Consider the following 121073-nt stretch of genomic DNA (forward strand, 5'->3'; position numbering starts at 1 on the left):
AACATGATTAAGAAACCATCCACTCATAATTAGTACCTACTGCATTGTAATTATTTAAAATAGTATAATTCTCTCAATTTAAAAATAAAAGGTGAGCTCCCACATCAAAACATACTTAAGTAGGTATGTAGTATGTTATAGTTTGGCTTTGGCAGATCACAGAAGGTTAGGTGATCTCCAATAATATATAGTTAGAAAATTATCAAAATATGCTAATTTTGTTTTATTATTAGTTACAACTTACAAGTACTAACAAACAACTCATCACTATAATACTATATAGAAATCAGGTAGAATAGCATAATATGCTAGTTAATAAAATACAAATTGTGTCAAATTTGTAATACATATTATATTAAAGTAGACAATTTATGTATTCCAATACATACATATTATTATTATATAGGATAAATGATAATAAAGTACATTGTATATATTGTATATAGTAACACATATAGATTAAAATATAAAAAGAATATATTATAAAAATCTACTTCCAAGGGCACTCGCAGAAATATAAACCGGGGGTTGGAGAGGGCAAAGTCAAGAGAATACAGCACATAATTTTTTTTTTTTACAAGCGATACAACAATTAACATTAACTAAAATAGGGTGCCCTTGTCGACTTCAAAAAGATTTGTAAATTTCAAAATATAAACTTAAAATATGAATCTTCATTTTGTGGTTGTATATTCAGTAAAACAGAGGAAATGAAACACACTAGTTACTTTTCAATAAATAATAATTACAAACAAAATTAATACAAAATGGTTTTATAGTACAACATTATGTGTTATTAGTAGTTATTACATATAAATTATAAGGTATAATAAGTAAAACTAAATAAAAACAAAACAAACGACTAAATGCTGTTATCAAACACATTTCAAATGTGGAACTGTGTAAGAAAAGTTAAAGTAATTCATGTGACATAAGACATAGCTAACATTTTAGAGAATCTATTATTCTCAATAAACAAACAGGGTAATTTTACAATTATAAAAATATTTTAGTGGATTTAATACCACACAATGATGACATTTTAGATATAATTGTTTATAGTAGGTATATTGACAAATAATGATTGCAAGAAAATTAAAATGTAGCCAGAAATAAAAAAAAATAAAATCCAGGAATTTGCATATTCTTCGCCTAGGGCAAATGAAAAATATTTTTATATTCTTTAAGTCACATACAACACAATTATAATTTATTAGGAACCGGATATATTACAATGGCTAACCTGAATAAAAGGGAGATCTACACAAAATATACAATTACAATTTACAAGCATATTATAACACCACATTAATATAGTCCAATAGTAAAATATGTACAACTTGTATTATAAATAGGGTTGAAAAACTAATAACATTTTAACTTTCATGTTTTGGAGCCAAATATTAGTCCTTCAAATGCAGTTTTAACAGGTAACAAATAACTAATAAGATTAAAAATAAAATCAAAATAATAAAAAGTTACATATAAAATCAATAATTAAAATATATGTATGTATAAATATATGGGTATACAGTAGTGACATGATAAATAAACAATATTAATTAGTATAAATAATAAATAATAATTTATAAAATAGTTGTTGGCGAGTAAATCAAGTATCACTCGGTTTCAACACTACACCATCACTGAAGTTAATCATTTTCATGACCGGCTCATAGTCTCCGGCTAAATAGAACAGATCGTTATTAACATATATATTCTTCAGCCGTTTAGCATCCTTTTCGACGATTGAACTGAACTCTTCTATTGAAACCACTTGACACCCATTCATAATGCTTTGTACATCATTAATGTCATTATGAGGTGATTTAAACAATGCTCCCTATAGTGTCATACAACATAATGAAAATACACTGTGATCATAATAACAACTTGAGTATATTTGTACTAACCGGGTATGGTAGATTCCCAGTAAAGTCACTAGCCGTCTCTTCGGGATGATAGAACCAAAATACTTTTACTTGCATTTTTTCCTGGTTAGTCTCCCACATACAGTTAACTTTACCGATAAAAGGTCGATCTAGTTGACCAGAAGATAGAAATACAGCGCAGTCTCCAATCTGGTTACGAACAAAAAAATATATAATTATAAAATTGAAAAGCCATCAAACAAAACAAAAATATATTAGCATTGTAACATACACTTATGGTTTCGTCTCCCCTACTAATGGACCTATAAAAGGTCTTCTTATTGCCACCACGACCTGGACGCTTATAACTGTCACCTGACCATTTCCATATTTGCTGGTCAGACAGAAATGTTGGTACGTCGCTACTTTCCACTTCACTGGAGTCATTCTAAAGTATTTCAATCATTTTAATTTTTAGTTTTCCACTAAACATTTTAACTATAAAACTACAAATAATATCAGTGATAAACCATTCAATATGTCAAAATAATAATGTGGCTCAGATGATTCAATAATTCAGCATTATTAAATTATTAAAAATTCAAATTGGAATATAAATAATTTCCATTTTACTCACTTCTTTGGATTTGTCATCATCATTGTCATCATCATCATCATCTTCTTCGATGGTGTCTTCAATAAGTCTTTGGGGAGATAGAGTGGGTGGTTCGGTTACAGAAAGCTCTAGCTCAGAATCTCGATGCCGCTTATGCTTCTTGTGATGTTTTTTGTGGTGTTTGTGTTTATGTTTGGTTCTTGATTCATCATGACTGTGTTTGTGTTTTCTATGTTTGCGTTTCTTTTTCAGTCTTCTTCTTTCATGATCATCCTACAAATACGGAATAATAATTTAAAATAAAATTCACACAACTTTATAACAATAACGAGACACTCACATCGACGGTAGTTATTTCTACATCCGGTCGACTCGGACTGACGGGTATGCATTGTCGTTCAGCGAGTTCGACCGTAGTAGAACTATCCCGTTCTGAAACCACCAATGAACACAACATAGAATCCAAAATCCAAAATTACCCATCACCAGTCAAAATTATATGTACTAAATACTAACCTTCATTAGTTTGTTCAAGAGAAATGTCAGAAGACTCTGAAGTCTGACTTCTCACTGGAACAGAACTAGATGATGTGTCTCTTTGCGGAAATGAAACTGCATCGTCTAAACTTTCTACACTATCTAACGATACATTTGAAAATTTTCTCTTCTTAGGAATCACTGCTGGCTTATTGACAGTACATGGAGACTAAAAGAAATATTTTTATGATCATAAAACACTTAACATTATATGTAATATATATTATGTTATATGTATGTGTACATTATAAACAAAAAACAGAAATGCAAATGGGACAAATACGATACAATATACGTAATAATCATTTTACATTGGTACTCTATTACATAATCCACTTTATTTTTGTAATGTGCAAAATTTTTCTTTTTTAGAATAATTGTATTGTTCTAAATTTACAAAATAGTATAGTTAAGTATTATTATTTATTATTGAATAATACTTTTGTTAACTGAACAATTATTTTAAAAATATTTGATTTACAATTATACTAAACCAATTTAAAATTCAGTTAATTTAGTTGAAATATGAATAAAATGTGCAATATACTAGATCAATTGAAAAAGTTTATTTAAAAAAAAAAATAGTCCAATTCAAAATTTAAATTTATAAGATGTAATTCAATATTTTAATAATTACCATTCTGTGTAATGCATCAGCTATTCGGCGTTTTTTACATACAAATTCTGGTAAAGCTAATATGTCGTCTTGGTCTTGGATCTCGTCATCTTCGTCTTCCAAATCCCAATGTTTAATCTTTTAATTCATAAATGAATTAAATTAGTTAATATTATATGTAAGCAAATTATTTATAGTATAAATATTTAATTGTTTAACATTTTTTATTTTACAATACAAATATTTTTTTATATGAATATGTAGATATTTTTTTAACTTATGATTCCAGAATTTATTTTTATGAAAAATATATTTAATAATTTATGCATACAAATAATTCTGACAAAAACCCATACAAAATTTTAAATTATTCCAAGATGTTCAGTAATAATATTACAAACTTATATATTTATTATAGGCTAATTAGAATAACTTACTTTAACTTCAGCTTTTAACTTGGGTTTTATTTTATATTGACCAGAAGACGCTGTTTCTAAATTGTTAATTTTTATTGTTGAAACCCCATTTAATAAGCCGGATGATATAGAAACTGGTTTTTCCTTCTTTGGAGTTAAAGACAGATGTTTTTTAATGACTTCATCAAAAGGATTTTGGATTTTTCTAGGTCGTCCAACTTTTCGCTTCTTCAAAGGTGGTCTAAATTCATCTTCGCTAATCTAAAAAATAACACAATGAATTAAAAATTGCATGATGGGAATACAGATAACTAAATTGAAATATGTTGCATACTATAATTGATGATGTACTGCGTTTTTTGACAATTTTTTTCTGATAGACCTTATCATCATCAGATAATTTTTTAACATTAGCCATTGATGAGACTGGCGATAATGTAGGTGGGGTATGTGTAGAAACCTTTCTAGGTGAATAAGGACTCCATGGTTCCAACACAGGAGGAGAGAGATCTGAAGACGAGGAACTAGAAGTCTTATGTTTGGTTTTTGAATTACAGTCCAACTTCAACCGTTTTTCTCTAATATCTGGTTCATTATTACCATTGTTATTATTTCCATCATCACATTTCAATACCTTTTTCGGACGACCTGGTCCACGTTTAACTTGTCCAGATGATGACAAGCTTGATTCAGATACTTTTCGATTCAGAACTTTATCTTTAGAGTATTTAGGTGTCTTTTTTATTGTATCTAATTTTAAGTTAACTTTTAATTTGTCAACAGGTTGGAAAATATCGCTACTTCGAGAAAATGATTTTTTGGTGTATACTTTTTTTGTACCATTTTTATTGATTGTCACCTCAAGTGGCTTAGTAGTATTTTCTTCAAACTCATAACTGCATACGTTCTCCTCTATAATTGAACAAAAACATATTTAAGTAAGTTTATGTATTCACAAAAAATATCAATAAATATCATATAATGGGGCTGGCTTGAACTTTGTTGCATTTAGCTTGATTTCATTAGCATACATATATTTTCTTATTTTATATTTTTAATATACCTAAATTATTTTTTTTGCTTTTACATTTATTGGTGGGTACTAATTTCATGACTTTACTAATGAAATCTCCAAATTTTTTAGAGCATAATTTTGCAATTAAAACTTTTTTAAATTTTAATTGCATATCTTGATTTTACAAATTTTAGTGCATAATTGATGATTATTACAATTTTAAAGATTATGAATTTTAGATTAAAACCTTCTCAAATTTAAAATTTATATCTTGTGGCCATGACATGAATTCATGACCAACAATACTTATACTTTGAAAAGCATATTTATTTTATAATAGTTTGTATATATTATATCTATTATAAATTTATGATAGATGTGCATATTTTTTTGTTTTAAAAGCAAATATATTAACTTTATTAATTGAATAACTGCATGCATATATTGTATATTTTTAGACCATAGAAGCGCAAGCCCCATTCCTATACATACTGAAATACAAAACTTGATTACTACACTTACCAGTTAAATTATTATTGTTTGAGTAACTCTTAGTATCATTGTCTTGTTCAGAAGTCTCACTAGATTTTTCAGTTTCCAAAAACTGTTCAGCCAATAAAAGCAAATCAATCTTGTTCACGCCTTTTTCTTCAGTTTCTTCTACAGTATTTACATTAGTATCTAATGTTTGTACATTTTCCTGTTCTAAAGTATTCACTACAACTTCCTGATTATGATAACTATCCAAGTTTTCACTAGAATTACGTTTTTCAAACTGTTCAATACTATTCAACAATAGCTCTAATCCAGTAATATCTGGTGTATTAGAATTCTCAACTATAGATAATACAGTAGTCTGAGTAGCACCATCAGTCAAAGGCTCGTCATTATCCGTACAGTCTTGTGCACTCTCAGTGAAATTGGATTCTTTATTCTCTTCAGTCAATGGGTGATAAGTTTCATCTTCTGTTTGAAGATCTGTTTGATTGCTAGCGTCGTGTGATACAATCGCTTCAGATTCCAAAAGTTGTTCAGGTGCTGAACAATCTTGCTTTAAATCTTTTTCAGGTTCACTGATGGTAGTGTTACAATAGTCCAATGAAATTGATACATTTTCTTCTGTGTGTCTTGAAATTGTACTCTTTTCGGTAATAGACTGCTGTACTAATTTGGTTTGGACAGTTACCGATTCAGATACTGTCTGTATGTCATTGATTTGGTTTTGACATCCAGATTGCATTTGAGTTGCAATAGTCAGTCCTGAGTGTGGTGGTTGAAGATGACCTATTAGTGGTTGAGCTACAATAGCCGACTGTTGTTGGTTGAAAATTATCATCTGATTTTCTGGAGATGTCAACTGTATTAATGGTTGTTGATGTGCATTGCTGTCAGTTAGTTGATGATGAGTGTTTATGAGGGCCGGTGGAGTAGAAGAGCTGACTTGTTGAATCAGGAATGAACCTGAATAAAAATCATAAAACGTGAATCAAAAATCTGAAAAGCAGTTAGCAAATAATAATAAAATATTTACCCGAACTTGCAATAGATGTATACTGTGGATGGTGATTTATGATAGGCGATATAGTAGTCATATGTTGTTGTGGTTGTTGGATCAGAGTATAACCTTGATTGGGTTGATGGTGATTCTGTGTTTCCGACTTGCAATAATCAAATGGCATAGTCATTAAGCCTACATAAGAATATTTAAATGAATTAAATACAATAATTCTGGATAACAATTAATAAATAACATGAGGTAAAAAAATCTAAATTTTTGATTATTTGTTTTTACTAACCGGCAATAGAGTTTTGAGGCAAAAGAAAATATTGGCCCGATTGGTCTTGGACTAGTTGATATCCGACCGGCTGCACGGTCTGCTGTTCCAAAGCAGGAGCTTCAACAAAAAAAAAATACTTATGAGGCACTTTTAAATCATCTATAGTACTAATTTAATAATATAATAATAATATTGGAAGAGAGAAAAATTGTTTAGACAGCAATTTAATATGAAAGAAAACACTTTTCTATACAACGTGATAGAGGATAAGCAAAATGAAACAATATTTTTTAGTGTGTCTAATGTCTACCTCTTAACGTAGTGTTTTGAAAACTCCATTGACTTCCAATAGTATTTTGAGGAATGCTGCAGCTCCCAGACGATGGCCATCGGTTTATACCTGCTGTCGACCCAGTCGTCATGGAACAATCGTTATAGGACAACACTAATGGACATACACCAAGTTAAAATACATTAACGACAAATCATGTATATCTTTCAGTTCCAGTGGTATTTATTTATTATTAATTAGTTTTATATGAGCAACTTAATTGAAAGTTGAAACGGTCGAATAATACTATATATAAGCATTAAACAATACGTATACCTAATATTACGTTTTGTTTTTTTTTTTTGTAATCGATTCTTAATTTATCCAAGGGCCCAATGACCACATATCGTCTAGACACAAAAATTCCTGACTAAACACGCCACTGATAAGTGATGACACAGTTTTTTTTATATATTAATGTGAAATGTGTCTATTTACCCATTGTCTGCATCGGTGACTGATGAACGACTTCAGGCATCGATACCGTCGTTGTAGTGGTCTCTCGTTGCCTTTGAACCTCTGTGTTGGAAGAGCTTTGAGTATACCTTTGTCTGGCAACAGCTATGCCCACGGGTATGTTTCCACTGACGCCAGCTAAATCGAATTACGTTCATAAGAAATCGTATACGGAGTGGGAAGGGTACTTAAAAGATGGGTTTACAGTAAAAAAATAACTTAGTTGCGTACTTTTGATAGTTGTCGTTTGACTGCATTGGACAGTGGAATCTTTTTTCTTCAAAACCAGTGCCGGATTGGTTTGCGACGCATATGTAGTATATTTGGTCGAATTAACAGAGTCTTCATTTCGGGTTGTTGCAATCGGAGTGGGAGCAACTACATTGGAAGAACAAATCAAATACTCGATTAAAAATATCGCCAAAACTAAAACAAATATTCTTTTAGGCGTACCTATATAATATAAGTATAAAATAATAGACACGTATAACAAAACGAAAATGTTTGAATAACACCATTATTTTCATATCATTACATTACGGTTATCTTTCAGTGTTTACCAAAATAATTATTTAACGCTAATAAATTATTGGGAAATAAATCTATCCGGCTTCCATTGTACTATGAACTTCCGCAGTTAAATTGATGATGCTAAAAACAAGATGAAATCCGTTATCCACAGTAATTCTCACCACACACCCCACCCGTAATAATACAGTTCATAACACACAAACGCACTGCTGTCTATTGATTACTGCCTACGAAATATTTAGAAAAAAAACAACATGGGCCTTATGATGTCCAACAAAAATTCACTACAAAAAAAGATTGTACTTATATAGTTATATGTTATTTTTATGACAAAGTACATATTTCTAAATTCGTAATTAGAAAATTATTATTTTTCGGAGACTCAAATAATTCAAAGGGTCACGGAGAAAAGCTTTGAAACATTATTTAATTTTGATTCATGAGTTATTTACATAAAGGTATAAAGCCATAATACCTATAATTTAATGAATCGCAGTATACGCCAACACGCAATATATATTAAAGAAAGTGAATATTGTACAACGTATCTACGTACAATGAAAGAAATCAAAAAAAGGATTTTAAGATAAGTACAAACGCACTTTTAGCTTGTATGTATTAGATATTTGTATACACTGTATATACATTATATTTAGCATAGTAAGCTAATATAATGGACAACGGTGTATCATAAAAACAGTTAAATGTATTTAAAATTACTTTTCGTTAAGTTTAAATGTTGTAAAGTTCAAGTATAGTCGGTGTGGTTAACTTTTTTTTATACGCTGGTATGCCAAATCAATTGGAACGTAATCTTCTTTTGCGAATGTATTTTTCTTAAAATTATTTCTGCATTTAAACTGTGTTATTATACATATTAATATTATATATATTATACATATTTGAATGAAAATGTAAGTTTTTTGTAGACTGTCAAGAATATTAATGCACGCAATGATTAAGTTATGAGTTTACATATTAAAATTCAATATATTATTATCTATATTTTTGAACCACAATAAAACAAACAATGTATCGTTTTATTGCTATAATAATTTGTATACAATGGAAAAGTAAGATAATAAATAATAATGTTAAGACTCATTGCATCGCTGTCGATTATTCAATGTACAGTGTTGTCCGGAAATGTCATCTTTCGACGAGGGCGACTGCATTATAATAAGCGTAAAAGATATAATATACGCCTTGAATGACGTTATAATACTCAAATCACGAAATCATAAAAAATTCAAAGTGACTACATTTACATAATTTAAATAACAAAAAGCAAAACGAAAATAATATACGTTTATATATGACTAGAAAGATTTTGTACAGCCTAAATGCCTGGTCCAATAAGCATATACTATAAATAAATATTCTTAAAAAAATCATTGAAACCAGAGACACATAAGGCATCAGTAGACTAGTATTGTTGTACTGCATATGTACTTTAAATAAGCAAAACAGTAAAATTGTTTCTACCATGACGTTCAAAAAATGTTTTTTTTCTTTAAAATATTAAATAGTATAGCAGATGTCATCGAAAACATATTTGTATAACCATGTTTCATATTTTCATAATAAGACCCTATTTCAATATTGAACAATTTATTGTGGTCTTATTATTTTTTGCGAATTAATAATAATATCTACAGCCGTAAAGGTATAATATTATATTATGGTTATAACTTCAAGAGTTATCTTACCTATCGTCAGTGGTTTACTGTTGATCAAAGCGTGGCTTTTCCCAATTGGCCTTTTCCGCTTTTTGGATTCTTGTAGAGGCAACCGGTCCGCCGATCCATTGGGAGCAAGTTTTACCAATTTCGGCATTTCTTTCACTGTAACCAAAATATCAATTTACTATTTACTCTAGTATCAAATTAAATTTTACACAGTGGATTTATTATCCGTTAAAACTTAATAAAAAAAATCTAGAGAAAACTGAGGATCTGTGAATGTAATGAAGATGAACTATGAATAAATAACGATGAATACCATGAATATTGCTTTTAAATTTAAATAACGGCTGCTGTGCAATGTACACTGTGACTGTGTATTCATCAAAGTTATTTACATAATTTGTTGAGAATGTTATGTTTTTATACACTGTTTTGAGTTTTCTATTATAGTTAGGTAATTAATTAACAAAGTGTTATTTTGTTATATAAAGTATTGATATTAATTTTCAAATCTTAATATTTAAATTAAATTTTTAAGATATTCAATTTTTATTTTAAAGCCATCAATTGTTAAAAACATAATTTGATTTGATGAACCGTAAACATTAACAAAATAACCAAAAAGCTATATATATGTATATAAGTATAAGTACTTATACATATATTTTTAATATAAAACATTGAAAATCTAGTAAAAATGTAACATTACAAATTACTTATAAGTAATTACCCAACTATATTAATCATCAATCAGTTTAATTATACAATTAACTAGAAACCTGTTATTACAAGAAAATATATTTATATGTATTTTAACTCCTTCAATGAGATAAACAAATGTTATAAAAGTGGAGTAAATCAGAATAATGTTTATAAATCTTTTATTTTTAAAATGTTAGTATCATCGAATGTTTGAAATTACATTATCAAAAAATATTTCAAAGAATAAATACAAATATCATTCATCTTTAACTAAGTATATTTGAAGGTATTTTTAGATGGTTATATTTAAAATACAATTTACAACGGGTTTCGCAACTGTTGTAAGTACCTATATGACATTTTCTCATTTATTTATTTTAAAATTTTAATGGATTTCTTATTTTCTATTGAAACTTAAAATTATATTTTTCTCGCATAAATACACATTATACTATTTAAATAATTTTTAGTATCTATGCGATAGAAATCTTCAATATAGGTAGTAGGTACAATATTTTAAATTAAAAGATTTTCTGCATTCAAAGTAACCAAACCAAGTGAAATCTTTAGTCAAGTGAATACCCAGGCCTAACTATAAGAAATTTCAATACATTTACCCCCCGCTTAAACAAAACAAATTTAAACTACGTACTAGTGTAAATAATTAATAAACGGTTAAACTTATATTATAGTTAATAAATGAAGTGCAGAAAAAATTTGCGATGAAGAGAGATTTCTGTTAACTTTTATTTGAACTCATTTTGTATTTTTATACAATCTTTTATTTTATTTAATTTCATTATGTTTGAACAATTAATTACTATTCGAAATTCAAACATAAACGCCGAAATTTAAAGATTCACAATCAAAGTTAAAGTAATTATTATATCAATTCTAATTATAAACTAAAAACCCAAAGCATACGACTTTTGAATTCATTAAAACTATAAGATTGTGTGTGAAATGGATCATCAAAAGTAATTTTGGATCTGGTGTATAAAATTGGGGACCTTCTTCTTTTAATATTTCAGGGCAATTAATATTATATCAATTTAAATTTAAAAAATAAAAAACATATAATTTAACTTAAATTGTGATGAAAATGAGTGTAAAACTAACTTTAAATCAAGTTCCTTTGAAGGGGAATTCATCACAAACGTATAAGATTAGTATTTAAAAAGTAAAATTATACATTATTTAGACGACTTATATGACCAAGTCGTGATGGATTCTATATTATGGACCCATACTATAGATTCAAACTTACCAAAAAATAACATAAGAATTTTAAACATTGAATATTTTTAAAATCCCAGGAACCATGCTCATCACTTTTCTATAAATGAATTAAATGTGTACTGAAAAAGAAAGAACTGCAGACAAAATGACATCCATTTCTTTTATGGAAGAGACTAACTTAAGCTCCTGGTTATCAATAGAATAATTATAGGTGCGTAAATAGTTTTTTACGTCTTTAAAAGATATCTGATCATATTAATCAGCAACATTTATTTTTAAGCGGTCATCTCTACATTATTTTAGAAAATGAGTAAAATTATTTTGCAACTTCATAATATAATCCTTTGTGCTTACTGTCATATACATTTTTAAGTCATCGACAAAGAGAGAATGTTTTACAGAAACAAAACATATCAAAATTCAAAATTCGATAATAGCTGTGATAACGATTATCGTTAGTATTTATCAACATAGCATGGTTGAAACACAGAATTCTGTGGTTTCAGTACTTCGACATTTACATTATTATCTTCAACTGGGAAACATACAATCGTCCCATCGCCCACCTTACAATGGCAAGTGACGAGACATACACAAAATAGTAATGTGTAAGATATTATATCGATTTATTTTATTAAAAAATATCATAATACACCCCATTCCGATTTTTATAGTTAAGTCGTAAATACCACAGTAATATGCGTACATGGTACATTATTCAGTCGCGATTATTGTCACGAGCGGATAGCGGTACGCGAGACATAATCACTGACATGCAGCTACACGTACAGCCTCACGTGCTGAACAATCGACGAGTGAGACGTAAGTAATACGAAGTAACGAACGACGGCGGCGGAGTTTGACGAAAAAGCGGTGGTGGCGGGGTGGTCGGTTGGATCTCCGCGGGAATAAAATCGCGAAAAGGGGGCGAATAAAAACAGTGTTAAATTACATTTTGGCACAGGCTTATCAACATCGGTTCGCCGGAATGACCTCGACGCGACGCACGCAGGCACACGAACACACAGTTTTTATCGTCTACTATAATATCATACATATCATATACCTATACGTTATGCTTAAACATAATATAAACAATGTGTATACTGTATTGAGTATGATATGTACTTTTGTATACACGACAAACAAATGACACACAGCGTATAAACGGCGAAACCCGCCAATAGCGGACTTGTTGCAGCTCACTGTCGTCAAACGGACATATTGTGTTAAAAAATAAAGTTTTCCCGACTGTTTTGCTACTTTATAATATTTTCATCATACTTAATTCAAAATAATATTATAATAATTTAGGTAGGTGCCAGTAGTAATCACTAATTATACAAAATAATATTACTTTTTTTTCACATTTTACTAGGTTTCATATTTTATATTTTGTCTATTCGCAACTTTATAATATACAGAACATATCTAGTACACGTTAATAATAACTGTTGATAACAAAAAATGAGATTATTTTATGCGTCTGTTATAAGGAATTTAAATAATAATATATTATTATATATAGACTATATAAAGACAGGTTTGGGAGTATACCACGATATGGGACTAGAAAAAGTGTACCCGTGTCGAGTGGATTGGGAATAATTGTAGGTATTACTTTCAATTTAAATCAACAATGTTTTTTTCAAGCGCACAGCCAGACAATCAAAAATTGAAATAGTATTGGAAGGTTTCGGTAGTTTTGCCACGGTATACGAATAATACGACTATACGACTATACGACAAATGCACATTTACTTTTTTACCGACTGTTGCAATCTCGTTTTTACAATTATTATTACTATAAATTGTATTGAATTTTTAACTCCAGTGGCAGGGACAATTGCTTATTGCTTCAAGGTCAATTTACAGTTCTGCTTAAAGAGATACAGATGAATGAGTTTGGTGATGAAATTAATACAACATTTTATATGTTATTATTCGGAATAATTAAAATAATACATAATACAATAATCATTAACAAAGCAAATATCAGTTCTAAGCGGTAACGGCTTTATACAATACATTTTACTAGTAAATTAATATGTAACAATATTCAACAAAAATAGTTAGTTATGATACATAATATATAGGTACCTTAATTTTTAACAACTATAAATTGTTGTCACACGTAGCTGGAACAAGCAACTGAAATTATAGCCATATTATAGGTATCTCTACTATTAGATTACGCGCACAACTCAGACAGCCGCCGTTCTAGGACCCGATTTCCCAGCTGCCACAGTGCCACGGCGATTTCCATGACCTTAAGCGACCGTGAATATTGTTATGTATATTGTTATAAATAGAACACACCGCACTACCACAGTGTACACAATGTTAGCTTATTTTTATTTTTCCGCCACAAACATCAACTAACATACTTCTCAAAAAGAAAAAGGCCGTTTTAAGAACCTATACAATATTATATTTTGTAGTTAACTGTGGATAGGTATTATTGAAATGATTACAACCGCAGTGATGGTCATGATATAATGCGTGGCACAGCAATTATTCGTATAGTTGTATTATCATTTGCAGTAAGATTCCGATACGGGTAATTTATTTTTGAAATTGAAAATTCTCACTACCTCTGGAATTTGAACGTTATTCGTGTTTAATGTTACTTGGTCCGTGTTAATGTACCTCTTTAACACGTAGAGATATCCAATCCGTTTTGGCGGTTCGAAATGGATTCGATATCAACAATGTTTACACGCACTTAAACATTACATAAATTATATTAGAATTAAGTATCGACCGCTGTAAGTTGCACCACTATAAATACTAGTACACAATATTATTGCATATGTATGCGTTTCATTAGATAAAAAGTAATTTAACCCATTAACTGTAGGTAACGATATACAATTATACTCTCATATTTCTCGATAATTATTCAGTATACATAAATAAGTAAAACTATTAACTGCCAAATAGTAATTTTCATTTTTCTGATTATGCATTTATGCACATTAATAGCATACATGGTTAATAAACTATAATATACACGCATTAATAATATAAGGTAAATATGTGGGTACTAATGTCGATATATAACATATTATTGAAGTTTTTAGTAACCCTTCAGTAATAACTGGGGCTTAAACAATTTTAGGAGTCAATGAGTACAGGTAACATTGTATCAAATATTTAGTTTAAAAACGAGTTGTCTATGAAAACAAATGACGAATATCAAATGAAAAAAAAACCATAGTATTTTGCATTAACAAAATATTTTTAATTAATTTGAAGTGTCTAACGTGGCGTTACTGGACCGTAATCTAAGTAAAGGTATTATTTCTACAATTTGTGAATTAAAAAAATGTATCATAATTATTAATTTATATTTTTGCAGTGAATTATAATCTCAGAAATTAGAACGATTCCGAATATTTTTAAATTTATGGTTTTAAATTAATTTAACATTATGGTAGCCGGTAGATATGGTTTTTTTTTAATATTGCGCCCTCGATTATGCCACATTAACGATTGCGTCGAATAAACCAATATATGGGTATCAAAGTTAAAAGTTTGAGGCTTAACCCGTGGCCACTCAACCTTATACGTACGGCGTGTGTGCATTATCTGAGTAATACGTGTGTATATAATAATAGTAATAATAGTAATATAATATAATAGGTAGCACACTTACAAAGCGTAGTTTACACACGGAGATCCGATTTCGTTATTATTGTTTAAGCTCAAGCCATTGGGCACAAAGTTAAAAACACGAAAATCATCATTGTTCAGCAAAATATTGGATATTTGTTATCGTCAAAATTGTACAACTATGATAAAAAAATTTAAAATATCAACAACAGTATAATGTTCCAAGAAACTAAATATACGCTGTGTGCAGTCGTAACTCGTTATGATATTAACGCGAGCGACAATAATATTATTATTATTATAACACACATTGTACTATCTGCCGCGAACAGCTTAGTCACCGCGACCGTACGGGCAAAAAAGATTTTGCGCGTCCTTAGGTAAACATTAAATCGCTTGAGCGTGTTGTATAATAGTATAGGTATTAACTATTAGGTATATTATTATGCGATCGAATGGTTCGGCTGATAATCGCGTAAACTATGCGGTTGCGCGGTAGGTACCTATGATATTTTAATATTATTATGTATACCAAGGTATGCGGGGACTTGGTTAACAATATAGTCGAAAAACATTGTACACGCGCTCGCGGACGTGTATTTAATATTTATTATCACCGTCGTTGAGAATTATTAATATTATTAAAAACTATTATTGATACCAGACCCTCGGCAACACGGGCCATTGGGTTTACAAAATATAATTTAATCGATTGCATAATAAATTGTACTTATTTTAAATGATTTTAAATTTTGGTTTGAAGATTGGTGACTCTGATACGTAGCCTCAATCCAGAGTCAACATCATCCAAAACATTATTATTATTATTATTTTATAGATTATTCCATTGACGAATGATTAAACAATAATACACTGCGATTTGTTCAACGTTCCCGGCCAACACAATGAATTTAGTTATTATTGTTAGCGCGCTAGAATCTCAAACACTCAGAAATATAAAAAACCTCTGACCAAGCTGATATTACAAATACATATTAAAACCAGGTTCACTGCAGCTGAGTCGTCTGTCGTGTGGGGCTCAAAAGTTGAGCCCAGTTCAGCTCTGGATAATTTCCAACAAATCATGGTTAGTGAATATGATACCATGATTACAGCGGACAATCAAAATACGCCAAAAGGCACGCACGAGAATACACTGCACGACCGACAACGGCGAACAGTGAACTCGGCGTAATGTTGTTTTCAGTATAGTTATACACTTACACATAATATTATATTCTAGAGCTCAACTTTCGTGAGGGCATGAATATATTTAATAGCAAGCTGTAGGCACAACCTAAAATTCCAATTACCCATATTTTTTCCTTACAATACAAAATATTTTAATATTATAAAACTATACATTTTATTAAATTGTTAAACAAAATAGTATATACTTTATATTGAATACCTATGAATTATGATATATCTTATAATGTTATTATATTTTTAAACTATACTTTTATAATTTAAGTAATACAAAAAAAATGTCAGTGTGATCTGTGTATTAGTAATAACTGCAGGTAAGTCTGAGAAACGAAATTATCTTCACCCAAAAATGTATACAATTAAAAATAAAACTAATAAAATATTTTCATTATTTCAATCGACTAATAATCCTTTACTCTACTTATCTAAATAACATGACAATACGACGTCGAACTTTTTAACAGATGAGCACACAAACAATTGGTTGTGGGAGCTACCCATCCTGCTTGTTAGCTAGAATCACCACTAACGTTTCTGTAGTTGCATGCATATTGTTAACCACACGGTCCCGTGGAAATTGAAAATTGACGAATCAAAGGTCAAAAACCATCATAAAACCTTAAGCGTGAAATCCTATACAAACAAATAGTCTACGTACCTATGACAGTCTTTCTATTTTGAAACAGTGAAACGCGTATGGATTACATAAATCATAAAGGGCATTCAGCGTTGCGTTATATATGTACTATGATACACTTGAATCGTCATTAATGTATTTTAACGAAATGTTCTAATGGCAAAATGATCCCAGAGACATTATTATAATACTAATCAGAAAAAACATACAAGTATATACAACTAGAAAAGTAATCATTTTTATTTTCAACTAAACGTTTATAATATAACGTTTATAATAATTGCACCAAAATGTTGATAATACAAAGTGATAATATTGTGATGACCGTTAAAATATTTGTGTGCAAACTATAAAGCAACCGCCGACGGTCATAAAAATTCAATGGAAAACATGATAATGAATTTTCACAACGCATTTTGTACTTAATCTGATAGTCGTACTTCCCATTTTATTATTTTAAAATAAATAAATAATTTTTTTAAATACTCTACATACTTATGATTTATAATCAAAATAATATACTGTTGATGTTCCTCGCGCGTCGTTATTTTAAATATAAATGATAATCTGCTATCCAATATTTTTCAATACCACCACAAAATTATGATAATACACAGAAATTTCAGGGTATTGGAAACACAAAAGTATATAAACTGAAAGTTTTGTAGGAACTATACATAATAGTATCATATTCAAACGAAACTAATGAAAAAGTCATATACATACATATATTCATATTTCATATATTTATCTCGACATGCGAGTACAGTAAAGCGGCGGGTTTCATACTACCAGGCGTACACCAATTATTACCCTTTAAAACAGCGGGCGAATGAAAAGTAATAGAAAATTCAACCCTCGACCGTATACTCCACTAATAATAATAATTATTAATATACATTTTCGACGCACGTTTCCTGCAAATCTATTACTTGAATTGTACATGTAATATACGTCTTATATATAATAAATTATGGTCGAAACGAGTATTTATATAGGCATATTAAACAAAAAATATATCATACGGATCAAATGGCATATAACCTTGATTTTCGTCGAGAACCTATATACGTGCACTTTTCAAATTCAAGGACGGCTATTGATTTTTCCCACCGAGCATTGCCGTCGTACATTGCGACGTTAGGGACCGACCCTAAAATAGAACAGAATCTGGCGGTGGCGTTATATTAAACCACCGCGGCGGCCCGCCGCAGGGCACAGGAACGATAGCATACACCTATCCATCGAGTGGACTACACTGAAACACTCCCACGACGATGGATTTTAGTACAACCCGACAACTTAACATAATATTATATATATATATACGTATATTTTAAGTACCTAGATATTGTGACTAGGTACACGAATCTAAGAAAAAGCAAGTTTTATAATTTGGCTTCTCTATTAAAATAAAAGCCGCATTTGAGAGGTTTGGCTTGCAACGTGAAAACTACCCTACCAATTTACTTAAATAAAACATTTTTCATATAGGTCATCTCCATCAGTACTAGTATTTTTTTTTACCAGAACACTACATTGTTTCTATTTATATCTACTATAAAAACTAAATATTTTACATTATTAAAGCCCTCATTACAAGTTTAACTTAAAAAATAGGCGTGTATACATCTGATGCAACCACTTCCAAACTATTAATACACTCAAAATAACAACAATATTCAAAATGTGTGGTTATTGAAAAACATAAATATTTAAATGTAAACAGTAATAGGTTACTTCTGGTACTATCTACTACTTAATTATAGGTATAATTATAATACTTGGTACGATGCAACCAATCATTGGTGTGCTAAGTCATAAGGTTCGTACAATGGTTATAAATGTATGTATACACTTATAACGTACAACAGTTCATTCATAATATGAAAGAAAAACATTATTTGTGTTACTATAATACGTACTATAGCAAAATGTAAGAGTACAAATAGATTTTTTGACAAGTAAATTTTAAAATTTTAAATGTTATTCGCTAATTTTTGTTGTGGGGGAACATACCCCACATGTGGCTACGGCCTTGATTAGAACCATAAAATTTGAGCAAATAATTATATTGTGAAAAATAATACTAATAAATATCAAGATACTATTTTCCAAAAAAAAATAATATTGCATGTACCTATTTTGTAATTTGTATACTGCTAAGGACATTAGGAGAATGAAACAAAAAAAAAATACCATGCATAATACACATACATATAAGACGATTAAAGTGTCGTAAAGTCATCGTAAACTCGTACTCGCGTGGTCTCAAGCACGCCCTGCCAGGTGAGTTTTGGATAATATAATATATTATAAACTCTTCACACCACACGACGGAAAATGTAGATAAACCACGCATTTAGAATCTTTTTCTATTGTCGTATCACAACCTTCAATATACTTTATATTAGTTCTAATTTCGTAGTCAGCTCTCAAGAAGACGACCGTTTTAAATACTGCGTAGAAAAATAATAATTAAATAAACCCACAGAAAGGTACGTTAAGTTATAACGTATAATACCCATAATGGTTGTATAACGAGACGACGACGACGACGACGACGAATTATTATTATGTTAACGGTCCGTTTAAGAGGAGCGAGCCCGAAGAAGGGCGCACACCACGAGGGGCAAACGTGACACACGCCGGTAGGGCGGCGACGGCACAAAAGTCTGTGTCAGCCATTTTGTCCGTCCGTATTATTCATATACGCATTGCGCACACGTAACAGCTTATATTTTATTTCGTTAAAACCGCATGCACCCGAGCGCAACGATATATTATTATGTGAAAATTATTTTTTAAAAAAATAAAACCAAAAACCCAATTTCGGCTTACTTGCTTCGTTGGTATTTTTTTGAATTTTTTTTTTCTAAACCACTTCATTCGTTATTCGAAAAAAATTGAGCAAAAATGTGAGGCGTAAAGGAGTGTGCAAAAAAAAAAACTAAACAAAATCGAAATTAAATTACTTTTGCCAGCGGCGGACGTCCCGGCGACAACGGTCGATGATTGTTGTGCGGACGAAACGGCTACGATCGACGGCTGCGTCGACGAAGCGGCGGCGATAGCGCGCACGACGGAACAATTGATGGCCGCGGAGACCGACTGCTGCTGCTGCTGCTGCTGTTGTTGTTGTTGCTGCTGCTGCTGTTGCTGTTGCTGATTGAGATGGTGTAGTGGGAGGAGGTGGTGGAGGGGGTGTTGTTGTTGTTGGTGCTGCTGCTGGTGCGTGACGGCGGCGGCCGACTGGATGCCGGTAAAGTGCGCCTGCGCGCTGACAGAATGCGGCGGCAACGGGGCGCCGCCGCACGAGGGCGCCACCGAAATGGTTCCGGTGCCCGAGGCGGCGGTCGCCGTGCTGGCGAAAAACGAATACATCTCGAACCCGGTGGCCGTGGCGGTGGCCGCTGCTGTTATGCCGTTGCCGTTTGAACCGCCGACGATAGTGCTCCGGTCTGCGAAACAACATTTAGTTTTTTTTCATATACTATAATATATAATATAGGTACACACAAAAATAATGCGATAATTATTATATTGTGCGACCAGCACGTGCGTCTTAATAATAATAATAATAATAATAATAATAATATAATCTATAAAATTCGTAAGTCATCTCCGACAGACTGAAGTGGTCACCCCACCCAAAATCGTTTAAATCGTTTGAGGTTTTTTTCTCTTTTTTCTCTCTCTCGTCATCTCCACTGAACGACACACCCCGACCGAGTCGAATTAGGTTCGCGCGTTCGATTCTGGATCGACGACGAAAAAACATGGAGCGTCGGCCCCGCATGTTTCTTCGGGCGACGAACATATTCATAAAATAATATTGTGTTACGACAAAAAAAAAATAATATTATATTGTCTGCGAACTAAGCGCTAATTTCGGTTTTGTGTTTTTTGCTATACGTTTAGCGTACCTCTTTATTGATAGACTTATACACATATCGATATACGGTTATATAGAGTTTTACGCAACGAATTGATCCATGCAACTACGCACGTCAGAAGTATCTAAACGGCATATAATATTATATTACCAATATACAGTTTTGATTCTATAAGTACATAAATTGTTGACGACCCGAGCAGCAATATCCCATACATTATAGGCGGCTACGGCATAATTTTTCATACATAATTAAATTCTACAAATATCAGATATTGTGTATGGCGATATTTTAATATAACATACAAACGGCAGTAAGAACAATTACAGGTTGTACACAAACATTCAATAAAGGTCTATCAGGACGATATAGTTAATATTATACGCAATAAAGTTGTACTGTTGCGCACGAGCGTTATTCAATAATTTGTACCTAGTTTATTCGCATACATATAAGTTACCGTGTAAATAAGTTATTGATTCCATTTTCGAGTTTATAAGCATAATGTATCAGCCACATTAACCAAATTAATTTACCTTTAAAGTTATAATTTCATAATACGTATGATGTAATATTTATTTTCATTTATGACTTCATTGGCCATTTATGATATTAGTGCCTAATACGACTATTATTTATAAGGAATACATAATTAATTAATTTATGTTGTTATACAATCAAACCTTAAAATCTTCTTTAAAAAAAGAAAAATATATTTACATAAGACTGTATACATTTCAATACACATAATTTTTTTATTTGATAAATACCATGAAAAAAATATTTTTTATAAAGAAAAAAAAATCATAAAATGTTAGGTACTCATTACTTACTTTCCTAGTATGTTATATAATTCGTACTAATTAGTAATAGTTAATAATAATTTTAAATATTCTGAAATTAATTAATGTAATTATTAATGCATTTATGAAATTAAAATAATAAGTTTGAACCTTCTACTGCACAAGAATTGTTATAAAATGTTTGACTGATGAACCTAACTCTCGATCGATTATTTGGTCAAAAACTTGGAACATCTAAAAATTGTATAAGTAGAGCTAAGATTACGTTGAAGTATATTAATTCCAAAATTGTTATTATAATTTAATCTATATATTACATGCATTCGCAAGATGACTTTAAGATCAACTTGTTGATGAAATCGTGACTGGTTAAAAAGTTAAAATCTAGCTTTTAATGAATTCAAGATCGCTGAACTAAGAAGATTTATAAAATTCATCAATTAAAGCTGATGTCTTAAGGGCTTTCGTGACCAGATTAATTTTATAGTAAAAAAGTGTCAAACAAAAAAGTAAAGGTTTAATATAAATCCAAACTTCAAACCAGTTCTAAAAAAATACTACTAAACTCTACAGCATAAATTATACACCTCATATACATAACAGCTCCTGGGTATTAGCTATTGGCTACACAAGTACACAACGATAACTTTCTAAATTAAATAAAATTGAATGAAAATTTCAAAACTATAAATGCGTAATTATTACAATAACAAATGTATGATTTTCTTTAATTACTATTTTAAGATACAGAACTGAACAGTTACCTAAGTAAAATTTCCCGAGTGTGGGCACTTTTGTCACCACTTGACACGTTTAACTCCAAATACAAAAGGAAATAAAGAATAGGAAAGAAAAAACACCTAAAAGCTTTTGAAACGACATCCTTTGAATAGAATATTATGAAAATCCTCAGACATTATAATATAATATTATCAGCATAATAATATAAGTCATTATATATTTTTTTAAAGATATTAAATATTGAAAAAATAATAAAATCAATAAGCTCGCGAATTAATTTTGTAAAAGAGTGGGTACAAATACGATCTACAGTGAACTGAATTCATTCATAATAATTGTGTAGTGTATATACATTAAGTATAATTCTAGCTTCTGCAGGAAACAATATTTCTAAACTCAGGCGAAGAAGACATCACATGGGTTGTTCATGTTTTAGGTACCACAGTACCCTATACGGCTTACTCAGTACTCACTCAACACGTGCAATTATTACCAACCTTTTAATATTTTAAAACACTCTCTAGTCCCTAATAAAAATGCAGGCACCCTTACATTCGTTGATTTATATTATTTTATTTTTAGGTATAAAAATACTTACGAGTTTATACAATTATAATACCTACCTTTATTATAATATATTTATTAATATAAGTATTAATAAAAATCTGAGTGGAGTAGGTAACATACCCGCAATTACCCAAAGATTGTATTATACTTTTTATGCGTTTGTTTTTGGTCGATACCTGCACTAAGTGGCTATGTGGCTATATATATATGCGTATCAGTAAGTTTCATGCACCATCAATATATTATATACCTACTAGAAAATAACACGCCATTGCTATCATTAAAGAGATGTATACAAATTTTAATATCTAGTTTCTTAATATGTATATTGTGAAATGTAAATAAGAATATTATTTTGTTAAAAAATTTTCATCACTTTTAGTTAAACTACTGAGGTCAACGTGTTTCTATGCATAGAACTACTTGGCGGCGGTGTTTGTCGTTGAGCATCAATATTGGTATTCGTTAAAAATCACCTGTTCTATGTACTATTTCCGTTTTATTAAAAATATTTGGTAGGTAATAACTAATAATACAATATTGTATTAAACTATACTATTGTTTTTAAAAAAAAATCAAATTTTCAAAAAAATTTATAAATTTTGGCATACACACAACTAACACCCGATCCCTAGCTTCATCGGAATAAAAATATATTACATACATAATTTCAGATACGAGTGGTAGCCGATAAAAAAAAGTGTTATTACAAAACAAAAAGTGAACATATACATGAAAATGTTTTATTAGAAATATAACACCTGTAAGTAGGTTTCACTCAAAAATTGTGATACGACATCACTCTGATTTTGGGAATCACTGATGTATAATGTAGGTACCTACATAAATAAATTCTCAGCGAGTAGGTATATTAAATGTGCAATACAGAAAAAGTAGTAGTTGGTTGTTCACAAACGGTGGAGGGACGTGGGTCGATGTGTATACATACAATTTATATTTCACAATACTGTAATGTAATTCAAGTGTTTCTATTATTTTCCCATAGGTAATAAAGAAATTAATTTTATTCACCACACTAAAATGCCCCGTTAGAAGTTATATTAAAGTTTTTTTTAACATTTTAACGAACCGCCATCCTTCTTTCTTCATGCATGCGACCAATGAATATTTAATCAATGGTAAATACTATAGTGCGATTGCGTTTAAAAATCACAAGCGAATCATTTATGTACAAAGTACAATTAAGTTGCAAATATTGGTTTGGTTTAGTTTTATTACGTAGTTAAAGTTTTCAACTCAAATTGTGTATTATGCTTTAATTTATACTACATATATAATACACATAAATATACTTACATATACTTTTCAAATGTTAAAATGGTAAACGATTTTATACAATGCATTGCATATCATAAGTGGTATTTGTGTTTGACTTTTCTTTAACAATTATCATATATACAGGGTTAAAATTGTTTTCATTTGTGTAATAAGTAATTATACGACTAAAGGTATAATCTTCCGAATATTCACATATTTAATCAATTTTTACAGATGTATAAAGAACCTATGTGTTAATTTATTCATAAACACTTACAGTATTGTTTTCTGTAATTTAAATATCGATCTATAATAGTGAGTAATAAATTCCAATTTATAGTTGAAAGTACATAACTACTTGCAATCCAAATATATAATTTTGATAATTGTTTTTAACTTTATAGACAATTCATTGAATATTTATCACACATTCATACGAACATAATATGCACACTGAACTCACAACTACATATCTTTCATTTTTGAACATTGTACACACAAATTATCAGATAATAAGTAATAACTGTACCTATATTACAAAAGATATACACGAGAGTTACATAAACGAGGCGGCTGCCCATCAAATGTCGTAAATCAAATTGTCGATAATACGCCGAGGACAGAATCTGTCGCCGTCATTTAGAATATACAAAATACAGATACGCCACCCACTGTAATTCATATACAGGATGATTCACCAAACATACTCATCCCCATTTTTCTTTAATAATGAATTTATTCAAATTCTAATTCTTGGAATTCTTTAGAATACTTCTTAAAGACCATATTTTGAAATATACTTCTTCATTTTTTATACCACTTAAGAAGTGTCATGAGGTTATACCAATTATTGGTAGGTTAATTTCTTTTTTACCATCAAGAACCACAATTTTTATGTTCAGAATAGTCAAATGATTGATGATTTTTTTTGAAAATGTAGATGTGTTTAATTCGAAGTCCAAACGGGTAGTTTCTGAGTTATTAAAATGTACCTATTTATTAAGAAAATAGTCCTAAAAATGGTATTACAAAAATATGAAATAGATAGGTATGATATTTAATTATAAGCTATAAAATGCTAATTAATATATAATTAATACCTGTAATTACTATAATTTTAAAACCATCATAACACCATAACATCTTAACTTATTATCACGGACCTATATTAGATCCTAATTGTAGTAGTTTAGTACACAATATTTAATAACCCAAAAACCACTCGTTAGAATTTAAATTTAGATACATTACAATTTTCGAAAAAAAACCATCTGCCTAACAATTTATGGAAAAAACGGTTGATTTTTAATTTAAAAAGAGAAATCATTGTATCGCCACAGGACACTCTTTATATGGTACACAAAATAGGAACAGGTATTTAATAATATGGTCCTCACTCCTCAAGTTTACTTGAAAATTATAGAAATCATAATTGGAATTAATTCATTATTAAAGGAAAAATAGAAGTGAGAATTCTTGGTGAATCACTCTGTATATTATAATATACACATTTATTTTCTTATAATTATCATTCATCCACCGGTTAGCTTGTGCCTGGACGCCTGATACCTGTATAATAGGCGGTATAGCGGGTGGGTACCTCCACCTTCGAAATTACGGACGACGTAGGTACATAAAACCATAGGTATGTATATAATGTAACGAATCCGAATTCCGAGAAATCGGGGTACAATATAACGCGTATACATTTATTATTTTTATATATTATAAACGTTCACAACCCAAACAATATAGCTCCCTCCACACATCCACCCACATCCCCATATAAAGAAGCCGCACCGCCAAATCTATGGTATTTACGCATTTGGCGACTACACGTTTATACAGTTATTGGACGTTTTATCGATATGCACGCATGCTTAATGCATGGTTTAAAAATCAACTGACGCCACACGATGCGGCAATAATATTGTGAGCGAACGTATGATAACTAGAAAAATCTACAAACACCACTCATCGTCGAATAATATTAAAAACATTTATAGGTACCAATTTCGTCGTCGTGTTTATATCCATATTCCATATAATAATATTATAAATTATAATACAATAAATATTATGTTATTTTGTGTGCACATATTCTCCATTCACCAACAATAGAATGTTCATCTACGTGCAATTCGGTATAATGGCACACTACGAGTATTTTAATATAACATTATAAGGAGACGCCAAAACCGCAATTTGTTGTCTCTGTCGCCAACAAGTGCGTAACGAGGAAAACTTAAGCGTTCACCACTTAACGTTTAGTTTTTTCAGTAACATACCAATTGATCTAGAAAAGCGAAAACAAATATGAAAACAAATTTTAATTTGATGTCACTTGTACTTGATATCGCCTTTCCGACACTTGATTTTATACCCTAAAAGAGTTGTAATAAAAATGTGGGCAAATGGTACCGCTTTGCTGTACATTAATAACTGTTATCGTGTGGGTCACTAATGGATGTGTTAAATTTTAATTCAATAATATAAAATCATTGTATGTACGAAAAATGGTTCTAAGCGAAGACAGACTGTCAGCCTATATATTGCTAAGTATATTTTATGATATTTATTTTTATTTTTACTTTAATCCTTGACATTATTGTTAATAAAACTTTTTTCCGAAAACATAGAAAAATAATATTATTAAATTACAACGAAATAACTAAAATTATTATTCTTCATTTTAATATCTAATTGCGTTCAAATTTGAACTTCCAATACATATTTTAAGATATATATATAAAAACCATTTTAAATTGTCAACAATTAGCTATAAAAATTTAACATTTTATACATTTTTAACTACAAAATAATTTGCTAATTTTCATGATTTCGATGGATTTAGTCAAAATTTGAACCTAAAATGCTTATAAAAAAAATCAAATAGATTACGTCTAAAACTGGTTTTGGGTAATGGAACTAATAATCACATCATACTTAAATTAATACTTATATCACACCGCTCAGAATCTATAAAAAGTACAAATAAAAAACTAATAAATTCGACTTTCGGAAAATTGAGAATATGAAAAAGTTGATCTAAAATATAGAAAAGACGACAAATTCAATTCAATCTGTTTTCAGAATTCTTATCTTTACACTGGATTAATCGATATAATATATGTTGGAAATAAAACACCTCCAAATGGTTGCACGTGTGTTGGATAAAGACGAAAAATACCCGCTTTCAATCACGTCAGTAAATCAAACCCATATATTTTATATTGTCTCCGTCTCACACTAGAACAACATAGCTGCAACGTTCAGAGGTTTCGATTCTGTGTTTTAGTTATACTGACATAGTGTTATACTAAAGTATATAAAGTGAATTTACCTATCCTCAAACTTAAAAGTAACAATACACCCACTGTCTGTGTTTTGTTGGTATTTTTTTCTAGATATTTTATTTTAATTCTAAAGTGAGTGTAATAATATATTAAACAATTTGAAAATCCTCAGAGACAATAAATGGGGATATATGTTGTGTTCCAATATTATAATAAAATATTGTAAGACATCAAACGTAGGCTTGGTGTGGCTGATGGCAATATAATATATGGTATAGATGTCATTATTAAATACTACTATACCACATATGATAGTATATCTAGGGATTATTCATCATTATAAACAATATTACTGCACAATATTTCAACTACAATTTTTATACAATCGATGTTTGATAATATTGTCATTAAATTTATTGATACAATTTTATTATAAAAGTCATAACATTACTCATTATATTATTTATACTGTGATATGTCTAAATATATATTATGAACTCTGATAGAAAAATGTTTAAGAAATTGTCAATGGTCGAAGTTATAACTTTTGGTCATATTGTGTTGAAATAATATTCCGAAATGCACTTGCGATTAGTTAATTTATATATATACATATTATTATTATTATTATTACATAGAGAGTATAGATACATATAAATGCGACGCAAATAATAAAAAAGATTATCAAGATATATTAAATTCGTGTAGACAATTACATCAAATTTTAGTATAACCATTGATCATATAATATGTATTTTTATATATCTAATATGATAAAATGAATGGTATAACGTACGCATTCATTACATATTTAGTAAATATACCATTCAATATATACAACTAATATAAAAATAGCACATTATGTATAGTGTACGTTCGATTCAGGAGAAAAAATTGAAACACACCAACATTTCACACTATTAATACCTAGTAAATTCTGATTTCGAATATGCAACGTATAGCATATAGTATATGATTTAATTACCTACTAAGGTCTAAGATTAAGTACATTTCACTTATTTTTTCACTACACAGGTTCAATTCTAATACGGGCGTCTGACAATATTGTTTGTAAACGAAAATATAACGCTGGTCACTGCAGTCGTAAGTCGTAACTAATGCTAGTGCAGAGATTCTTTAGCGATTGAAGACTATAAAGAGTTGAGAACTAATGCCCAAACTTTTAGATGTACTGTGTTCTGGTACCGTGAAAAGTTTTAACTATATATTATATTCTGCAAAGTATGGTACAGCCGAAAAATATACAATAATATAAGTATCATATAATATATAGATATAGATATGGGTTGGATATTATTGTTCTGTTTTGAATCATCTTCTTTTCTATTAAAATAAATCGATAAATATTTAACATACTTTATTATAAATCTGTTTCAGAATTTAATGTATTAGTAGTTGAAAACAATTGTGTTATTTTCAGGGCAAGTATTTTATATACAGGATGTGCAAAGTATTATGATGTTACAGTTGTTATTTTATATTATAAATTATAACAAAATTATTACAAAATATTATACCAAAAACTTGAAATAACAAACAATAACACATGTGATGAAGCATACTACTTATAAATTGAAACTTATACAAACTAATAAACTTACAACTATCTAAAATATACAAAATAGACTCACGTATTCAAATAGTCATACATTTCTCTGGTTTTATTGATATATTTGTATTAATCTTAATTCTTATAGTGCTTATACAGAAGATCTTACATTAGTAGATGTAGTATTTAAGAAAAAGATGTCGAGTAAAAATATTTTACAATATATGTATAATGTTACTATATTATATTAATTGTTGTGTACAATAATATCAAATACTTGTACCTACCTACTTAACGTATATAAGTAATGTATTAAAAATTAAAATTGTATGATTTTTGGCACGTATTGATAAATTATCAATAACTGTTATTTAATTGCATTCCTGTTGAGTCAAGACCAAATCTAACGCTATACTCGAGTAGTAATTATTATATCTACGACATATTTTACCAAAATCAAAGTATCAAATCAATCCCATGCTGTCATACCTATAGTTCATCTATACACTCTATAGAGTATAGAGTATATATAAACACTCTCAGGATAATAACACCAGAATAGTTTCGATGCAATTTTGCTGGTGTTATATATTGGAATGCATCGCAATAGTGAATTTATTTTATAGTGCTGTTTAAAACTATAATATAGTGGAAACACCTTCACACACGGAATGCATCATCGTGATGAGTCATACTCCATCGCCACTGAGTTGATAATAGTGGTAGTTGGTATTGGTTTTACACCATTTACGACTCAACTGTTATACTCTGAGTGGCGCTGATGACAGAATATTATCAAAGTTGGTTACGAATCAGCTAATAACTATTTCGGAATTTGACAATATATTTTAAACGGATGTAACCAGTGATTCCCAAAAGATGTGCCGTATAAATTTGAACTATTTTTCAGGCCCACAAAAATAATGTTAAATATAATACTTGAGACAATTATATAACTATGTTTAGAAATAAAATATTATTTCAAAAATTCAAATATTAATTTTAATATTTTTGTGAATATCCTGCGGATTAAAGTTCTATTGATATCAATAAGTACAAAATGTATATGAAAAGTGTGCCGCAACTTTTAATAGGTACCAATATATTTATAAATATATATATATATCTAATAATAATGTGCAATAAGTAAAAAAGTTGGGGAACCACTGATTTAGTCATTTAGACTATGCAGTAGGTATGTTTGTATGCAGTATGTGTAGTAACATTTTTAGTTAAACGTACTTATTAAATATTTTATATACGAATAACAAAAAATATTTTTGAGTTAAAAATGTAAGTTATAAATGTCCCTCCTACCGGTTATTATATTATATTACACGATGCAGTATTTGGACTAGTGTACATTGCATATCTTAACACATTCAATTACAATTTATTGTAGGCATTTTACTCAAAAATGTTTACATAAGGAAAAAGTTAATAAATTATTATTTTAAGCCATTTAAAACAGAAATCATAGAATATTATGTCTAGTGAGTATTATTTTACCATTTTTTTTTGTCTTGGAAACATATTCTATGGATATACTTATTCTTCCGAAAAATTGTACTTAGGTATATAAATCATTCGTTGTTAGAATTTAGTAATTACTTGGTCAAAAATGTTATTTGAAATTTAAAACATTAAAATACATTTTGAAAGTACCTAGGTATCTATATCGTTGAATTATTTACACCACATGATTTATACACTACCTACCTATAATTAATACCCGTTACAAATAATAATTGTAACAATAATCTAATTGATGAATTATTTAACATATTTGTATAATATTCTTTAAATTAATTTAAATTTCGTTTTTAAAATTACATAGATATACAAGGTTAAACACATTATATATTTTTAGTTGCCAGTTTGAAAAAAAAAATAGTAAAATATTCATATTGAAAGAAATAGTTTGCATAAAATACTCGTTATTTTATAATATTATGTACGTTTAGAATACGTATATTGTACAATACTAGTAGAAAATATTTATTAAGTACATACATCAATTGTTATAACAATAACTTATTGTCATATGTTATACCTCCTATTATAATCATAAGTGATCATGAAACAATTTCTATGTGCGCATACTTGATACATTCAATTGTCCATTACATAAACCAGTACATACTTACAGTTTATCATCGATCTGTCGATATAATATATGAATAAATATTATAGTAAATTAGATACCAACATTACAATTTTTTTCATATTAAATTACTACAAGCTTTTTAACAATCGCTATATAGGCACGTATTTTAAAAGTCTAATTCAACCAGCATTCCCCCTTAAAACTACTTTTAAAAAAATCAAAAAAAATCTATGTAGCTTATTTTTTATAAAATAAATTATTCAATAGGGATTTTATTGATTTTTCATCCTTAACCTATATTAGGTATTTTATACTTTATTTAAGATTTATGTAGTACATTTTTCTTTTCAAAGCCCCTCAATAAATATTTGAAAAAATAATGAGCTATTCGATAAAGCTTTATATTTATCATGGTTAAAAAAAATGTAATAAAAAAATAAAAAAACAAATTACATTTTAAAGTTAAAAGGGAAAACAAATATGTTATATACTAAAATAAAAATATAATTAGTTAATTAAATGTTATATTTTTACAAGAGTTTGATCGATGAATGTTTGTGAGTGATGTAAATGGATTAAAAAATATAGGTATAACAAAAAACGATTATGACATTTTTACATATTCAATACATATCAAAATGTACGAATTAAGTTTCCGGAATCGTTAAACGGATGCAAATAAAACACTCAAACTAATCATTGTTTGTCGTGAAGCAAGCATATTATTAATCTTTTTTTATTAATTTAAAAATAAGCATTTTCAAAAAACACATTACAAAAATTATACTAAATGTTAATACCAACAAACATACATAATTAATTTAATACAAAATTAAAATGTTTAAAGTCTATTTGTATGTAGGTACCCATAGACATATATAAACAACTAGATATCCGACTTAGATTTATCTTAGAAGGCAAAATCACCATTTGCCTAAACGGCAATGTTTATATTTTAATGTGATAACAGTAATTGATGACAAAAAAAAAACGTAAGCCACAATGGTTTTGTCATATATATATATATATATATATATGTCTATGGGTTTTGTCAGTAATCTATATCGTGTTATCACATAACAATGTAAACATTGCCGTTTAGGCAAATGGCGAACAAACTTCAAAATTCTGTACAGTGCTTGGGGATAGTCAGCTATCTAGTTGTTTATATATGTCCTGTATATTATATAACGTGTTTATTGTGGTTAGAGTTTTTCGGTTGATTTTGAGGAGGCCACTGTTATGAACGAGTTAAATACTTAAACTTGAATTCAATGAAGAATCATTGCATACAAAAACAGTTCTGAAAGCAGACGATAAGTCATAAGGAATAAGTCTTCATTCTTAAGAATATTTTATAATATTTATATTATATATTATAAAAACCTACAACTGGTAATTTATTTTTCTATTAATAATTGTATAAGTATAAGCATAATGTATGAGTCAATGAGGAATTTTAGAACGGTATAAAAAGGATCAAGTTAAAGTTTTTAAAGAACTTACAATTAGCAAAAATATTTAGAACATTACATTGTGTACCTATGCATTTATGACAAAAATATAAATTATAAAGAAAAGTTTCAAGTCTCTACGGTTAATATATGTTTATTACAAAATAATAACTAAAATCGCTATTGGGCAAAAAGTACGTTTTTATTTTAATATTCATTATTTTTGTCAAAATTAGAACTCCATAAAAAAAATTGTACCTATACATATTTTAAATATTTTTTAGTTGCTTTGAGTAAGTACAAAGAAGAATTTGACATTATATTTTCAGAGCTGGCCTTGAAAAATCGGTTCAACATTTAAAGAAAAAAAACTAAAAATTGAAAAATGGAAAATATCTATACCTATAAACAGCTTCAAATTAGTCTTAACATTTCAATGTAGGGCATTTAAAGTAATAATGGAATGTTTCAAGTTTCTAAGACTATCGTATTAATAAATAATAACAGAAATTGTTAGTGGAGGTTATTGAAATCGTTATAATAGGAATCGTTATGTAAGCATATACTCATTTCATCAAAATTTGAACTCTAAACGCACATAAAAAAAACCTATTTGGCTTTATATGCTTTAATTTTCTCTTTAAATTCCAGGAAGAAAATCGTATGAGGAATTTTAAAATAAATTTTGACTGCAAAATAATTTGCAAATTTTCACAATGTTTAAAATTTGTGCACAAATTTAAACTCGAATTTTTGCTATGTATTATTTCTTTAGCTTCCAACTGTTATACGCCTTGTATTTTGCAATAAAATAAACAAACAATACCTTAACCTACTAAAACGTATTTAACATTTACAATGTATATCCAAAAAATATTCCCGAACAGAAAAATCATAGTTAAACTGACTAGTATAAGTTTATAACAATTATTTTATTTAGATATTTTACTTATTTTATTCACATGCTTATTTTAGATATTTAACTTATATTTTATGAACTCTAGTTTTTGAACTAATTCAGTATATGTAGGTACCTATAGGTACTATAATATAGAACCCATATTGAATAATATATTGAGTTCCAAGATATTTGACCCTTATATTATATGAAAATGAAAACACCTATGGACTTATTCACCCAAGATTGTAGGTACATATCTACAAATTATAATGCCATTAAAACACTACTTCGGGGAAAATATTATGGACAACTACCGAACTATAACACGGTAGTCGTAATTAAACGCTGCACGACGCTGATATAAATTTGATAGCTATCCCCTCAGCCGAAATGTACAAAAATATTCGTCTTCGCGTCGACGAACGAATCTAAAGCTCAGGTATAGTGTAAAAAGTTGTAAAATTATAAAGTCGGAATCGTATTTTTTTTTAACATCTCGTTAGAAGCACATACTGTTAAAATTTTATTTTTAATGCATTCGGAAACTTAATTTTATGGAAATTATTCTATAGTAAAATTATGCATAAATAATATGTTGATGAATCAAGTTACGAATTCCGGATTTGTGGTTACGATTTTATGAATGATTTCGAATTTGTTACTAACTAATGATATAATTTGTTGTGGAAAATTCTAATTAAGAGGGTGTCAGGGTAACTTAACTTATTGATGGAACTATAATATACTGATTAATATTTTGCCGAAATCGTAATTGCTCAGAAAATTATTTTCATGGAAAATATTTCATTGGAAATGTATATTATTGGGTTAGTGTTTGCCTGTGTAGTACAGTATACACGGTTCTGAACTAATATGTTTCTGAGATAATACAATTCCGACAAAATACGTAACAATTAAATACAATTACAAAATAATATTTGCCAATGGTTTACTTTCCAAACACATACATTTTCGAGTAAATATTTAATGGACCAAATATTTTTCTAAATCAATACAGTTCCACGTTAATACAATTCAAGAAAAATGTTTTCCGAATTTTTATTTTCCTACCAATTATTTTCAAACGAACTAAAGCCCTATAAGGTTCCAACGCACACGAGTCACGGGCCCGACCAAACGCCCTCCTGTTATGAAAGGAAAAATAACAATTCATAAATAATATTTTCAAAACGAAGCTAAAATCGTTTCAGACAAATTACAACGTGGAGCGATGTGTGATTTATAATACCAAACAAAAACAATACTTACAAACAAATGTAAGCAGTAGCTCATAGGTTATAGGTAGCGTGATTCACCAAGCTTTTTTGGTAACATACTATTTTTCTTCAATAATGCAGTTATTGAAATCTAATTTTTGGAATTTTTAAATAACCTTAACAGTTACATACCATATGATTATATTCAAATTTTACATTTATATTTTGTACTACTATATTATTAAGGAGTATCCTGCAAAGGTATACACTTTTGTTTTTAAAATGAGAACTCCTCTTTTATACACCAACTTATTTAGTGGATTATTATTTTCTGGGTATGTTGGCGTATTAAAATCAAAACTACCTATTAATGATTAGTTTTTAAGTTATTTAACATTACAAACTACGGACAATGGGTTTGGAAGTTAAGGTGTTAGGTACCAACTTATATTAGAAAATTCCTTAAGTAGTATAAAAAGTCTTAAGAATTTAAAAATATAGTCTTGGAGGTACATTTAAAAATTCCAAATATCGGAATTTAAATAAATTCATTATTAAATGAGCAAATGGGAGTGAGCTGCTTGGTGAATCGCCCAGTGCCCTGTTACTGTACACGATATGCCTATTATAACGAAACAAATTAGAATATTATTAGAAAAAGGTGAAGAAATAAAAAAGAAGAACGTTCAGGCCCCAGCTATTGGCACCACTGACTGCCGCCGCCGGTGTATAATCCGCTTAACGGCAGGCGTATGTATATTGTACATATATATATTATACAGTATACACACCAGATAGCGACGAACGACGACGAAAACGACGGCGGCGGTGTCTGTTCTAGCGGCGCCGCCTGCTCGTCGTGATGTGTATACGTACATAAAATCGTATTTAGTAGTTTAGTACTGCGTCGAGCGTGTAGCGTGAGAGGAGTAAATCGAATATTAATTCGGCCAGTCAATCTCTATCCCGGGCTGCTCGGGTTTCATCGGTGGAATATTGAAACGACGCCCATAATATCGTTTTGCTTTTACAGCTGTTGAAACATTATTATTATAATTATTATTAAAATCGTTGACGGGACATCGTAAAGCGGCCTTAAGTTCTGCACAAAAACGAACAAAACCGCATTCCGCAATGCGACCCCGACGGACCGGACGAGATGACAAGTAACGCACCGCCTGACGAGATAACATTACGATATTATTAATAATTATTGTATTCTCGAAACACATAAATTTGAAGAAGAAAAAAACGAGTCACGTTACTAAATAAAAACAATAGTTGAAAATTCCTCTTCCCGGCTAGTCCTTTATTACATTACATAATGCATTATGTTTGGGTTTTAAATTATTACTTCTCTACTCAGTTCATATTGCTGCAGAACAAATACTGCACTGTCCAAAACAGCTTTTTATTGTAAAAAAATAATAAAATCGAAAACACGATTTAGAGAACATAATTTTCTTTAATGTGTTTTGACTCCAATGATGTCAACCTAGTCCTAAAATTAAATAATTAATAGATATTTCAATAAACAAAGACTCCAAACATCGACTCCACTTGAAATTATTATAGTCAAAAATCGTGATCTTGAAAATGATCACCGATGATCGCAAAACCGATTTTTTTTCAAGACGAGAGGAACAGAAAAAAACCTATGCGCATCATAATGCATGAAGGGCTCGATGAATAGTGTAGACGTGTAGTAGAATCTTATACCAACATTTCTACCCTTTTTTTCAATAAGAATTTCGAATGCTGTAACAAATAAATAAATCACCACCCGTACACACAGCTGCAGATATGAAGTCTAACTAGTAACTATACTGCCGCCTGCCACTTATCAGTTCCGTCTTTTGAAAACCGTATATTAAAATACAATACAATATTATAATTTAGTCGTATACCTAAACAGAAAAATAAGTTTTCATATTACAACAAAGTATATATAACTTCAACAATAAGAATATTACCTATGTTAGATAACTGATAATCCATTAGAAAAAGGTATATATCTACTTCAATAATATTATGAATGAAAATAATAATGATAATCTCCAGCTATAAAATTATTTACTATTTTACAACCAATAAAAATATCACGAGCACGAATTACAAGATTAACATTGACCGAAACTAAACGGCGAATTTTTAAAAATAATGCTGTTTCACAATTGAACAACCTCACAGTAACGTATACGCTATGATGCGACGATGAGCCTTATTTTAACTTTTCTTGAGCGCGGTGGTGTTTTCATAAATAATATATTATCCTTGGGCGTATTGATAATTTATTATCCGCGTTTCCCAAATGTAGTGAAAAGAATATCAGACCATTTTTTATAAAAACTAACTGGTTTGGCTTTAATAAATATAATATAAAGAAATATTGAATCATAAGTTCAAGTAATTTCATAGATAGATGAGTACATAACATTTTAAATCAAAAAATAAAAATGATATGTTTAAAAAATGTTTATTTCTTGTATTTTTTTTTTACTATTTCGCCTATTTAAAAAAAAAATAAAAATAAACAGTTGACTTATTGTGCGTGTGGTAACGGAGGAAATAGAGCCCATCATCACAGTATTTTGAAATGAATTACAATACTTTTTAAAGGTCCTCCCCATTTCAAAATTTACTTCAATGTAATATTTTCATTGTAAGTATAGAAAAAAAATTAATTTACATGTAAATATGACTTTCGAGTCGTGATATATTTAATTCAATTCGGAAAATGTAATCTTTAATGTGAACGGAAGTTTATTTATTATAATATATAAAATATGTAAGTACCTATATAAATGCTTATCTGTTTAAGCAAAATCATATTACTGCAGCTTTCTTAAAAGTTAATTTTAATTAATTTTTATCAACGTATATATTCAACAAGAATAGCTATAGGTGTAATGTGTGTCGGAATACGTTAGCGTGTTTGTACTACTTTTTAAAATGGATAACTGTAATTATTTTAATACTAGTCGTTTTTGTTATCATCAGTTTTTTCTTATTAAAATATTAACGAAGTTAAGCATTTAATATATAAAACAATTTAATGATACCGCAGTTGTAAAAGCTTTTTTTTAAATTAAAAACCATACAATTTCAATTTTAATAATTAAATGGATTTTGTAAATTTAAATACATATTATATTTAGACGGATTATGAAAATATAAACAATTAAGATAATATTTAAAAGTAAATGCTATGATACCAAATAGTGAGCAAACAGCTATATATAGTATTTTCACGTATTTATCAATCGATGAGCATATTTTTATTATTATTAGTAACAAAGTGTGTAATATTATTTGTCGAACATGTCAAATTTAATAATAATAGAAAGTACTTTGATCTCTTAAACGTTAAATTATTTGTTAGTGGAAAATAAGTAATTCAATTTCTTTGTAATTATATACCAATACTCAATAGCTTAATTATTATTTCAACAATGTCGATAAAATTGTCGAATTTATTTAGCAAAAATATACCTACTGTCTATTGTTTGTATAATGAACTTATAAGGCTAATAACCTAACACATATGAAGATATTATAAAAATGTCATTCATATATTATATTTGTGAGCATAAAATCAAAATGTAAAAATTAATACATTATTTGATTGACCTGAACTATTTAATACAGTTAGGTGATAATATAGCCATATAGGTAGGTACTAGATATAGTATCTGCTATTTTTAATTTGATTTTAGAATTGATAATTATAACTATGATGCCCGAGTGCATGTAAGTAATTACTGTGTGAAGAACATTCAGAAATAAAAGAATATTATTATACGAGATCAACATTTTTTTTAAAATTATGTTCTACAGTATAATGTATATTATAATATATATTATGTTTACTCGTGGCATGTGTATTATGTACGAGTATATAACAAAAGAAGTAGCAACCCAAAGTATTTTCTGAATCCGTTAAAATGGTTTATTGTTATTATTTAACGATTTACTGGAACAATTTATTATTTGACTTTTTATTATCGAAAAACATATGTCATGTCATTAAAATTAGTTTTAATAGTTACCATCAATAATTTGTTCATTAATGTTGCACTAAAGTCAAAATCTTCTTGATTTTGTAATTTTGTATTTATTAATTTAATAGTTAGAATAACATAGTTCAAATTTAAGCGTTATAGTTTCTTCGAATAAAAGAAACAAACAAAGACTATATAACAAAAACGAATCCTTGTCTAATGCAGTGATTACCCATTAAGTCATACAACGAATAGAATTTATACAAAAATTATCGATGGGGTACTGAAAATTAAAAGTTTCTACATGCCTAGAACACAATAAAGATATTTTAAAAAATGAAAAAATACACCACAAGTTGATATATTTTAATATACTAATAGATAATACTAATATTTTCTAAAAATGTATCATCCCAAAACAGTATACAATATAACTACGGTAATGTATGTGAAGCTATCAGTATATACCTACTGTGGTATAAGTATAAACTAAATAAGTCTTTACAATATTTAATATATATTACTTGACGAATAATTTTTATTTATTACTAATAGAAAAATTCCAAATTTCATTGAAATATACAGATAATGACGGCAGCGTGCGAGATCAAAAGATCCATTAAGTTTCAGCGGCGGAATAGGCCGTGTTATGTAGTGTGAAACGCCCTCGGATATTATTATATTTACATACACGCGCGCGCGCACACACACTATATACACACAGTGACCGATGTTGCGCAGTACTTGCGATGACAAGCTATACAGCGACATCATAAAGTTACTACTTGATTAAAATAATTATTACAATATAAATAACAAAAATAATTTTTTTAAATTAACAACATAAAATATTATAATAAAATAAATTTAAACAATTTAAAAACCTGTTGAATTGGAGGTATGTCGGGCAAACTATATACGCATATTATATAATGTATGTAAGTACAAAATTCGTCCAAAAATCTCATCAATATAATATATATCTAGTCTGTAGTGGAAAACGCGTAGCACTACATTGAGGCAAAATTTCGATGAAACGCATAATAATAATATACGATTCAGAAAAAAAATGACCGCACAACTCTGAGAAGCACTACGCAGTACATCCGCTGCCGAGCGCACACTGACACTCTTGAAAAAAATACACGAGCCAACTGTTCACCGACGAACGGCCGGGGCCCCTTGGATCGCTTCGGGCGGACAACCCTAGCACACAGGGGTTCTCAGGCCGACGTAGCCGAGAATCGTTCGTTTACACCGGCATAATAACACGGACACGACACACACTCGCATTTATTACTACGACTGTTACTTCAACTATATACGGCCGTGTCATATTAATAAATGTATTTTATATATAGTGCACGCTCGTCGTTAATGAGACAAACGATTTTCCTCACGTGGGAGCAAAAATATTTTAAACAATATTTTTGTTAGCTATTTCTCCATAGACCCCCCCCCCCCGTTTGCTTCAACAACTAAATGGCCTTTTAAAATTTTTTATTGAATCCGCATATTGTTAAAATATATATTTTTTTCCATTACATCGTTTTTTTCTACGCCGTATGCAGTACCTATACTATTGATACGGGGACAGGGACACATGCTCCGCCTGACGGTTATAAATACTAAACGAAAGCCATCACGATAATATTTTATAATATTGTGCTTGTAATATATACAGCACAGCGTTCTGGGAGCTTTTATAATGTTTGCTGCATTATTTATGTCAACTTTGATACTGTCTTTTTTGTATTCTAACTTTATTTAATATTTAATTCAATATGGTTTTTTTATAATATTTACAACTTTTTTTTAAATATTATTTAATAATTTACACCCAATTTCCAATGATAAATATTGTCGATTATTTAGTTATTGATCACTAAAATTCCAATCTATTATCTATTGTTCATTTAATAACGATAATTTAAAAAAAAAAACAGTTTATTTTATACATACTTTAATATTACCTCTATTATATTGCAGAAATTATAGAAAAGTATTCAAGAAATCTGTTCATATTTTAGTTATAATTTATAATAAATAAATATATTTCATATTATTATATCATATGCCATATGCAGCGCACTTTCAAATGTTATTAATGCTGTAAGTACAAACGAGGCTTTAACAGTTTAATTACACGTCTTATTGTCTTAACCTAACCTATAGTTATCAATAAGTTATACAATTTTTTACTCGAGTACCTACGTAAAACTACATAAATAATAATACTATGTACACTGTAAAATATCCATTGACACATTTTCAAAAGTTTGTGAATAATAGATAAGTACGTTTTGCATATATATTTAAAATTATGAATATATATATTTACATATATCTGTGTATATTAGATTATTCTGATTAGTGATTACTAATTTAAATAAACTGTCTAGGGACTTTAAATAAATTGAATTTTATACACAGGTACCACCAGTGGAAACATACATTTTTGGTACGATAACTCGTATGTGTATATACACAACTGTATTTCTAAATAAAAATGTAACAATATGAATTGAGATAGGCATATAGGTAATTTTGAAGAAAAAAAATGTGTGTGTATTATATTTGTAATTGTTTTGAGATTAGGCAGAATTCTATAATTGATTCAATTTTTTATTATTAAAACATGCCTTTTAATAGAAGATAAAATTGTTATTACTACGCATTTTTATTATTTTTTTTGTACAGATACGAGTTTTCAAATTTTTTGTGAAAACTTAAACAAATATTTGATCCTAAATTTCAAATTAAAAAATAATCAAATAAATGTAGGTATTTACAAAACAATTTTTATAATTGTGATAAATACAGAAAATGCAAGCAAGTCAATTTTAAGGTTAAGGTTTTTAGGCTTCTATTCTATCTATGTTACAATTTATAATTTATAAATTAGAATAATTCAAAAGTTTTTATTGGTTACAATTCGTATATAAATAATATTTTATATAGTTATTTGTTATGTATTGTTAACTAACTTACACATTTCTTTTTAAATATCACAACACCTTTAATTACACATTGAGAAAAAAAAATTTTATATAGGGTGCACAGCAGCTTTTGAAGTGCATCTGAGGCCATTCATCAACCACCGGACCCTTGTAAATAGAAGGGATATCTCCATCAAACGACCCCCTATATTATAACCACATCCTTCTTGGATTTCAACAATGCCTCGATGTTTACTCAGCTGAACTCGTTTCAGGAGCCAATATTGAAATAATTGTTAGAAACTTAAAAAAATACCAAATATTACTATGATAAATTTGAAAGTACTTTGTTGATTGAAAAAAATAATCATAGTAGTATTTTTCGATGTTAACCGTTTATAAACCTAAATGTATCAACATGTTTTTTAATATCTAATTTATTGTCAATATTTAAAAAGTATTTTTAATGTAAACTACATTAGTTATATAGGCAAAAATAAAGTTTCATAAATATAATATTATTGAACATAATCGATAGATTTCGAGATTATCTATATACCTACATAATAATATGAGTAATAGAAAAAAAATTAAATACTCGTACTATTTTAGTATTTTACACATCACTAAATTCGTATATATAATTCTATATTAATTTTACTATTTTCAATTTTGTATTCATCTAATTTTCTTTCTTCTTAAAATGTAGGTACTTATATATCTAAATATTACAGAGTACAGACATGTGTACACTACACAATCCATAGCAGAAACTAATTTGATATTTTTCCAATATACAATTTATTTTTTTGAGCATATATTAATTCAATAAGTGATCTTATGACAATTATTGTTGGACGGAGTACCCGCAGTTGTAACCACTGTATCCAGTGTCCAGACCGTGGGAAGTTATAGTTAACAAAATATACGAGTTCAGAGTTTCTGTCTTCTGATACGGGTTAAAATATAAATTCTGGAATGAAGAACGGTTTATTAATATTATTATTTAGGGCTAAAAGTGCATTTGTTCCATTGCCAGATTGAACTTGTCAAAAACATGTTATGAAATTAATCAACGAAACAGGGTCATTATAATAGCCATTTTTTACTGCAGTGTGCATATATATCTTTATTCCGTTCCGTGTTAAATACAATTTATTAAACAAAATGAGTACAATCAGGCTCTAGAATAAATGAATGCATTTTCCTATACATTTTCGATCTGCATATCATGGCAGAACCCTCGATCTGTTATTTTTGTTTAATTAGTATATTTAACACAATTAACTTAACTTAGTTAAAATATTTATTGATTAAAAAATATGATTAACGACACAGTTTAAATGTATTTCAGATTAAAAGAGACACTACGGGTTAAACTTGTAAATTTAATATAATAATATATTACTAACTACATGATTTGAAGAACTAAATTTTATTTTGAAAAGTAAAATTATAATTTTTATAACTATATAATTATTTATTTCCTTTCTAATAATTTATTTGTAAATATTAATTGTAACTTTAAAAATAGTTCCAACGAAAGGAAAAACAATGAACAATCGTAAGTCATAACTACAATATGTTAATAATACCTGATTAGTCATTATTATTATTATTATTTTGTTTCACTTATTATCAGTAAAAAACATACAATGTAGCTGTATTATATATAATAAGTTAAATTAATGCCTTTTCATAATAGGTATTTAGTGTAAAGTTCCAGAAAAAATATTAACCGTATATCCTTAATATAGGTACAACTGTAAAATAAACGATTTTATATTTCAATAAATTAGTACATTTTAAAAAATATGAACACCTTGAACTATTAATGATAAATATAATATAATCAGTAACATTTCTGCTGGGGATTAAATTATCATTTATAATAATTACATTTTTTTTTTATAAGAAAATCAACTCCACGAAACCAATATAAAATAATTTCGTATATCACGGGTCATCAAAAAACCTCATGTTATTAGAACGACAAGAGATCTTTGAATCGGTGTCCTATACAACGTAATACGTACTCGAACACAAAAATATACAACATGCTGCATATATCCACACACGTATACGCACAATAATGACGCAGACGACAGCAGACCCTGACTCCCACCACTGGGAAGTAGTAAGTACTCGGGATGAAAAAATATATATATCTGTCGTAAATTACGAAGGCGCAGCATGAGATCGGCGGGGGTGGGCGCAGTGTATAGCACAATAACTGGCTAAATTATAGGCTAGGCTATACTCTTTTCACTATCCACAACTGCCATATTATATTATTACATATTACTTTTATTTTTACAAGGCTTCATAATATATTATAAATTTGTATTTTATACTGAGTTCAAATTATGTATACACCTAGTGTTCAATTTTAATTGTTTTATCCGGAAAAAGAAGTAAAAATTTAGGCGTCTCCTTTGTTATTTTAGTAGACTACATACGAGTACATCTGGCTGACACAGACACACACTACCTACTATATAACTATACGGGCACGTAATGAAACAAGAATTGGGATGACTAAGACTAATAGTTAGAAACAACAAAATAAATACAAATTTTAATAAACGAAGTGTAAAATATAAAATATTATATTATACTATACTACATATTTAAAGACACAATAATATACAATTAAAATTATTTCATTATGAAAACACGTGCATTTAAATTTAGAGTCTAATTTTGTACTGGTAATACACCTAACATATATTATATTATTTTAATAGAGACAAAATATAATATACCTATAACAGCAGGCTGTAGAATGTAGATGAAATATAGTGCTTAAAATTAAGATATAGAAGTGAAAAAGCCACCATGCTACTGAAAATTTCTGCTACCATTTCGTACAATTCAATACAAAAAAGTAGATACATGAACTCCATTATTATGAAAAAACATCGAGATTTTAAAATTTAAGTTTCGGTGTAGTATCTACAATCTGAGTTTAACCTATCTATACCTACTTATCACATAATAAACAGGTAGTGGACAACACAATTTTAAAATTTAATTTGCAGCCCAAACAATATCAACGAAAACAAAACCAATATGTACCTAGTCTACAAAAAATTTTAATTTAAATTTATTTGATTTACATTTACTGTAATATAATATTATAATTATAATTTAGTTATTTATAACAAACAAAAATGGAAAAAATTCAACAAAATGTATAATTTTTTTTTAATATCTACAAGATTCACTTACCAAACCATTCATAAAATAACTACTTGAACGTTGAGTTCTGATTCTTAAATCAAGAAAAATAATACATTTGAAATAAAATTAAAATCCATATTCTCAAATTAAAAACTAATAATCATAACAAAGTTGATAATTAGATAAGAATATCACTTTTCAAGTTTTTATATACCTACCTTCGACCTACACAAAGCTTTTCAAAGACCAATATATTATTGTCAGTAACATTCCACCACCTACACCAAAACGCGAAGAATCTCTGAAAGTCAAATTTACTAAACGAAAAACAACCAAAAATTACCAATAAACTCAATTTTGCGTAACCAAAAAACTTCACCTTAAATTAAAAACACTGCTCTGGTTGTAGACTATTGAAAAGTTACAGAAGGAAAATAAGACGTGTATGAAAAAATGGCTATCATGGGAACATCAGACTGTTTTGAACAAAAACTTAATAGTTAATACACTCCGGTACATCGGTATAAAAAAATGGGCAATATTAAATTGATCCACTAGACCGGAGAAGATGTTCTGTGAGTTAGTGACACAAAAAAAATACAATATCAAAGACTCAGAACAATAACAATATGAATACGAAGCAACCAAACAAACGACGAATGCATATTATAATCAACAAATGCGACCCATTCCTTGGATGATCTACACAACATCACCGAAGATGCAGGCAAATGGATTAATGAACTCCTACTCTAATTATGACGAAAGTTAGGTATTAGAGCCGGGAATTTAATTACTTATACATATTTATATTGCGTATATATTTTATATTTTATTTAAATTGATAGTTTTTATCAAGTTATTTGTTTGTTCGATGTTTGCCTAAATAAGGGATAGTATATTGTTTAAATATATAAAAGTTAAATATTTTTTTTATTTTATATAAGAAATGTAGAATCTATTATTACACGGAATAATAAGCAAATGTGACAAAGAGTATATTTTACATTTGAATTTTTGAGGGAAGAAGCCACCAAAAGGAAATAAAACTAATGTAATATATATTTCGACAATTCATTTGGCAAGCATCATTTTGTTTACTGCAAATATACCTACTACATTAGTAAACCTTTAGGTACCAATATAACTTGATATGATTCCCTGAAATTAATATATTTTTTACAACCTATTATTATTAAGATTACAATTTATTAATGATAAGTACAGTACTTAATTTAAATGAGGATACAATTTAACCTTCATAAAAATATGACAACTCAAAATAAATCTGTACTTAAAATCCCATTATTTTTATTTAAGTTGCAGCATTATTATTTAAATTGTATTTTTATTTTTATTCGTGTTGAACAGAAGATAAGTTATAACTTTTAAGTTACCGTATAGAATATAATTAAAAAATAAGTGACTTATCCCTCTAAAACGTTTTTACTATATGGACACCAAAACCTGTTTGTATAAGGCTGAGTACGTTAGATAATATCTCTGAAATGGTTGACGAGGGGTTTTTTGTGTTCCCTTTAGGTCACTTGTTTGCCCGATAACAACGATTCGATTGTTTGCCAGTTTCTACAAACGGCGACCTTTACATATTTGAATTAGATTATAGTCGGAAAAGGAATGTTAACAGTACGTTGTTGTATACAAGGCAATGTTGTAGCCCTGTTACCACCGGACCGACTGAATATCAAACACGGATAATACAATAATTGTTTCCAAGCTACAGTGCTATACACTACGAGTTAATTTAAGACAATTATTACGAGTGATATTATAAAGTACTGAATACATAATTATAACAAAATTTACTTAATAAACTAATATTCAATATAGGTAATAGTGAAAAATAATTCATATTTTTTTTTCATTCGAGTCGAAACTGATAATTGAAGAAATAATTAATATTCGGAGAAAATTATCTAGAGTAAATTATTTGAAGATTAATATTTATAAATCATGTTTTAATTATTTTTTTTAAATATGATTGAAAAATACAATTTCTTTAGCTCATTGACTATAACGTTCAGAATAATGTAAACGCGTAGGCTATATAGGCGGAACCAAGAGTTTAACCAGATGGGACACAACATTCCCCTCTATATAGGTTTTTCGTTTTTATGTAGCTATTGCCCTTAGGGACCTTTTTGTGGGAGGGTTGAAATATAGTAGATTGCAAAATATAATTTTCATTATTATCTGTGTATATATAAATATGTATATATTTACATAGAATTCAAATGCTTTGCAGCTATTATAAATACATTTGAAAATAGACAATATTATAAATAACAAAATAAAAACTACTTGTTAAATACATTCCAATCACCTATATTGTAAAAACAGACAACACCTACATGTTTATATAGAATGTGTATACTGTTGTATAGAGTGACGGAAAATGTGGAACGTGCGTTCTATTATTTTATGGGTTTATGTGAAACACAAATTACTATTAAATATAATGTTATACAGTGTTTGATCGTGTACTCGTGTACTCTATATTGACTGCATCGGATACTTTATCTGTGCGTTATAACTATATTCTATATAATCGTATACTTATACATCGTATAGAAAAACGAATACAAAATAATAACAGAACAATCAAAAGAACTGTAACATATTTGCTTGAAGTCAATTCATTGTAGTTGGTTGCGATTTGCAAAGGAACATCATTTTATAAGTAAGTCATGGGTAGATATAGTAAGATATATAACACTAAGTTTAAATATAATATTCGATAATTTATCAATTATAATAAATCGATATTGATATATTATAACGTACAGGCCTAAGCAAACTTATTTAAAAACTAAAAAATATATTTAATTTAACTTACGTTCTTTAAATACTAAAGTACCCCGGTCCCCAACTAATCCGGGTTCTAGAGTGAATGTAAAAACACAAGATGATAACAACTGTATAATTGGAAGTCTCTTAAGTAATAGTTTAGTACATACATAATTCATATGTTATAGATAAATATAATATATAGGCAGACGGATCGCTAAACACGCATAGAATCCATAGTATACAGAGTACGATGTTGGTGCAAAATAGTTACTGGACGCACATCTGTATAATCACGCTAATTACGAGTGATTAAAAATTAATGCTTTTACAGCAGTGCGCTTACAGCCGCTACGAGGAAAACAACGACGTGACGTTGCGGAAGAAGTTGGGGTTTCATGACGGACACGCCGAGGGATTATTATATATACGTATGTTATGGCGGCGGCGGTTCGCCTCGACGCAAAACTAATGGCCACTTCACCTGTCCCGACCAGAGGAATATAAGAGTTGCATAATAATAATAATAATAATATATAATAACGCACGCCGTTTTGTATGAGTACAGTGCCAGGAGTATTATATTTTGGTCCTATATACATATAGTTATAGGAGAGACGAGGGATAAATCAAATATTTCTGCAGCGACCTTATATTTCATACATAATAGATAGCCTCGTATACACAGGCCCGATTGCAGAAATTTTATGCCCTAATGCGGACATTTTAATGTCATTCTTCTCTACCGATATTTTTTTAATTTTGCTACCTTAAAGCCATGCATGACGTGCTTGTGCCCAAGAGACAGGCCTGCATATGCATAGCTGAGTGGGCCGAAGTGTTTTTCTCGTTCAATAACCCTTTCGCACAGCCAACGTGGAAAAACGCCACAGAACGACACCCTGCCGTATACTATATATACGTACAGCGAATATGTACAGTGTATAAATTATCGAATATTGTGTATAGGGGTGAACGAGTTAGCGGGATGTATTAATATGCTATGCACTGTATATGTTTTGCCGTTTTGCGCCCTCGCATGCTAGTGACTCACGATGTATAATATAGGTAAATCCTAAACGGACCACACCCTATACACACGCGTTGTAGTTGCATTCGCATTTTATATTTGTACCACCGATGGAAATACGATGATCGGATGATAATATTATTATTATTCAATTTCGTTTGTTTTTTTTTTTTATCTTCGCATAAGACACGTGAACATTGTCGACGAATTGATATTATACAATATAATGTACTATCCCCGATGACACCCGAACGGCGATTAGTTAAAATATAATATATTATTAATTATCAATATATGAAACACAAAAATAGGTGTTTACTCACGATTAGGATCGCCGTTTTGAACCATAGGTGTACCAACTTGTCCGGACCGAATTTTGAACGCACCTTGAGTCATGAGTTGTTCGGTTGCATTACCGGGCGAAGCTACAGCAATATGTATAAAAAAAAAACAATAAATAAATTTACATTAAGTAGAAATGTTTTTTGGAATTTTTATTTACGTCGAACAATATTATTATAAAACGTATAGGTACTTCTGAAACTCACTCCGGATAAACGGATAATGTATAGGTTATACAGTATACACCTTTAACAAAGACTCTTCCGTACGTACAATCGTACGACTAGATCTTCTTGAATATACTAATATATATGTATATAAATTACATTGTAACCATTATAGACGAGCAGAAGCCGGTCTGGGTCCTGGGAGGAGTTTAGTGCGTTTTTCTTTTCAAAGATCGCAGGTCGGTCTACCCTGAATACCAAAAATTCAACAGTAGATTTGAACGCTTTCACAGTTACGCGTTTATATCAATTTACGAACACCATGTGTTCTATACTGTGAGTTAGTTAAATTTAGTTTAAATGAATTTAAACAAAATAGTGAACTAGTCTGTTGTTAACGAAAATATTTTAGTTATAATAAAATAAGTTATACCTACCTACCTACCTAATTTAAATAGATTCTTAGATGGATTAAAAATGTCAACAGGTTTTTAGTTTTAGACTTGGGTATTACTTTTGGAATAAAATCTTATTCTAATTTTAAAATAAAACAATTATTTATCATTTATTTTTGTTATTAGGAACTTGAACATTTAAAAAGTCCTATACAAATCAATATTTACATTATCAATTATGCTAAACAAAAATTTACGTCTAATAATTTATTCATTGCATTACATTTTATTACGAATAATAATAATACTAATGTATCATACAGTAGTATAAAACAATGCAATTTACGATTTTGCACCAAATAATGTGAAGTGCAAGACAAATGTCCAACATCGGGTCTTTGTACCTAGGCACCTATCTTAGGTACCTAAACGATTGCATATAAAAGTTTAAATGATTAATGCATGTAATTTTTTTTAATTATTGTTATTTTAAATTTATAGTACCTACATTAATGAATATTGTATAATTTATTGTACTTCAAAATTTAATAATATTAAGAATATAAAGGTAAAAATGTTGTTTTTGATTTTTTTTTAAATTAAATTTCTTTTAATACCTATAATAAAATAAAGACAATGATGAAATACCTAATGTATTTATTTTTTTCGAGTAAATCGTAAAGAGTGAATGGATTAGATTATATTTTATACTGCTAAAGGCCAATGTTTCGATCACAATTAATAACCTATGGAACATTATAAAAATCTACTTACAATGTGATATTTAGTATTCACACAACATAAATAAAAGAACAGAAACTGATAAACAATATAAAAATCAATATTTTCATATAGACATAATTCGAGAAAAATTGTATCAATGAATACATAATGATTATAATGAAATATATAATATAATACAAATTTGAGTCCAAACCCAGGTGCAAAACACGTCTCAGTGAATTCACCGTCAAACATATAGGTATTCTTAGAATGCCCCACTTATCAGAACGCCCGAACAAAATCAAATATAAACACCACCTCATCCATAGAAGCATTCGGCCACGGACAAGGAAAAAGAATAACCAACTTCAACAAGATAGCCGAGCTCACGGTGAACATAAAGGACCATTGATCAACAATACCACACACCACAATTAAGTTAAATAAAAAAAATGTTCGAAACTGAAATGTAACCTTAAATGATGTAAACAATTAAAGGCTAATAAACTATGTATTTGAAGCCTTAATTTAAAAAAAAATTAAAATACAGATTCAAGTCAACTTTTATCACACCTACATATGTTAATACTGTGCATAAATATATTATATTTTATACTATAATAAAAATAAAGATAATAGGTATCTAGGAAGGTATAGCTTATAATAAGTGATTACCTGCTTAAATTGGTAAATTTGAAAAAGATATTGATAAAGGTGGTATAGGTGTATTATAAATATAGATACTTCCTAATCAAACATAGTTGTATTTTGTGTATGATATGGTCTTCTGAAATAAAATTAAATATATATATAGTATATATATCAACAAATGTATGATTCAATGTTATGTAATGCGATGCAGTAATGGCAAGAGCAGAGTTATTAACTATAATTAAAACAATATTCTTGTAGGTATTTACTTACTAAGTTTAATTTATATTTAATTAAGTACCTACAGGCTATGCTTTTTGTGAAAAATACAATATCAAAACAAATTATTTTTTAAGTTTAATAGTACCGCACTTATATTACTTAGGTGTATAATATTATTAAGCCATAGGTAAATAATAACAATTTAGTTCACAAAATCAATAATACATATACATTATATATATATAATTATATATATTATTACTATTATATATATATGTAATTAAGACGTGTAGGCCCATATCCAAAAGTTATATTATTTCACATTTTCCGAAAGTAAAGTATCCAAAATAAATCCATAGCGAAATAATGCTTTCAAAGCATCTAATGGTCAGATTTTTGTATTGGGTTCCTCGTTAAAAATATCTACATTTAAACTTTTTACAAATGAATTCGATTTCAAAGCACAAAGTACATTCAAATAATGTATGATAGTAAAGTAAATCATTTTTACAATGTTTAAATTTTATATTATAAATACATATAAGTAGTATAGGTATATTATATTTATGGTATCTTTAGGCTTAATTTGTGTAATCCTTAATTAAATTCGTTGATTTGTTTTCGCCCACGACACATGTTTATGTCAGAATCGAAAAAAGAAACGAACAAATTTAGTTTAAAATATTATCAATAACCAAGCACGATGATGGTTAATCAATTTTCTTTGATATTTAATTAGAATAACTATATTCAATTGTAATTTTAAATCAAATTATTTTATCCAATTGATACGTAACGAAATAATTCCAATTTCATCGAAAAAAATGTTGCATAAAATTTGTATTATATAATACAAATCAAATTCATAACTTAATGTTGAACCATTGTAAATGTTAGACGGTTAAAGACAGTTGGCACAAAACAGAAATGTATGCTACCTTTAAACGTTAATACAATCAAATAAAAACAATGAAAAAACTTCAAGTTGGCTAAATATTTAAATATAAATTTGGAAGTCGACGAAATAAACATAATATACAAGACGCGATGTGTGTGTCGTATACGAGTCATTATTGTTATTCCGTATGGGGCTGTGTGAGCAGCGCATAACTGTGGGAGTCGGGAGAGTGACACTGTAGAGGAGTGAGCGACGGGGAGAGGGGGCGTTCAAGTCAAGCATGTGTGTGCGTGTGTGTGTGCGTGCGATAACTCCTCTGTGGTCGGGCTCAACACTCAACAGTGTCGGCCGGAGCCTGTCTGGTCCGTCGTCCGGGGCAGAGGAGATTGTAATATTGTATTATATTAAATAGGGAAATAATCAACAAAAAGCCGCCGAATGTTAATCTCAGAATTATATACAAAATATGTTGAGTTATCAAACGAACGACATTATCATACGACTATATGATACGAGAGCAAAAAACTAACGAACCATACGTTTAACATAATATAATGTCTATTATTATCTTATACCGTTGACCGAACGATATGATAACAAGAACAATAATGGTGGCGAAACGTCCAAAGTGGCATTATAGATAGGAATTATAATTTATAAATAGGTCCAATATCGAAGCGTAATAATAATAGCACGCTTGACGTCTACATACATGTCCGTCGCGTATAATACGCATAATAATAAATTAAACATCCATTCAGTAAGTTGTTTAAACAATATAATATAAACGTATATAATATAATACAATATTATAGTGTCGTCGCAGCCAGTGCATCACGGCGCGCACTGACGCAGTCTATACCGCACTTGGGTACAAACCGCGACGGAATAAATAAAAAAAACGTCGTAGCCACTCGTATAGGTGGGTATATATATTATGGGTATACGTATTTAAACACATTTACATAACACATTTTCGTATGCATTACCCGTGCGTGCACGTGCCCGCCCGCAAACGAGATAAATTACATCGCGGGTTTTCCGCGTAGGTACCTAAACCGTTTTCGACGGCACGCGCGAGGACTGGGCAACAGACGCCTGAGGGATTTCTATCCGCGATGGACTCGACCCGATCCGCGTACAACTTCAACTGCAGTTTCAACCGAGCAAGTGCATGTATACTGCATTTCGATACCTACTGTCATGCATAAATTATGTATACATTGGCACAAATTTGAGACGAAAACAAACGCTGCACTTCCATACAAGGGAACCTCATAAAATGGGCGAATTTTGGGATGGCCCTAGAGGGGGGGTCGTGTTTTTCTCCCCTCTCGACGGCGCTCACGCGTCGACTTTACTTTCGAAAAACCACGGTCGCAGCTGCAGCGGTCTGTCTACAACGGTTTTCTTTTCTCAACTACTTTAAAAACTAGTATTCACGTAATCAACGCCAGTATAGTGTTGTTGGCACACGCACACTGTATATAATATAATATACATATGTCATATATATGTATACACGACCATACGTATATAATACGACCTAATAATAACACATTATACAGAGTAATATATATATACAACTCGGCCCGCAGTACGAAACACGTCGTCCAACCAATAGTGTACGCGACAATAATAATAACAACAACAACAACGACGTTTTAGAAAAAAATATAATACAAGTAACGTAAATCTCCAACAATACCACAAAAGAAGAACGCCATATCCGCGGGTCTGGTGCCACCACCGCACCGCACGAGAACGAAATTTGGGATCGGGTTCTGATTTTATTTTTTCTTCTTATTATATACCCTGCAGCCGGACAACGGGTTTGGAGGAATTTACTGTTTTATTATTTTTCTCATTCCGTATACGTTTTTCGGACCGCACTTGCCAGCTCTTCGGATCATGGCTACGAAATTTAAGCTGGACACACGTTCGACTTGGCGACGACAGACCAGAGCCACTGTGAAATGGCTGTGTTGGGTAGCGAACGGACAAAGAATGAGAACGCGGGAAGATGCACTACAACGGACGACAGACACGCACGGATGATTGCGACGTACTGACGATGACGGCGGTACTGCGGTAGAGCGGCGGCGGGCTGGCGGGCGACTTCTGCCGAGCCTCACCGACGGGCCACGATCGTTCGGCGGGCGGGCGTGCCGAGCGCCGCCCTCGGAAGGCGTGTTCTGGCCCTACCATTCGTTGGCCGCATCGATCGCGCCGGTCGCTCGACCGCGCCCGCTGCTCGATACCCCGACCGGGGTCGCACTTGGCGGAGGCAGTGGCGGGCATCGTCTTAACGGTGAGAATTTGGAACGGAAAAAAATGCGCACAAAAACGCGTTACTAATGCACACGCGGCGGTTAGTGTTTGGGCGGATTCGATTTATGTCAGACGTGATGACATCGCGCCCCTATTTTTTTCTCTGGTCACGAGAAAACGGTTTTGCGATACCAATATATACCTACCTACCACTCGTCCATATACATATCGATACCATACATACCTTCTTTATTTACATAAGTGTATAATAGGTACCTACCTAAAAAAACTTCAGTTATTCATTATGTTATAACATTGGTAGGTAGGTACCTCTATATACGGATTCGTTTCGTAAATATTGTATATAGTTTATTTATACGATAGGTACCAACAGGCTACAGCAACACATTGCTATACGTGTTTATACCCAATACAATTTTGAAAATAAAATAATATTATAAAATCATGCGTGATATACCTATATACCTATACACCTTTACACCAACCTATCTATATATTATAATAATGTCAAATTTCAATATCTAACCTCGAAATGCACATTCAATCCCCGCAAAATGTTGTATAATGTATTTATTTATACTCACATAACTCTTCTGTAAGTACATAGATATATAGAGGTAAATATATCCGTATATACTACCTATATCTATACCTATATGATATTATATGTAATATATTTATATGACTATACCTAGAATATATACGATAAACTTACGTGAAATGTACAAGTTTACAATTCCAGACGCAAATTCAAATATAACCTGCAGTAGTATGCTTAAAATCCTACCTATAATAGCTAGTGTTTTAATATACGTGGTTTTAGATATTATGTAATTTAACATATATTTAGGTATATTTCTCTAAATTTTTAGCGAGTGATGTATAAGCATATGTTAGTAAATATACATGTTTTTTTTTTTTTAATTCGTAAATATAGATATAGTGTAATATGAATTAGTATATTTATATTTTTATTGTCTTTGGACATTTAAATTGTAACAGTAGGTATACCTTAAATATTTACAGCTTATACCATCTGAAATATTACATAATATCGGTATAAATATATGAATATAGGTATATATATGTAAGTAGATAGGTCACAGTATAAGGTTTTAAACTCAAAGAAATTATTTCTTGGAACAATACTGTTTTGTTTTAATACCATGGGTACAATTAATGCAAATTATATTATTAGATAATATATTTGGTAGAAATCTCTATTGTATCAAATAAAAACACATATAAATCGTTATTAAATAAATCTAAATAATGTTCCATACTTACAAGATACGTTATTTTATAGAAACTGATATCAACATTACTACCTGTTTAATTAAATGCATATATTGCCAATTACCTACATAAATGGGTGTTTATAGTTATATGTACTTGCTTGCATGCTATAGGTATATGAGTTTAATTCATTCTGCAGATTTTAAACTTCATAATATAATATGTATAATGTGTATCGTACATCCTTATTCAAATGTATTATGCTATATTATAATAGGTGTAGGTATAACCAGCAGTATACTACCATATACCATCATAATAATTTTAATTTATAGCATAAATATATTATAATTTAAATACGCATCAACGTAAGATAATGCATCACATGCAGGTATTATAGGTATTAACTATTAAGTGTTTTCCTCATATTCTATATAGATACTTTATAATATACTGTAAATAGGTATATAAGTACATTAAATACATTTATTGATATATACGTTTTTTATTTATAATGTAGGTAATAGCAACAAGTAGTACCTACCTATCTATTGACTATTACTTTAAACTTTTTAAGAATTTTAATAATGTATTTTTTTTTTATTATTATAAGATAAAAAATAATCTGTACATACCTACAATATTCATACATAAATTTGCACGATATAAGTTATTATGCAGGTAAAATAAAATGTAAACAAGTTATCACAAGGACTAGGGATGGGACATTCCAGTTTAATACACTTGCATCTCATAACAAAAGAAGACTGCCCGATTTTCGAACTCTGACTAACAACTGACCATCTAACACATCACAATATAGAATACCCCAATAGTTCAACAGCCTAGTACAAAGTCTGGAAACACACTATAAAACGAGCACCTGAAGAGGAAAACTTGGGAAATATCTTCAAGTTTTTCACGGACATATATAGGTCTATCAAAGTTACTCATAGAAAATTGTCATTATCAATTTCCTCTAAAAGTTTAACATTTTGTACCTACCCTAAATAGAATTAAGATTATTGTAAAAATTGTGAAATAATGTGAAAATATTTGTAAATTCTGTAGACTATAATGACCTCAGTTGTCGAAGCATTATTAACTCTCAAAAAAAAAAAAAAAAACAAACATAAAGATATTTAATTACAATTTTTTACGTAACGTGTTTAATTGATGTACCATTAAATAAATAATTATAAATTTATAAACATTATATATCACACATATTGTATAATAATATGTATCCTTGTATATTATAGATTATATTTATACAATAAACATTAGGTATAGGTACAAATGTACAATAGATACATATTATTATTATATAATAGATAGTCTATAAGGTATTATAAGGATTATGCTATAAAATACAAATAATTATTCAGTACCAATAATACAACTATATATGAACAAAATAGTATTAAAAATACATTTTTATACACTTTTGTTTACATGTAAATGTAAATTTATATAATGTTAATACATTCTCGGTTCTATACATAATATTTTAAAACTGCACTACAAGCACATATATATATTATTTATGTATTAAATATTATGCATTTAATAAACCCATTACCAATTTTTATATTAAAATTGTATTAATTAATGTTATATATATGTTGTTGTTGTATATAGGTAGCCTGGTACCTATACTATTATGAGGGTATAATAGCAGGTACCTTAATAAAATAGTTTATTATAAATTTAGGGCATGCTGAAGGTAAAGCATGGGTCGATTCTAGAAAAGGAACGAGGAGAGAAAGTTTTTAAATTTGCTTTTATAATAATTTAAAATATACATTATTATCGTAGAATTTACTACCTATGCTTAAGTAAATAAAAATTAATAAAATTCCAATCTAATAATTAGGTATGTGAAGGAGAATAACTAAGAAAGTTTTGGTTCAAATTTCGATTACAATATGCTAAAGTTTTCAGAAAAATTATCAGACCACATTTTGCTTTAAGACATATAGGTTGTCATTTGAAAAACAAAAGTTGGTATCGCCACAGGATAATTCTTAAATGTTGTGAAAAATCTAAGTACACGAAAATATCGTATTTAACTACACTTAAAAATTCCAAAAATCAGAATTTGAATATATGCGTAATTTAAGCATATACCTATATGGAGTGAGTATGCTTAAAAAATCACCCTGTATATGTTTAATGGTTATAAATGTTTAATTATACCATGTAACTTGTAACTGTTTAATGATGTTCAATTAACCATATAACATTGTTTGCTCAACACGATGATGTCAACTATATATATGTTTAGGATTCCAAACTTTATTGTATGATAGTCTGTGTAGTGTGTATAGCTACCAGGGTTTATGATTGGGGTAAGTAAATGGTACATTATAATTGTCATTATATATATAGACATATAGGTGATAGGTATGATTATAATACATTTATTTTATGTGATATAGTCGGTAAACAATAAAAATACCTCCCATGTAGCTATATTTATATTATATACCTCATATAGTCCTACACACACACACATATATGTCTTAAAAAGTTGGCGCTCCTTGGTCGCATCTGTCGTGTCTTGGTAAAATCATGATTATATTTTTTAAAAAAATATGAATTTAATTTAGTTAAGTATAAGTATTTATCTATACGTATCTACTTTTAATAAATTAAAATCCATCCGTACAACTTATCTTTATCTATGTTATAATCAAGTGCGCTAATTAGCATAACAAGTTTAAAGTACCTATCCATAGTTAATTTTAATTTCACATTAAAATAATGTTCTGATAAATTATATAAGTTAAAACACAATACTTTTAACATACTCATCATGTATGATGTACCGTCTATATATTATAATAATCTATATACCCACATACATGACAGTTTAAAAGCCACATTATTAATTTATTATGGAAGCACGCTATATAATGTGTGATCATCGCTAATATTAATGTATTCCTATACATAGGTTATATTGGCACCTAGTATAGTATTATCCTATATACGTAGGTAGGTACCTCATTTAATAATATATATAGAATGCATATTATCTATGTCCCTATAGCTACTCTAAAATTAAAATACAAATATGTGTAGTGTGTACCTATTATTCCTCAACTTAATTAATTAGTATAAGAACAATTCGTTTTGTATATAAAAACTCTAAATTAAATAAATACAGTAGTTAAACCAATGAATTACATAATTACATGATAATATTTCATGAAGAAATATCTTATAAAAATATCTGCATACGTAAATATACACAAAAGACTTCTACATGCAGTCAATACTCAATAATATATACCTTTATTTAACAACACCATATAATAATTATATGAACCTATGTGGTTATGTGGGACGTGGGTATATACTATTTGGTAATGTAGTAGATAATAGGTTTAACCATGGTATTACGTATACACATACGTAATCAAGTTAATGTGAGAATTTCATCTATAATAGGTCTTATATTTTACATACATTAAAGGAACTATAGGAAGCATCCCCATATAGCACCGATTATATTATAGAACTGATGTTCGAACTGTCCGAAGTGTTATATAGAAATACGTTTAGTTAATTTTATATCATATAAAACATTCAAGACCTTAATAAGAAACAAGAGCGTAGACCAAAATATTATATGCATACATATAACATATACTTACTACAGTCTACAGCTACATTATACATTCTTATGTTAATCACCGATGGTTTTGTGATCCATAGATTTTGATTTTCGTGGGAAAGAAGTAGTGACAGATGTGTTTTACCTACAGTATATACGTACTTATCGGCAACAAATTAAAAGACATACAACTAATTAACTCCATTTGAAAAATAAAATTTCATGAGATAATATCTTTTTTCTTCAAATATGTATAAGAGGAAAAAAGTATATAATTGATATCTCTAATAAAACAATTTTAGATTAGTATACCTAAATTGTATGTATTTAAATATTAGCATAACGAGTTTATATATACGAACGTCGGAACGTCATACCTACAGCTACAGGCTACAATTCATAACATATTATATCAACTGGGGTCTGGGGGGTATATAATACATACTATTTTGACAAAAACATTTAATGTTACTTTATTATGATTATTACTTCAAAATTATTTATTTGTTGTTACAATGATGTAAATATCGTATGACACCTATGCGTAAAACGTCACCATTTATGCATTTAACGGGTTTTTAATTTCTGAACAAAATATAGGTTAAAGAATAATCAATGTAAACACTATAAAATATCATGTATTCAGATATTTTTATAACAAAAACATAAAATTCTATCTTTCTATTATCATTATTATTTATTATTGACAATAATTTTCAACAACTATATAATATAACATTTACACGCAAAAGACTGGAAGAGCTCCTTACCTAGGTATTTAACCATTGATTATGGTGTAACCGTACAGTACATAAACCTATATTCAAATAAAAAATATACAATATTCCATTGTAGTTCCTAGAAATTTGCATTTTTTTAAGCTATTATCATTCTAAAAAAAATGAACAATAATAGATATTCATGTGCCTAATTATATAAAATTATCACGTAAAAATTATTATTATTAGAAATTGCTGTTTATCAATGAATCAGTTATTTCAGTTGTATACTGTTTTAGAGGAATTATTATTGTATATGCATTAACGGTCAAACATATCTTGAATCTCTTATGCATAAATATTTTCAATAATTTTAATATGTTTTATACATAAATCATCTGATCAATCGACTGAACAACAAAAGTATTTTTTTTTGTTTATATATGATTTATCATATTATATAATAATATAATGACTGCAGCGGTGTACTGTATAAAGTCTAAACTAAATATGTAAATATTAACCTTAACGATGTGCGTAGTAGTAGGTATACATACCTCAATACCTACTTCAATAAAATGTATTTACAAATAGTAATGACTAGCTGAAACAGTACATACTATTATAGAGCCTAGGGGTGTAAAAAGTTTTTACTAAACCATGTAAATTGATAAGAAACCGAAAAACGACAAATATTATTTATTCAAGGCAAACATATATATTACGTATGTAAGTGCGACATTGCATCTGTAGTTCACAGTAGTTACAGTTGGTTTTTTATAATATTGAAATTATTAGCTTCACGCATCACTAATTTGTATTTTATATAATTTATAATTTATTTATTATTTATATTACTTGGACATTAAACTACAATAAAAAGGTTCAATAGGTAGGTATAGATACTTATTATTTTAATTGTTTATATCATTATATCTAGTACCTAATAGAAATAAGATTTGAAATGCTCTATAGGAAAATTTAAATTTTAAATTATTATGTTATCTAACAATTCAAATAAAAGTAAAAATAAAAACTAAAATTTGTTTTTGTTATTTACTTATTAACATTTAAAAAAGATCTATATTTATACTGTGTATTATAAACTTCAACTAACATTATACATTTAAACATCAATTAAACAGATGTTTAAGTTTAGTAAATACACGTATACACTTCTACCTAAACATTTCCTGCTCAAATGTCTAAATTTATTCTGAATTACTTCATAAAATAATTATTATATTCATAACATGAACTATTAAACATTCATTTTAATATTTTATTATATTATGTATATAGAATGTATACATACATTATATATATTTCATAGTATTTAAGTAAACTTATAACACAACTAGGTACAATTTACCTGAAACATATACATAGCTAATATATTAAATAACTATTTTTAAATATTACCTTAGCATTTAATAAATATGTATACCTAGCTATCTATATGACTATATACTATATAGACAAGGTTTAAGTGGATATTACAAATGTATACAGTTAAAAACACTCGCCTATATCAAAATCGTTGGTACAATATCGTTTTGTACAATAGATTACCTGAATCTTTAATATAAATAGATATATAGTACTGATTTATTGAAATCAGAATGAATTAATAAATTGAATAATAGATAGATCATAAATGTATTTAGACCACATTAAACCATTCAAAAACTCTGCTTTGAGATATTTTGGATCTTGAACTCCATATTTTCAAGACATATTTTTACTGGAAAAATATTCATATAAATGTCAGCAGTAAAATGTAAAAAAAATGAACTTATAATTCTTAAATATCTGCATGTTTCTTATTATATATAGTAGTAAAGAAAGTTTTTTCAGGTTTTGTCTTTATTCGTAGGTACATATATATAGGGCCCCTATACATATGTAGCTATATTATGTGCTGTGCCTAATGCCTAATCTGGCAATAAGCATATTTTAGGTAAGCATTATATTATTATTATGCACCTATTTAGTTGTGTAAACAAATACTATATAAAAGGATAATTATTTTAATATTCTATATGTTTGAGTAAGAATAATATGAATACAGGTAGTAATATTGGTTTGTTTTGTTTGCTATTAGTTAAAAAATATCCATTTTTTAAACAAACACCTTGAGAAAACATATTATCTTCAAACTGATAAGTAGTCTGAGTCACGTATAGCAATATATTTTGAAACACAAGTGTCCCTGTTTAAAACAAATATAAATATACTTTTAGGACGATCTACCAGGTATGTGCATATAATAATATATATTATATACAAACATTATATTTTGTACGTTCAATTGAACATTTGTATAAGATCTTATGACTTTATAATATCCTTTAGAGTATAAATTGATAATGAAATATATTATAATCGTTTACCAAAATATTATATAGATTATTAGGTTATAGATTTATTTACTCATAGCGCATACCTATAATGAGATTATGAGAACCTATTTATAGCCTATACTGAATTTTTTTTTCAACTAATCAACAATTTACATATTACATAACATACATTATCCATACATTAAGCTGGGATTTTTTAATAACTTAACTTTCTTTCTTAAAATGTTCTATAGTAAATTTTGATAGCATAATAGTGTTTAAGCAATGAGCGAAAACCCTAAAAAAATTAATATATTAGGTATACATCATTAAATTTAACCGCACTGTTTATAAAAGCAAGTTAAAAGCTTATATAGATGGCGAGAATTATATAACATTTTTGTAATACGCATAATCATAGCTATATGTAGGTATAATGTTTAAAAAAAATCCTTTTTAAATTATTATAGCTATCATTAGCAATAGATGGAAATCAATGTTTCAAGCTGATTACAAGCTTGCTTAAAACTAGCTGAAAAAGTTCTGTTTGTGAATTCAAATGCGATTTATGTGTTATGATTATTTTTTTTAATTAAAAAAGGCTTATGACTCCAGCAATAATATCTTAGAGATACGATATTAAACGTTAGAGGTATATACCTATTATTTACTTCATACAAATTATTTTTTATGAAAATCCTTATATGGCAGGGGGAGAGGCTTGGCTTGATAAAAGTGAATACTTACGGGTGGTAAATGGATTGAGTAGTGTGGCTATAAATAGATATTTTTTTCAAAAAAATTAACGAAAAATGTGACATTAAATAATTTTTAAATCATTAGAAATTGTTTTCATAATAATTATACATTAATATTGATTATATTTTATATTTATTTAATAAATTAACATAACATAGTTTCAATTTTTAATATTAAGTCTAGGCCAGAACTCAGACTGATAATATAATATTTTTAACCTTCATGTATATTATGAAACACCTGAACGATTTATAACAAAAAATATTTTTTCCTTTTGGTTCTCAACTGATCTCCCCTATAGTATAAATGTGCAGTGTGCATAACATGTCTTGTGTGTATAAATGTATAATAAAATTATATATAGAGGGTTTATAGATACATGTGTGCCCTCTATAAATGCATCGTATCCATTCGACTGAAATTTAAATTGGGGTCATCAATGGAGTGTGTATAATAAGTATATTATTATATGTATTAAAATCCACCAGGGTTAAATAGGTTTTTAATATTCTAATTAGATAAAAATAAACGATCTTTTTAATGAAATAAAAATTTAATTTCTATTGCTTAGTTTATTTATATTGGCTTTATGTATTTAGTCATATATTATATTATTTATTTTTCAGTCACATTGAAGAGCTTTAAGGTAAGACAAAATAGTATGTAGGTAGACATAGCATAAAATAATACATATAATATTACAATTGATATGAAGTACCGTATTAAAGTTATTACTTATTAGTTATTATAGACTATATTATACTACCAGTCCTTATTTTTTAGTGAACTCCACCGATACTTAATAATGAAATTCTAAGATAAAGATGAGTAGTACGAATTTGAGAAGTGAGTGTGCATATAGTTATAGTTACCTATTATAGTAAATAAATATACATACACATTTGGTAAATGTAATAAAGCTCATCCATTTGCATTAAAACAATAACAGTATTTCGTAGTTTGTTTATTTTCCTGGATTCAAGTCCGGGGACGGAGCAAGAAGGTTAATTAGGAGGAGATTTTGATTAATCTGGGAACTTTTAAATCAAATATCCTACATTACATAATATCAACTATCTATCAATCGTTTTATTTTTCATAAGTACATCTTCTACGTTTGTATGACAAAAATAAATTAACTACAAAACTACAATTTAATAAAAAATAAAAATTTTATCACAAAACAAATTTTGGACAATTTTTTATCACAATAATCATATAATGATTTGGAAGTATAGTATCAAGAAGGGAGTATCAAGATGGTTTAAACCCCCCAACGTCTAAATAATAGGTATATAATATATCAATGTATCTATAGCAAAATGTATATTTACCAAAATATATGTAATATGAATTTTAGGTAAATGGTCACTTTGTGCGGTCCATTGTTTTAATAACATTTTTAATATGATTGGTCATTACTTCAAACTTGTTTTTAATATAATATATATGCTTTGTGTATATAATATGTATATTGGATATTATGCATATAAGTGTAACAGTATATGAATGCACTGCAATCTTAATATTTACCTAACTGTACAAATAAGTGTCCGGGTTTCGCACTTTCAATGTTCGACCATATTATGACCGCTAAAACCCGATTACTATTAGTATACTTCAGAATACAGGTGTGTGTTATTTTATTAGAGATTTATTCAACGAAAAATTTAAGGGTATGAATAAAGGGCCCTTAAAAAATTAGCACAATATTAGATAAATCCTATAAAGAAATAAATACAAATTTACTGTAACGTACAAAACGCACGATACTTAGAAACATCACAATACATTTTTATTGTTAAATTGAAAAAAAAATACATATTTTTATGCTAAAGTAACATATTATTACATTCGTACCTATTATTTAATTGTCACAATAGTAAATAAATGATATACCTACCTATATACTTGGCAAATCATCATTTATATTGATTTTATTAAACGCATGTTTACAAATGTACAATAATACTACAACTAAATCTATTGACTATTACACATGTATTATCTATACATATAATATATATAATGAGCGATGATCATAATATATATACTAGTTTATTACCCTATTTTGGAAATGAGGGAGCGTTCATTTAGTTGTACTTGTCCGGGGCTTAAATGCTTAATTAATTTCAAACAAGCGTTTTATCAAACATTTTAATCCACTTCAAATTATAAATCTATAAATTAGTTGATATTTACACAACAACCCTCTTTAAGTTGGCCATTTCCGTGGTCAGCACCCACCAGGATATGTACACATTATACATGCTTTAAATTATTATAACTAATAGAGTAAAAAAATTACTACAATAGATGCCATTATAAATTATAGTATAGGTACTAGGTAGTAGGCTTTCTATTTATTTGAGAATATTTTTTATGATTTAAACCATGTGTACTGCATTGTAATTTTAATAGGTGAGCATTTAAATTAGTTACAAAGTTTTAAGCATAGTTAAAAAAATTTTTTTTTAATTTTTAACCATAATAATTGGTCAATTTTTTTAATTCAATAACTTAAGAGGACCACGCTATGCTCATGCCTTTGTTGTCTCCGTCTTACACATTTACGATTGTACGACATGGACAATTTACGTTCACTAGTTTCAATAGTGTGCTGTTAGTGTTGATATCAGAATTAATTGACCCATTATCAAACTTTTAAGTAAGAAGATTATAATAAGTGCGTCGGCTTTTATTCGAAATTTATTTTTCAAGCGAGAAATGAGCATTTTTAATTTGTGATGTTTCACGTGCCCACATCTTGCTCGAAAATTAAAATGTCGAAAAAATCATCAAAGCTTAAGATAAAGCTCTTACCTAAAAGTTGTATAATAGGTCAAGCTACTATAATATCAACAATAACAGCACACTATTGAAAAAAGTGAACAATAATTTGCTTTGTCGTACGTTTATAGAACGAATAAGACAAAAAACGCATAGGTTGCATCCTCTTAATTAGTTAAGCTAGTTAAAGTATTTGTCGTCATAACTTAACTTTCCGGGATATATTTGAAAATACAATAACGATTATAATTATTTTTATTGATACGTCAAAATACATATTGTCAAGGTTTAACTGTATTTATAACTGATTTAATTCATTTGTTTTTGTGTACTAAATAAAAATAAACAAATACATTTTCTCTATGACTATTATTATTGATATGACTTTCTATTGAAAATATCTTATCAGTAAATTCAACATTGTACACAACGTAGACCTAAAATGTACCAAAAATTTGGTATTTATTGTCTACAATTTTTTGAGCATAAGAATTATTGTAAAAGAATTTTATTAATATGTGCGCAAACGAGTCTCCACCAACGGTACCAACTATATATTGTTATAACTTATAAGTATGTATAATTTTCTTTACTACTTATACTAAAGATAGCTAATATGAAATAGGTAAGAAGGAATATATAATATTTATATTCTATAACAAGATGCATTTTTAACAAAATGTTTGGTTACTATTTTAATTATTTAAAAGTTACACAATAATTATTTGGGAGCCGACTGGTAGTTAAAAGTTTTCAACTTTTCAACTGAAGTTCATATTTTTCTACATGTTGAAATCATTAACTTTTAGGGTTAAATATAATATATAATTAGTTAACTGTTATCTATTATAATTTAACATTCTTAAAGTTGTTGTAACTCTAGTTAATCATTTTCGCAAACTGCCCACATCTGATAATTTATAATTAAAGAGCCAAATTGGATATATATTGGCATTAAATAGTATATTCTTAATCCGTATAGAGTAGTAATTTTACATTATTTCATGCGATGTAAATAAACCATAAGTACAAATAAATAATAATCAATGTACAAAAAGACTAAAATCAATTATATTATTTGTTGTACATTATTTAACTGAATAGCGAATATATATTTTTCTAATGAAGGTACTCCATGACTTAGGTTCAATATGCATCCCTTATAATAAATATATACGTACCTATAGGTATATAATCAATCGACTTCTTTTTTATTATTCATTAATTATTTACTATATAAGGTACGTATACTATTATAATTTAATATGAATTTAGGAGGAAGTCAGGCGTCAGCGGCACTATATTATTTTTTTTTACTTTGACCCAGCGCAACATTGAAAATTTGAGTTAGAAGGTAAAAATATTATCTATAATTTAGCACCTACTATTTACTTTTATTGATATTTTAATTTTAAAGTGAGTTTATAGGTTTATAATTATATACTCGTACTTTATCGTCCAGTGAGAGAGACATAATGCCGATTCAGCGCTTTATCACGTGACACCCCGCCATCGAGACAAGTTCCACTACACCCGAGTGTCGCATAGGATTCATAGAACAACTTATTTTCAACATACCGCAGAGTGCTTTCTCACTGTATAGAGTTTATGCATCACCATTATTACAATTTTAAAATTATAATTAATTTGCTTTAAAATTCAAATAATAATAAAAGGTTATGAAGTACACTAGAAAACTTTATTATTAAGTTTTTTAGAATTGGTCAATGTATTCTATTATACGATTATAATCATATATTTTTATATTTTTTATTGATCAATTTACTTCGACAACAAAGGTTATTAGTGTGAAGTGTATTTATATTTTTTTTACAAATTTTTATCTGAAATATATTGTTAAATTAGTTTACATAAATCTGATTTTTTTTCTTAAATGTTTACTCTACCAATTATAAAAAACTACAACAACACAAATATGGTTCTACTGAACGCAAATTTGTTATGTTGCGCTGAGGCAGAGAGAAAACAAATATCTATACTCTATATGGTCGGTCAGCGCTGGCATCTTAATGCAATTCGGACGTGGATATCGCAAGGTACCTACAATCTACATATTATTATAATATGCAGTTCACATAGAAATAAATTTAGTTATATTAAATAATTTTATAGTTTGGATTTTCCATCAATGAATATATTATAGATAATAATTAACAGTCAGCCATACACATTAAAATAAGCTGAATATAATCATTATGATAATAATATGATTTTATTTCAACTATAAAATTAGATAATAATTTATTTGTATCTGGTAGCTCATCATACAATTCAATGAAGCACCTGTGAGAGAGGTAAAGCAACTTGCAGAATAAATAAGAATTTTAGTGGTAGGATTTTATTAGCATATTTTAAAATGATTCAATGTGCAATATGGAGTAATTATTATTTTAATAATGCAATTGTATAAAGTTGCTATAAAATTAATATAACTAAGTAGTAGGTACTACCTACACTTCTACTTACCACTTCTAGTTACTAAAGTTTCTATGAAGGTAGCTTAAGTGAGTATAAACCTTAAAAAATACTATCATGTTTTGAATTCCAATTAAAATAAATATCATTAATTTTAGTATCACAAAATTATTGAGCATATGCAATTTTTTGATAAAAATAAGATTATATAAGTTAGTTAGAACTAATTGTAATAACCAAATATTAAACAAGTGCCTAAGACACCAAAGTACTGGATTATTTAGTATCTGGTACAGTGTTTATGTTTATCAAAATTCATAGGTAACATTTATTTAAAAAAACAGATACCATATTATGTCCATATAGGTATACGGGTAATATTGGTATATTTTAGTTTTGAAATACAAATGTTTTAGATAGTCTTAGCGTAAGTACCTATTTACTTTATTTAGTTAATTTAAATATGAATTGGAATAGTATAACAATATCAATTTATCAACCATTAAGAAAGTTTATTGTAATTCAACATTTTTTATTACCCCTATCATACAGTTTTACGACGTTTTATTAAATTATACAATTTGAGTAATTCATTCATGTATTATTATAGCATACAATTTGAGTAATTCATTCATGTATTATTATAGCATTAGCCATTAGGTACTTATGCTTCAAGTCTGATAATATTAAATTATTACCAAAACATTAGAGTAGGTATTCGACGTTTAGTCAATATTATAGTTTTTAAAAACATGCCATATACCCACAATATAGTGTCTATATAACAGTTGATACTTGATATCGAATATAAGTTTGTGTTAGGTAGGTACACTAACAATTGTTATTTATTTCAAATTCATTAAATAGTAGTAGCATGAGTAATAGTCAATTACATGTTGGTATTTAATATGTCGTTTACCTATTTATATATACGTACAATGTAAATACACATATATACAATATATTAATATATTATGGTAATAAATAATATTATAATGTTTAACGTAATCACTGATTAGTGATGACTGATGAGTAATCATCACAATAATTATCACACGGTCACTCCCAGGCTTTTGTCTTAATGCGCGAATTTCGTAAATCTGTACCACACTGCAATGACGATAATTCAAATTTCATAAAAATTCTGCATAAAGACAGATAGGCCACACTATACATCAATTCAATGTAATGCACTAGCAACGCATATTCGTTCATTATACATATTACTATATTAGTATACTACGAAACATAGCAAACACGTTACAACTTATACCAATGTAATAACCATGCCTATTACCATTGCGTAATGAAAAATAATAACAGTCGTCCGGTTATTAGGTACTAGCCGTGAAAGTAGGTAGGTAGGTATAGACTAAAGGCGAATTTGCGTTGTCACGTAAATAGTAATATAATCGTAATAACTAATAAAGTAATAACAATACCTCGGGACGACGCAATAGTTTAGCACGGGTGCCGAGGTCGCACTGAGACGACGCGTTGCGTTGCGCTCGTGGTGAAAGGTAAACACTTCGCCGCGGCTCGCCCGACGACGAGTTCACGGCGAGCGCGAAAACGACATCGCCGGCCGTCGACGACCACGACCGAATGGCAGTATCGTATAGTGTCGCCGCCACCTCGCTCTATCCACGACTTGCCGTTGTTAGTCGGTACCGTCGCGCGACCGCCGTTTTCGTCGGCCGACCACCGCGATTACACGTCGGACTCGGAACGGACCGCTGCTACTATCACAAAGACGTGAGTACCAATTAAAACCAATGTAATGGGAAATCGACAATAATAATGACGAAATAATTAAATATAGCAAACGAGACGTCCTAGTTTTTACGTCGACGTGTCGGCCCGGGACAGTAAGTTGTAGTAACGGTGCACACCGGTTGTCGGGTGTGATATCACTGAATTAAAGTGATAAGCGTAGGTTCTCGTTTTGTATGATAAGAGATAACAGCGCCGCAGAGGTGGCATATGAGAGGACGTGGCGAGGACCGCATTCCCGGTTGAACAGCTGATGGTGGGTAGCTGATATGCTGTGTGCTGTAGCGTCTCTGCTGTATGACACAGCTCTGCCGCTTTTAGAAGTTATATATCATAATAGAACCTACTTTAAAAATACCTATATTCTTTGTATTTTATATTTCTCTTTTTTATTCTAATATATTTCTAGATGGTACTATTAAATTATATGTTATAGCTTATAAAGTTATAACACATCGCTTGTGCAATTTTTTCTCAGACAAGTTGCGAGGCGTTTGCATTTTTTGAAAACCTTTTGTCTGTATAATATGATATAACATATATTATTTAGGTACATATAATATGGCTGAATTGATATGCTGTAGTAATTTATCGGTTGTGTTCAAGTTAACTTACAGATTTTAGTTATTTTAGCGTAGGTACCTATATCTAATAATGTTTACTAATCACATTTGGCATCAGCATCATTAACCCGGTTTCCCATGAACAACGTTAATAATATTATATTTTACATCGTGATCAGCACAGCGATAGGTTTTTGAAATCTTATCCATGAAAATATCTCACTTCACGCTAACTTATACGCAATTATTATTTCTTTGTAGGTGATTACCTAATTACTTTTTTCAAATAGTTATTTTGTCGTTTAAGAGGACCATATAATCGCATGTGTTATCTCCGCCTTACTAACTCATGGGCAATTTAATGTTCAGAAAGATCAGTTTTACTTTGTTATTTTTAATATTAGAGTGAATTAGTCTAAATACTGCACTATTTAAATGTAAGAATAATATCTAGGGCACCTTTAAAAGTATTTTGTTTTTTTGCATGAAATCGCATGATTTTAAACCATATTTTTGGATAAGAAGTGTTTTTTCTCGTTGAAACTCTACAAAATGTAAAAATAAAACCTTACTCTCGCATAATATAAAAGCACGAGACTTTGTACTATATGGGGTGATTCTTTTATCACAGAACAGTAAGTTTCTCGGTAAATGTATGTGTATTTCTTCATATATAATTTTAAGTACAGATGAATGGAGTTTAATGGTATTTACAGGGGTCGTACCTTGGGAAATATTGTCTTTATGCCTCTATAGTCCGCTCATCGAAACATTAAACACTTAAAGTTTACTAGGTAGGTATAGGTATCTACTAATTGTATTAATATTGATACATCATACATTAAATCTTCAGAAAAATATACTGCTTATGAATTAAAAATGTAAGATGCAGTAGTCTTTAAAAAAATAATTAACTTAAGAATTATACAATTATAAAAAAAAAATATGGGTAAGTAGTGCGGCAAGTATAGTGCTCTACTGTACAGTTTGTGTAGACTCTTGAGTGAGTGACATGTAATTAATGTGTTAAATTTGAATTCAAAATATCTTTATATGCGAAAAACGATTCTGAACGAAGATGATTTACCAGCCTATATGTACAGTGTACACCAAGTGTATTTCATGATATGTTTTTTGATATTCCTATTAAAGTATAAGTTATTTTACTATTAATAGCAATAAAGGTAGGTTTTTGCCTAAATCATTGCAATATATAATATATTAGTTAATATTTAATTATTAGAATAATATATCACTGTCTATTATATTATTGTTATTAACTCTAGAGTCAATACATACCACTTACCGGTTTAAAAGTGTGGATAGGTTCATTATGCTATTATTTATATGAATAGTTAAAAGCTATTAAAATAAATCTCAATATTTTGAAAATATCATTGCGTATAGTTAAGTGTATAGTATACGTGAAAATCCTTACGAATCAGGTTTTTGAATTAAAACGAAATAACTAACATCGTTATTCTTTGTTATGCATCTATAATTTCGTCAAAAATTTAACTTCACATGTCCATAAAAAAAACTGTGTTAATATATTTTTTTAGATTTTTTAATTACAATATTAACTACTTATGATGAACCTTGTATTTTTTAAGGTTTTAGTTAAGGACTCAGTGACATTTTTTTGTCTATATTTATAGAAAAAAACTAAAAAGAATTTAAAACTAAAAATGTCTATAAAGTATAAACATCTAAAAAAAATCAACATACCTTGAAAATGTTATAATATATACATGTACGATAATAGAATAAACATTTTGTAAATATTTCAAGTATTTACGGCTATTTGATTTTTAATTAACAAAATAAGAAAATTGTTCAATGAAAAATCGTTAATGTATGAGGAAATGTCTGGTTAACTTTTTTTTGATAAATGTTGAAATACTTGTGAGTTATTTAATAAGTAATCTTGTATGCAATTTTTAAATCTATAAAATAAAGAAAAATGCGAGGAAAAATGTGAATTTTTAAGTCAAAATAATTTGTAAATGTTCATGGTTTTTTTAATTTAGACGAAAATTGTCAAAAATTCTACTTTTAGATGCTAATAACATTTTTAAATTATTCTTGATACTCGTAAATAGTTCTACAAGAGTCAAAATATTTAGAATATTTTATCTTGTATGAAAAATGTTCATGGCCATTGCTTGCAAACATTTTTACTTTTTAGAAAAATTAAAGTATCTACAGTTATTCATTTTTGATTCACTTCAAAAAAGAAAATAGATTTTTTCAAAAACTGATTTTGCTTAAAAGTTCCCGTTTTTTCTTAATTTTTTGTTTTTTCTCAATGTTTTTTAAAATTTCTGTGAATTGTTTACTTTTAATCCCCTAAAGTACCGATTAGATTGTCTAGATTCACTTTCTTATACCAGAAATGTTGCTGAAGTAGAAAATTGAAGCATTTTTACTCTACCCTTAAAGGTGATAGTATGACAGACAGAAAAAAACACAGACACAATGTAAAATCTATACATCCATCGTTATCTGCTCAGAATTTAAAATATTATAATTTATGTTGTGTTTTGGTAACTTCCAATAAAGGTAAAAAAAAAATTACATACATATTTACCGAGTTTTACCAATTTAAATGATTGTTTCGTGACAAAAGGATCACTCTTTACATCTTCATTTATTATATATATTTATGGATACGTCATAATATGCATCCTGTCTGTAGTGTGTGTGATGGTGGGTGAGTGTGTTAACCTATTGTAAAAAATCACAGATGACTGCAGCGAATGCAGAGGCATCGGCAGCTACAGTTTCAAAGATGAAGTCGACAACTGCGGATGATGACAGCGGCTGCAGCTTGAAAGCGAGAGACCTATGGGTGGATGTTAACGGCGTGGCCACTCGAGTGCTTTGTTGGGGCAAGCCGATCGACGAGCACAATAAACATGAATTAAAGAGAGTAGTGCTATGCATTTGCGGCAACCCAGGTGTATCAGAGTTCTATGAAAAATTTCTGCAGGAAGTCTATCGAATCCTCAAAGTTCCTGTCTGGGTGTTATCACATGCAGGTACAAATGCTATCATTATTTTACATTTTTACTATCTTAAGCTAGGTAGGTATTTGTTATTAATTATTATCATTATTATTATCAAATTTAAGTGGAAGTCAACTACTCAAATATGCCACGGGAATGTTTTTGAATCGTTTTGATTTTCGAATGTATGAATAAAAAACATTTTGGAGTTATCATTATGTACAGTTATTTATTAGACTTGTAGGTCTCAATAATTCCTTAAGACAAAGAGATATTTTCATCAAAAATCCCTAAAATAATCATTAGTTTTGATAAAATTTACACCTAGACAAACGAAAATAAAATGTTTGTGGTGTATACCCTATATGTAATTTCTAAACTACTGGCACTGATCTGTACTGCTGTACCTAACTATATTTTGTATTTTTTAACTATCTAAAACACTAAAAAATGAATTTACAAAATTCTTATTTGAATAACTTATAAATTTCTTTACTGTAATTAACAACAACACTTATACGATAAATGCAACTAATAATTATTTGTTGATGTGTAATTAATTTAATATGACCTTATAGCGCCATGACTTTTAAAATAAATAAGTATGTTTTCAACTTAACACTTGTATGTTTAGTTAATATCTATATTGTAAATATAGTTACATAGGTACAAAATTACGTAAATATATTTATATAGGTAACTACTCATATTTTCTACAATAATAAAATTTTCTCTTCTCTTGTGTTACATTATTCAACGATCAGCAAATAATTTACTTTAATAAAATCCATACATCCATGTATTTAAAAACTTATGTTATTGATACAAAATCTAGAGACTAATTATTGTTAAGATTACATAACTGGTAATGTAGAATTCAATCAAGCTATAAAGGTTCATTAATTATTATATCTCCTTCCCAGGTTATCATAATGATATATAACTTTGAAAATTATGTTTAGCATGAAAAATGTTGAATGTCGATGTTCAAACTGGAAGTACTAAATAATGATTTCTTTCTATCAAACTGCAAGTAAAAATTATTTAAATTTCAAAAATTTAGGGAAAAATATTTCAACATTTTCATTTGTTTGTGTATTCAGCTTAAATTTTAAACAAAAGCTTAAATAATAGAATACCTTAATAATGTGTAACTACTAATTATAATTATAATTATTATTTTTACTTGTACTGCAGTAATACTCAAATTGTGTAATAAATTGACTTGATAAAGGAGGTTTTTTTATTAAATCTTTGATAAGGATTGTTTCTTAATTATAGTTTATATCTACAATCTACATATTTTATTATTAAAATGTACAATATAATTAATGTTGTATAAAGATAACATCTGTTACCATATTGTCATTGAATGTATTTTTAAAAGTATTTTTGGTACATAGCGACTATTTTTATTAAATTTTTAATATACTATAATTTTTTTTTTTTTTTTTATTGATCTTAAGCTTCGGCAACTAAGGCCATTAGCTGTAGTAGAATTTGTATTGTAGGTTTGTATTGTATATTTTTTGGGACGGTAGGGGGGAACACGTGTGTGTTTGTTTTTGGCAGAATTTCGAATGGGGCACCCGTAGGTTTCTGCCATGCCCCGGGGGTGGGGGATGGCAGCACTTGTTCTCCGGTCACCGCGACTTGTCCGGAGAAAAATGCCGCCCGGTAGCCGAGGATCGAACCGCGACCGGCTGCGTCGCAGCGGACGCGTCAGACCACTCGGTCACCTCATCCCCATACTATAATTATTATTAAAATAATGATGTTATTTAATTTGTGATTTTCATACAAACTATAAAAATATCTATTAAAAATATTATTATTTATTAAATTTTAAAATAAAGTCATCAAAGTACAATGTTTAATGTGAACAAATTATCATTAATTTCCTGTTCTGCATGTTGCAGTTATAAAATGAATACCAAGAAACTTTGTTTTCCTCAGTGAAACCTGTTCCATAATGAAGTTATCACGTGATAATTTGTCCAAACACTCACATAAATCTATTCATTGATTTATTAACTAAACTATTAAAGTGGGTTTTCTTAAAATGAATTATTTGTTCGCGATTTGCATATACTTAAGAGAATTGGTAGTCTTATAGTTGTTATAATTATAATTTATTCGTTTCTGTATTCTTCGGAAAAACACCTCGCGGAGTTAATTATTATGTTGCATTATTGTTTATAAAATCCAAGATAGTCTGTTATGTGTTCCCGTTTTCCTGTATGATCGCAACAACCTGTATTCACGAGTATGTTTAAGTAATTGTTTCAAACATATTGCTTAAATAATTTCTATAATATGGTTTTATATTTTATTTTAATAATAATATTTGTTTTCTTAACATTTATTATTACATTACAAAATCTGTATTACCGTACATTAATTGTAATTGAAGTGGCATGGGGAAATGGGTATTAGGCAAGATTGGTGATCTGATGAAAAAACCATCCGTTGATGGAACTTCGGACAGTGAGATGTTTTTTAACTCTAATAAGTCGCGGCACCAATTGCATTTTTAACGCCTTAAGGGTGACCTGGGATAATGACAAAGTTTTAATAATTAAGATTTTTTTATTTAAGTGAGTTTTTAAATGCAAATACTTATTTTTTAGGTCATGAAGTTCCACCGCCGAATTCGGGCCTTACAATCCCTGACCCTAAAAAGTATCCCGATCTTTACACGGTAAAGGGACAAATAGAACATAAATTGCGGTTTATCGAGAAGTACGTGCCAGATAATTGCGATCTATATTTTGTGGGTCATTCAGTCGGGTCAAAAATTATATCAGAACTGTTAAAGGATAGTGCAATGGCCCAGAGATTGTCTGTTAAACGTTCAGTGTTTCTGTTTCCCACTCTACAGAAAATGCGCGAGACGCCTAACGGACGTAAACTTATATTTACTGCATCCAATCTTCTACCCGTCACAATTTTTTTATCTTGGGTAAGACCTAATACAAATAGAATAAAAACAATTATTTTATTTTACTTTACTTTACTTAACATATAGTTTTTTACGTTTTACATTTTGTTTATAATATTATGTATACTAACATAAGAATAATAAATATGTATATACTAAATTTATTATTTTACTAATATTGCATTTTTTAATTTAGGCTGGGTTAATATATACATTTAGGGACTATAATAATTATTTAGATCATAGGTGCATATAAGCATAACATACTTTAATAACCATGATAGAAAATTGAATTAAACATAAAATAATAATATATGCTGTAAAAATTATAAACTATTAAGTACTTACTATATAAATACTATATGTAAGTACGTTTATTAAAATTCAACCATATTATCCACATTGAAATATTCTAAAATGTTGCAATGTTTGAGTAGATTTACAAATTACAATCAAAGGCTCATAACACGTGGCCAAAACAATACTGATTTTAGATTTCTAATACGGATTCTAGAATATACTATTTTCGCATAAATTACTTTGAGCCCCTCGATTAGCTTTCAAAAATTCCTCGTCAGAAGAAACGATCAGTCTTTGTGCCATCCAGGCACTTTCTTATGAACTACGTATTGTCATATAAAGATATGATTTTCATAAGATGACATCCGGCGTTTAAAATTTGGAACATAATATAAAATAAATTATTTTAAATATGGTTTCTTTTTTTCAAATACTTTTCTTCTTCGATACCATTCCAGAAAATTAAAAAATGCATGGCATCAAAAATCAAAATTGTTCTACCCACTCTTAAGATTCATAACTGTATTGACAATATAATATTTTTGAATAAAATATGCTATACATTAATAAATAATTTAAAAAATGTTTATATTAAATCTCAGATGTTTGTTTATCATTTTTAAAATACAAGTTAAAAACAATACAGTTATAATACAAATAATAATTATTCAATTTAATAGTTCATTAACAACTGATAATTTAAAAAAATGTCCATACACCATTATATAATTATATTTTATAAGTTAGAATATTATTTAATATAGTTATATTTATTTTATTTAACATGAATTTTCTACTAAATATTTAAAATTGTTTATTTAATTAAAAGTACTCATAATTAATTATTTTATAAATATCACAGAATATAAAATAATAATAGACACTAATTGAATTTATATTTATTAATATATTTTATGATAAACCATGATTTTATAGTATAAAATATAAATTAATGTCCATTATTAGGTTATATGCATATCCAGTAGTTTTATTATACTCGTTGCAATCGTTGCAATCGTTGCATTATTGAAACTCGTAATATTATTATTATTTATTTAAAGCGTTGCCTTTGCCTTTACCTATTTGTTCTTATAATTATTAATTGGCGTATACATTTATTTTATGATTACCTATTATATTGTATTATATATAAACATAGATTTTAAATTTTACATATATGTATTAAATATAAAAATAACAACATTAATTATTAACTGGGTCAGTAAGACTACGTACACAGGTAGATAATGACTATGAGAATGAAAAGTCCACATCGGCAAGTAATATATTATTAAAACGAGTAGGTGTTAATTATATTTACACTCACAACAATTAATCTTATGATGTGGTTAAAAGTAGAGTTATAAGAAACAATTAGTTTTTATTATAGTACCTTTTGTAAAAAAATAGTGTCTTATTTGACTTTTAAGACACGAATAACTTAATATAATTGTCAATGTTAAATTTTTCGTGAAAACAAACTTAAAATATTGTTATTTACAATAATATGATGCTTAAAATAGTTTTAAAAAATACTTATTTGTTTAGATTTTTACTTTATTCCCGGCTTTTATCAAAACATTTTTGGTAAATATGACCCTAATAATCATGGAAGGAGGACGTGTCGATGACCATGTTATCAGATCAGCTGTGCGTTTGGTTCATCCAATGGTGTTACGCAACGTATTTTCCATGGCAGTAGACGAAATGGATAAAATATACGATTTGGATTCCAAGGTTTGTTGTAATACATTTGCCTATTTACTTACCTGGAAAGATTTTCTTAGGTTTCAAATTTTGAATTTTCGATCAAATTTAGCAAGATTTTCAAAAAATTAACAAATAAATATAAAATTAAACAACATTGTCTATACTCTATAAATGTGATTTTCGTGTAGATAAAAATATGTTGTAAACTTGCATATTAAATATTTTATAGGTATAAATAAGCTTATACTTCATTATTCGATTATAATTCAAAAATTGATCACCTTTAAAAAAACTGAATGCTTTATTAACATAGAGATAAAAAAACGTAGACAATAAAAAGTGCCTAATAGGATTTCAGAGAATTCTAAGAAGAATCTTGATTGTGTACTCCACCGTCTTCGTTTTTTTATGTGTTGAAAAGAACCATTACAATAGATAGTTGATGATGAATAGAAAAACAAGAAATGATTATTATAGTTAACGATTGAACAAAATCATTTATATAAATTAAAAGTAGTGAAACTAAACTGCCGACTATACTTTATTAAAACCTACCATAAAATAGGCGAAGCAATATATTTTATAATCTTAGGGACATGTTTATATATGTGTATTGCCTAGCCAATACCATACATTCCTAACATTAGCAGAAGATGTCGCATTAACTGACAACATAAATAATGTTGTAAAAATCAAATATTTTGTTAACGCATTTACTACTATGACTAGGAGTCTAGGAAATTACCTTAATGTCTAATACAGATAGACAATGTTTATAATTTTATTTAGCGGAATATTTAAATTGTGTCAGAAATGTAATAACATAAGATAAATTATATACATAATATTACATAAATAAAATAAATTGAATCATTTATTTTTAAAATTTGATGTACTGGATACTGGATAGGTACGTGTTACGCAATGTGCTAGTAGGCATGGCACTTGTACATATGTTGTACATATTACAACAAATAAATTATCTCGATTTTTATTTTAAATCTACTATAATATAGATGACGGATGTATCCGATTAAAGGATTTTTTTTAACACATATTTTTTACCAATCCTTCTTTAAAGTTAACAGTCCTAACTTCTTAAGCTTGTAAAATTGAGAAGGAAAATGTGCGTAATTAAATAGGAACCAATTCGGCTTACCTTATTAATACACCTTTTTCGTACGGGAACCAATTCGGCACCAGCCACATATATAATGCAAATTCGTTTCTCTCACACGGAGGTTCAAAAATAATAATAATAAAGGGGTATAATATATAGGTACATATATAGAGATATATTACACTAAAAGTTTTTTAAAATTCCATAATTAAAATATTTAATTTAATTATTATAATGTGAATTTGTGTATCTGAATATTGTATGTATTAACTAGTTATTTTATAATAAATAGCAATGATTAAAATGTATAATGATGTTATCTCAAAATGGGCTCTAAAAGTATGTTGTTGTTGCTGTTTTGTTGTACCTAATACTCAGGCCCAGATTAAGACAAAATATTACTCTAGACATTAGGTGAGATTGCCAAGGCGCTCCTGCGCCTTCGCTCATATATATTTGACATAATTCATGAAATATGAGATAATATTAAAAATACATAGCCTAAAAAAAACTTTAGATATTTTCATTTTCAAGATTTTGGATTAGGAACAACAAAATAATTTATAATGTTCTCAAAATTGAATGATTCCAAAAGTTCTACTCTAATATTAAATGATACTGTTATAAATTATTATCACCATAGTTTAAATGAACCATTTAGGTCCTATTCCATTGTACATCTCATAAAGTTCTTAACCCTTTTTAATACTGAAAAAGAACGTTCACCAGTACAATTTGCTAAAGCAGTACGCATATACATTCTTTGTATTATTTTCAAGTTAGAAAACACGTCTTATAAACTTTCACCCTCGATATACTTAAACATAATACATGCTGGAATATTTCCCAGTTTTTCTGTAAAATCAGTAAAGTTGTTTAAAATATATACATTCATCTCAAGTAACTTAGAACATTCAATGGCCATTGAAATGTTTGTCATAAGGCCTAACAAGTTTTTTTTATATCTCAAACCCTAGTGTTTCATTATATAACGTAGGGATGCAACCATACATTTCAAAAACCAAATAATAAGCTTTACACCTTATGTACAATTTAGTCTTCAATAAATGGCCGTATTGAACAAAATAAATTTAAATTTGGCAACGGCATTTTCCATTAAATTATTATTCATCCGCCGTTTTATCAAACATCTGAAAATACATCATACTATATCACATGCATAATGTGTTCTGGACAATAATTGTTTTCCTATCAAGTATTTTTTAATATTTTAATATTACGATATAATTTTATTAATATTTTGTTTTTATTTTGTCCTGTCATTTATTAGTTCAAATTGTCCAAAGAAGTATTTACTTGATACTATTTTATGTCTTTGCAGCCGTTAAAGGACAACGCGAAAAGATTGCACATGTACTTCGGTAGAACCGACGATTGGTGTCCGACGTCGTTCTACGACGACATCAGCAAGTGCGTGCCGGAAGCAGATGCTGTACTGTGCGATAAAGGCTATCAACACGCGTTCGTGATCGGTTATTCCGACGAGATGGCTGGCATCGTGTGCGACTGGCTCCAAATCGACCTAGGAGACTCTAAATCGCAGTAGTACCTACACTGAAACTGCACAACAGACATCAACGGTTGTTCGTCTCCCGCGTTTAAAAATTATATTTTTTATAAATGATGTTTTTTTTCATCAAATATTGTTTTATAATTATCTTTTTGTACCTACTTATTATATCCTTCTAGTCCGACTTGCCTCATCTCGAAACAAACAAATAAATTGCAAACCGTATAATATATTGGAGTATGTAACAACATTGTTAGTATTGTATATATGAATATGAATCGTGTCCATGTAATTATTATTATAGTTTTATATTTCACATGCCAAAATAGTAACTATAATATTATAATAAATAATATATGATTGCGAAAACGACGAGATCTATGCTGCAGTTGTAATTTCTACACCTTTATTAATTGAATAATTACCAAAGTACTCATATTAAATTCCGTACAATACCTAAATAATATAATATATAAGTTTACATTTTACGTACAATATTATAATAAAGGTAAGTAGCCATCATGTTTTCTGCGTTCCATGATAACATGATATACTGCAGGCACTATATAATAAAATATTATTATAATTCCACTACTGCTGTGTGAATCCAAAAAAGTGCCGCGTATACTTACGGACAGATGTATAATGCATATAAGACACGTATACATAGTGTGACCGTGTATATATGTACGTATGTCGTATGTATGTATGTATGTATGTATATATGTATGTCGTATGTGTGAGGACACGCTGGCGCGTGTTTTTTAAAAACAAGGTCATGGGAAATGGGAATAATCGATTCTATCGCACGCGCTTTTACGTGCACACAACCCCATCCCTTCCTAACCCCGAGTTCAACGATTCGGCGGTGGTGGCTTTTATTGCACGTTTTTCTTTTTTTGTACCGTGTCCCGCGTGGCGTGGCGCGGCGCCGCCGTTGGCAGCAAAAGCCGTTTTAGGGTTTAGTTTCGCGACCACGTCTGGTCACTAAACAATTCGTTTCCGCGCTCAAACGTCGCAGTCCGACCCTGTGTTATTAATATGTTAATATCTATTTTAATGGAAATTTAAATGCTCAGAGTGTCTATGTGCATTACGATCACGGCCAGCACTACCTTCGAAGGTCCGTCGTTCATGAGACTACAGCAGCCTTCCGACGTCATATTTGCAGCGGTGTTGACGATCCTCGCACGAGTGAGTAGGTTTATATTTAATATGCAATATTCGGGTTTAATTATACACGTATGAATATGCAGCTCATCGTGCGTAACTTGGGTTATTTTTAGAGGAGGGAGCACACTATTTCTTGTATAATTTATAACTATATGGGTTTATATTATAGCGCGAACTTTAAAATGTTCTCCTTATCAAATATCTGCAGTATCATTATGCTTATCGTCACAAGAATAAATAGAAAAAACCCGGCGTCTAATGTTATTAATTATTATAATCATATGTATATAGGTAGGACAGGTAGGTACTTACGATTTTGTCTTAAAATTTTAACTTTTTACTAGGTAAGCTTTTTTTAAAAAAAAATCAACATTTAATTCTGCAACATACATTTTAATATAGTCATCAGATAAGTTATTAGATTTTATCTAAGTATTATGTAAGGACAAACCTAACGATAAAACTGGAACCTACAACAACAAAAAACACGTTTGTTAAATATATTTTTATTTTAAATTACAGAATCAAATGTATACAACAGCTAGTGCCTTATAAATATTTGAATATATAACTTGAGTTACTACATATTAGTGTGTATAAAAGTTAATGTAAGTTACAAAACACGGAATGAATTCGATGAATGTTCAGAATTGCGTACCTACTTATATAATTAAATTTTACGGCACCAGCCACCAAGTGAACCTACGAGTATACATTACAGTACATATATCCCGCAGGTAATTCTAATATAAATTTAGGTACGCCTGTATAGTATAAAGTACACTCCTATTTCAACATTAAAAAAAATTAATTATTCTCATAATTATTATTAATTATATATTCCACCCACGTGTTTTCAGCAAATATTCATTATAATTTAAATTTGCTCTCATTTTATTATAACTAGGTAATGAAAAATTTTAGAATATTTTCTGATTTTCGTATTTATTGTGATATTAATAATTTTGTAGTAGTAGGTATAAATATTTACTTATAAATGTGTTTTTTTCACAATACGTCAATACCAGACAATTATTTCCCGATTAGGTAATTTTCTCCACTTTGAAATAAAACATCCTACTTATTTTAAGTTTATTTACGTACATTATTATTATTATTTTTTTATTGAGATGAGGCTTCAACATCTGAGGTCATTAGCCTAGCTGGTTTTTAGTTGGTTTATTACTGTGGGGGAGGGTACGGTTGATTAAAACACATGTAAATGTGGAGATGATTTGTCACTAAAAACCCGGCTGGTCACCCATCTGGGAACTAGAGATACGGGCTAATACTTGCCTTCAGAACAACTACTGCGCCACACGAAGCCTGCACTTACGTATATTAAAATAGGACATTTTTTAGAATTCCTATAAGTGATAAAAGTCAACAGACACCATAGATTTAAACTGTTTAAAAAAAGCGAGGGACCCATTGTCATGTTAAAATAGCTAGGTAGAACTTTTAAGTTTTAAGTAATTTATTTGATCAATCTTTCATTCAATATTTTTGTGTTTTTCTTATACTCAAAATAATAATGTAGCTCCTAATATTATTAATTTTTCATTGATATTTTGTGTCATTGTTTCTGCTTGAAAGTACACTATTTTTTTGATTTGTATCACATTCAATAAAATACTATTTAAAACATCCAAATGTTGATCCATCTTTATAATACAGTACGGCGCCAGCTAAAATATAAATTATTATACATAATATAGCCATTAACCATATAGGAAACTTAACTAATATAATATAATAGGTATATTATAAGTTATAATCATGATAACCTATTCGTGTAAAGAAAAGTCGATACTGTAGCTTCCTATAGTAGATTAGTTCGTGTGCATAAAAAAACGGACTGTGGAAGAAAATTGTTTCTGGTAGTCGGTAGAGTATGCCTATTTCACAGCCACGTAATCGTTTTTTTCAACATGTCATAATAATAATATGATTAGAATTTTTCGTATGCGATTTTTTCAAAATTTGGATACCATGTATGTCACCAATAGGAACTACGCTTGCATTTGCATGAATCAGGCCCTAATATACATTATCCATTAAATATTATATTTGAAACAATAATAGGTCATTCAGGCCAAAATAAAATCACACCCCAAAACCCTATCAAGGATCTATACTATAGGGATTAGCACTATAGGGATCTATATTTTATTCAGAGAAGAATAATATATTTGAGCTCATACCCACTGACCGAATTAATTTAATACTAAATAAACAAATAAAAATAAAAATACACTTAGGTAACTGTGGAGAACATAGTTATGCATATTATTTCTTGATAGTAACAAATCTAAAATCGTATTTATTGAGTATTTTCATCATTACTCACTATTCAGTATTCTTTCAAGTAAGTGGTACGAATTTCATTAACTAAATCAAATTATTAATCAATTAAGTAATCATTTTATTTTAATCAATCGTAATGATAAAGATTACCTTTTTCAATCAAAATGTATTAATTAATAAAAAAAATACTAGTGAAATACTGAAATGAAGTGTTGAATGTAAATACATAATTACATAACTTGTATGATCATCAAACGTAAATGTAATATAGATTTTCGAGAAAAATTACACAATCTCGCATAATCATAAGTTTGAACAACCATGACAACATAAATCTTACGAAAAATTAGGCAGTAACACAAGATCTTGTATTCAGCTCAAAAACAAATTTTGTTAAAAATAATATTTTATTTTAATTGACTGTAAAACGAGGTCGTAAATCTGTACACTATAAGTTAAATGTGATTGAAGCCTTAACAATAAAGTATAATTGAATTAAGCAATTTATATTTTCTTAAGGGTATATTAATACTGTTTTTGTTTATTTGTTTAATTATTGGCCCTGTATTGCAGAACATTATAAAATAGTGTACTTATATTGCAGATTATGTATTTAACTTACCCCATTCTACAATATTAATACTTTACACGTATCATTTACTAATTCTAATTAGTAATACTTTATTTTGCTACATAGTTACGTTACAACTCGGAAAAGTGTAAAGGAAAAATTGCAACGACTTCGGTGTATGTGACAATGGGATAAACACTCGTATTAATTATTGTATTGACATATGGGTTGTCGATTGACCATGGTTGCATATATTAATAGTGACACAAATAGATGTACATGAAGGTTATAAATATTTAATCGATTGTTTTATTGCAGACAGCGGTTTTTTATAATGCACATACAGTTGTACCATATTAAGGCCATTTTAAACCCCTAAATATGACCTACCAAAAACTATTCAATATTCATAAATAAAGATAAGCTACATTAATAGTTGCCAAATAATACTATTAAAACGTCTGACAAGAGATTTAATCATGAAATAAAATATTTTACACGATGTTTGTCAATAAGTAATTAAATAAATAAAAACAGACTCTACTGAATAGTAGATTTTAAGCTTACATTGTCATTAAATATAGGAGTATATTAGGTCACTGTAATGTGAGTATACAATAAACAATTTAACTTAAATTGGAATTGAATTTAAATATAAAAACATTGTACCTTCATTTCACTAAACATTAATATAATTTAAATATTTTGAAAATTGCATCGTGTATACAAAGTAATAACTAATAATATAATTCATAGTGAGTGCAATGCTTAAAGTTTCTATACGATTAACATTTTCCTGAATCAAAAAAAGACTACAAAATTGGTTTTATTTATGAATAGTTAGCCTTTGCTGATACAGTGGTACCATTATAATAAGTGGAAAATCTCATGATCATTTTATGAAATAAGTCAATTACTTAAAATCAGTGATTAAAAATAAGTATACATAATGGTTAATACCAAGTACAGGTATATTATATTTTATTTTTTTGGCGAGTTGAAATAATACTTCCATGCGTAAATAAAATTATATAGTAATATCTTCTATTGTTTGAAGCATAAAATAACCATTTTACTCTATGCTTAGAAGTTAGAAGTAGTTAAAAATATTGAATCACAATAAATGCAAATGGTATTCAAGATAACTAAGTATAAATAAGAATTTGGTGGGACGTGAGTGTGGATTCCGTTCTATAACTTCTCCACATAGTTTGTCTAAAATTAATATTTTCATTATTTTTAAATCATATTATTTACTTATTTTTTGTTGTATGTACTTTTAATGTAACTGAAAATAAATTTCCAATGATTATTTGTTTGCTGTAATAATTTCACAAATGTATTATTAGTAACCATACATTCTACTTTAATCTTCATAATAGATCAAATCCGCAAAGAAATATAAATACGTAGCTACATCATACGTCGCCAAGACGCCAACTATAATATTAAACTCTTTTATTTCTGTATGTCCTGCTGACGCCCGTTCTATTTTAACAACGTCCACGTGTCCTTAGGGTTAAGAAAACACTGAAGATTGTAGTACATCATGTTTGCTCATCATGTTTCTTCGTTTGTCATTGAAGATAGATATAAAGTCATTTCAAAAAAGTAACATTTTGCTCAGCATGTTATATATCCTTGCAATGTCCGTTAGTGTCGTATTTCCCCAGTTGGGGAGTCCCCGAGTTTCCCCGAGTTTCCCCGAGTTGCCCAACTAAAAAAAAATGTATGTGTCAATTACATTTTTATGTCACACTGTATACCGATACTTATATTGTAAACGAGAACTAGTAATAGGTACTAACCGACTCCGCTGAAGGTGCAAATATTATTGGCGCAACGGGTTTATTTCTATTTACCACTTAATTTTCAGGGGGCAAGAGTTGAGTCGGTATTGTATAAACTTTAAAACTTTAATAAAAAAAATCAAGGTACTAACCAAAGGTAGTCGCGATAGACCAGTTTTCAGCCACCACTGACCACTATAATAGTGCGTATAATATAATATAGTCTGTATCCTTCTTTGCAAAATGATCTATAGTACAAAAAAAGGTTATGTAAATCAAAATCAATAAGTACTGCAGTTATGAAGATTGAATGAAAGATGTATTATGAAAATATTATATACTTATTATAAATGCATAAAGCAAATAATAATAATAATTACAAGTAATGTTTATTGTTAGGACGTATTTTCATTGTGTTTTAAATCGTTTGGAAGGCGATTTGGTAAACGTGTTTTGCTTGGCTTTTTTATAAAATCGCTACAAGACGTTATTTTATGTTTATAATTTTAGACGAACTCGGTCGCTGGTAATTGATATGTCCTCAGACAATGAACCCACTTGGAGAATATGCAGAAAAGCAGTTTGGATGTTGATACAAAATGTTAATAACTTGGCCGATGCCGAAGCTTTACTGAACCGACAAGAGAATGATCTTCATATTGCAAGCGGCAAATGTTTCATTTTATTATTGGTTATTATTTTTTTATTTTGTATTTCTAATTCATTTCTTAAATAGTTTGAACATTTTACTATGTATGGAAAATGGTAATTTTAACATTTGATGAAAATGTCTAATGTCTACAGTTATATGTTTTTGAATTACATCAAAATATCAAAAATCGATAGATGGTAATTCGTTAATTTACCGGTGAAAATCCAATATCGTACACATTTTTTAATTCAATTGCTCATTAAAAATTATTGTTCAATTCTGGTAAACTTTTTTTTTGTTCGTGGCAGAAAATATTATGTAAAATCTTTCTTGTGTAGAATCTTCTATTAAAATGTTTAATGTCATCTGTGTAATGAAAACATTTATACATTTCGAACTGAAAAATAATTTACAAAATTAAAAAATGTCTCATGACTATAAATAGATCAAAAAGAGTCAATATATTTATAATAACTATATATATTATTTTATAATTGATGGTTCAATGAACTGGTAAGATAAATCTATGCAGCATACAATTAAATTGAATATGAAATTCATACAAATAATATTTTGTTTAAAATTTAAAAGTCTGATTTAACTTATATATAACAATAAACAATTAAATATTAATACAATAAGCTTTTTTGGTCATCGATCTATGTTTTGTATAATACGTGTATTCTATATAAATGTATAATAGTATTTAAACTATAAATCATGAAATCATAATCCTGATGACTTGCGTGGATTTTTGAAGCAAATAAAAAATATTATATATTACACAGTACTGATTCTATAAGTCATGTTTACATAACTAACATGCCCTAGATCGTACATTCAAATCTAATGCGTTGTTGGTTGGTTGATCCATACAGTTTTCCATCTTTATCACTGGTATAATTCATTTCACATTGAAATTGTTTTTTTGTTTTATTAATAGAATTATACCATTAATATTTATACCCACTTTACAACAAAGAGAATTGTTGTAGGAAATTATGCGATTAAACATAAACACTAATAATAATGTTATGCTGTGGTAAAGTGGTAAATATGTTACATTTATACAGTGTATAATCGTAGCAGTCATACATGATTTTGAGTGTCATATGGGTGTCATTATTGTATAGTGGTATTGAAATTAAATAGTCTAACTTAACTACGAATTTCCGAGATTAAAAATTCAAACTACATGATATATTGTTGTGATTTAAGGACTTTAACGCGCGTAATCAATTCAAGTGTAAAACAAATTAAAAATATTAATCGTGAACCGATCTCAGTAGGCACTAGGCAGCAATATGATAGTATTTACGCCTAGTTACATACAGAAACTATAATATTTATTATTCTATGTAATTAGATTTTTATGCATTATACAATTTAAATACATATGAGCGTTCGTAAAAAAACTGAAGTAAAATGTAAGTTAATTTTACTAATACTGCACTCACACATCTATATGTGTGTATTACAAACCAATCGATGTTTAACGTATAATAATAAAATTGATAAATATAAAATATTATTACCACTCAAGTAAATTTTCAATGAAAGTGAACTGTACTCATTATAGTTTGTAACCTATAAAATAGTTTTTAAAGTCTACACACAGTTTAACTCAATTATAGATAATCTAGCTGGAGCAATAATTATTGTTTTAAAACTCCTTGTTTAATATTTTTTTTCTTTCATTATTTGGATTTAATAATGTGTAAATTAATAAAAAGATTTTTTTATAAAATATGATAAATAATACAATGTTGGAAAATAAGTTTAAGTTGTAAAAATATTTTTTATACGATCAAACCAAACATTACGTATATTTAAAGACTGATAAGTGGGTAATTGTTATAATGATTTATCCAGAATTTAAATAATTTAATTTTAAACAATTTTTATATCGTATCGATAAATAATTATAAGGTTTCCTAAATCCAAAGAAAATATACCCTTATAAATTGTCATCAAAATCCTCAAACTCAAAACATATACCTAGCGGGCACGGGTCCAGAGCAAAGATCTGGGGGGGGGGGCAAAATTTTTTATCAATGTAAAATTTAAATATTGGGATCACTGTCCACCATGAGCTAGGGCTATCTTAGTTTGTGCACCCTAGAATGATGTGTATAATAATATATATTATCAGACATTCAGACATACAGGTAATTTGAAAAATAGTAATATCTACAGGATCTGTAGAATTATTAAAAAAAATTGGGAAATAATATGAACCTAGGCCCCCGCTCTGGATCCGTCCCTGATACCTAGTATAATATTATAGATACTTATGTACCTCACAAAATAATGTAGCAAATGACCCGTGACACGTTCACGCGTTACTTTGTTTGTCGTTTACGTTCGCTAATGTGTCTTTAACGGTTTTCCTCAGACGGCCATCCAAACGCCGGAAAAGTCGAGACTGGAATGCGCGCTGGCTGAGTTTAAGCGACTCGAGGCGCGATGCTGCGAAATGTTGGACGACGGCGGGTGGTTGGGGGCGTTCAGGCGCAAACTGCAGTTCTCGTCCAGCCCCACCGCGGGCGTCGACCACTACGACGGACAGATCGCGCTTGCCGACGTCACGCTGTGCATAGTTGGACTGATGGTCGTCAAGGTCATGAACGGGCACAATGTGGGCCACATGGCTACCGCCAAAACGGTATACACTTTGCGGCGTGCCTGGAAAATGTACCAGCAGTGTTATGCATCTGTGTTGGACGTCTACCGCACCGTTTACGACTTGGACCCTGGTCAGCGAGTTAACCACTATTTTTACTCGATATACCTATACCCCGGTTATCTATGCTATAATATTATAGTACCTATACCTATACCTGTAATACCCTTTGGTATTTGGGGCTCACGAGTACTTATTTCTTTTTCTTTTTCGTGTGCATCAGACGACAACACTCCGAGGTGGCCGCCAGTTTTGAAACGCAGACAATCTACGTCTGCCACCTTCTTGGCTTCGACATCCAACGTTGAAAGTCGTATGCATCGCTCGGCTACCACGTCGTTTGTAACTTTACGTCAAGATTGGTATACACGTTTAATAATAATATAATATATTGATACTGTTAAACAAAAAATAGCGATTATCTTATCGTGAACTAGATGATTATCAATAATATTTTACTACCTAAGTATACATTATATTTGCATATTTTTTAAAAACAAATTTACTGATAAATAACCAAAGCCAAAATAATGTTAAACCATTAAACAGTGTAGGTATAATGTTTTTAAATGATTACAAATTCCTTATATTTCTTTAGATAATTTATTTTGTCCGGTTCACAATACCAATAATCATTCTGTGTAGCTATACTGTTCAAAAACTAAGCTCGTCCTTCTAATCTACTAGTACAAGTAGAACATAGGTACTAACTAGTATAATAATATTATTACTTGTAAGTACTCACCAGCTTACCTATATTAACTACATTAGTTAACTTGTATCATCGTACAATTTTTACTTCGACAAACTGATTATGAATTTGATTCAAAATTTATTTTTAAAGTAATCATGATATGCTTGATTACGTGTTAAATACTTTTGTTCTTCGTATAGCGTGTCAAACGGGATGTCTAAGGACGTGGTCAGATTGATGGCAGCGGTCAGTGTTGGATATGGAGCTTTTAATTTGATCTTATCATTAATGTCACCAATGGTTATCCCTCTAATCGGAATGTTGGGGTTTCGTGGAAATCGCCAAACCGGTTTAGAAGCTTTAGCGTATGCGAAAAACGGGCCTGACGTACACGCACCATTAGCATGGTAACTATCGTTGTAATTTTTTTTTAACTGAAAAAAGGTGCTCATACCATAGATAATATATAGGTACATAGATAGGACATCCATTCACCTAGTCTACACTGTATTCTGTGAGCGAAAAGTATTGGTTATGAATGTTCCGATAGAGAAAATTTTTTCTCAATCCTATATCTGCCAATTTTTTAATTAAATAATTAATTTAAATAAATAAATAGTATTTATTTAATTATTATTTATTATTGTTATTGACTATTGTAATTATCTACTATTATTCTTTACTCTTATTTGTCAGTGTTTTAAAGTTATTATTAAAAAAAAATACAAACTAAAATGGTTGTATCAATGTTTGTATTGTGATTTCACTGATCAGTTTATCATGGTTTGTTATAATACCCCACCTTAATTGGATGTAATTTGGTAATTAGTTTACTCTTCAATTACACTTGAATACATGGTATGTCCCATAAATGTAATTATTGTCTGTGAGGGAAGTGGGTACCGTTATGCTGTACAGTATGTGTCGAGTGGGCCACTGGAATGGATATATTAAATTACAAAGGATATAAAATCATTGTATAAGAAAACTAGGTATAGATATATACCTAGTATATAAAACTAGGTATAGATATATACCTAGTATATAAAACTAGGTATAGATATATACCTAGTATATAAAACTAGGTATAGATATATAGGTACAAAAAAATTTGCAATTTTCGTGATTTTGATGAACACATTCATCACAGTAACCTACTCTTCAATAATGAGATAACACACTCGAAACCTATTATGTACAGCAGATAAATGTTCCATATAATAATACATTATGTACACATAGGATTATTTTTAAAGCTCAGAGCCAATAGATGTACTATAATGTGACCAAGGTTTAAAATGTATTGTAGTTGCATATTATGTGTACCTAATGCGTAATAATACTTTATATTATATAGGTTTGTAAAATTTAAATACAATTCAATATAATATAGTTGTGTGTAGAAAGTACTTACAAATGGTACAAAAAAATATTTTAAAAAAGGGTTCTAGACTTTATTACTTTAAGTTTTGTAGAGCCGCTCTTACAATGTCCGGTTAAAGTTAACGAACCGGCGGAATTCCACTGGTAATAAAATCTGTTATCAGCTGGTTAGCGTTAACTGGCACTTAACCGGACATTGTAACTTGTAAGAACCAACCTTAGTATAATACAACATTTCAAAATCAGAATTTGAGTATAAATTTATAATTTAAGCAATTATAAAGTTGAGAATGTTTAAAAAAAGCATTTTATACGTGTGTACTAAAAATATATTTAAAGAGTCCCAAGGGTGGTGGCTATAATACGTCTGTACTGATTATTTTTAAGCGCCTATAGACGATTGTGTAAATACCAATTTATTATAGGTTGATTCTGTCATGGTATCACATGATGGGAAACACAGATTACTTGTTTGACGGTCCTCAGTCTCGAGAAAATGAAACTTGCGTCAAAGAATCAGAACAATTAGTATGTAATCCGCCTGAAGAATTCCAAAACTCGACATCTCTGCAATACTTTACTGGGCGATCGCTTTATCTCAAGGTTTGTACAGAACACAATACATATTGTATAACTTAAGTAGAAGTAGCTGGCTTTAATTTTTCATTACTATTCATATCTATATTGACTATATTTAATTAATTGTCATTAAGTTATTGAATTCATTATATGTTGATCGTGTCAGTAAATTTGTACTCGTAGGGTGATTTAGAACGATCGATACGAGCGTACGAGATTGGATCAACCGTTTTAGTTGATAATTCTTTTGTAAGTATGAAAACAATGTGTTTACATGAGTTAGGCTTCATGTATGCAATTAAATTGGATTGGATGGCTGCGTATAAAAAATTTGCAAGTGTAGCAGAAGTGTGGATGAGGCAGTATCATTACTTTATGGCTACAGGTAAAAACAAATTATTACATTTATAAATAATTATTTCTCGTAATTTCTTACTGAACTAAAATTCCAAAACATACTTTATATTGTCTTGAAAAACTGACTTTCTATAAAAAAGATCATAATATTGTATATTGTACATTATTGTATCTATGGTATCTAAACGATACAGCCTTTAATCCAGCATCCAAAGATGTATTTTTAAAGTTGCTATTTTCAACTATTTATTATTTATTTTGTACAATGTATATTATTTTACATAGAACAAAAAATTAGCCTAAAGATGATGATATACTATTATACTATACAATATCCAAGTATTTAATTACCTTAGAAAATGGTCTATAAGGACACAACTAGCATATCATATAGGTACCTATAAGTTATTCATAAATTATTATGATTCAATATGTTTTATTTGTTCTGTGATGTAGTTAGAAATTCAAAATATTCCGATAATGCAATGCATGTTGATATGAAGAAACAACTGAGAGTTATTCTCTTTTTATGGTTTTACCATATTATAATATGAACTTTTAACTTTTCCAATCGATTCGCATAATGGGATGCAGTCTCGAGTTCTCGGTTTTTTGCTTTCTGATTTCATGGTACGAAGGTGGGCTTATAGAGTTAATTTCGAGTCAGAGAAACAAAGACAGCTGCTGAAATCTTAAACGGAGCTTTAAAGTTTTCAAATATTAAAGGATTTGTTCGCACCGTATTTGCTGAGAAAATAATTTATTCATTTTCAGAAAAAAACTCAAAAAATGTTCATCGAAATTAATGAGATTTTCTTGGTCTATTATAATTCATATATCTTTATCATTGTTCGCTCAAAAATTTAAACAAGTATCAAAATCTGCCATATTTTTAACAATTTTTTTAATTAAAATTAAAGTATTTTGGCTAATATATTTTATGAGTCAGTACTTGTACCGAATGTTTCCGTGGTATATTAGACATTTTGCAAATAATTTGTAAAATATACCTACCAAATATTTTACTTCAACAAAGTTGAAATTCAACCAAAATCCGTAAAAGTTTTCAAAGTTCTTAATTTTATATAAACATAAAATCTAAATGAATAATTTGAAAACTTGTGCGTTAATTACGTTCCCTGGAGTTCCGAATGCCGCCACACCTGTCTAAATAGTTGATACATAGTGTGGTAATAAAGTTATAAAATGAAGTACTGTAAATTCAAGTTGAAAATAAAATTATTTTAAGCGTTAAATTATTTGTGATTATTATCGTAATCAGGTGGTGGGTCGACTTTTATTATGATAGCTAAAACAGAGGTATTTCAAAACATCGATTATACAATATACGTTAAATTCGAGCTGTAATATTATAAGAAAAAAAAATTAATCAATAATAGTTAATAAAATTAAAATTATTTTTCTTCTGTAGTTTTTATTCAGTCTTCCTTTATTATATTGGTTTTGGAACGATGTGTTTTTTTCTGTGACTTACATCACCTTTAGGAGCAGTATACATAAATTTCAACTCTGAAGGTGGTATTTAACTTGGTTTTTACTTACTGTGGATCATTTTTATATCTCCAAAAATGCATGTATAATATATTATACATTATATTTAACACTATAGTGTTTCAGTATTTGTATTTTTTTAGGTATACTATTGAAAAAATCGTTGCTTTTAAATAATAATAAGTGAAATATTTTTAAGTATTAAAATATCTCTATATCCACAAATTGAATCACTGTCTATATTGTCTAATGTAATATACTAATTTGTGGCTTTAATCTATAACTAACCGATTTGAATGCTATAATAGGTTATAACTTATATTATAAAAAAAAAAAAAAAATAAAAAAACTTATATTATATCCTTTGTGACACTCTGGGACTCTATTTCAATCATTTAATCGTAGTTATAAGTTATAACTATAATTAACTAATCGTTCTAAATTCTATTTTTATGTATCAAAATGCTTAGAAAAATATTATGCTTCGGAGTATGAAATTAAAATTGTAAATTGTCCTTCCAAAAAGTTAAATATTTGATATTGAAGAAAAATAGTAAAAAAAATGTCTTATAATGACTTCAGATTACATAAATAAACTCAAATGGTTTAAAGTGACTGTTTATTGTTTACTGTAACATAAATCAACTTGTAAGGTATGCTATAGTAGCATTTACACACATTTGTAATTTTAAAAACCTTTAGAAATCTTATAAATATTTGAATTTTTATGAATGATATTTGATAATATTTTAAACTGTATATTTTTAATAGTGTATAATACCATAATATTTATATATATTATATAAATGGCAGTGTGAGGCTATGTATGTATGTTCCAGCATAACTTTGAAATACCTTGAGACATTTTAACCTAATGAAGTGTGTAAGTCACGCATATAATATAATTTCCTATTTTGTAAATAATACCTACTGTTGGGGTAGTGTAGGACAACTATAGAACTCCTGGTGACTATGTTATCTCTGTAGCTACTGACTTGATTTTGTCAAACTTTACATCAATGAAGTGTCAATCTTCATCAGCATCAGCTACTTATACATAATGTACGACTGATATACCTCATGCCACTGAAAACAGAATGGGGAAATAGGATTAAACACGTGGCGCCATCTGTCTGGTTTTTACTGAAGACTTAGGAAGAATTGTTTAAATGAACTTTTTGAAAAGTAAAGTCTGTGTTCCTTACATAGTTATACATTTATTCATATTTACCTAGGCAACGCCAGGCAATACAGTTAGTATAATATTTATAAAATTGGTAAATAATCATTCATAAATATTTGATTTTATTAAGAAGGTAATAGATACTGTACGGGATCATACTTTTAAATTCCCTTGCACTCTTGCAGATATTATATTATGGTAACAAAATAATAACAAGTAACTTTAAAATATAATTTATTGAAAAAAATTAAATTTTTCAATGGTGCCATGTGGGCTTTCTTCATGATGATAGTAAAATGCTAATACGCGATATTTGCAAGTCGTACCAACTATTATTATGATAATATACAACTATATGAATGTATACATCAAATATATTATGCCTTTGAAATCGAGGACTTAAGTCTCACATAAAATTATTTTTTCATACACTATTATGACCATTTTGATTTTTAGGGCATTATAATAATACTTTAAAACTTCAGCTTTTTTTGAGATGGGTTTTAGTTTTTATTGCCCCCTCCCCACATTTAACAAACGTAATGATTACTTCACGGTTCACAATATTTGATGAAATATAGCGCTTGACTTGGAAAAAAAAATAGTAGAAATACTTTGATGACACAAAAATATTTACATCCCTAGCTAATTAGTAGCCCCCTTTATTATACTTTATTACCACAAACCAACAAAAATGTCTTAACTTGTTATACTTCCTTTAACATTTCAACTATAAGCGTGGGTGTATAGAATATAGATGTGGTAGACTTTATCAGGTATAGTTAACTAGGGAACGATAAATGTCTAAAATATAATAATATAATACGCTGATAATATTAGGTTGGGTAAATATCTGAACTTTTAGTCGAGATACCCCATTCCCCCTCAAGTCAAGCACTGATAAAATAATACTCAAAACAAAATCATAAGAACTAATAACGGTGAGCTGCGTGTGTGTATGTATGTATTACAGTGTGCGCAGGCGCGGCGGGCGATGCAGTCACGGCCGAGCTGATGAGACGACGTGCCGACGAAGCGGTGGACGGCTATAGGTTGAACACTTGTCAGGGCACCATGTCCAGCTTCATGGAGAGCAACGAGACGAAGGTGGCCAAAGCGCTGCGGTGGACGGCTGCGACCTCGAGCGGAGACGACGCCAGCTGCAACCACGGCGACGGCCAGCGGCACTGCCGTCTGATCGCTTACGAGGTGTTGTACGTCAAGTACGGCGTGGCCAAGTGGCCGGTGGACTTGCTGCACGCAGTACTATCGGGTAAGTGGAGAGTTTTTCGTCTGCTTCCAACATAATATTATCTTAATATTAATATTACTATTTGATTATTTCAACACTAGTCGTTTACCACGCCGTATGAACAAAACACTGCAGTAGTATACTAATACTGAATATCAACCCTATACTCGATAAATATTTTAATCATATTTTTGTAATAATTATTAAATTACATGGTACTTAATAATATTTACGAGTCGTACGACTTTAGAAAAGTATCACAATAATGTATAGGTAGTGCACTAGTGCACATGTACGATGACGTCTTTGGCAGTAATCCGCAGCATTTTTAAAGAAAGGACTCATAAATTAAATTTTCAATGTTATAGCTTACTATTTTTCTTCTTTTACATAGGATAGGCTAGATTACCCTAAATAATTATTTGACGACCCCTGGACTTTATGATTAATGGTAATGTAAGTGTACGTCATGTGGGGTGCAATAAATTATAGTTATTACCAATAAGTTATTGGTACTACTACTAGTATTTATAATCAATGGTACTACAAAGTATCAGAATTCCAGTGTCTAATCAATATTATTACTATAGCAGAACGCTACAGGTTCCAGCGATTGTTTGTGTTCTTAACTATTCGGTTGGTGGATTCAAATATTAGATAAAATGTTGGTTTATTTATCATATCCACCACACACAGGTCATAATCGTGCTAACACTATTGTAAATCTTCCGAGGATAAAAAATATAATAGGTATAATATATGTTTAATACATGGTAGGTGCCTGCAACTGTCCCAATTTCATTTTATCGTCCTACGTTCTATCCAATCTATGTAATGAGTGTCCAAAACTCAAAAGTATTGTTGAAGTAAAGTTGACAATTAGGTAGTAATATTATTTGAATTTTTAGTTTGAAAAAAAAATTAAATATGTTGATAAAATTATCAACATTTATAAATCATCTATTTTTCTTTTATATTGACTTTATAAAATATAAACAAATATTAAAAATGTACGATTATAATAATTGTTATTTCCAATTGTAAATATAAAATTATATTATTTGTTTATCTCAAATTCGAATTTTTATACTTGCTATATTTTTGGAATTTAAATTATATAGCTAATACTTTATGTTGATTAATGATATATAATGTACATTGATGCTGGATCACGAGATTAATTACATGCTGCTAATGCGTCTTATCAAACGATTCAAACGTCAAACAAATTGTATATAAAAACTGAGTCTTTTGAGTTCTGGCTCGAACAAAAAAGTAAACAACAACCAAGTAATTTATATTTTAATTTACTTTACTTTGATATGATATTTTAATTTAGTTTTAAAATTACAAAATTACTTATTAGAGTTTTTTTACTTCTTGTTTTAAAATATAAACTGTCCATATAAACTGAAACGCAATGTAAACATTTGTTATAAACGCGTGTTTCACTGTTTGAGTATAATGTTTATTTCGGAATAAAACTTGATAATAAAATAGGCACACACTATTAAATGATGCACCCTATACTTTTTAATCTAAGTCATTTTACAACGCGTTTTAGCACGTTACTTATTTTATCACCTCTCAAAGCTATACACATGAAACGCTTTTGGTTTTTCTATTATTAATGATGATTAATTACAGTTCTCAATTTAATATTTGGCTATTATTTATTGAGTTGGGTCATTAATCACGATTTGTAATTAGTTTATGCTTTTTCCATCTTTCAATATTAAATACAATGAACATATAAATGCAGAGACTTATCAACAGAATATTTTATATAATAATTTTTAATTATTCATGGATTATAATACATAAAGCAATGCTGGTTGACAGAGGTGAATGGTGATGTGTGACGACAAAAACGTTATAATTACTTAAAACCATAAACCTTACACTACTAGCATTAAGAGCGGTGTAACAAACTCTCACAAAGATGTAGTCTGTCTTGACAAAAAAATACAGTGATGATGTCCGGTTTTACTACAAAATACAATCATCTATATCTCTATATGTCTTACCCTACTACCCTGGACTATAGTGTGTACGAGTAATCGGGTAATCAAAAAGCACCCTCTATGTTGTTACACTTTCCATACACTATCATTGGTTGTCTATAGTAGTATAAGGTCTATATTTAAAACAAAATTTGCGCTTTCTTGGAATTTTGGTAAAAAATATTCACTTAAAAGTTATATACATGTAAGATAACCATAAAAAGTAATGTTGTCAAAATATTTCCTCACAGAAATCAAACAAAATCTGTTGGATATATTGAAGCAACACACGACAAATATATACCGTACATTGTTTAGCCAGTAATTCAATGGGTATAGTGTTCTTTATATGTATTTTCAAAACATTTCAACAAAATCTCGGCAAAAGATTTTCGGGAAGAAATAATTGCAGTGTATAATTGCTATCTCCTCGGTTTTTAAGTTGGATATTTTTTGGTGAACTTAAAAGCTAACAACCAACAATTTTTTAGTTTTACTACAACTATTCTTATTAAGTACTTATACATGATTATTTAGTTTCATATTTTTTTATTTATCTTACAATAAAGAAATCTGATATTTTGTACTTGTTATATTATACCTAATACAGTTTTGCGAATGGAGTTTATTTAATTGGTAAATATTATTTTTATTGTTGTTGGCAGATTGCCAAGAAGCTGAAGACGACGACAACACGATGTGGTACACAAAACAATTACTGACGATCGTCTGTCGGAGAGTTTTGGGTTTCGTCGATGACCACTGTCATTCACTAATCGAAATCGTGGAAAATATGGACCGGAATCAGCGGCGCGATCACTTGTACGTGTACGGAGTTTATGAACTCACCGCCGAGCAAATAAGACACATTGAAGTAAGCGAGATTTTATTAATTATTTAAAAATAAATAAATTCTTGTTTATTAATTGTAAGTTTTTAACTATGAAAGTAGGAGATTGTTAACGTATGGTTTTTATAGTTTTGTAAATCACTTTATCATCCAAAAATAATTGAAATTATATTAGATTGTACCTATAGAATGAATATATACGAATTTTTATTGTTTTTTTATTCATCCCGTTTTATTTATATTTTTAGTACTTTTTTAATATTTATTTAATTGTACAGCGCTACAACTTCCAAACTCATATCATCACAGTTTCCAGAATTTATTACAACATAAAAAAACAAGATATTTATCGATTATTCACTACTGAAAAATCATTTACTTTAGAGTGTTTTGTCACTGTAAATTGCGAGTACAATTTATAGAGAAAAAATATTCTAATGTATTCTTATGTATCAACTTTTTGAAAATAACAGTACAAAATATTTGTTTAAAAAATATAGGTACCTATACTTTTATTTTATTTTGATACGATTAAATTATTTTGTTTATTAAATTTCATAATTTCATATGACATGGTAAGATTAAGTATCACACGAATATTTAATTTCAGATAATACTACACTAAACCGCTTGTTATATTCCTAATAAATAATAATATATATAAATATATACAATGTTAAATTATATTGTTGTGAATTTACGAAGCACTTATGTCCTATATATTATATTTATTGGCTATTTGTAAATTATGTTTTAATCCTAAATAGTTGTAATCCAAATTATTCTATGCATGCGTAGGTTTGAAAACACTTGATCACTGCGTGGGCTAGTAATTTATTTACATTATTTTCTTTTTGTTTTCACTATATTATTCTAGCTTAGTTTTTTTTTTATTATTTTCTATTTTTATCTTTGGAAAATAACTATCGAACTGTAAAAGTCAACACTCAACAGGCAACAAATATTATTTAACTTCAAACAAATTTCAATAGTATTACTATAATAATTAGGTCTCGAAATCGAACCAAATGTGTACGATTATGGTCATACTACTCATAACCTAAAGGCGTTCAACGTGCATAGTCCAACTGCAATACGTCGTAAATATAGTGAAACATAAATCGAATAAAATATCAGATACAAAATAATACGATAAATGATAATATTATTATTTTCATTTGTGAACCCCGCCATATTATAATTTATAACTAATATTACTAAGTACCTGTTCCAAAATCTGAACGAATTATTTATTTTCTAAACAGACTATAGACGAGGGCAAACGAACAGTACAAAAACTAAAGGATTTAAAACGAGGTTACCATTTTCAATACTTCTACGATATGAGATGTGTTTCATTGCAAGCGTACGTACAAAAATTGAATGTCAGATGACGATTTTCTAAGTCCGAACAACTTCTACATGATGGAATGCGAGTAAAAAACGTTTTTACAAACGTATTGTTCTTGATCAGTTTATTTTTAGTGCCTAAGCATTAAAGCATATCTGAATTATTATTGTTTTCATTGGAATCGTACACTAGAACACAATATTAGTAACATATTTTTATACTAAACGGGCGAAATAGGTCTAGAAACTAAGCCGTCCACTAAATATAGTTATAATATAGAAAATTGGTGTCTTGTATCCATTAAGTATAACAATAAGACAAGTAATATATTACAGTAGGCACCTAATTATACTTACATAATATTATAGAATATTCATATAAATGACAACAAAATACTTTTAATTGCTTGTCATAACTATAGATGTATAGATGGGTAAATTTTATAATTAAGAAACAGAATTTTAAAACAATGTGATGTTTTTACAATGTATACATGTAGAGTCAATTATTATTATTGAATTTTTTTAGCCAATTGTATTAAGTCCGCCTTAACTCTTAAGTAATATAACTGTATAGATATTTTAAGAAAAATTATTGTCAGACCATATTTTTTATAGGAAATATTAATGATGCTAACCCCGACTAGATATAAAAGCATATAAGCTATTTAACTATCAACTGGAGAGTTGGGGATTTTAAATATGTTTTTAGTTTTTCTGATATAAGTCAAAATCATTTTGGTAGAAATCATATACCTACTTTATGATAGCATATAATATGCTATATGATCTAAATTCTAAAAGTCAATAGTTATATAAAATTTGAATTTCCTATATGTGTGTAGGTTTAATAAAAGGTACCATTAAAATGTAGGGTTTTTTTTATTTATTAAATAATAGAATAAAATAACAGAAATTCGCAATTTCAAAATAATCATAACTTGATTTAAAATTAAAGTATCAAAAGAAAATTCTGTGAGGGGCTGTAGATAATATTATTTTAGATTTGATAATAATTCAGTTCAATTAAATATTAAAAATATAGAGGAAAGTACTTAATTCTGAACCTAAAATATTTTATATTAGTATGACGGAAGCAAAGCATTTAACTCTATAATTCTGAACATGAGAGTGAATTGACTTACTCTCTACAAATTTTAAAGAAAGAATATTATCCAGGATTCCACTTAGGTTTTTTTGTTATTTTAGTTTTGAAGCTTGTTATGAACCTTGTTGTAAGCGTTATAAGTGTTTTTAGTATTACCACGACAACTCAATTAAATATATTATTACTTATAACATTACTGCAGGTATTAATAAGTATTAAGCAAACAAAACATTATTTTAATACTTCCTATTGGCTACTTACTTCTTAAATAAGTCGGCATTTAAATCTATTACATATACATTTGCTAGCTTTTTGCCAACATTTTTATATGTATTATCTGATTGTTATGAAGTACCTAATTCAAACAATTGTATGTGGATAGTGGAGACCAAAGCAAATAAGTAACTAATGAGTATTGGACTCCCCCCCCTCTTATTAATAAATTCATGTGTACTTTACTGAAAAAATGTACTATTCAAATTCAGATATCAAACAGATTTTCTGTTTCATTTCCTATTAGTTTATTAAATTATCATCTGCAGCCCGTTTATAGCTACTAGAATGTTATTATCTAAATTCCGAATTGAAATACGTCTAGAACAATTGCAGAATCAAATGATTTTTCCTCTAAAACATTATTATTTGTATTATGGATTTTAAATTATTTTATTCAACAAACATTGTAATATCATATTTTGTATAAAATAAATCTCTGTGGAGTAAAATTATTTTATAGAAACACAGCTTTTCATTAAGCTATGGATGACATGTGTTTGTAATTTGTATAACAGGGTGACGATGATTAATTAGGAAAAATACAAACGGTTACATGAAGCTTTACCTCAAACAGCCCTCGTCATTTGTTACAACTAGTTACAAGGTTTCAGTCGTTTTCAACAGCCCCTTGTTGGTGTTTCCAAATTCTAGTAACTAATCAGTGTTCTCTCAAAAAAGAAAAATATACTCTTGTAAATATTTCAACTCAAAGAAATACTATTTTTATTATCACTAAAATAGGATTCAAGCTCCGATATATTAATATCACTTTAATTATTTCAAGTTACTATTATTTTATTTTTTTAATTATTCGTAATACTCAACTTGTCGTTCGACTGTCAGTCGAGCTGGTTTCCAACGATTTAAATAATCTTGCGAATAATATTGACATAGAACAATTAAATTATAATCATCTATGAATAATAATAGATTAATCCTGTTCAGGTTTTTAATTTACATATATTTAAATCGGTATACAGAATAAAATAATTTTCTAGTTGACATATTTTCTAATTGCACAAAAAGTTATTCCAATGATCAAATAAATAAAACCAATAACTAATAAATAAAAATACAAAAAAAAAACCAATTACTAACTTCGAATATTATATGGTATAATATTATGAAACAGTAAAAATTTATTTTTAGAAACAATAACTTAAAAAGTTACATTTTCATAATGATATAACTACATAAATATAAATAAAGACAAAAGTAAATACATGTAATGATGCGTGGTAAATTGTAATCATTATAAAAATCTAGTGCTAATGAAAAATATTGTAATGTGATTTATAACATAATGCGTATTTTGTCTACAATAGCCATAAAATATTGTTATTAATTGTTATCATTATTTTATACATGTAAATGTAATTATTTGTTGTTATATTGTTGTATTTATTATGTGTGTAGACTGTAGAGTAGATAATATATACATGGTATTATTATATTATGATTATAAGTATTGTCCTTTTAAAATAAATTTTTATTTTATCAAACAAACTAACCGTGGCGTCTGTAGCCATTTTTGACGTAACTGTACATTTCGTATATATTAACACATTAAATTAATTTTTAAATGATGATAATGTGCAGGATAACATATTTAGGATAAAATATATTATATTGATACTCAAATAATAGTTTGATAGGTGAAACACGAAAAACTAAACTAAATTATAAATTATAATTATAACAATAGACAATTGAAAAATAATATAATAAATAATAATTAATTTCATTAGTTTATTGATCAGTTTTAAGTTCACATTCAAATAGTAACTTAAATCTCTAACAATAGATAATAGGCACTGAGCACGACAAGACTTGTGTAATATCGTTTTCTACACTTCGTACAAAATAATCAGTAATATTATATAACATCATTCACCTTCAAACTTCAAAGGTCTTACAGACGCGGTTTTCAATTAACGTTCGGAGATCCGTGAACGCACAAAACAACACGTGGACCGTTTGTGCCAACTATATACCCTTATACTATACACAACATAATATTAGGTATATTGACATATTGTATATATAGACCGTCAGAACTAGTTATATAATATAATAATATAATTGCCGTCTAGACGTACCAATTTATATCAAGCATTTACCGAAAATTTAATACAATATCTAATATTATTATTATTACAATACGTTTGAAGTTGCAACGGTATATTTTAGTTAACGTTTTTTTTCATACGATACATTTGACTTTTATTCAAAAACACTCAAATAACATTATTTTATACTAAACGACTGTCAACGAAAATTGATAACCGACTCCATCGAATTATTTATCAGGTACTGCCGTCCGTCAGCACAGCACTCTGAATTCAAAATGTTTGACTACAAATAGGACCCTAGTTACTCTAGAAAATTATATTAACCCGCTATGTATATATGTAAGTAATGATTGATTGTAAAAAATTAAAATGTACAACCTAAATCTTTTCATCTATTTTTTAAATTAATAATTGTTTTTTGTACTAGGCATCTGTATCTGTAGGAGTGTTGGACTTATTGAGTATTGACCTTTATGTGTCCATGTTTAAGCTGTACCCATATAAAAATAAGATGCTGCAGGCATAATATGTATGTATAATAATATATTTTATAATATTATAATAACATGTATCCTATATATACTATATAGTAACCATAGTATTAAACATTATCCATGTATATATGTGGGACACATTTAGATGGGAGGGTTGGCTTAGACCTCTGGTGGTAACATTTTAGGAGCGGAAATTTTCGGGTGCTTGAGTTTATATAATATATAGATGTGGAAGACAGAGGTAACTAAAAATTTATTTTGATAGTAACTATGAATTATAAATAAATAATTTTTAAATCATAATAGTATAATTTATTAGGGTGGCTCGGTGAGGCGCAGTCGCCAGTCGTACGCTCAATCTGCGGAAATGCTATGAGTGTACGTCCTCACATACACAAAACACTTGTTACAATTCTTCCAACATAAAAACCTACTAAACCTATATAAAAAAAATTCCCACAGTCCATCCCACACCCAATAGCCTTATATTGCCACGGATTCCCTTTAATAAAAAAATATAATAAGTACATAATTGTATTATAATATGTGATATAAGATTTAAAATGTGAAAATTAATTCAATAAGGTTTCTTTAATAACTTTTTCGTATAGCAATATAAGAGTATAAATAATTTTAACTATATACGTAATCACTTTGTTTTAAAAGCGTTTTGAGTAGAAATGTTGAAAAATAGCAGTTTACCTCAAACGCTGTAATCTTAGAGACTTAGAACTTTCCACCATTAGTTAAGCTATTATTTTATGCATAATATAATTTTCAAAAGGTTCTGAAATTCTAAATAAATGTACATATAAACCTATCTTTATAGTTTATACCTATGCAAATATTCGGTCTATTTTTATCAATCGCGTATTTCTAATAACTTATAAAAGACTCGCGATTTTCATTGCTGCTTTCACTGTATATGAATATAATTATTTTATCGTCTCGGTGTGAAATCGACTTAACGCGTACTCGCACACACTGAATTACGAATTTAATAGCCCTATAGTATACTAGTATACAACACCATATCGACTCTTAACGTCGACACCCGAACTCCTCCTACCTTTTAATATAATATTTATATATACACAAATGGAATCCCGCTTCATATACGTGCTCACGGTATAGATGCCCGCCCGCAGATAACATTTTCCGTGTTCCCTAAAGCCTCACGACGCCTTCAAAACGATATTTTTGAACCTTAACAATCAACATACTAAATGTCTAAATGTATTACATGTATATACATTTTGATATTTTTTATCGTGGTTTTATTACCGTTAAACTACGCTGTTTTCACAGTAACGATAATATAGGGAGCGCCGAAAACGAGGCTTGAAACTATATTGAACACACTTAACATTTACACAATTATAGAGTAGTATAATATACTAATATACGCTCTAACTAATGCTCGGCGAATTCTGTCGAAAAGTGTCAATAGTCGAGTAATACGTGCGATCGTGAGAATTATAAATTGTATAATATAATATTATGTCGTTTTATTTTACGACGATACACAAACGCGTCACAGCTATAGTATACTACCGCAGTTAATTTTGTAATTATTTATCATATTTATCAAGTTTTAGTTACCTATAATATGTGGATACATACACACACAATTTATTATAATTATATATAAAAGTATCCACGTTCCTTATCGTTCAAACGCATCTTCAAACTCGATCGAAACATGCACAACACACGCGGAGATCAGAATTTAATATGACCGCGGATCTTTGATTTTCAAAGAGTAGGTAATATAAAAAAAAAAACAAAATTCTGATACCACTTTTCTGCGTCCATTGCTGGTTGTGTTTTTACAATCTCTAATTTATACGTCGTCATATTATGTTCGTGCGACCGTACAATGTAATATAATAATGATGGTGATAATTAATAAACGTCTAAAATGTTGCACACCAACACGACATGAAACCACATCAAACACACAAATAATTAACATTTTATGTAGGCATAACAAATGCACAGACGCCGAACAACAGATTAACTATACTATACTTTTTTTCAGAAATCTTTTTAACTATGCAAATCAATTCGACAAGGGTGTGAATTAAATTCACGATATGGTTGATATGTGTATGATTAATAGTGTTGTCGATATCGATATCGTGACTTATTTTTCTAATTTTCGTTAGAGTTATAGGATTATATATTATCGATATTATAATATTGATTACTTCTATTTTTAGTTTTTAATATTTATTATATATGATATACTAAATTAGTAATTACCTTAATAGTAACTTAGTAGCTTAAACACCAAATGAATGAATTTAATATAATCTATCAAAATTGAAATATAAATATTATTAAATATTGTTAAGCATCGATATATCGAAATATCGATATTAAGATACGATGTCTAGAAAAACGGACCGATATCGATATAAATATCAATTAAACATTATATCGCTGTCTAATGATTAATATTATAATATGGTTTTCGTATTATTGAATTACTATAAAATATATCACCTGCTGCATACCGGACGCAGCGGTTTTATTACAGTGATGAATATTACAACATTACAGTAATACAACAAAATCGGGAAGTGTATTAATGATTATATTTTTTAGTCATTATAAGGCATGGTCACGCATGTAATTATGTGTAATTATTTTGTTTAAATTGATTCCATTATTTGTGTAAGAGGACTTCTTCGATTTAAAGTCCAACCATAATATTACATCCATATTATGACTAGACGTTATACTAAAATAATAATAAAATACACCGATATTATAAACAAAAGAAACAATAACAATCGAGGCGTAACAGCAGAGACGTTACTGAGTTCTAACATTAAAAAAATATAAGAGGCGCCAAGACGAAACAAATTGTAAAAGTTTGTTGTGCAATTGGAAAGCGACAGCGTCTACCTCAGAGATTTAAAATGACTGACAGTAGCAGTGATTTAAAAATATATATGTATAAATATAAAATATGACATATTTCATGTGCATATTTCTTAAAATATTCAAAACTTTGGCAAAATTGCATCCAAAAAATAAAAGCCTATACATAATTATTACGTATAACTTATAAATTGCATTTTACAATTTTAATTTTGGAATTATTATGATTATTTTTAACAAGACTTAATTGATGTAAAACATCTACTGACGTTTTTTTTCACAATGTTATTTTTCTTAAAATATGTCATTTATTTTTGCAATTATTTTTCCATACATATATAACAGCTGTAACGGTACATAACCGTTAACTTTCAAGTTTCAATTAGAATTTAATAACATCCGTAGGCATTTCATTTAATGAGGTCAGACTTTTACTTAAAGTATAAAGTGATAAAATTGTGACTTTTTTTAATGATTTCATTCTACTATACCTGCGTACCAAGTCATTTAATTATAGCTCGTCTGATTTTACTAAGAGACTGCGACGTGCTGAACAATGTATTTTACACTTTTATATAAATATCGGTATGACAATGTTGTTATGATTTTTTTCTTATGACTATTTTAGTCAACGGCTGCAGAAACTCAAACCTCGCGACTCGCGTGTTTACTGGTAATATTAATATTATAATATTAAATTATTATTTTTAACTAAATGTATAATAAACATAGACAATCGGCACTGATAATTATAATTATAATTAATACATCCGAAACGCACACAATAATATGATATTTTAATAATACGAGTATGTTATGCCCTTATACGAACAACGAAATAAAATAAACTATTCGTTTTTTACCACTTTTAGTTACGATACGAACGAGAGTAGTTTTAAATCGTATTTTAACTGCGGCAATTCAACTATAGGTATAGATAATCGTAAAGATGATTTGCGTATCTTTAGGATAATGGACGGGGGTGAAGATAGCTGGGTCTAGGTGACCTGAAATTGCCGCGTGTTATCCGTTGATTGCGCCACTGTTGTGTTATCAATGAGGTTCATCGTGATTAAATCAAGATCGACATTATTAATACATTATATTTTATGCACTTTGCTTTTATTTATTAAAAACGAAATATATTTCAACATAATGAATGTTTTAATACTTGTATTAATAACATCGTTACCGCATGGGTTGACTTTATATGTATAATATTATATATTATATTTTATCTAGGTATGTACATTGGATTTATTTTATTTATGAGCGTGGCAGTGATCTGTTCCAAATCTATAATGGATCTTTAACAGAGTGGAAATTAAAAATGATTTATCTACCCCGTTACAAAAATTAATAATCGTCTGGAACTACGCAGGAACCCTTTGGATTTCATGCATTCGGAATTTCAGGTTGTATGTGTGTCCAGGACGTAGTTTGTATATGTATATAATATACATTATGCATTACACATACCTATTTCAATTAGAACAATCATTAAGATACAACGACAACGAAAGATTGTTTTAATTACCTGTCCTTGCAGATGCAACCACAGCGGACGTACATCTACTTATAATAATATTATATATATATAGTATAGGGATCAGCAGCAACTTGTCATTTGTCTCGGGTGGACATGCATTTCACACCGTACATTATACATCATACAGTGAGGTGATTTAGTACTTAGGTGTATGTATTAGACATACAATTAAATTTACCGTTTTGTGCATCAATACCCTCCCTGAACTACCTATTCTTAACTAAACTTAATATACCTACAGTTACGCATAAAGTTTAATTTATACCATTCCCAGGTGTTTTCAATTAAAAACATGAAATGTTTAAGAAGGTGAAAAACAATTCAGCGATACAAATAGTACAATTTTATTATATATTATATTTAACAGTTTCATAAAAATACAATTGTTAAAAGTACTATACAAATTCAACAATGTAAAAATAATAATACAATATGAATATTAAACACTGCAGGTACAAGCTAGTAGTCATACACATAATCGTAGTACCTATGATTAATTTTGTTAAAAATATTCATTCAAATATTCCAAATATTTTGTACGGATATTTTTGGTAGTTTTAATTATTCCATTTCATTATCAGATTTTCTTATTTTTATTTTCTTATGTCATGTGTATACTGTATATAGATAGATCGTAAATGGTTGTTATATACTTATATTAACTATATTTCGAGCGTTTTGACAAAAACAAAATCCTGGTCAATATGATATTACAGAGACCTACTGAACTCAGCAGCCCATTACAACACAAGTTGATATTAAATTGTAATTATTTTAACAGTTATCATTCGTGATTATCTAGACATATAATTAACATTATGGATTTTTTTATTCTTCCGTGTCATAATTCGAAGTCATAACAAGACAACATTTATGAAAAAAAAAATAATTAATAATTTTTTCTACTCTTATCGTTATTGTTTTTTAGTATAAGTTTTTTCAAATGGCAACATGCTTTATTTCATTTTTTTTTATCGTCATAGTTTTTTCAGTATTTTACTTTTTTGAATGACATAATTTTTGAGAGTTATATACATATACCTAATATGAAACTTGAATTTCAATCGAAGCAGCATACGCGATATGTGTGTGAGCACATAATATTGACCTCAACTGGCACAAGTCGGCACCTACACATCGATGTATAACTATATGAGTTATGAGCATAATGTGCATCATAATTCATAATAACATATGCAGTTATGTAGGTCATCGAAATGCACGTTGCAGAGTGCAAGGGTTATTAGTTATTATATAGCTTATTACTCGTTATAGATAGGTTAACCTGTGGCTGTGTGCAGTGTATACTGTATTACTGTGTGCATTTGTTACACTTGGAGTGCAGTGGAGGAGCGTAGCTTTACCTGCTATTTAGATTTACAGTCATGTATGATATAGGTACAAGCCACAAGGAACCTATAATACGTGTTATTGCAATAATAATGCGCAGACCTCATATCTCGTGTACTATATTTTTCCGGAAATCCGGTCGAACTTTTCGATTATTTTATTATTATAAATTACTCACAACGTATAATCTAGGAGCGGATCAATACCGTTAAATGTTAAAATTGTTATACTGCAGTAGCTTTTCAGTGGGTAGGTACGCTCATATTATATAGCCTCGATAGACACAGTTATAAAAACAAATGTATACATTTTAATTGTTTATTTTTCCGAGTAACCGTCGCTCGCCGTCGACAGCAGTTGCCGTATTGGAAGAGATTTAATGATTTACATATTATACATTTATTTGTGTATGGATTACACAAAAATGGATACACGGTTAACAAATACACGTATGACAATACATGTGTATGAACGGCTTAACACCTACAGTTGAGAGATATTGAAGTTTGTTGAGTAAGTTGACGACAACGACGAATTTGATGGTGTCTGAGTGAGAGTGAGAATAACACATTGGTACATTATTGTATTATACAGGGTGATCCATTTAATGTAAGACACTGATTATTTTAAAAAACAATGACGTTTAAGAACAAAATTCCTTTACATATTTTTAAGTCGTTACAAAACAACATAATGGGGAAAAAATTATATGTCTTATTATTTTTCATTGTTATGGTTTTTTTAAAGTTGTTTACTCTTTTGAATGACAACCTACATTTTTAATTTCACATTAAATAGAATATTACTCATGGTATTTTTATAAAAATCAGATTTCGGACTAGTAGCTTATTAGCTATAACTTTATAAGTATTTAATATTTAAAGTTTATAGATGAGTGGAGTAGTACAGGACCAACATCTTGTTGGGTACAAAGCCTCAGTGTACTTTACTCCGCTCATCTAAACTTTTAATTCTTATAAGTTATAACTCATAAACTGTTCAAACAAAATTTGATTTTTATGGATCGAAGAACTCCAAAAAATATTTTGCTTCAGAGTAAAGAATTAAAAATGCATTACAAATGTATAACGATAAAAAATATTAAATATTATTTAAGAAAAAGTTGAAGGCGTAAATAATTTTTGAAGTAATGAATGTCGTACATCAAATAGATCACTCTGTATATTCACCACTTAAGATTTTCTGCGGTGCCGTGCATCTCATGAGCTGTATTAGGGAATAGCCAGAATAAGAACGATTCTTAAAATGAAAACGAGAAACACAGAGTATAAATACTGAATTCGTCGCAAACAATATTAGGATATTATTAAAATATAACTTAAGTTAGAATATTGTATAAAACGGTTGAACGGTTTATTATATTCACGTAAATACGCACTTTAAAACAGAAGCCCGATTGGTATTTATGTGGAAAAACACATCGGGTTATCGCCCTATAGTGGGAATATAATGTATTAATATTCATGGCATTCGTTGCAATTATTATACAGGCAATATTTCATAATCGATCTGCTGCGTAATTGTCTTTTTGTCCCTAATAAGAACGGATGTCGTGGGTTGCGGTGATAACCTATAATACAAGTAATAATTATACAATATGTGCATAGTGTAATAGACAGTATAGTATAATGTAATAATGTTCAGGGGACTTGTAAGAATTACAATAAAAATACAAGTTGGCATTTTTCAATGTATACCTACTGCAAAAAAACCAACACCACTTCCCACGAATAAATAAAAATTCGACTGTCTGTAAAATAGCACGTGAAAAGTGGTGCTAATATTATACAAGGTAATTCGACGAACATGTTCACCCCCCCTCCCCCCATTTTTAATTTTAATTGACAATCGTCCACTTTCCTGTAAATTGTTAAGCTAGTGATTTTTTTTTTTTTGGAAATGTTGATGTGTTTAGTATAAATCAAAATTCGAACGAGTAATTTTTGTATTTATTTTTTATTTTTAACTTTATCTACTATGGATAATGCTGACGGTTCATGATAATAGATAGGTTTGAAAGATATGCGGGCTATGGCCTATATGATGGTTTGGAAATTGTTGTAATTTATATCATAATATATAATCTATCAATATTTTTTAGCTTGTCAAAATCATCCGAAAATAATGAATGGGTACTACTGCACAATGGTCTTAATTCAATATTTAATCAATTTTATATTTTTGCAAAAGCATCTTTGAGGACTATTATTGTTATTGCAAATATTTTAACAACTTAGGAACTCGTTTTTTGCTCACAGTGCGAAATATTACAGATTAAGTGACCCTCCTTCTGTACGCCGACTTAAGCATAGACGTCCACACGACCTGTTATTATAATTTTATTTATTAACTTTATTTAGTTTAATTCTACTGGTTTAAGTATTTTAAAATGTAGCCGATAGTATATCTATTATTACTAATTTTTATTACTAATTGATATCAATTTTCATAGGTTAAAAAAAAAATGTATTAATTAACAACAAGTTAAGATGACATAAACAGTAAAATTAATGTAATAAAAAAAAAAAGGAACTCGTTTGGGCATAGTAATTTTGATTGAAAAAAATGTTCAATGAAGAGGATGGCTTAACAATTTACTGTGTAAAATGTCGGTTCTCATTTGAAAAAAGAATATGTATCACCACAGAACACTCTTTAGATGGTATAATTATAATTGGAATTAAAAATATAGTCCTTGAGTATATTTAAAAATTCAAAAATTCAAAACTCAAATAAATTAAATTAGAAGGTTAAGGAAAATATAGGGGTGGGAATGGTTATAGTAGAATCACCTTGTATCGTATATTGTCGACGCATACCATACGAAACTGCAGTGATTGAACATTATAATAACATTATATTACGAGACGTAGTTTGTAGTTTGTCTCTCACGTATAAACGTGTAGTTGTGAATTCGCTGAAATTACATAATATTATTATTACATTATATTTTAATCTCATCACAAATAATACGATATAAAGACGAGTAAACGTTTTATGCATTGACTTCAACAATGTCGACGAGGTAGCCGCTTTGAAAAAAAAAATCCTTAACTCAGTATAATAGTATTAAGCGCAAGTGTGTATTCATTTTTAACCGCCAGACGTCGTTATTGGCGTTGTAGGAATGTTTAATTTTAGTTGATTATTAAGGTGTCAAAATCATTGCGCGTACGATAAATTATGCTTGTAAATATGTAGTATGGACCAACGACGGCAGCGGTGTTACAAAAATATTAGAAGCCCCCGAGGGTCGAAGCACGACTCGGCACACAAGTGCAGGTGGCCGCTCACGTGTTGTTATTATTGCTTATTAAACCGCGTCACAGCGCGTGAAACTGTTTTAGACGTTTTGTGTTTTTTACCTTTTAGATAACTGACTGGATGAGTTCTGTTGTTTGAATAAATGGTTATTTTCCAGGATGTGTGCGTGATAGGTACTACAACTCTCAGACCGTAGTGCAGGTACAAATGAGCAGTTAAGCATTAAAGGACATTTCGAAATTATATTTAGTGTTAATTATTATCATGAAATATAATGGATATATACGATGTATATTTTTAATTGACACCAATAGTTTCAGATTTTAATGACGATGACAGTAATTTATGGCATTTTGCATGTTTGCAAAGTATGGCAACTGTGCAGTAATTATTTACTGCAGTTAGCATTGGTTTGTATTATACCTATGAATCTTGAAAATTTCATTCTTATATTAATAAAATGTAAAAGACATACAATATTATGTACATAATGGAATTTATTTATTACGACTATAAATGAATAGGAATTGTATAGAATCTCCTTTAAAAACAAAAAAATATATAACAACTATATAAGTCACATTACACACCTACACATAGATTAGTCATTAGTGATTCATTTTTTATATACTTACAGCTCTTTTAAATTAAATATCTTCAATATGTTATCTTAGGATTATGCAGACCTAAAAGCTGTTAAATTAGTCTTTTGTACACGAAGGAACGTGCTATTCGGTGGTGGAGGAAGTGTGAAGTTTGGAATATTGAAAATATATTTATTTATTTTATTTTATTTTTCATAAAAGAATACTGAGCCCCACTGTCTCTAGTGTGCTGTGTGCAGGTGGCCCGGGATAATGTTCCTTATACCTTATACAGCTATACCTATGTGATATATAGTCTGTACATGATACTTTGTGATTGTGGGTGGAAACAAAACTAGCTACTAAGAATAGGATGGAAAAGACATGGCGAGATTAGGGATAATCCCCCTTTCCTTACGCAAGAGGACTTTTGTGACGTAGACTATATGCAATTTCGTGTGACTGCTTGCATAATATATTGTACATAACATCACCGCGTCGCGGATATTGCGTTTGTACCTAATACCATCTACGGTAATATGGTATACACCCGACGTCCGACGAAATGTGCTGCAGCTGACCGGAACGATGGAGTCACGACAAATGTCCTCCGCACGTCGGGATTCAATATCTGCGCTTGGGGTGTGCGGCGACGACCGGACGTCCGGTCGACCCTGCCACCAAGTTGGCCGATACGTATATAATATTATATAAAGTTAGGGCTGCGAACGAGTATAAGCGAAACGTATGCCACTCGGCCGCAAAGGTATAACTGGCGATTTATTTATTACAATCGTTTAATGACCCGCAGTCGGAATTGAAAGACAATATAGTAATTTATATTGTAATGTATACGCCGTGACAAACGATTTCCTTGACATTATCTCTTCCCGTTCCGACGACACAAAAATCGTTTAAGTCCCGAAGAATAAAGTATAAATACGTAATCACTTCATTGTTTTCACGCGTATACCTATATATTATGTACAAATATGATTATGGAGCATGAATGGAGCGGGATCACGGTATTTATTGGGAAAGCGAGACAAACAACACGGGGCTTTCATAATGGTTATGTACGCAAACAATGAAAATTTAATGGTTATTAAAAGCTCATCACTAAATTATCATGTTATAATTATATAGGGCTCTGAAGTTCTTGCATTCGTAAATTTTTTGTGTGTTAGTAGATCTATTGCTAATAAGCTAGAAATTAATTTCGTGCTTTGCAGTTATTATGTGATAACGCTTAAAAATTAGAAAAGGAATATCTAATTAAATTATTATTCCTTTATCTATTTTATAATAATAATAAATTTTTATTTTTAACTTATAAGAGTATTACAGCACAGCTATCTATAATAGTTGTACAAGGTACAAGGTGTAAAAAAAAAAAGGATATACCAGTTTTAATATCATATTTGAACTGTCTTAAGCGCATAAATGCGTATGTATATATTTATTATTTATAAAAGCATTAATAAGGAAGTTATCCGAGCCCAAGCGGTGAGTATCGATGTCCTTATACCCTATCCATTGTTATATTGGAGGTCTATGCGTTAGGTCTATTTCCCTTGCATTCCGAGTCTCAATTATATCAGCCGTATATTAAAATAATAGACGTAACGATATTATTTTAATACGTGTGCGTGGTTCACAGATGTTACCGCCGACGAATATCGTTTTCCTTAGCCCCCTCCGACCGCACCCCGCCTATAATATATGTTATTTACAACGACAATTAATGTCGTATATTGTAATTTATAACATACACACTTATGCAGGGTATACGGTGCAGCCATATCATACACAGTGAACTGTACTGTTTATACTTGTAAGTTGTAATATTATCATCATCGCGTAGTCTCGCGGATTTATTTGTGCATAAGTACTATAGTAGTTGTAGGTATGCCGTCACGCTCCTGGTACTTGGTAACGGAAGTCTAATTAGTATGTACACACATTTAGTCACGTCTGGTTTCAGGAAATAACGGTTTACCGTAAGTATAGTAATATTCGTAAAATCCTATAATCGTATAGTGGAATAACGAATTATGAAACAATAATGAAATCGACGAAACATTATAATTATTTGATTATTGATTAGGAGGAAAACTAAATACCTGCACCCCCCTCATAAAACGTTTATCTGTATTTTATTGCCGCGTTCCGCAGCAAACGTATACTGTAACAACTTAAAAGTCTGTGAAAAAATGTACTTAAGTAAACCCGAGTAACTTTGGTTAAGTCAACTTAAAGAAAGTCGAGTAACATGTTAATAAGTTGATAAACAATATAATATTAAACTCTAAAAGTTAAATATTAATATTATGAAGATAAATATTAACTTAACTCAGTTAAAAAGAGATAGTCAATTGTTTTTAATTACCGCCACACATATTAAAATGATTTCTCAAGTGGTGCACACTCAAAAATAAATAGGGGTAGCATGTTGAATGGAAAACATTTAAACATACCACCCGACAAATCATTTTCAAGGTTAGGTTAGATTTCACCTCACACCCCATTGACACGAATCTGCAAGGCCTTCTCAACCGTTTTTGCTATACGGTATTTAAAAATATCATAAAATCAAAACTAAATATGATATTGAATTTTAGATTCTGAGAGGAGTGATGAATGTATTGATTGTAACAATGATAGGTTTTTTTTTAAATTCCGAGTACCTAGTTTTTAAAAGCATACGAGAAAGAAAAAAATTAAGGATTTTTTGACAAAATTGATTTTATTTGTTAGGTGTAATTCAAAAAACCTAATAACCGTGGACACTAAATGATCACCAAATGTTTAAATTAGAATTTTCCACATATTATAACATTTCAAAATATTTATAATCTTTTGTGCAATATAAAGGCATGAGACATTTTCGAATCATTTTTTTTATAAATGTAGTTAAATATACTTTTGCAGGGACAACTGATCAGTGAACCAAGATTTAGTACTATCAGTCAGCTCAGCACAAGAGAAACCAACTATTAAATCCCAAGCAGCTCGATTTTCCTACGATTTATTTAACTATTTTGATATTTTAATATCAACGCAGCTAATTTACATACATTATTACATTTACAAAATTACATAAAAACATTTAAATTAAGAATTATTATTAATGGTATTTTAATACATTATTGGTCAATTGACGGATAAGCTATAACATTTAAAGTTACTAGTGAGGTAGATGATCGTTAAAATGTTAAACTATCGTCTATTTCACTGGTTAGATTCAGCTGAACCTGTTAAAAGCTACTTAATTATAATTATCATGAGAAAAACATTTTGTCTTGTTTTTATGCTTGCTTTGTTTTTTTTCTTTCTTTGGGTAGATTATTAATAAGAACTAGGAAGGTACGTAGTCTATTCTGATGAAAAAATTAAAAAATAATAATATTATTGACTTACACCTTATAAAATTACAAGCTATAAATAAACTGATAACAAAAAATTTGATGTAGACACGAGACTTCAAGTCGGGGTGGTGTTGAAAAAAAATAACAAAAGCAATGGTTGATGGTAGATGATGACGATAGTTGCATAGAAATAGAATTAACTACACGTTAATAACGGTTACACTTTTAAGTATATAACTCATGTATGAATAAATAAAAACAAAAATATGAACAGCGAGACGTGTCATGCATCTTTTAGTGGCATAGCATAGTGTAACTGACATTAACAATAATTATCATTAAGCGGACTCTCTTGCCGCATGCGTTGTCTCCACCACAATATATAAAAAAGTACTGTCTAGCAGTTAAAAATATGTCGTGTCGGCTTAAATATTAGCGTGAACCTATTATCAAACTGAGTATCATAAGATTACGGGAAGTCCTTATTGCCGGTAACTTTTAAGGCATACGATTGCTCGTGCTATATTATTTTTACTTTCATACTACATTGCCAAATAAAAGTTTTTCCGGCAGTCCAAATTAAAGCATGCTATATTGTTATTTTCACTTGGGAGGATCTTAGTGGAGTAAAGTAAGTTGAATTAAATAAATACGATTTGGAGACGTATATTGAATCTAGTTGTTCATTTTCACTTATTTTATGGGCTGAGACGATATCACCAAATCCTAAGTAAATATTTACTAGGTAATGAAAGTCCAAAAAAAAAAAAACGGCAGAAAATGTACAAACTCATTGGTAGGGCGAATAAACCAAGTTTTAATAGTTGTCTGTTAAGAATTTGTTTGCTATTAAAATGTATTTATAAATTGGTTTTCCGCATTATTTATTTATGTTTATACAGTTTAGACTTACAAATTGGTACAACTTTATAAGCTTGGCCGTTGTTAAATTACAATAAAATATTAAAAATCGAATAATGGAAATTCATTCATTTACAGGAGAATAGTCAATTCTGAATAGAATATCCCATATCATAAAAATACCTAATTCAGATATTATACACATTTAGTTATTGAGGTACATCAAACAAATAATTTGTATATTTTCGAAGGTTAGTTTTGAGTAAAAATTTACATTTTCCTCAATTTTTTTTAGTTTTTCCAGAAGTTTTTGTAAACTATTTGAAATGTTCACTAGTTTCATTTTCCTATCAGAAAATATGCTGAAGTCAAAAATCAGAGACATTTTTACTTCCCCGAAAGTTGATGACAGGAAGAAATTTAAAAAAAAACACAGAGCATTTTACAATTAATATAGAACTATACGCTCAGAATATAAAATGTTCTACTGACCAGATCCATCCTAAACCTGACCTTCCAATCATACAATTATTGGAAAAATGTACCATTAGTGAAGTGGGGATTCTTTTGTATAGAAAAACTACAATTGGTGATGGGGCAGTACTGGTGCCGTAAACTTTCCAGATCGGTTTTAAAATTCGCTGGGAAATCCTTTCAACGCAATATTCAAAGAGAAGTACGGCAATGGCCATAAACCGGTGTTATTAGCACCTAAGTACGAAAATATTTTTTTTGTTAAAAATGTTTGTACTAATAAAAGTACGAACCAAGAAGTACTTAAAACTTTTACAGATATTATCGTGGCATTCGTGGCAATGTGTGAATGTATAATCTGTACGTAGTTATACAGAGTATAAAGAACTAACTAGTGACTAGTCAGTACTCAGTGTCTCAGTACCACAATAATCAATATTATATTAGCTATATTATTCTATAATTTATTTTTAAACGTAGTAAATGCTTTATTATATATGTATTTTGACTTTTGAGGCCAATACTATATTAGTTCTAGTTTGTGTCACCGCCACGCAGCCATTGTTGTGCAGCTTACAATTTTCTATGATAATAACTGAACATTTAATAAACCCTAATATTCCTACATGCTGCATGCTAACAGTATTTGTTGAGAAATATTACACGTTATAAAACACAACTTAATTATATTAATTCAAGTAATATTTATTTGTATATTTTGATGTTAATTAAAATATTTATAAAAAGTACGGTTAAACAAAAAAACAATGAATTCATGGTCTTGACTACAGTCATATACTCATATATAATAATGATATGAATAGTATCTACATAAACTT

General features: G+C 28.9%; 3 protein-coding genes across 11 annotated transcripts; 2 read left to right on the forward strand and 1 right to left on the reverse strand.

Annotated features, from left to right (window-relative positions):
- Nucleotides 1-488: 488 nt before the first annotated feature.
- LOC111036220 (myb-like protein AA) lies at nt 489-54507 on the reverse strand. 5 transcript variants are annotated; one of them, XM_022318167.1, is made up of 19 exons: nt 54152-54507; nt 49369-49470; nt 20230-20715; nt 9877-10011; nt 7868-8014; nt 7619-7774; nt 7160-7294; nt 6868-6966; nt 6603-6761; nt 5594-6532; nt 4391-4968; nt 4078-4317; nt 3662-3778; nt 3004-3193; nt 2828-2919; nt 2509-2760; nt 2164-2319; nt 1914-2081; nt 489-1843 (listed from the first exon to the last, which is right to left on the reverse strand). In XM_022318167.1, exons 1-19 carry the CDS (start codon nt 54168-54170, stop codon nt 1613-1615), a joined length of 4401 nt encoding a protein of 1466 aa, XP_022173859.1. In that variant the 5' UTR covers nt 54171-54507; the 3' UTR covers nt 489-1612. The 5 variants fall into 5 exon arrangements, with proteins under 5 accessions (XP_022173859.1, XP_022173861.1, XP_022173862.1 ...); XM_022318169.1 differs by lacking the exon at nt 20230-20715; XM_022318168.1 differs by lacking the exon at nt 49369-49470 and having other exon boundaries at nt 1613-1843.
- A 15657-nt stretch (nt 54508-70164) lies between these two features.
- Nucleotides 70165-81835, forward strand: LOC111036221 (lipid droplet-associated hydrolase). Its single transcript, XM_022318172.1, has 5 exons — nt 70165-70394; nt 73722-74016; nt 76614-76945; nt 78773-78961; nt 81397-81835. The coding sequence occupies exons 1-5, from the start codon at nt 70245-70247 to the stop codon at nt 81619-81621; spliced, it is 1191 nt and encodes a 396-aa protein (XP_022173864.1). The 5' UTR covers nt 70165-70244; the 3' UTR covers nt 81622-81835.
- A 662-nt stretch (nt 81836-82497) lies between these two features.
- LOC111036225 (tetratricopeptide repeat protein 39C-like) lies at nt 82498-106252 on the forward strand. Of its 5 annotated transcripts, none has more exons than XR_002604743.1 (10): nt 82498-82779; nt 87937-88117; nt 90474-91123; nt 91656-91862; nt 93264-93441; nt 93601-93802; nt 97443-97742; nt 100390-100598; nt 105619-105719; nt 105808-106252. XR_002604743.1 is itself a non-coding variant. In XM_022318182.1 (10 exons), the coding sequence occupies exons 2-10, from the start codon at nt 87962-87964 to the stop codon at nt 101966-101968; spliced, it is 1881 nt and encodes a 626-aa protein (XP_022173874.1). In that variant the 5' UTR covers nt 82505-82779; nt 87937-87961; the 3' UTR covers nt 101969-103051. The 5 variants fall into 5 exon arrangements, 4 of the variants coding, with proteins under 4 accessions (XP_022173873.1, XP_022173872.1, XP_022173871.1 ...); XM_022318182.1 differs by lacking the exons at nt 105619-105719; nt 105808-106252 and adding an exon at nt 101840-103051 and having other exon boundaries at nt 82505-82779; nt 90474-90834; nt 90985-91123; XM_022318181.1 differs by lacking the exon at nt 105808-106252 and having other exon boundaries at nt 105619-105770.
- Nucleotides 106253-121073: the final 14821 nt, after the last annotated feature.

This window comes from Myzus persicae, unplaced genomic scaffold, assembly GCF_001856785.1.
Source record: "Myzus persicae strain clone G006 unplaced genomic scaffold, MPER_G0061.0, whole genome shotgun sequence".
NCBI classification, from domain to species: Eukaryota; Metazoa; Arthropoda; class Insecta; order Hemiptera; family Aphididae; genus Myzus; species Myzus persicae.

Coding starts and splice junctions, on each gene's coding strand:
- LOC111036220 (XM_022318167.1), bottom strand. Junction 7,775..7,867: donor TCAAACGACAACTATCAAAA/GTACGCAACTAA, acceptor AATTCGATTTAG/CTGGCGTCAGTGGAAACATA. Junction 2,320..2,508: donor ATGATGACAAATCCAAAGAA/GTGAGTAAAATG, acceptor GAAATACTTTAG/AATGACTCCAGTGAAGTGGA.
- LOC111036221 (XM_022318172.1), top strand. CDS start 70,245: ATGGCAGTATCGTATAGTGTCGCCGCCACCTCGCTCTATCCACGACTT. Junction 70,395..73,721: donor GCTGCTACTATCACAAAGAC/GTGAGTACCAAT, acceptor AAAAAATCACAG/ATGACTGCAGCGAATGCAGA. Junction 76,946..78,772: donor TCACAATTTTTTTATCTTGG/GTAAGACCTAAT, acceptor TTATTTGTTTAG/ATTTTTACTTTATTCCCGGC.
- LOC111036225 (XM_022318180.1), top strand. CDS start 87,962: ATGTCCTCAGACAATGAACCCACTTGGAGAATATGCAGAAAAGCAGTT. Junction 88,118..90,473: donor AATGTTTCATTTTATTATTG/GTTATTATTTTT, acceptor GGTTTTCCTCAG/ACGGCCATCCAAACGCCGGA. Junction 93,442..93,600: donor GGCGATCGCTTTATCTCAAG/GTTTGTACAGAA, acceptor TTGTACTCGTAG/GGTGATTTAGAACGATCGAT.